Source organism: Siphateles boraxobius, unplaced genomic scaffold, assembly GCF_051911475.1.
Source record: "Siphateles boraxobius isolate OS27281-9 unplaced genomic scaffold, OSU_SipBor_1 29, whole genome shotgun sequence".
Lineage (NCBI taxonomy): Eukaryota > Metazoa > Chordata > Actinopteri > Cypriniformes > Leuciscidae > Siphateles > Siphateles boraxobius.
In genome coordinates, this window is record NW_027508908.1 from 19,365,774 (window position 1) to 19,509,952 (window position 144,179).

At 40.6% G+C, this 144,179-nt stretch overlaps 2 protein-coding genes and 1 long non-coding RNA gene across 6 annotated transcripts in view; 2 read left to right on the forward strand and 1 right to left on the reverse strand.

The window, feature by feature from the left end:
* Positions 1 to 295, forward strand: part of pnpla4 (patatin-like phospholipase domain containing 4) — a 16,731-nt gene extending 16,436 nt beyond the window's left edge. For both annotated transcript variants that reach the window (XR_013207833.1, XM_077246702.1), the window contains one exon: positions 1 to 295. This exon is cut by the window's left edge. The gene's annotated coding sequence lies outside the window, so the exon portion shown is untranslated.
* Positions 296 to 18,602: 18,307 nt separating this feature from the next.
* Positions 18,603 to 114,570, reverse strand: sts (steroid sulfatase (microsomal), isozyme S). 3 transcript variants are annotated; one of them, XM_077246803.1, is made up of 10 exons: positions 114,362 to 114,570; positions 63,061 to 63,214; positions 62,606 to 62,727; positions 59,325 to 59,447; positions 54,233 to 54,647; positions 44,173 to 44,309; positions 30,250 to 30,387; positions 29,933 to 30,092; positions 29,513 to 29,634; positions 18,603 to 19,923 (listed from the first exon to the last, which is right to left on the reverse strand). In XM_077246803.1, the coding sequence occupies exons 2-10, from the start codon at positions 63,204 to 63,206 to the stop codon at positions 19,550 to 19,552; spliced, it is 1,737 nt and encodes a 578-aa protein (XP_077102918.1). In that variant the 5' UTR covers positions 63,207 to 63,214; positions 114,362 to 114,570; the 3' UTR covers positions 18,603 to 19,549. The 3 variants fall into 3 exon arrangements, with proteins under 3 accessions (XP_077102918.1, XP_077102917.1, XP_077102916.1); XM_077246802.1 differs by lacking the exon at positions 114,362 to 114,570 and adding an exon at positions 63,753 to 64,331; XM_077246801.1 differs by lacking the exon at positions 114,362 to 114,570 and adding an exon at positions 64,086 to 64,214.
* Positions 114,571 to 122,438: 7,868 nt separating this feature from the next.
* Positions 122,439 to 123,229, forward strand: LOC143754051 (uncharacterized). Its single transcript, XR_013207876.1, has 3 exons — positions 122,439 to 122,500; positions 122,920 to 123,048; positions 123,171 to 123,229. It is a non-coding gene; the product is annotated as an uncharacterized LOC143754051 (long non-coding RNA).
* The last annotated feature ends 20,950 nt before the right edge of the window (positions 123,230 to 144,179 follow it).

Below are 144,179 nucleotides of genomic sequence, written 5' to 3' on the forward strand. Positions count from 1 at the left end.
TATGTGAGGTTGCGCCTTGCCGTATGGGGGAGTAATGTCACAGTTATGTTTAGTTTGTTTAGTTTTCATGGACTTTTAGTTTGTATTCTCTAGTCACATATGTTCATTTTGCCACCACTCATCTGTTACTATGGACACTAACACTATAATCACAGCTGTTAGTCTTTTATTTAATCACCATGTTTATTTAAGTTCACTCAGTGTTTGTCAGGCAACTGTTGCATTTAGTGTGTGTTGCCCTGCCTGTCTGGCTGCTATTTGTATTATTCTCATTAAACTTCGTATTGGAACTTTATTCTGTTCTGTATACGGAATTATTGAAATCCAAACAAGGATCCAATGCTGTCCACATTTGGCTCAGAGGAGTTGAATTAACGGAACAAGAAATGCTTCACCGACTCCGACTCTGAGGATTTACATCCACCACTCAGGCCAGTGACGTAAATCCTCTCAACTATTGATCTGCTTGGTGGTCGCAGCAAGAGGTCTGTGGTCACCTTGTAGGGCCTTTTATCTTTGATAACTTGCAATTTATCTGGCCTATGATGCGCGCGGAATGGTTTCATCTCTCGGTATAAGAGCTCACTCCACCCTGGGTGTGGCCAGGGGTAAAAGTGGGCCGGAACGGTCCGGAACTGCGTTCCGGCACCTCAGATAAATTATTAAATAAATAGATTCATTAATTTCAACGAATCTCGCTGGTCCCGAGATGGGCCGACTGACCGACCAACCTCCCTTCACCCCCGCTGAACGCGAGTGATTATAAATGCGTGAAATGCACTCACGGTGGTTGAGCACGGTAAAGTTAGTTTAATGTTCGATATTTCGCCGGACATTGTTTTCCCTTGCCACTGTTCTATAGGGTCAGCAGTCTTACAAAGATATCAATAGCAGGATTAGTTTTAACCTTACGTAACCATTATCGACATTAAATATTTGTTCAAAATCACTGTGCATTAATGGTGCATATTTATACCTGAGAATGCTTTGCCGCGTTTCCACAACGCATGCCTAAGGGAACGTCTGCCAATTCCACTAACTGCGTTAAACGTAGCCTAATTTGTATTATTTAAAATTACTTTTCAAATTCCAAAGCTTGTAGAAGGTTCCTATTGGCAATGCTGATCTGGTAGCCTTGAATAAATTAACTTATCTAAGAAAACGATTCATAAAACTCTTCAGTTGAGCCTATATGTTTACTTTCTTCACTGACACAAACGGAAATGAAAAGACTAGTCAAAGTTCAGCTTTAGGAGAAGAAATACGGCAGGATAAGGAGACTGAGAGAAAAAGAAAGATTAAGATGAGAGAGCAGGTATTGACAAATAATCTTATTCACACTGACATGGTTTTAAAGCTATTTATTATACATTTTTTTTGGCCTTCAAAAGTCTTAAATTGCACATATGTAGGTCAGAGAAATCAAAATTTTCTCGGGGGAAAATTTCCATGCCCCCGAACCCCCCTAACTACCTCACATTTAAATGCACATGGCTGTGGGGGTGGGGGGTAATGTGGGCTGATGTGGCTACAATGCCATGGCTCAATTTTTGGCCCAGTGTTCAGCAATCTTAACATAGTATCTTCATCATATCAGTGTTGATGTGTTGATGGACCATATTGGACCAAAATAAAACCATTAAAATATCAAGTAAAGAAGTATTGTGATATGTGGTGCCACAGTGACACTCTTGTCCCAAAAAGTATTGCTATACCACGATACTCAATATGTTGTCCCACGGTGAGTCATTTTTCCCTGTTGCACCTACACAAAATTTGAGGGTTCCCCCACCTACCAAATCCCACTTTAACCACTGGGTGTAGCATCTTCCACTTTCCAAAATCCCTGAGAACGTCTCCTTCTCTGGGATCTCGGCACACCTCAACATTTTTTTTTTGTATGTAGAACTTCAAGTCAGCAAAGAGAGTGAAGGGCCAGAGAGGAGCCATGAGGTTGAATGCAATAGTAGTGAGAGACTGGACGTCATTGAGTCTGGAGGAGACAATGTCAGACCTGGAACATCAACAAAAAGGGAAATAGGAAGCACAGTACCCGAAGCTCAACATGTAGATCCAGCCTTGTGGCCTGACACAATTTTGCAAAGTTACAGAGCATAGGCAGTGTGAAGAGGACTATTTCAAGTCAGAGAAAGTTATATTTTTCCAAAAAATACTGATGGACGAGCCTTTTCACACAGTCTGTGTCACAGTCAGAAGTGAATGATGCAGTCTTTTGCTACAGCTGCAAAATTTTCTCTACCCAAGTAATTAAGCTCATTAAATGAGGATTAAAAGACTTGAATAACATCCACACTATCCTGCGCAGTCATGAGAACAGTTCTAAGCACCATGCAGAAGTGGAGGGAATTAGAATTGTCTACAACAGGTCAAACCATAGACCAGAGACAAATGACCCTTTTGGAGGAGGAAAGACAGAGGTTGCAGAATGTTCTCACAAGACTTTTGTAAGGAACCCAGCTGTATGAAATATTAATAATCAATAATAACTTGTTATGATTAATTATGAATATTTGGGTCAGTTAATTGGATTAACTTGACATGGCTAAATTAATATTACAATCAATGAATCAGTTCGTCCAACAAACTCTTTTGATTATTAATTTATTCTAAGAAAAGGGTATCTTCCCTGGCCACAGAATAATAATTATTTCTTAGCATGTACAGCGTTTTGAGCATGTAGCAAGAACAAAAACTAGGGACTTCGTATTACAAGCAAATCAGAACCAAATACATAAAGTGCATAAGTTTTATTAACTAAATCATAAACTAAACACACATATATACAGAAATAGGTTAGTTATGGGATGAATTTGGAAACCGAAAGAGGGACTATGAGAAGAACAATCAGAATTTCATTTTCACATTTCATTGAATTGAATACTTGCATTTGTAGTGGAAACAATTCTTGAAGTTGTTGAAAATTGAAGTTGATGATGGTTCTGGCAGTGTCAAGTGGAAGTTGGTTGAGAGTTCTCTTTCTCCAGGAAGCATGGCTGGTTTGGTCAAGGCCTGGGGCCCTGTTGAGGCCACGCCGAGCACCCAGGAGAAGTGAGAAAGTCGGAAGAGTGGGTGATTGGAGTCGTTGTTGGTTGGAGTCTTTGTTCCAAAACTCCTGAGATTGTCCTTGGTTCTTTGTGAGAGGTATCTGGTTGGATCGAGGCCTGCTGGGCCCTGGGGCCCCCGTGGAGGGGGAGGGGGTTCCCCAGTATCACCAGAACAGTGTTGCGGCTGGATGAAAGAACTAAGAGAGGGAGGTCACATGTGGACTGTCTCTAATAAAGCCTGGAAAATATCCTCCCCTAAGGGTTGAACTCGACCAATAAGAAAGGTGAAATGTCTGAGAGGGAAAGTGGCTCTTAGTTGATTTACGAGTCTTTGTTCATTAATGCTCAGATAGCTAAAACACATCCACACTGCATTCTAGAAGAAGGTGATGTACATCAAAGTGTGAGTCATTAAATGAGGATTAATTAGGTAGGAGGCATGACACAGGTGAGGTTACATTGATCGTTAGTTGGTTGTATACCAGGATACATACCATAATATATACCTAATAGTACACGAGACAGTAAACCATTTACACTGTTTCTTTCACAGTTTTATGCATGTTCATTTATAGATCAGTTAGTCTACGATTAATGCAGCAAAGTCTGTTTTAAAGAGGGTTTCTGTCTTCCATAGTCTCTTGTGCATGTGGCCACATTCCTCGGAGGTCGTAAAATCTCCTTATCATGCCCTGTAACATGACACTGTTAATGCCCTTGTGTTCGTTCATTTGGGCTGTTAGTTTTGGAGTTTCATAAACCTTTGTATGTAATGAATAATTAGTGTGTGTCTGATTGGTCCATACCCTACACTGTTAACAATTATACAGTCTCTTGCTGAGAGGTATTACAACCTCTCATAAAAATATCAGCTCTAAGAGAAGAGAGACTACATAACATAAACGAGAACGAGTAAACGGTGGAATCAATCAAATCTATTTATTTACTCACTCACAACAGACGTCACAATAATAACAAGCATACCAAACAAGGAACAAATTTAACAGAACAGACAACAACTAACAAAGGAAAAACAAAATACAGATCTAAAGACAGTTTTTTTGCTGGCTAGCCCACAAGATCTGTCGTCACTCTTCTTTCTCCTCCTCGTTGGCGTTTTTATCAGTCAGCTCGGTCAATCAGCCACTCAAATCACGAACAAGTACGTCCACCTAAGAGAGAGGGAGAGAGAGAGAGAGAGAGAGACTTTTTGACTTTTACCATCCCTTTATTCTACATTATAAAATGTAGATATACATTAATCCATCACATTCACATTAAACACATTTTTTAAATAAATAAACATATGTATTACATGCTCTTATCAAATTCGATTATAATACACCCAATAATAAATTTCATTACCAATTAAAAACCAACCCCCCATACTCATTTACTGTAACCAGTGCTTCCTTAACACCCCATCTCCATTTAAAGAAAGGGACATTATTAACATGCTTATAATATGTATATTCTATAACCACTCGTACTTCCACTAAGGATTTAAAAACAGACACCATACAAATATCTTTTCCCGCATTTTTTTCCTGATGAGATTTCAAAATTGCTAATTTAGCCTGACCAATGACAAAATTAGCAAGTACACATTGTTCTTGTAAAGATTTCCTATAACAACAGCCCAATATAAATAAGCTATTAGTATACAGAAACCCCAATTTTGTTATTATTTTTCTCAACATTACAAAAATAGGATCAAGTCTAGGGCAGTCACAAAACATATGAAAAATAGTGTCCAAAGCATCACAAAATGGACAATTTGATGTAACATTTTCATTCATCCTTGCAACAAACTGATTTGTAGCTAGGATACAATGGATTAATCTCCAATTAAGATCACCACACCTCTGAGGAATTGGAGGTTTATACAAAAGTCTCCAAGATGGAAAAATATCATCAGATATAGAGAGATGAGATCTCCATTTAGTATCAACTTTTCCCTTCAATTGACCCATATGTAAAGTTTTAACACATATGTGATACAATATTTTTTTCCCTATACAATCAAAAACCAATGTTCCATAACCCTTTAATAAGGAAACATAACCTGAGTCATCAATACCACATTCTTTAGGAAACACCTTTAACTGAGGAAAGTTCAGCCATACAACACCATCCTCCAAAACATGATTAACAAAGTGATCAAATGATAGAGGAAAGGAGGATTTAAAACCCCTAACAAATCCTTCTATAATTCTAAGAGAGTTCAAGCCAACTTGATCAGCAAGTGACTCTGATTTAAGTAGAGGCCAATGGAGAACTTCAATCAAATCAATAACTTTAGTGACACCAGTATTCAAAAATTTATTGATTAAAGACTGAGATACATTTGATGGGAGCTCAAAAAAGGATTACAAAAAATAGGTTCTTCCACACCATAATGCTCCTCAACAGTTCTTGATATTTCAAAAAAGTCCCATGATTTGAGCACTGAGACATAGAAGCTAAAAGACAAATCAGAAAACTTTTGTTAAAAAGTTTTCTTCATTAGGAATAATTGTTTGTCAATACCTATTCCACCAATATCCTTAAGTATAGATCTCCCAAAAAACACCCAGGGCACATCATTTGAACTATACAATAGTTTCTGCAATGTTTGCATCCTCATTGCCAAGATCTTTGACTCCAGATGTATGAGCCCTTGTCCTCCCTCTGCCACTGGAAGGTAAAGGACCCCTGGAGGAAGCCAATGACATCCATCCCAGAAAAAATTAACCAATACCTTTTGAACACTTTTAAGCAAGTCTTTAGGAGGGTCTAGAACAGTAAACTTATGCCACAACATTGAGGCAAGTAAGTTATTAATGACCAAGCATCTTCCTCTAAAAGAAAGCTGTGAAAGTAGCCATCTCCATCTCTGAAGTCTACCATTAACACGATCAACTAATCCCTCCCAATTCTTCTTTTCATATTGATCATTCCCGAAGTAAACCCCAAGCATTTTGAATCCATCCCTGCCCCATTTACACTGTTTTGGCAATTTTGGAGGTACAAGAATTTGCCAATCACCACGCAAAAGAGATGTACATTTTCCCCAATTAATGCAAGCAGATGATGCTTTTTGAAAATTATTTAAACAAGATGTTAACCTGTTAATATCCTCAGAATTTTTTATAACTATCGTTACATCATCCGCATAAGCAGTAAGTTTAATGGGGGCAATTTCAGGGGAATCAGGAATAGAAACACCACATAACTGTTTCCTCAGCATAATTAAAAGTGGTTCTATAGACATCGCATACAGAAGGCCTGATAGGGGACAACCTTGTCTTATGCCTCGAGTTACTGAAAAAGATCTAGTCAAAGATCCATTAATCTTAAGCATACTATTAATATCACTATGCAGCAGCTTAATACAGGAAACAAAGTATGGACCAAATCCAAAAGCTTCCAGAGTCTTAAACATGTAGTGGTGGTCTACTCGGTCGAAAGCCTTCTCCTGGTCCAAAGAAAGCAAACCAATGTCCAACTTGTGTCTTTTTGCAATAGTAATGATGTCTCTCACCAAGAATAAATTGTCAAAAATTGACCGTTTAGGGATGCAAAAAGTTTGATCTACGTGGATTATGGTTGCCATATGTTGTTTGAGTCTGTTAGTCAATGTTTTTGACAAGATTTTAAAATCAACACACAACAGTGAAACTGGTCTCCAGTTTTTTAGGCATCCAAGGTCTCCTTTTTTGGGGATCAATGTTAACATTGCTCTCCGGCAACTTAAAGGCAGAGTCCCTCCATTAATGCATCCCAAAAGGACATCATACAAATCTTGGCCCATTAGTTTCCAAAAGGATTGGTAAAATTCCACTGAAAGTCCATCCAACCCAGGTGACTTCCCGAGGCTCAATTCCTGAACAGCCCGTGAAACCTCAGAGAAGGTTAAAGGATTGTCAAGCTTTATCCTTTCGTCCTCTGAAATGTTTGGCAAATCCTGTAAAAATTGGTCTGCTGTTGAGTCATCACACTGGTCAGAACAATACAAGTCCTCATAAAAAGAAATTGCACGAGACTGAATCTCTTGTTGATCAGTTGTCACTCGGCCATTTGGAAGTTTCAATTGATGAAATTGTTTTTGCTCCTTCGGCTTTTTTTCCAGTCCGAAAAAAAAAAGTGGTGGGAATGTCCATTTCATTAAGTTGGGAAAATCTAGTTCTTAAAAAAGCAAATTTTCCTCTGTCCTCCAACAGATTTTTCAACAGAAGCTTACTCTCTGTGATGTGATCAACAGAAGTGAAGTCATCACGAACATTTCTGACGCTTTGTTCAAGGATGCTTTGTTCGATAATCTTCATTTCTTCTTTTAAGCTTCCGATACTTTGTGCAGTATATTGTTGGCAAAAGATCTTTATATGGACTTTGCCAATATCCCACCATTGACTTAATGACTGAAATCTATTTCTCTCTTCTCTCCAAGATTCCCAGAAAAGATTGAAAAATTTAAGAAAATTGTGATCTTGTAAAAGCCTATTATTGTAATGCCACTGTGATTTATAGATTTTAGAAGAAACAACAGAGACAGATATTGAACAATAATGGTGATCAGAGAGAAAGGAAGGAGAAATACAACTATTAAAAAACCTATCTCTATGTCTTTTTCTAACATAGAAACGATCCAATCTGGCTCCAGACAATCTATTTGAATTACTCTTTAACCAAGTATATTGTCTAACCCCAGGAAAAGCCTCCCTCCATAAATCCACAAAGTCATGATAATCAATCAGGTTTTTCAAAATTCCAGCAGATAATGGATGGGGTTCATCATGATTCCTATCTAAAAATGGATTTATTGTACAATTAAAATCCCCCCCTATTACAACAACATTATCTTGAGGACAATGCAACAAAGCATCAGTAAGTTTTCCAAAGAAAAGAACACGCTCCTGACCAACACTTGGTGCATAAACATTAAAAAAAATATAATCAATTTCACCAAGAGTAATATCTACTCGCAAAATTCTACCAGGCATAATTTCTAGCATTACTGGTTGGTTACCAATACGAGACGAAAAGAGCATGGCAACACCTGCACTTAGATTTGTTCCATGACTCAATAAAGTATTGCCCTTCCAATCTCTAACCCAGTGTGCCTGATTTTGTAAGTCTGTATGGGTTTCTTGAAGCAAGATTATATCAGCTTTTTTAAAGATTAAATAATCAAATAAAGCAGCTCTCTTTGCTGTGCCCCGGCAACCATTAATATTAAATGTCCCGATGTTTAAGAATGTCATGTGGTAAATAAAAATGGGGCAAAAAAAAAACCAGAAAGATAAATGCATGGAGAATCATGACTATATATTATTATTTCTTATGACAGATTTTCAATTTTTGCTTAACAGCACTCATGTGTTTCTTAAGTCTGTAACGTTTGGGCTGGTCAATTTCCTCAAGTGTAGCTTTTCTCATAGCCATAGAAACAGATTCAACAAAAAGTTGTAAATCAGGAAAAAAAGTCTCTAGTTTAGGTCTTCTCTGGTTGAATGTGGCATCAAGGAAATTAGTAATCTGCTGAACAGAATAATGAGACTTCAGTTTAAAACTGGAGGCTTTCCCTTCAGAATTTCCTTGAGAATTCATCTCAGTCACACCCGTTTCATCCGATGTGGCACTGTCAGCACTATCATAATCAATCGACTGAGATTCACCTTGTTCTAGCTCTAGTTGTGAGTCTATGATATTCTGTGACAAATTTTCAACCAACATTTGAGTCTCCCTCGCAAACTTAATCTGTCCATCAGAATCATCCAATTCATTTTTTTCCGCAGTCACTATTACAGAGTCATTTCCAACTCCATCATTCAAATGTGCATCTGTATCAACAGAATGTTCATTTGTACTCACATTGCTTAGTGACTCAAGTACAATTTGATGTTCTCTATCACCAGCCAGAGTCATCGTTTCAACTTGCTCTTCATTTTTTCCCCTGATGTTCTCACCCACACTATGGTTTTCTGTAACTGGAGTTACTTGCTGTACATTAACGTTAGCAGGTTCATCCTCATTTTCAACTACACTCACAGCCTCAACAGTCAATGGGCATGCCTGCTTTATATGTCCATATCTGCCACACTTGAAACATTTCATCGATTCTGTGCTAATAAATACTGTGTAATCCTTGCTTTGTAAAGTCATCTTTGCAGAGACATTTAAAGATTGACAATCTGCATTCAACAACATGTGTGTTTGGCGCCTAAAAGACATTATGTGTTTCATCTCAGGGTTTTTTAGGCCAAGAGAAATCATCTTTATAGGTCCCACTAATTTACCATAGCGAACAAGTAGGCGCTCTAATGAGTCGTTAGGAATGAACGGGGGTACGTTAGATAACATCACCTTCTTTGCCAGATTAGATAGCGGTAAAACTGATAAGAAAATATCCCTTACAGACAAACCACGCTCAGCCAAACAATCTACCATCGACTCCTCTTTAAGAAAAACAACGATGGCTTTATTCATTCTAGATGCCGATAACATATTACGAGCACCCAACTCATCTCCAATAGCATTTAAAACATCTTCAACTGTGATTGATTCGTCCGGCATGCATTTGCATCCATGCCGTGCAGTTAAAAATGAAAAACCATCTGAATGTGTCCCCATTTCAGCAGCACTTGACACGAAAAATTCAAATTACACCCTCAAAGCGATAACAAAACCGCAAGAAAAAAGGAGATGTAAGGAAAACTTACAGAAAAAACACCGTCATCACTCACTCAGACGCTCACACACCTCTTGCAATCACTCATCCACGCACGCGCAAACGGAAATGAGAGAGAGAGAGAGAGAGGGAGGGAGAGGGAGAGAGAGAGAGAGAGAGAGAGAGAGAGAGAGAGAGAGAGAGAGAGAGAGAGAGAGAGAGAGAGAGAATAACAAGGGAGGGACCAAACAAAGAAACAAAGACACATATCGTAACAAGAGGAATCTTAGATTTAGGGGATCCACAGACAAACTCAATGTTGCTGATAATGGTCCTTTTCTAAAGGAAGTGGAGCTCCTGGCAAATTTTGATCCAGACATGCAGGAGCACTTGGCTAAAATCAAATATGGAAGTACACACACTCACTACTTGGGGAAAGACATACAAAATGAGCTACTGAATCTGATGAGTAGTCAACTGACCAAAGAAATTATTGCAAAAACCCACATTGCAAAGTACTTTTCTATCATCCTTGATTGTACACCAGACATTAGCCACCTGGAACAGATGTCTATCATTCTACGCATTGTGGAACTACAGCTAGAGCCAAAAATAAAATAATATTTTCTGGGATTCTTGGTTGTGGAAGAGACAACTGGCAAGAATCTGTCTTCGGTAATCCTAAACAAGCTGAAGGACCTTTAGATTGACTTCATGGATTGTCGAGGTCAGTCATATGACAACGGTTTGACTATGAAGGGCAAGAAGCAAGGTGTCCAAGCCCGGCTGCTTGAAAAGAACCAAAGAGACCTGTTTGTCCCATGCGGGGCACACATGTTAAACCGGGTTCTGGCAGATCTCTGCAAGAGCTTCAAAGGATGCCATTGGATTCTTTGGACACCTGCAGAAACTATCAGCTTTTTTTCAGGATCCACTCAGAGATTGTCTATTTTGAAAAAAAAATATGTGAACCTCACTCATAAATCATGGAGTGACACAAGGTGGGAGAGCAGATTGCAGAGTGTTCAGGCTGTCAGATTCCAGGTTGCTGAAATCAGGGAAGCACTTGTAGAATTACTCCAGAGTTTGTCTGACCCCATTTCTTAAGTGGAGGCCCAAGCTACGGCTGAAGAATTGGGGTCTTAATATTTTTTTATTTGTTCTGTTGAATCAATCATCTGTGGTGTGACATTCTGACACTTGTCAACCACGTCAATAAGCTTGTCCAGTCATCCCCTATGCAACTGGACATTGCTTCAAACCTGATTCGTCCACCAGAGCAGCATTCTCACAGTTTAAGGCATCTGGCTTTGCTGCAGCACAAGCAACTGCAAAGGACTGCAAAAGAATTGAAATGGCAGAAGAGATCCTCAACCTTCCACCATTACCATCAAAAAAACACAGCACTGGAGCATCTGAAATTTCTTCACCATAAGCTAGTGCAGAAGATATTTCAAAACCTCTTGATTGCTTTTCAGAATTGCAGTTGCCCTGCCAGAAACTGTAGCAGCTGCCGAGAGAAGTTTCTCAAAACTGAAGCTTGTAAAAAAAATGACCTGCACTCCACAAGGACTCAGGAACGGCTTGTGGACTTGCTTTAATCAGCATTAACAGAGAACTTGCACAGCAGATTCTGGTAATTGATGAGTTTGATTTAAAACAACAACAAAAAAACAGAAGAGTGCCTCTGTAGTTGGCCATGGAATGAGAATCATAAGTGCTGGTCCAGGTGATTTTCAGATTAATATTATTTGTGTTTACCTTAATTAAAGTTAAATTAATATGCATATTTTCAAAGGCAGGGTAGGCGATGTGTTTCTAAAACACTTTTTGCCAAATTTGTTTAAACTGTCATTATATAGTCAAGTCAAGTCACTTTTATTTATATAGCGCTTTTTACAATACAGATTGTATCAAAGCAGCTTCACAGTGATAACATGAAAATAACATAACAGAGTTTGTTTCTAAAAGAAAATTGAGTCAACGTCCACCTTAAGCAAGGCAGATCAATAATATTATTGAATATTAAATGTCCCCAACTAAGCAAGCCAAAAGCCAAGGCAACAGTGGCAAGGAACCAAAACTCCATCAGGTGACAGAATGGAGAAAAAAACCTTGGGAGAAACCAGACTCAGTCGGAGGGCCAGTTCTCCTCTGGCCAACGAAGGAACAGTGCATGATTTATGATTCGGGCAGCATTACAAGGCATAATGTAAAATGTAAGTACTCTGAAAAGGAGTTAATAAAAATTATAAAAATTTAATAAAAATAAATAAAAAAAAGAGTGTCTGTAGTCCTCTCAGGGCTGCAATAAACACAGCTCATTATTCCATTCGGACCGAGTTCTCTGATTGACTGGGCGACTGTAACCCTCCCTCGCTGCTATGGCCACCAACAGGAGCTGCCCACATGCGCGCAATCGGTTGACTTGCTCATTTCGGAAGAGGAGAGGCACGTACCGACCACAAGCCATGAAGTCTAACAATTATGGCAGAGAAAGAGCAGTCAAAATTCCCAGTACCACCTGTACCTGCATATACAGTCAGTGCAGGCAAACAAGGCAAAAGAAGGTGATGTCACTCCACGCTAGGCCTGGGTATCGTAACAAAATTTTCGATACCGATACCTTGACTTCGATACCGGTTCCTGAACGATACTTTTTTCGATACCAATTTTATCAATATAACATTACCTAAAAAAAAAACTTTTATTTTTTCAGTTTGTTGACTTTTTTACACTCATATTTTGAGTCTGTAAAAAAGCACCAATGCTAAAGTTTTCTATGTTTCCTAATCATTTAACAACATGTATTCTTTACTTCAATGAGCTCATTGTTTCTGCCTTAACTTAATGCATTGTTTAACAATGAAACTGAATGAAAATTAATTGAGATGCATTACACACAGTCACCCCTTATAACAGATCTCTAAATTGTAATTTATACAGATGCATTTTCTGTAAAGCTCCTTTTAAACTATATGTATTGTGAAAAATGCTATTCAAATAAATGTGAATTGAATAAAATATAGGCTACTGGGGTGCGGGATATATCCCCCGCGCTCAGCACACGTGAAGCTTGCGCAAAGCACTGGCAAAAGTAGCCTAATGATTATGGATGTGTCGGGAAACGATAGCAAGGAGATATTTTAACTGTTTATTAATGAACAAGTGTTTACTAAACGTGTTGGCTGCAAAGATGATTATTGCGAATTTGCGATGCTGACTCGTCATCCCTGCAGTAGTGAACGCGCGCGCGCCTATTTGGATTAGGTAATCAAACTATTTATTTCTAATTGTTTCGTTTAAAAGTAGACATATTTTGAACATATATAGAACTATTTCTCATGTCTGTGAGGCAAGTATCCTATACGCTGAGTTTTGGTTTATATGTGACGCGCTCCAGTTCTTGTAGTCGAAGGCTGATAAACTTTCTACTCTCGAGTGTATTCTGTGCACTTTTAAGTGCCTTATCAGATTTACCGTGTTACCGGTCTTGGCAGCAATTATCTTGTCGAAAATATTGCATCGTGTGCTTATGGCATCGAGTCGGGTACATAGGTACACTTTTGATCATTTCCACATATTTTCTATCTATCTGGGTTGGACGCTTACACACACACACACACACACACACTATATACAGCCTCACGTGCGACGAGCCACGTCTCTGGGCAGCCGCGTAAACTAGTGTTTTTCCGCCACAGCCAATCATGCTGCATGTTTATTGTTTCACTGAAGTTGACGAGATTAACCACTTAGGTACCGAAACTTGGTACAGAAAAACAAGACATGTTTCGATACTCGGTAGTATCGAGGTAATTCGGTCGGTACCTAAAAAGTACAGAACTCTGTACCCAGCCCTACTCCACGCACTGTGCTCCTCTCCGCTCGGCGCTGGTAAACGCGTCCTCCAGTTAAGCGGTCGGCATCACGCGTTTCTTGTGTTTTGGGGGCGTGGCTTTGGAAGGAGCCCAGAAGGGAGGGGATTGGAGTTTCTCTGTTGGATACTTTCAAAATCCAGCAGTTTTCTGCTAGTTTCTCAAACCTACCTACCCTGCCTTTAAGTAAAAATATAAAAATACTGATAACAGGTTTTGTATAAATAAAATGGTTAGGAATCATATTTGTTTCAAGTGCTTTTTATTTAATGATTTTTTTATTAACAAAGTTTGGGAGGAGCACGTTCAGATAATTAAACCTTATTAAACATGAGTGAAGCACATTCAGTTAATCAACCCAATCAACGAGATAAGAGGTACGGTATACATACTGCAGACTTACCTCTGTTCATTGACAGTTTATCAGCATCCCTCCACCACCCCATCTCCTCACACACACTCCAAAATACAATGCAATCTAATTCTAGATTATTCCCATTACAAATGGGGGTAATACTCTGTGTTCAGGCCAAAATTCAGAGCCTGGAGCCCTCCCCCGGACAGTATGCCAAATACGCATAATCTTTACTCTATTTAATTTGATGTAAGTCTGAACTTGTGAATTCTGAAAGGTGGAGGGGAGGAGGGCGTGGCGGGCGTGGCGGGGGGCCTCCAACATACATTTTGCCTAGGGCCTCTACATGTCTAGAACAGTGGTTCTCAACTCCAGTCCTCGGGACCCACTGGTCTGCACATTTTTTATGTCTCCTTATTTAACACACCTGATTCAGATCACCAGCTCGTTAGGAGAGACTCCTTGATCTGAACTAAGTGTGTCAGATAAGAGGGACATACAAAATGTGCAGAGCAGCGGGTCCCGAGGATTGGAGTTGAGAACCACTGGTCTAGAACCAGCCCTGATATATCAATATATGTGAAATATAATGTCATCTCATTTCAGCTTAACATATAACGCTAGATTTGAAGTGTTAGCATAATGGTTAGTAGCGGTACACGGCGGACAACTTCAGCAAAAGTTTTAAAAGGTAACATTTTCATATAATTTAAAGATGGACAGTGGTTACGGTAGCTAATGTATACTAATCTAAAATTAAAAATACCTTTTAGACAGACGAAAGAGAAAACACAAGGCCGAGGAGGACCATTAGGCCTAACTGTCACTAGGCAGCTGAGTGTTGCCATGGATACATGCTGCAGCTGCATACCCTAATGAATTAAGTTACTCGCTTAGATGTATTTGATCGTCACTTGCTTGTGTTTCTCAGTGTAGCTAGCTATTACACTTTTTATTTTCCTAAAATAACTTATTTCGAATAAAACCAGTCACATTCGCCTGACCAACAGTTTGACGGGTAAATGGGTAGGATACTTTTATTTGCCTTACCTGTGTTATTTTCCACTTTCTATCCAGCAATGTGCTTTTCCATTCTTCATGTTTTCCTTGGCTGCACTCATCATTTGAAGTCGATGCATTCTTTTAGAGCTCCTGAGATTCAACCTTTTTTTCTTCATGCATGTGGAATACAGGGCCTAATAAATTGTAGCCTACATTTAATTGAATCAATCATCATGTTTTTGATGTTTAAATTATAACGGCTGAAAACAGAATTTGTGATTTGATTACACCTTTAATTAGGGACAGAAGTTACTATGAAAGTTATTATCTTTACATTAACATTTTTATACATAAATAAAATATCAAAAGGATCAACAATGCAGATTTATTTTTTACAGCCATCTTTGATCATATTTACCAAGGGGGGAAATTCTGACCAGCACTGTTTAGGGGATGCATGCACTGCGCTCATGTACTTATACCATAGACTGTAAAAAAAATATGGACGTAGTATCCATGACGTGACCCGTAGGTTTCTGAAGAGCGTTTTTGACATAGACAACATATAGATAGACGCCCTATCGACCGCTACTGCCTATTGGCGCGGACAAGCCGTGGGGCTGCCATCTTAAACCGGTCACTCACTCCGCTCAGTGTAATCTGTTTGGCAGGTGCAATGAGCTGTCAGCGCATTTAATTAATCATATCTCACTGAATACCGAACATTGGAAGCGCGTCAAAGTGCGTCACTCCCGGATAAACGAAAATGGGCAAAAAGGCGGGACGTGGGTGGAGTTGAGGTACCTGGATGCTGAAACTACGCCCGTCTAGCTCGACGTGATCGAGTTTGCTCAGGCTAAAGGGCTAATGTGCTACTGGCCTCGCGCTAAAGTGACAGCTGACTTGAAGAAGTAGACCTAAAGCCAATAGTTAAAGTTCATGTTTTTGCCCTTTGAAATACTATAATAGTTAAAAGACATAACTAACTGTGAGACTATGTGTATTGTGATGCATTATTATTCTCAAGGGGCTGGGGTTGTACTGTGTCACGTGCCGTTTGAACTGACGCGCTACAGCGATCTGTCACATTTAAAAGCGGCAAAACGTTGACAGAATCTGACAGCTGAGAATTTGTTCCATATCAAAAGTAACCTTCTCTGTCTAGTCTGTCGGTGTCAGTGTCCTCTTTGTCCGCGATTTTTCGCTGCGTGACAAAATGCAGTGGTCCAATCAGTAGTTAAGAGCCTGAACTTGCTTAGTAATTCGGAAATTAGTGCACGAGTGAAAAAAAAAATACAGCACAGAAGAATGTCTAATTTTGCGTGAGATTTCTTTGTTGAGCGTGAGACCGTGAGATTGAGGCTGAATGCGTGAGTGTCACGCCAGATGCGTGAGAGTTGGCAACCCTGCTCATACACATAAAAATGCTCCAACAACAGATACCAGGCATGAGACACCCATTTTTAATGATTTTAAGATATTTAACCGTTCCTTGCAAATATAATAAAGAAAATAACAATTGGGCGACATGTTTGTTTATTTATCAATTTAAATTCATTCATTTTATTTAAATTAGCACTGGTTAATATGTATAAAACAGGAATATATATTTAATATTTTCATTACACAAATATCAAATTTTATTTTCATTTGCGTCCTATGCTGGCTAATTACGACGTTTAACCTGTTATCATAACACTGAACAACTAAACAGCGTGTTTCGTAATATAACTCTATCGCGGGTACAGATACACGTGTCTCACAACTGTACCCCGCTGGTCATCTCGCACATTTCTCTAGATTTTGCAATGACCTTGCATGACACAATACCATGAAATATGCCAGTTTTTAGGGCACAGAATAACGTGTGTTATGATACCAGGTACGTTTAACAGTCACATAAGGATAATAAGCAATAAGCAATTCATTGTGGAGTTGGCAAACTTTTGCCTATATCTTCGGATCAGAGATGTGTCCGTTGTTCAAATTTCCCACGATCAAAGAGGACACCAATACGCATGTGCACAGCAAAAATCACAACTTGTGCTTGCTGCGCATGCAAGTTATGGTATAAGGTGTCTCAAGTCAACTGTACATACACAGTCTATAGACAGACAGTTTATGCAGTGTTATTAGAGTACTCTCTGCATAGAGTAGACAGTAAAAATACTCTCTGTGTGCACTTGCCGCGAGACTCCACCCACACGCTGTTCTGATTGGCTGTGGGTTTTGAAACATCTCGCAGTCGCGTCGCGTCTAGTGTGGACAGACAAATTATTTGTCGCTGGAATCTTATCGCATCGCGTCTGGAAAGGACATGGTATAATCAAACAAAGATCAAAGTAATCACTCACTGCTCTCTTGACTAAATACCTTTTGTAACTCAAAGATCCATCTATATTTAATTTGTAATGAATATGCAGTGTTATTTCACATTTGATTACAGTACGTTATACATATTTCTATAACTGAAAACTGTTAGACCTAGACCTACATGAAAAAATCTAAAAACAATTTATTTCATTTATAGCCTTTGTTCTACTGTATTAATTTGTGCTATTTTTAATTAGAATTTTTGTTATTATATTACTGACTCTTTACTTGTCTTTAATAATGTTTAAATTTACATTAATTACATTAGTAGTTTTGCTGTAGAATCAAAAGTGAAATTGTGATATTTCACTGCTAACAAACATTTGAACAGCTCTAAATGTGTGCTGTGCAAATGAAAGATAAAATATGATCAAAATAATGAACAGTGAAAGTAGCAGAAGGTTATACAATACATTTGAGGAGGATTAAGTAAGCATGAAAATAACTGAAGGATATAAATCATATATATGTCAACTAATAAGATTTATATTCTTTTGGTTTCTCTACCCTATACATTTAACAATTACAAATGCAGTCAGAAAACATGTATTGGTACTCTGTATCAGCAAGTACCAAAAAATGAAAGCATTGGCATTGGACTCATTCTGGAAAAACTGGTCCCAGTACAAATAAAGCTTCTATAGGTTTTAGAAACCTATCCTTAAGCAGAGCATGTGTTCTCTGCTTGTACCTTTGATCATTTAAGCCAAGCAGGCCTTCCATAATGCAATTGATTGATCTCTCCCCTTTGGAAAAGCACCCGGAAAATCAGAATGATTGAACTTGTCTATTTTGACATAGGCCTAGATTATTTTTGGTTTGAGGAGACCCATGCTTCAATCGCTTTTAAGGCTCCCCTGGGTATCGCCATCTGCTCTTTTAGCTATATCTTAAAAAGTCAGTATCTGTTCACATAAAAGTGATGTAGTTTAGTAGATATGCTGTATGAAGTGGTCAAACATGTTTTCAAATTGTATTCAGAAAGATGCTAGTAAGAGTTATTTGATCATGTCAAGTAACACCCACTTGAAATTATTTTAAGAACCTGCACTATTTATTCAGGACTGTGGATATTCATGAGGAAATTATGCATGATTCTGTATCAAATGGTAAACATTAGTTAATGATCAAAAGCTCATAGAGCAGACACTCTCAAATATGAAATTTACCTAATTTAAATTACTATCAATATCTGATTAGCAAATGTGTTCAGTGATAAATACATCAATCCATGAAGTACAGCATAATTTCAATAAATATCACATCTGGCTCTTAAAAAATTAGGCAAAACATCTTTTTATTTCCTGATACAGACCATTTTTTAAAAGATGTGATGAGATTAGTGTAATGAACATGATATTGAGAGCGTGGAGAGCCTCTTAAGGCTGGCAAACCATCCAGTGCAGCCTGATTAGTCACAAAAAATAAGCAAAACATATTGGATACCAAAAATACTACAAAAAACCCTCAGAACACCAAAGCCTGTAAGAGGCATTATGGGTATTGAGTTGTTACCGGTTGCAGGCTAGATCAAAGCTTACGAGCATAAAGGTAGTAATTACAGCTTCAGAAAATCCCTGACCTTACGCTGTTGAACCAGGATGATGCATCTCCAAACGAGGAATGCAGAACTCAGAACAGAGAATCTGGCTGCAGTTACACTCCAGCCACAAATGACCTTAGATCTTAGATCTTGTGATACAAATTTGGCTGCACACACTTATTGTTTTCCCTTCTTTTTTGTTTTTCGCTTATGGGTTGAAAAGATGTCCAAAATACCTTGCTGTGAGCAGAGTTTAGATATGTTAAAATGTGCTGCGCCCTTACCTCTCGATAGCAAAATAAACACACAACAAAATGACATTATTCATTAGTAATACCTATTACGAAATCGCCACAGACCAATGGTAGTTTGAAGGTGTTTACCAGCCAGAGCAAACTCTTCTGTAGTGTTCTCTTTGGCAAAATGTTTCAAACTCCCAAAAACAAATTTAATTTTAATCTGATTTTGTTGCACATTTAACCCATTAAGCTGTAATCACATTATCCAAATTTCAGTGACATTTTAATTTCGTCACTATTGTCAATGGTGAACCAATATCTTTTTTGTGTCAAACCCAAAGTCAAATGATTTTCCTTTTTGAGTAAACTATCGCTTTAAGTATTACATGCCCTCCTTATGCATTAAAGCCACATGATTTTGTGTATCGGACTATTTTTCTTAAAGCTAATGTCGTAGCTTCTCTATCTGATGATCACGTTCACATCTGCAAAGCTGACTGAGAGAAGAGCAGCAGGGCTGGAGCCAGGGCTTCCATACTATTTGCAGAGGGGAAAGCTGTATTGGGACTGGCTTTAGACTCTGTGTATGATTGCTTACTGCTGCCCTTATGACCATTAGAACTGAGTAGAACTGGGGCTCAGTGTCTGGACTCAGGGGGGTGCTTTCTGACGGGTCTCTCGACAGGTCATAAAGCAGTGGAGGGTCATGGAACGTGGTAAATGGCTTGATGCAGAAGCAGATATGAGTGTGGAAGCACGCAGAGCTGTTCTTTGGGTAGAAGTCAGGTGTAAAGAAAAAGGCCTTCCAGATTGCACTACCTGGAAACACAGGAAATCTAGTTTTCAAATGCAAAGAATCATCATCTCCTTTATCAATACATTTCTCAATTTACAGTATGGTTAAAAAAAAATATTTTTACACAGATTATGGTCATAGAATAGTCATGTGAAAAAGAAAGTACACTCTTTAGAATTTGATGGTTTTACATATCAGAATATGCTAAAAATCATCTGGGGCCTCATTTGTACAAAACAGGCCCTGAAAGAGGCGTACGCCACTTCCGACGCATAAGTTGTGATTAATAAAAACAAACTTGATGGAAAAATTTGCGAACCTTCACGCAAACTCTGACCCATGCGTACGAACGTATTGGAGATGGAGCAGTTTGGCGACACCGGAGTTACATGTCTTTTTGATCACTTTTAGACAGAAAATCTAAAGAAAATTATACATGTACAGAAAGATAATACAAATATAATTTCACTCACCAAGCCTAACACTTGAAGCAAAGTATATGGGTAGCAATATTCAATTTGAAATGTAATATGCAAAATGACAATGAAATATGTAAAATGGCAATGCATTTCTGTATTTTAATTTACATTGTCCATTATATTTGTGCAACATTTGGTGCAAAATGAAAATGATAATTCTATTATATAATTTACATTTGCCATTTCATACACTAGTTTTAATATGTAAATTGAATACATAGTATGTATCCATCCCTTCTTAAATGTCCACGCCAGCGAGCGCATTGGGCTGTTTAGTGAAACTGACAAGCAAGTAAAACCGTAAATCTTCATTATGAGTCCGAATCATAAATACAGTGCATGTTTACAATAACAGTTTAAATAAATAAATAAATGATTTAAACTATGTTTTACTTCTGATATAAACATTTAGATTAAATATGCCATTCTCATGAATGGAGTTAAACACTTAAACTACATGAAATCATTACTGACAAGTTACAACATTTTTCATATTCAATAAATAGAAATCTTTGTTGTGGATGCAATGCTTTTGAACACTTTTCCTCTGACATGCTGTGTTTTAATGTTTTAACTACAGAGATAATTCTTATCATGATAATAGCAGATAGTCTGAGAAAATAGTTTCCTGCAAATAATGCACAAAAAGGTCTGTTTCCATTAAAAATATAAATCAATTAAAAATACTATTTGTCCAGTGGAAAAGATTGAGAAAAACCTTCTCTGAAATGTGTTTTACACTATTTGATTTATTTATTCAAAAACAAGGCAAAGATAGGCTACTAAATGATTTTTAGTAATGAATGTGACGGCACATCCGTATTTCACATTTTCTTAATGTCTTGTACCGTTAAACATGTTATCACATGGATGAATATGCATATGTAAATGATGAGCAGATGAGGATATGCATAGTAAAACTAGGTGCTGTAAGCTCCATATATGGTTATTTCGGGGAGGATACGCAGTGGAGACACATGTGCGCACAATCTTCCGCTGACTGGGATTTATAAAGTGAATTCTGTGCAGGTTCTGGCGTACGCATGGTTTTAGAAGTCTGAATATTTTTTTTTTGTGTACGCTATTTTTGGCTTTTGGGCGCACGTACACTTTTAGTAAGACTCCTATGCACAGTTTAATAAATGAGACCCCTGGTCGTTAGCAGGTCTTAAAATTAGGTAAAATACAACCTCAATGAACAACAAAAAATGGTATATTACCCTGTGTCATTATATATTTAACAAAAATAAAGACAAAATGGAAAAGCTTTAGGTGACAAACTAAGGACACCCTATGATTCAATTGCTTGTAGAGCCACTTTTAGCAGCAATAAGTTGAAGGAATCTTTTTCTGTATGACAGTTTAAGTCTCTCACATCGTTCTGGAGGAATTTTGGCCCGCTCTTCTTTAAAAAAAAAGTGACATGTGAAGGCCAAGTATGGCAACCCATATCTAGAATTTGTTCTCTGCATTTAACCCATAAAAGTTAGTGAACACACATGAGGAGTAGTGAGTAGTGAACACTGCACACTGTGGATACAGACCAGGTGGGAAGCCATTTTGCTGTGGTGCCCAGGGAGTGATTGGGATGAGGTGCCATGCTCAAGGGCACCTCAGTCATTCATTGAGAATCGAACCCGCAACTTTTGGAATACCAGCCTGACTCTTTAACCATTAGGCCACCACTGCCCCCACAGTTTGCAATCTTGCCTCAGGTCATTGAGGTTTGTGGGGTTTTTTCTTTCTTTTTTTTCTCACAGCTGTCTAAAGGTCCCGCATCAACATTTCAGTCAGGTTGAGGTCTGGACTTCACTGGGTCATTTCAACAACATGATTCTTTTCTTTTTCAGCCATTCTATTGTATATTTGCTAGTGTGCTTGGGATCATTGTCATGTTGCATTACCCAATATCAGCCAAGCTTTAGCTGTCGGACAGATGGCCTCACATTTGACTCAAGAATACTTTGGTATATAGAGAAGTTCATGGTCCACTCAATGACTGCAAGGTGCCCAGGTCCTGTGGCTGCAAAACCAGCCACAAATCATCAACCATCCATCAGCGTGATGGACAGTTAGTATGAGGTGTTTGTGCTGATGCTGTGTTTCGTTTTCACCTAATTTGGTGCTGTGCATTATGGCCAAACATTGGTCTCATCTGTTCAAAGGACATTGTTCCAGAAGTCTTGTGGTTTGTTCAGATGCAACTTTGCAAACCAAAGCCGTGATGCCATGTTCCAATGGCCCGGCTGAATCAGTAATTCATTTTATTACTTTCTTTATTTTAAAGTTTTAAATAGCGATGTAACGTTAAACGAGTATTTATGTAGTGTAAATACAATACATAAGCTACACACTCTATACATCTCGTTAAATATGATTATGAACGTTAATAATTGATAGACACCTGTAAACACTGCGCGCTGACAGGCAGCAAATCATATAACGTTAGGCTATTTACATAACGTCATAACTATAATGTTAACGTGAGCTAAAAATAACAGATTTTTACAATTCTAACTTTAATTGATAACTGAAATGAAATCAACCATCTGTAATATTTAATTAACTTAATTATGAAAAAAATATAATGGAAGTAAAACATTTAGGCCATGAAATAATATTCATTCATTTAATAACATTAAATATGAATGTAATAATTTCTTTTGAATGTATACATTTCATCAACGTTTATCCATACAGATACTGTAAATATTTCACTGAAATATTAATATTTGTTTATTTTTCTCCCTTTTCCTAGTGTGTAATCTGATAATTGGTACTGTTCTGTGTAAGTATTCTGTTCGAATCACTGTCTGACACATTCTCAGTTTTTGCATTGTAGATTTGTCATAGACATTTACAAAAACTTTCTTTACACCTTATATATAACTGTATTTTCATAAACATTTTGCTTATGTTACCTTTTAATATTTTGGGTATCAAATTTTTTAAATGAGATGTGCTTCACCCACTGAACAAATACTGTATTTTTCAGTACAGTGGTGTCATATGTAGCATACATTCTTAGATGTTATTGTACATATTCATGAATAAAAGTTTAAACTGGGTTTATAACATTAAAATGCTGTTTGTCCTCTCTCTTTTCAGTATTCATTGCCATCTAATCCTGATTGCAGAATTGAGCTCCAACCCTAGATAAGCAGATTTGAACCAGTTGATCTAGGTCTTCAGGATCTGCAGAAAGTGCAGACAGCTAAACTCCTCCATGACCAGGACTGGACAACACTGCTGTAAGTGATCCATTTAGTCATGTTCAGAACATATTGCAGAGGATCTCAGCTCTGGCCCTTGAGGACCACTGTCCTGCAGAATTTAGCACCAAGTCCAACACACCTGAACAAGCTAGCCTAATCAAGCTCTTTTGGTTAAAAGAGCAAGTGAAATTGATCAGGTCTGGACATTAACTGCAAGCCAGTGCACTTCGAGGACCAGAGTTGAGAACTCCTGATATATTAATTAGTCAATAATCACTGATGAAAAAAATAATAATAATTTGTATAGATTTATGTAATATGCAATATTACTAATATTCAGTTGTCTTCTCTCTTTTTTCCTTAATTGTGTTGTGTGTCAAACAGCTAAATAAACCCAACAGAGAGCCACTCGGGCACAGGTCACTCTTTTTCTGTGTAAGTATATTTTTGACTGTCAGACACATTCTCTGTATTTTCTTTTATAAAAATGACATATTCATGCTGCAAGTTAAAGTCTTCAATGATTTCTTGATAAAGACATTAAAGGGATTGTTCTTCATGTTGTTCCAAACATGTATTATTTACTTTTTTCTGTGGAATGCAAAAGAAGAATTTTGAATAATGTTTAATCTGTTTTGTCCATACAATGAAAATCCCATTGACTTTTTATCGAGTCATTTTTCGAAATATCAGAAGAATCTTCCACAGAAGAAATAATGCAGGTTTGGAATGACATGAGTGTGAGTTTAAGTTGACAGAATTATCTATTTGTGTTGATAATTTTTGTAAATTGTTCTCATGCTCTCATTTCATCATGCCCTCAATTGGTTCACTCTCTGTATGTTTCTCTCTCAACAACACCACCTACATTTGTTTTTAATATTAATAAAAAACCTGTAACTATTTTTCCGGAACTAAAATTATCCTCCAGTCAAAGTGCAGAAGATTATTTGTTCTCTGAGGTGGAAATGGCCTAGCCCTTGGGAAAACATAAGTGAATAAATTACACTTGGAACAACCCCCGTTTTTTTAATACATTTTTTTATGTTAACATTTCAATTGTTGTTGTTTTTTTTCTCACTTTAGATGCTGACACAGTTAAAGCAGCATCCAAAGGGGTTGATGCTGATCCTAATGCAAGAGACTGGGATGGTGGAAGGAGCAAGTTACTCCGGTATCTGAGGGGATTGATTGATGTGGTTTTGAAAGAATTTTTTTTTTTTGACTTTTTTTTTTTTTACTCAAAATCTTTTTCAAATAAATTCCGCTCTTTTGACAGTTCTGTTCAAACATTCCTGAATTTATTTTCACGATTTACATGCTGACGGCCGGATTACTTTGTTCAAAAGTAGGGCTATTTAAAAAATCGTACTGACCCCAAAGTTTTGAACGGTAATGTATTGTATATATTTTTTACATGACTGTGAATAAATTAAATTATATAAAACTTATGACCACTGTACCCACAGTATATACACACTTTGCACACCGCATGGGTATACCCACTCTGTCCCATAGTGTGGGGCCCACACGTGCCCCGCATTTCACGCCGGTATCTGGGCCCACAGTGGGCTGCCCACAATGGCCCCACATGGGCCTCTATAAGGGTTTGCTGTGGGCCCACAACTGGCCCCATGGGGGCTCACTCTACTTACTGTGGGCCTGCCCACAGTCAGCCCACACTTTTGGGCTGTCCCACTGGGGCCCCACCTGGGTCCCAAAGATTGGGTCCACACGTGCCCCGCATTTCACGCCGATATCTGGGCCCACAGTGGGCTGCCCACAATGGCCCCACATGGGCCTCTATAAGGGTTTGCTGTGGGCCCACAACTGGCCCCATGGGGGCTCACTCTACTTACTGTGGGCCTGCCCACAGTCAGCCCACACTTTGGGCTGTCCCACTGGGGCCCCACCTGGGTCCCAAAGTGTGGGGCCCACACGTGCCCCGCATTTCACACCGATATCTGGGCCCACAGTGGGCTGCCCAAAATGGCCCCACATGGGCCTCTATAAGGCCCTGCCCACAGTCAGCCCACACTTTTGGGCTGTCCCACTGGGGCCCCACCTGGGTCCCAAAGTGTGGGGCCCACACGTGCCCCGCATTTCACGCCGGTATCTGGGCCCACAGTGGCCTGCCCGCAAGGGCCCCATTCGGGCCCCAAAGAAGCATGTTTGCTGGGTGGTTGATGATTTTATTGCTTGGTGTAAGAATGCTTTTTTAAAACTCAATGTCATGAAAACTAAAGAGATGATTATTGATTTTAGATTGAGGGGGAAATTAATTGATGATAAGCAAATAAGTATTAATGGAGTGGGTATCCAGAGTGTTGAACAGTACAAGTACTTGGGTACTGTATTAGATTGTAAATTGACTTTTTCCGCAAATACTGATGCCTTGTGTAAGAAGGGGCAGCAAAGATTGTATTGTTTGCGGAAATTACGGTCATTTAATGTGGATAAAACATTGATGTGTATGTTTTATAGATTCTATATTGAGTCGTTTATATCCTTTTCACTGTTGTGCTGGTTCAATTCTCTGAATGTGAAAAATAAAAAAATGTATTGAGAGGATGGTTAATCAAGGAAGTAATATAACGGGGAGGAAGCAGATGACCATGGCTCAGTTGTACCAGAGACAGGCTTTGGATAAAGCACAGAAAATTTTGTTAGAAGATTCTCACCCCTTGTATTATGAGTTCTATCTTCTCCCGTCTGGTAGCCGGTATAGAAATCCGCTCAGTAAAACTAATCGGTTTAAAAATTAATTTGTTCCCTCAGCTGTAAAGTTTTTAAATTCTAGGTAAATGTATTTTTTTGGGTACCTTTCTTTTCTAATTTTTTCGTGTATGTGACATTGTTTTATGTGTATGCCTGTTTGCTGCAACCAAATTGCCTTCGGGAAATGAATAAAGATGAACTGAACATTTAACATGTTAACTGAGGCCTGTAGAGTCTGAGGTGTAGTCACTGATCTATATAGAATGACTGGATAGCTCATGACGTCATAAACAGTGAAGCCACCGTGCCGCCATATTGGTATTCCCTAGTGAGCTCACGCGTTCTATTGAATCAATAGGAAATTGTATGATTTGACTGAGAAAACATTGCCTAAGGAGACACCGTTTTAAAATCTAAAGTCTCCCTGTCCATTCTTAACACTCAAACACCCAGAATCATTTAAATGGATATTTGTATAAGTCGAAAAATTTTCCTGCTTATTAAAAATTGCATTACATTAAGATGTAGCTAAATCAACTGTACGACAGTAGGCAAATATAATTATTTCAGTAAATTTCTTCAAGCTAAACCGAACTTTTATTTTGACGGGTTGCCGTGAAGACCTTTGAGTTTCTGTGTGTGTTATGATATGACGATAGTTTTTCTCAAATGAAGCGGTAAAATGCTCATGAAGTGACACTCAGATCGGCTCTGGAGAGGAAGTTCCTCATGTCCTCATATCGTGAGGCAGAGACTGAAACCTGCGCGAGCGTCACGCATGCTTCTGCGTGTGTGTGTGTGGTAAATTAAACCGCGCGTCTGCGCCATTCATTCCCACAGAGACAAGCAGACCATGCAGGGTTAATAGCCACGTTTTTTGCGGTTTGATATTCACAGACACTAGTATAATACATCGTGGTATAACTTAGGCTACATTGGTTAAAGTGCTCCTAGTAACAAAGTTAGTCTGGAGCCTCGATCGCGCTTAGATAAACACTGAAGCGATTGAAAGCAGCTATTAGTGGGTACCGAGAATATAAATTACCCGGTAGGCCTACTGCAGAAATGCTGGTATCGTCCCATTTTCAAAATTTCAGTACCGACTTGGTAACTTAACGAAGTAACATTACCGGTTCTTTTGACAACACTAGTAGAAGAATTAAGTTACTCTTGCCTCGGAAAAAACAACACAGGAATAGCGACAATTGTACATATAAATTACTACTTATAGGGTTTGAATTACAACCTGTGGGCAGTTTTTCTACATCCTTTTGTGAACGTCGTTTTACACTTGTATGCTGCACAGCGGGTCATCTTAAAAGTACCGTCGAAGCTACCAAAATCTGTATAACGGCCGTTGGAGCCCTCTGCTGGTAGGGAATCGTAAGATGGCCGCTTGAACACTTCCGGTGGCTTCACTGCCTGGTGGCAGTTTAGAACGTCAAGAGCTAACCAGGCATTCTATATGGATCAGTGGGTGTAGTTTTTGGGTGTTTCGCAATTTCTCTGAGCATTGCACGGTCTAACATTTGCTGGGATGTCCACTCCTGGGAATATTGGCAACTGTTTTGAATGTTTTCCACTTGTGAATCAGATTGATGGCAGCAACAATTGCTTCACCAAGATCATTGCTGGTGTCCTCCTTGGCATTGTGTTAACACACACCTGAATGCTCCAGACCAGCAAACTGCCAAAACTGCTGGTTTTATAGGGATGATGACACTTGCTGATGATCAATTAATCAAAGACATTTGATTAGCAGCACCTGCTTTCTACTAACCCTCTTAATTCCTATAAAGCAGTAAGTGTGAAGTTAGTAGCTTTTCCATTTTGGCCTAGTTTTTGTTAAATAATGACATGTGTCAGGTGTAATGTGTCAGCTGTAATATGTCATGTGTTGTTGTTCATCTGAGGTTGTAATTATCTAATTTTAAGACCTGCCAAGGACCATGATTTTTTATTATGTCCTGATACATAAAACCATATAGTTCAATAGGGTGTCCTTTCTTTTTTTCACATGACTGTATATATTTCAACCTTTCAACCCCTTTACAATGCGAGTAAATCACTCGAAAATGCAACCGAATTTCACACAAGGCGACTAAACATTGTCTTTAATTAGTCAACAGCTAGTAAATTGTACGATTTCAGTCGCCTGTAATTGAGTTAGAGGCAAAAAAAAATACGTTTAGCGCAGATATAATTTCATTGCCTACTGAGCTTTACGCCCCCCTTCGCTTTCTCTCACACACACGCATTCACTGTGAGAGAAAGGGAAAGTATATGCAAAGCTCGTTGACTGAACTGTCACTGTCCCGATCGGACCAGTGCCGAATCGTCACAAAAGTTTATCAATTGCATGCGTTTTGAAGCCTTGCCAATTTAAACATCAAAGCACAAGATGACGCGAAAAATAAGTTTGTGAAGTCTTATGTGTGCAAACTGCACAACTGAAGCACGTGCCCAGAAAGCAGCGTCTGACAGCTTGTGAATCTTGTGTTTTAACGGACAAATTTCACACAAAATGATGACAAAATGTCTGTCTTGGCGAGTATCCTGGTAAACACAGTCGGTTATGTCTTAAGTGAACGTAAACAGTTGAAAAAGAAAATGCATGTGTACAGTATCAGTTTATTGGATCCATACAATATTTATTAAAGTGACAGCAGCCTAATATTCCTACTGCTGTCTGTTTTTAATGTTAATCAAACAACTAATTCACTGCAAAAATCACTCATTTACTAAATAACTTGTGTAATTTAATAAGGATTCATCTATATTTAATTTATACACTGATGTCTATGCAGAGTTATTTTAAATTTGATTAGGCTGATTTATTCAAAATATGTACCTATTCTAATCCTAGATCTACCTGTAAAACATGAAAAGCACTGTTTATTTAATTTGTATCTTTGTTTTATTGTTTATTTGTGCTATTGCTTGTAGTGTGATTATTTGTTTTTATTTTATTACAAACAGTTTCCTTGACTTTAATAGTGTTTGAAATGTATATTTAATATTACTTATTTTTTTCTATCTATCTACCTATCTATATATCTATCACTCTTCAAGTGATTCAAGATAGAGAGATAAACTCAAAAGGTGTACTTTACAACTAACAGACTAAAAGTAATTATTTAGATGATCAAAATAGTTATTAGTTGTTCATGAGAGGTGGGTGCATTGAAATTAGGACTCACTGTTAGGAGGGTGCCATCTGACAGCATTCAATTCGGCATTGCAGTAATGAAACATAAATTCATGTTCAGAACGCTCCACTTGCCCTTGCAGCAGAGGCAAGAGATCATGGCCATCAATAATTCTGTAATAGAAACCAGTTGTAATGCACTGCAACTACTAGCCTATTTAGTGAATCTATTTAGCAGTTTGGGTGGCCAAAACACAAAACATCATTATTCTATAGTAATTAGCTAATGTGGGCATATGTTCATCTTATTAAGTGACTAAAAACACAACCTAATCTATTGATTTCTGTACATCCAAATATTTCAATGTATCTCCTGATTATTAGCATCTTATTATATCTGCATCTTGTATCTGTTGTCTCCGTAACCAAATTCTTGACTGACAGATCTTGTTGCTAGGCTACAGATTCTCACCTGTCACTAGGTATGGAAGCACCAGCTAAATTCAGCACCGTGGGGAAAATATCCATGTTGCTAGTGGGCTCATCAATGACCTTCCCAGCAGGCAAGACACCTGGCCAACGAAGAATCCCCGGTATCCGAATCCCACCTTCCCAATTGGTAGACTTGCCAGCTGCTCCAGTGAGGGTATGGAGAAACAGAGGGAGTGAAATCTAAGTTACTGTTCAACTTTTAAACTGAAAATAATGATGAAATGTAATGCTTTGTTCACAAGGGTTGATAAACTGGCCGTCAGGACTATTCTATGGGCAAACCCTCGGACAGAATACCTTTGTATATGCTGCTATAACCCCCGTGCATCTCTCCGTGAATGGAAATCTCTTCCAGGTGAGGCCCCTGATCTGAAGTCATGTAAACCAGAGTGTTTTGCTTTAAGTTTAAGCGCTCCAGAGTCTTTATGATTTGACCTAAGAACAGCAACAGCGCAGTGAGAAGTCAGACCGACAATAAGATCAATATTAAAATACTAAAATCAACCTGGTGCAACATTTAGGTTATCTACTTATCTTAACTACTTAAAAAGCTAAACCTTCCAGTGCAATGCAGTACTGAATTGATTTCTCAAACATTGTCACTTGGGGTTTGTTTAAACCCATAACACTAAAAAATAAACTTCAAATCATTTACATGTAGCACACACTTTTATTTAACCAATTTACAATTGAGACCACAGTTTTAATTATTTTGTGTTTTTGGGTTTATAGTAAGTGATCTGATTACACTTTATGTGATTCAAGTTCAATTGATGCCTGAAGAGGAGCATCACTACTTAGTAGATACTTAGTAGATCTAGTGGATGATGAGAGTTTTTTCTACCAGTTCAGTTCAAACCTCTTAACATGCACTACAGACTCTATTCAAACTTTGTTTTGTCTATGTATATTTAAACGTTCTACTATAATATAAATGTAAGAATACATTCCAAATATCCTTCATTGATAACTGGCGTCCTTGTAAAATCTGCATACTGAGTTGCGACTGGTCTTTTTTCCATGCATTTGCATTTTGAATTGTACTTGGCATTTTTTCATGCATCTGAAGTATTTACAGGGATAGTTCACCCCAAAATTAGAATTCTCTAATTTCCCTTTTATGAATTTATTTATTCTGCAAAATTATATTTTGTAGAACATTGGTAAGCAAACACTTTTGGTTACCATTGACTTCCATTATATGGATGAAAAACCAGTGAGACATTTTTCAAAATATCTTTCATTCTTTGAAATTCATTCAGGTTTGGAATAGGGTAAAGGTTGAGTAAATGATGACAGAATTGTCAGGTTTAGGTGATCTATCCCTTTAACCCTCTATAGCCACCATTACACTGCAAAATGGACAAAAGTGCTAATACACAACTTCATTAACACAGAACTAAAGTTTAAACTTTGTTCTTGAAATTTAAACATAAAACATTCAGGAAATGCAAATCTAGTTATTTTTTATTCTACCAGTCAAAGGTTTTTATACAACTGACTGAATGTAGGATATGATCTTAAAAAACAAAGCTCACGCTTTAATACTTCAATAATACTTGACAAAAATAAATTGTGTCTAGACATAAATTCCTTAAAAAATCTTTAACTCAAAGACAAAAAAAAAAAAAAATCTAATTATTTGGTAACCACCTTAATGGTATCAATTTATTAATTCTGCTTATTCTCCCGAATACTCAAGTATGACTAAGTTAACTGTCCTTCGCTTTGTAGGATTGAAAATAATCCAAGATATCTGAAATGAACAAAGACATTTGATTTACTGTTTTCCACCCTGTGGCGAGGAGGGTGTGGTTCAGTGAGGTCTGCAACAGGAGAGAGAGGCAGGAGACGAGGTGTGTAAGTAGGTCAAGTGCAAATGACAAACACCTGTGTATTGTTTCAGTAATTGGCATGGAGAGACAGGATAAAAGCCACCAGGAAATGGATACAGAGAGAGAGAGAGAGAGAGACTGGGACTTCGTGCGTGTCTGAGAACTGAGGACTGGAAACCCAAGTGCTGCAGTGAAATAGTTGATTTACTGTTATTTGCGCAGAGCGCAACCTTTTGTTTGTGATTTCTTGGATTTACTTAAAACGCACGAGTCTCAGTCAGCTAACCCACTCTTCTTCCTTCCTCACACTAAAATCATCACACACACCCTCTTTCCCCAATGACCATTTGGAGTCCCTAAAGGCACAGAGGTGCTGATAGTGATCAAGGCCTGTAGGTCAAGATGTGTGTACTTTGGGGGTCTATGAATTGTCACACTGTGGGTCATCTTTACTCTCCACTTCAATATTACTATCACACTGTACAGCCAGTGAGATCAAAACAACCACACAACGTTAACCCGGAACTACTATAACATAACCTCTCCCTTAAAGGTACAGTCCCTTGGTGAATGTCTCTTTCAGTCTTACTTGTGGGTCACCACAACACCTTAGTACCATGGGGGAAGTTGTATTTATCTGATTGGTCAGTTTGAAAGTCTCACATTTGGGTTTTAGACACATGGTCACGGAAGGGATAAATTAAGATTTTAACTGTTGCTCACTCTCTCTCTCTCTCTCTCTCTCTCTCTCTCTCTCTCTCTCTCTCTCTCTCTCTCATAACATTTGACATATAAACTGAATACAATTAATGGTATAAGTTCATCTCATACATATATTTTGTAACTATTTTAGTAACCATAACCATATTTTGTCATTAAACCTTTGACAAAGTGGGCTGTTTTACAAATAATGTGCTAACTAGTTTTGATTTGGTATTGACTTTGAAGTGCTACCTATTGCAATACAATATTGTCACTCTATATAGCAACGCTCTCCCACATATTAAGCTATTGTAACGGTGCTTATTTCTGTCATTGGTATAAGTAGCAGTAGGTGGTAATAGGCAAGAAATGTACAGTTCCCTTTCGTGGGAACTCCTACGTCTCGTCGGAGGAGTTTCCAGCGAATTGGGATCACGCTAGGGAGACCAACTGCCTACGAGTGAACTAAAATGAGTCAATAAACATTGGCATGCAAGATTTGCATTCCGCGTGCCGCCTACCAGTGCGGGTATAAAGCGGAAGCAAGCGCACACACATTATGCTTTTTGCTTCGGAGCCGACCGGTTGTGTCCTCTGAGTGAATGAGTTTCAAGAAAGTGTTTTCTTCGTGCTCAACGAGTCTGCTCTTTTCCTGGATCTCTCTGTGTTGGTGTGACGGCGCTTCAGTGATCTTCGCGAGCCCCCGGCTGCCGGTTGTGATTACACGTAATCTACATCTTTCAAAAGAGCTGTTTTCACAGCCGGTATTCGGTTGAGTGCACACAGCGGGCTTGCAGTTTCCCCGCTGTGTTGCCGCGTTGATCCCTGTGTGCTTCAGCACAATAAGAGAGCATTCTCTAAAAGAGTAACACGGGTGAAGATCGCGTCCTTTTCAGGATGACGTTTCATTCGTGTGTTTCTGGATTCGGTCAATATCTGCCGCCGGTTGATGGTCAGGATCGCTGTCTCTCGTGCTTGGGCCTCGCGCACGCTGAGGCAGCGTTCGTGAACGAGTCATGTTCTCACTGCGGGAACATGACCATCGCGATGCTTAGATCGAAACTAAGGTCCCTTAGACGAGGGGGAGTCCCTTTGGAGATTCCCCGATCTAGTTCTTCTTCTGGTTCACTTCAGAAGAAGACTACTTCGGCTAATCCCATTGGTGGTCTGAGGGTTACAGTGAGGAATGTCCAGCCGGGTGAAAGACCCCCGCCGGCTCCTCACTGTTCAGCATCGCTGCCATTGGAGCCTCCGCAGGAGCGCGCTGGGCCATCACGTGTGGTCCCAGTCGTTTCCTTCAGGGCTCTGCCGGAGGATCAGATGTCGATCGCTGCATCGGAGGGAGAGCGGTCATCTTCTGGAGATGACGACCCGACTGCGTTGCCGAGCCGGATCCGGAAATGGGTGCTATGCTTTTCCGGGCGGCCGCGAGTGTCGGGCTCGAATGGAACCCTTCACCGTGTCCCGAACCCTCGCGGCTCGACGATTGGTATCTCGGGGAGGCTCGTGCTGGTTCTCAGGCCCCTGCCCGGTTCCTTTCTTTCCGGAGGTGCATGACGAGGTGACGAGATCGTGGATGGCCCCTCTGGCGGCCAGACACAGGTCGACTCCCTCCTCCTCCCTCACCAATCTCGATGGCGGGGCAGTGAAGGGATACGTAGGTATCCCCCCAGTGGAAGGGTCGGTTGCGATGCAATTGTGTCCTAAGGCCGCGTCCACCTGGCGGGGTGACCCTACACTCCCCTCCCGCGCCTGTAGGTTCTCTTCCAGTCTGACTGGAAAGGCCTACAGCGCATGCGGAGAAGCTGCTTCTGCCCGGCATGCCATAGCGCTTCTCCAGGTCCACCAGGCCAAAGCGCTCTCTGACATGCAGGAGGGTGGTACCAACCCAGGGGTGCTCCAAGAGCTGCGTACGACGACGGACCTCACCCTCAAGGCGACGAAAGTCATCGCACGCTCCCTGGGTCGGGCGATGTCCACGCTGGTGGTCCAGGAGCGACACCTCTGGCTCACCCTGGCCGATATGCGCGAGTCGGACAAGTCCAGGTTCCTGAACTCCCCCATAACCCAGGGTGGCCTCTTCGGCGACGCGGTGGAGAGATACGCCCAACAGTTCTCCGCCGCCCAGAAGCAGTCGGAGGTTACCAAGAATATCATGCCTCGGAGACGGCCTGCTGCTGCCCCGTCCCTGTCGCCTGCGCCTCCGGCTGCTCGTCGGCGAGGGCGACCTCCTGCCGCCGCCTCCGTCCCTACCCAGCCTAGGCAGCAGCCCCCTAAGCAGCAGGGTGCCGGCCGCAAGAAAGCTGTCCAGCCCGCTCGGGAGTTGTCTAAACCTCCCGGGAAGAGGAGAGAGAAGCGACCCTGAGACGGGCGACCCAAAGGACGCAGTGGCTGCTCGTCGGGAGGGAACCTCTATTCCTCTCCTTCCCCCGGAGGAGGGCCGGGTGGATAATCTTTTTTTTCCTTTTCTTTCTGTTCTGAAACCCAGAGTTTCAATAAAAGAGCAGTTTCTACTTCCTCTGGGTCACTCACGGTCGAGACGGGCAGCCGAGGTTCGCCCAAGTGCCTCGTCACTCCCAGTCTCCCCCGTCCAAGAGGGTCAGAATGACAGTGTGCACCACCACGTCGCTCTCATTCCCCTCATCCCAGCGCTCAGACGCCAGTGACGCCGCTACGGCCTTGTCGCTCTAGTCTCCCACTGGGCAAGGAGGTGCGGAAATCAGGACTCGACGCCTCCGGGCATCCCTCCTCATTTCCCCTCCTTCCGGCCTTACACAAGCTCCCGTTCAAAATGCTCACGCAGAAACACATCTTCGAATGCATCCGTCCCCAGGATTGGTTTGCAGCGATCAACCTGAAAGACGTGTACTTTCATGTCTCGATTCTTCCTCGTCACAGACCATTTCTTCGGTTTGCGTTCGAGGGTCGAGCATATCAGTACAAGGTCCTACCCTTCGGCTTGGCCCTGTCGCCCCGTGTCTTCACGAAAGTCGTGGAGGCGGCCATTGTTCTCATGAGAGAACATGCCGTTCGCGTTCTCAACTATCTCGACGACTGGCTCATAATAGCTCACTCGCGAGATCTGTTGTGCGAACACAGGGACTTTGTGCTCCAGGTCAACTGGGACAAGAGCAAACTCTGCCCTACGCAGAGGATCTCTTATCTCGGTATGGAGTTGGACTCGGTCGGTCCAACTGCACGCCTCACCGAGGAGCGCGTCCAGTCAGTGCTCAACTACCTCAAGTCTTTTCAAAGCAAGTCTGCGGTCCCACTGAAACAGTTTTAGAGGCTCCTGGGGCATACGGCAGCCGCGGTAACGCTACTCTGCCTGCTTCATATGAGACCGCTTCACCGCTGGCTTCACGATCGAGTCCTGAGATGGGCGTGGCAGAGCAGCACGTTCCGGGTCAACATTACCCCGCACTGTCGCCAAACCTTCATTCCTTGGTCGGACCCTGCGTTTCTACGCGCCGGAGTTCCCTTCGTCCAGGTGTCCAGGCATGCTGTGGTTTTCACAGATGCCTCTGCCAATGGATGGGGGGCCACGTACAACGGGCATGCAGTTTCAGGTCTGTGGACGGGGCCTCAACTGCGTTGGCACATCAACTGCCTAGAGTTGCAGGCAGTACGCTTAGCCTTGTGCCGCCTCAAGGGGCTGCTTCTGCACAAGCATGTGCTGGTCCGTACGGACAGCACTGCGACTGTTGCGTACATCAACCGTCAAGGTGTTCTACGCTCCTGTCGTATGTCTCGACTCGCCCGCCATCTCCTCCTATGGAGTCAGAAGCATCTGAGGTCGCTTTGGGCCATTCACATCCCTGGAGCGCTCAACCGTGTAGCCGACGAGCTCTCAAGGCAGCCGCCTCTTCCGGGAGAATGGCGACTCCATCCCCAGGTGGTCCAGCTGATTTGGGGAATCTTCGGAGCCGCTCAGATAGATCTGTTTGCCTCTCCGGACACGACCCATTGCCGGCTGTTTTATTCCCTGACCGAAGGATCCCTCGGCACGGATGCACTGGCACATAGCTGGCCCCGGGGCCCTCGCAAATATGCGTTTCCCCCAGTGAGCCTGCTCGCACAGACTTTGGTGCAAGGTCAGGGAGGACGAGGAGCAGGTCCTGCTTGGTGCGCCGTATTGGCCCAACCGGACTTAGTTTGTGCAACTCATGCTCCTCGCGACAGCCCCTCCTTGCCCCATTCCTCTGAGAAAGGATCTACTTTCTCAGAGACGGGGCACCCTATGGCACCCACATCCAGACTTCTGGAATCTTCATGTCTGGTCCCTGGACGGGACGCAGAGGTTCTAGATGGCCTACCACAGGCTGTGGTTGACACCATCAGTTTCGCTAGAGCCCCCTCTACGAAGCGACTCTATGCGTTGAAGTGGAACCTGTTCGTCGATTGGTGTTCTTCCCACCGGGAAGACCCACGAACTTGCCCGATCAGAGTCGTGCTTTCCTTCCTGCAGGATGGGTTGGAGAGAAGGGTGTCTCCCTCCAAGCTCAAAGTGTATGTTGCCGCAAAAGCCGCTCATCATGATGCAGAAGAAGGTTAGTCATTGGGAAAGCACAACCTGATCATCAGATTCATTAGGGGCAGAGGTGGGCACAAATACATCAACAACTATTTTGTTACAAAATACAAATACTGGCTTACGAAATGTAACAAAATAAAATACAAAATACTGATGTGGAAAATGTATTTAAATAAAATACAAGTAATTAGTATTTTGAAAATACTAAAATACTCCCACAATAATCTTGTCTTTTTTATTTATTACTGAAAGGTCAATAACAAATAGTAGCAATAACACAAATATGAGAAATATGTAAATTCAAAATGACGAAGTAGCAAAATAAAAAAGTATGGGCATTTCCGCCCATACATTTCCGTATGGGCTAAATCCGCCTCATAATCCGCACCCCGTACCCTCTTGGGACTTAACTCTAGTGCTCAGAGCACTTTAGAGGCCCCCTTTTGGGCCATTGCAAACGGTTGAGATTAATATCCTGTCTATAAAGACAGCTCTCCTGTTGGCTTTGGCCTCCTTTAAGATGGTAGGGGATTGTTCTGAGACCCCGCGTCGGATATGTGCCCAAGGTTCCTACCACTCCTTTTGTAGATCAGGTAGTGAACCTGCAAGCGCTGCACCCGGAGGAGGCAGACCCAGCCCTCGCTTTTCTCTGTTCCGTCCGCAACCTGCGTTGTTTATGTGGACAGAACGCAAAGCTTCAGGACCTCAGATCAGCTCTTCGTCTGTTACGGAGGCCAGCAGAAGGGGAAGGCTGTCTCCAAGCAGAGGTTAGCCCACTGGCTAGTGAATGCTATCATCCGGGCTTATGCTTCCCAAGACGTGCCTTGCCCACCTAGGTTGAGGGCACACTCTACAAGGACTTTGGCGCAAGGCGCCTCGCTGACAGACATCTGTAGAGCTGCGGGCTGGGCGACACCTAACACGTTCGCTAGATTCTATAGCCTCCTTGTTGAACCTGTTTCCACCCGTGTACTCGCTACGGCCAATAACGCGAGGAATTAGGTTATGTCGGCTTCCTACGCCATTCCCGCCTCTTGGCCGGATACGTGCGTCTTCTTACTCTGTTGTTTCCCCAACATACGGCTAACCTCGTGAGTTCCTCCATCACCCCTTCGGCACCAGGCGAGGCGGATCGCCCGGCGCCATGTCTATTACCTCTCGTAGGAGTTGTGTGTAGATTGGGTGGCCTACAGTGGTCCCTTCTGCGACCCATTTTCTCCACGATCCAGCTACCCTCCGGGCTAGCATCGTGTCTTCCCCTCGACAGACCATTCTGTCGTCCTTGCTAAGTACGCTCCCACCCCTCGGGCTGGGACTACCTCAAGGACTGCTATGTGTTTCACTACCCCACGGGTTAGTACACGTCTATTCCAGTGCCTCCCTTCGGGCGGGCAGGGGCTTCCGCAGCGTTCCCTCCCACAGGTTGGGCACGCTTTCCCAGTGTTATCCATATCCAGAACAGCGGTGTGATTTTCCTAGCTAGCTCCCGCCAAAGACGACAACAAACTGCTCCGGCGGGCAGCTAAGCTGGGCGCTGGAAGGGGCCAGCACCATGGCATTTTGTTAGGGATCCCAATTCGTTGGAAACTCTTCAGACGAGACGTAGCAGTTCCCACGAAAGGGAACGTCTCGGTTACGCATGTAACCCTCGTTCCCTGAGTAGGGAACAGAGACATCTCGTCCCGTCGCCATACTGCTGTACCTTCACGAGGACTGGACACCGTCCGGCTCCGAAGCGAAAAGCAAAATGTGTGTGCGCTTGCTTCCGCTTTATACCCGCACTGGTGGGCGGCGCGCGGAATGCAAATCTTGCATGCCAATGTTTATTGGCTCGTTTTAGTTCACTCGAAGGCAGTTGGTCTCCCTAGCGTGATCCCAATTCGTTGGAAACTCCTCCGACAAGATGTCTCCGTTCCCTACTCAGGGAACGAGGGTTACATACGTAACCGAGACGTTTTCTACCATCATGCTAATAAAGTTTCTTTAGTCATTCGGCAGTCTTTCAGACTGAACCCCTGCACGAAATCCACCCTTACAGCTTTAAAGGGTAACTAAACACTAAAACAACTTTTTTTAGTTAATGATCTGTAAGAATGGAGCTTCATAAATGCTGTTCATTGATTCGAGTAAATTTTTTGACATTTGGGTTTAAAATGTTTTAATTCTAAAAGCCAATTCAATATATGGTGTAAAAACGTCGGAGTGCTGCCCTCTTCAGGTTGAACGGTGGCTACTGCAGTTGAATTTTCCTATTGGAAGTTGTGGTACCCTCTGACGTCAGAGGCTACCAGCTAACCACGCCCTTGCCTACAGAGAGATGCGTCTCAGGTGCACGCCCCCCCTCCAGTGGGCTCTGCCCACTTTTCCATTGCCAGTGGGTGGAGTCAGGCTCTGACCAGGGGTTTAGTTACCCTTTAAAATGGTCGCCCTTGCACAACAGTGATGAGAGTATCCATTCTGTGCTATAAACAATGCCCTTACTGCATTTATATGGTAATTATACTCATTTTTCGCACAAAAAAAACTTTTGACTTAGACTTTAGAACCTATTCATTGTGTACTTTTAAGGGACAACCATTGGTTTGTGATACATTTTTTCTGGGCTCAGCTACCTCAGAAGATAAATTTAGCAAATCTGATAAATCAGATTAATTAAAGGCAAAAAAAGCATAAAGATGTAGTTCAGTTTGAGATAATAGCCTAGTTCATTGTGCAGTCAGCTTCACTGATAATAACAGAGATGTTTGAGATTGCGATGAACATGAAATGTTTATGTCAGCTTTTTAGGAGCAACAGAAACCTGTGCTTAAAAAAAAAAAAATCGAGAATCGAATCTAACCGTGACCTTAGAATCGAAAATGTAATCGAATCGAGGATTTGGAGAATCGTGACACCCCTAATTAAAAGTTAATGAAAGTTATCATGAGGATTGTAAAGTTTAAAGCAGATGTCTTAACAAATGTCAGTAGACGGAAAGATACTAAAACGAGCCATTCATTCATAAATACGAAGAATTGCTGTGAAAATACAGACCGGAAGACAAAAGACAATGAGCGCAGCGCTGAAAAGGAGCGGGGCTACATAAGGTCTATATGTGTTTGTTGATCATTTCATTTCAAACTTATTTTCCAAAGCAGGGGTGTCAAACTCCTGGAGGGGCACTGTCTTGCACAGTTTAGCTCCAACCCTAATAAAACACACATGAACCAGCTAATTAAGGTTTTTAGGATTAATAGAAGCTTCCAGTCAGGTGTTCTGGAGCTGGTTGGAGCTACAATAAAAACTAAAATCATTTGCTGTGTTTGAAAATCGCTCCCTATACCTTCATTCACTATTCCCTACATCAATCCACTTGAAAGAGTGAATGAAAACAAGTGAGTGAATTCAGACACTGAGGGCTGCTGATTTTGCATAGTTTGTGCTTGCCGTTTAATAATAATCATTTGAAATGTAGCAAACTCGCAGATCCAGTAGTAATGAAAAGATGTATATTGACTAGCATAAACCTAATTAAACAATTTAATAACAAATAAAAAAAGGAATTGGACCAGCACGGTTTGGAAAATGGATGGATGATTCAGCTGTGGCACCATCTCCTGGCGAGACGGGGGAATTCATTCAGTGCACGATTCTCGCAGTGCATTATGAGTATTCTCTAGCCGTTGAGCGTACACCGATTAAACACCCGTTATTGCCGTGCATTGTGGGTTTGAATGAGTGCACTCAATAACGTCCACTATGATTTGGTATTGGGGTATGGTACAAATGGCTGTCCCCTCAAAAATAGTGCCCTATTTAAGTGTATCGGGGGCTATTTCGGACAGAGCCCTAGACACATGTGCCTTAAAGTTTAAGGCACATGTGACTAGGGCTGTAAAAGATACTCTACCCAGAAAATGAAAATTCTCATTATTTACTCACCCTCATTCCATCCCTTGTGTATATGACTTTCTTTCCTCTGAAGAACACAAACGAAGATTTTGAGAAACATAATCTATCTCTATGAATCCATATTATGCAAGGTGTGCTTCAAACCACTAAAATAAACATGACAGGAATCTACACAACCTAAATTGATGAAGCAATGTCTTCTGAAGCCAAATGATAGATGTGTGTGTAAAATACAAACTTTTAACGATAAACCATAATTTCCGGTCAACTGTCATACACGGCTGTCATGACAGCACCGTGAAGCATAACGTCAGCATGTTGTGAAATATGAGGAAAGCACAGAGGATTGTCACGTCTCACGTAAGTTTAGCTACATACTGATGTTTATGTGAAGTGTGAATCCATATGAACCCATGTATGACACTTGGCCGGAAGCACTACTTTATATTTAAAAATAAAATAAAAAATACACACACCTTAAGTTTTGCTTCAGTAGACATTGATTCATCAACTGGGGTAGTAAATATTCCCCATTCAATTTACATACATTTCAGATCAGATCAGATCAGAAGATCAGATCAGAATCAGATCAGAATCAATTTTATTGCCAAGTAGTGTTGTGCACATACAAGGAATTTGCTTTGGTAATAAGATGTTACCGAGGCTGCTATATCAGCGCCAACTTGAGAAAAAAATACAGCATGACATGAGGAGAGGTGAGGAGAAAAAAAGGCGACCCCCAGACTATGCTCCTGTAAGGAGAACAGTCTGGGAACAGGAAAAAACACCTCAGCAACATTAGCACATAAACAGTACACTCTACAAACAAGACATTGCAACATGGTGGGGAGTGGGGGATGGAGGTAGTCCAGCCCAGGCAAGCAGCATCCGGTCCTGCAGCCATTATGGCGCTGGTCACAGACCCGCCTGTCAGACTGGGGGTACGAAGCGGCGAAGGCGTGGGATGGGGTGTGGGTTAGGTGCATATCTGTGTGTGTGTAAGTTCATGTGTGTGTAGGCCTGGAGAGAGTCGCTAAGCCAGCACCATAATCTAGGAGCCTCAGTCCGCAGGATTGTCATAGCGATACACAGCAAGTTGCCATGGAGACAACCTTGATCATGTCCCAGGCAGAGTCAACAATCAGCAGGTGTCTGAGGGCAGGAGAGAGTCGGGGAAGGAATGCAAGAGCGGCTCACTGCAGTGCTCTTCCGGGAGAGTTGTCGTTCCAGCAGCGGCCTTGGCCAAGGCCAGTGCTGGTAGGGGGGTGCCGAAACAGATAAGATTGGGATTGTTTGGTCTTCGGGCGAGTAGCCGCATCCAATTTATACAGGCTATTCTCCTGGTCCGTTTTGGTCTCTGAAACGATCCATTTGCCTTTGCAAAGCTGTGAGCTTCTCCATGATGTTATCCATATTGTGGTTCATAGACCCAGTCTGAGTGCAGACAGCTCTGCCCACCGCTTCAATCATCACGGGCAGCCTTGCGGGGCTTTTGACAGCTGTCACCGTCTGCTTAGTTCCTCGATAAACCAGGGCAATGCCTAATCCAATCGGCAGAAGACATGTTATCATGGTGCCGAATAGGTAGATATCTTCAACGTCCTCCACGGAAAGAGCCGCCAGACACACGACCCGCCACCTCTCCCACGCGTCCATCGTGTAGCCAGCTGCGAACGTCCCGGCAGGGCAGTCAGGTTCCCCCGAACCCAAGCTTCTCGTCGAGAAGATGGTGTCAATTGCGTTGAGAGACCAGTTGATCAAATCCATAATTTCTTGGTTTTGGAGAGCAGTGTAGCGAGAGTTTCTCAAAGTACAAGACAGTAGACGTGACGATAGAAGCAAAGCAGGAGAGGTGAGGGGAGGGAGAGGGAGAGAAAATGCGACCGCCTTCGTTGAGAGCCAAGAGGGAAAAACATTTGCATTATATAGACCCTATCCACCTCCCGTCCAGACTAAAACGGCAAAAACAAAGACCTAAAACGGAAAAGTTTAGAAACGGTGCCGACCCCATTTTGCTTTTTGAATCTCTGGAGGGCGTTTTAGTGAAGACGGGTCAAAACAGAGGACTTTAGAAACGATGACGCAGAGGCTCACACTCAGCTCTCTGAATGGGTGTCATACAACGGAGGAAAACATACAACAACAGCCTGGACTACTAGTCTACTAGTTACGGTATTGCAAGTAAATTCTGCATTTTACAATGCTATAACTGCCTACATGCGCCGGAGCCAAGCTATTATTTGAGCGATCTGTGACAATTCCTGTGTGCAGCGGCGGTATTGACTGTACATGGAGCGTCGGTTTTGGGTTAAGCTGGGAAGAACCAGCGCATGGTGGGATAATTTTATCAATGAAGTTGTGGTTTCTGAGGAATGGTGCGAAAACTTTCGAGTGTCCAGATCGGCACTTATCAACCTCAGCGAAATCTGATGTCAATCTGATTCCTGTTTACACCGGCACGCGCATGCCCAGTGTAGGTGAATGGTCATGTGATCCACGTTTTCAGTCGTTTTAATGTGGGCGCAGATCAATTCTAATACACAGCTAAAACGCTGGTGTGGACGGAGATCATATTCTTTTTAATTATCCGTTTCTAAACTAAAACGCAGTAGTGTGGATTGGGCCTCACGATGTAGATGTAGACTGCCAGAGATGGATTACCCATATACAGTATATCTGGGTCAGCATGAGGGAAAATGATATGTAAAAGTTGAGAGAAATGATCCCTTTATATGGAGTTGGCCCCATTTAACAGATTCCTTGCAGGAATTAAGTTTCTGTCATTATCTATTTTACTCATCCTCTTGTCATTTATGTATGACTTCCTCCTGTGGAACATAGAAGAAATGTCTTTGTTTTCAAGAAAGTGGTCAGCTAAACTGTTTGTTTACTGTAACAACATTCTTCAAAATATCATACAACATAGTCATTCAGGTTTGAAACAACATTAGGGTGAGTAAATGATGACAGTTAATTTTTGGGTGAACTATCCCTTTAATAGTTCAGCCAGGTTTGGAATGGAATGAGGGTGATGGTGAGTAAATGCTGACAAAATTTTCATTATTAGGTGACCTATCCCTTTTAAGATAACAGTCTGATGGAACTATTGAGAGGGTCTTGTATAGGTTATGGCGTGCACAAATTCAAGCATGGTAGTCAAGGAGGTGTCCACATACTTATGTGGAACTTGCTTTTAAACTTATCAATTTATCTTTACAATATTTATGTGTCCAGGCAAAGTCAAAAGTCATTCAGTACCTACACTCCAGTCTATCTCCATGACAGCGTCACCATAGAGGCCATGCTGGCTCTTACCCCTGAAGAGAGGAGAGGCAAAAAGTCCAGTGTGGACTTGAATGAATGAGAAGAAGAGCAAGAAAGGACTCTGTGAATTCCTGTGGGGAAAACAAACAAACAAACAAACAAACAAACAAACAGAAAACTCTTAATGTTCCATCTTCCATTACCATTGGACAAACACAAAGCACATAATTTCAGGGTTGTATTATCACATCAGATCAGGGATCAGAGCCTGGCTGAAAGGGATTTGCTTCCATGTGAGTTTTCTTAAGGCTTTGTTGATGACATCTTTTAAAGTGCCTAACAAAGCATACAATAGTCCAAGGAGAGAATTTAAACTTCAAAATGTCTAAAACGATTCTATCATTGGTTTTACAGATAAAAAACACAATTTCCCAATAAACCGATTCTCTGATACAAGAATTAAGGCAGAGAGATACTGTATTTTAAGCCCTTATGACTGGCTTTCTTCTATGGAGCGCAAAATGACACATTTTGAACAATTGTACTGATCATACTATTTCACCAAATAAATTGGAACTGATGCGTTTAAACTTCAAGGACACAACATTACCATTATAATATCATAAAAGTGTTCTATATGATTTCAAATCTATTTCAGATCTTCTGAAGCCAAACTGTGGTCATTATTCACTGACAATTATACGTTTATGGTGTTTTCGTGTCTTTTTAGAATCTTGAAAGCCTCAAGGCTGGAATACAGACTTTGCAGATTTGGGGAAGTCAGAATTAACAGATTTCAGGGGACCCCATGCCAGGGGTTCAGACAGGAATGCTTGTTAATAATAACATTGATAAAGATTATCTAGATATTGATATATTAGATAGTGTTTTGATTCTTTATTACTCCTCTTTTTTAGCACTTTAATGTTCAAGGTTAATTTTATATCTCAATATATGTTATAATCAAATTATTAATATAATTGTTATTATTGTTATCAATAGTAATATTTATTTTATTATTTTATTTTATTTTACAGAACAACAGTAAAATTACTATACAAATATTATGGTTTGTTCTAATCTCTTTGCTTTCAAATGTTAAACCATTGAGCTTTTATTTTGGTGGAAAACCACAGGGAGATCTTAACTCTTCTCTTTGTTGACAACAAATTTCTGAACAATTCTCAATACAAATTTGGGAAGATGGTTGGCACATTGCGTCCCCAAATACAAATTATAAGAGAGACAAACTCTCAGCACTTGCATAGTTTGTGTGGAGTAGCATTTACTGTGATTAGAAAATGAATGCTGTGCTCCACTCTGAAACATGCAGCACATCAAACTATATATTTATGAAACAATTATATATCTGAAAAAAAATGTAAATAACTTGAGAGGACAACACTGAAGTTTATCTTTTCAACTTGTATTTTTGTAATGAAATGCAATACCGTGATAAAAGTATCAGCAGAAATTTGTATACGTCACATGCATAACTGTGCCTGGCTGTATCTCTATATACTAATTCTATATACCAGTGGAGAGCAGTGACTTTTTAACTGGGTATGCTGGGTGTCATGCTATGTCAAAAATGCACATGGTGCACGTTGGATGGACACTCTAGAGTCTAGACAGTGTTCGCTGCTCAATTGCTTACTCTCATAGCACATGGCAACACAGCTAAAAGTTTCCTATATTTGAGCATTTATTGAAAGTAGCCTATATTTACAAGTAGATGCCTTGGTGGACAGTAACAAAGTACATTTACTTGAGTACTGTAATTAAGTACACTTTTTGAGTATCTGTACTTTACTTGAGTATTATTTTTTCTGGAAACTTTTTATTTGAACTTCAGTACATTTGAAAGACAAATATCGTACTTTTACCTCCACTACAATACTGTCAAGGTCCTTGAGTAGAAAGTAGTAACGCCAGTCAGGGGATAATTTTGGTTGCAGGGGTTGCATTTTGGTTGCAACGTCAGAACATCGTCAGATTGACGTCAACATCCAACGTCGGATAGATGTTGGATTTTGGTTGGAAATGAAAGTCAGGTTGACGTCAGAACCTGACTGATGTTAGTTTCTGGCATCAACCTAATTTTAATTTTCAAAGTTAGGTTTGGTCTTCTAAAGGTTGTGAATTGTGTCATTGTTTTGGAGTACACTAGCTTATAGATAACAGTAAGGCTATCATATTCATACTAAAAGCCAAAGAACTTTAAATAGAACTCAAATAAATTTGAGAGAACAGCTATTTGGGTGTCCAAAACCATTGTGGATGTTACTGAGTGCACTTATTCAAACTCACATTCAATCCCACAACTGGAACTTTGTTCTAGAAATAAATCTGATATTGATATGATGGTAGGTAGGCAGGCATAGATTCAGAGGGATAGTTAGTACAGAGGTACTATAAGTATTACATACAACAAAGCAACAATAATAAAACGATGCATTGACATTTACTTTTTATACTTAAGTACTTATAAAAACAAGTACTTCTGTACTTTTACTTAAGTAAATATCGGTTTTTCACAACTTTTACTTGTAACAGAGTAATATTTGACAAGGGGCCTGTTTCAATAAGAAGGTTCAACCAACTCTAAGTTTTCGGTTTCAGAACAGCTGAATTGAGCTAGTTCAATCAACTCTGAGTAGGTTGACTGAGTTAAGCGCGTACACCACGACTATGAAAAGCCATGATCAATGGAGCTCTGAAATCACGATTCACCATGGCAACAGCACCCGATAAAAAGACGTCCACATACTTCCGAGTCAATACAAAAGTATAATTCTTATTCACTGTTATATTAGCAGGTGAAAACTGACAGAAAGGCAAGTTATTGAACTAATACATGGTATCCCACAGGCAAAAAACAAACAAAAAAAACCTGGCAGCAACTAAAAATGCACAATAAATTCATAATTCAATCAATTAAATTTTTAAGCATAAAAGGTTCATGGCTGTAGGCTACATGACTTTACAAACATTTTACATATTAAATAAATATAATCCAGTGTCTATTTTAATGTGCAGCAGCTGTTTCCACATAGTTTAATGCTCTTTTCACATAATTAAATGTTTCTAATCCAACCTGTTACATTTTTGTAATTAGTCTAATGAAATTAACATTTGACTTCTACTGGGCCATCAGCAAGAAGGCATAGGCTTGACCTGCACCATCACTGATAGATGAAGAGGAGATACACATTATTGGAAAAATATTAAAATCCAAAAGGAAAAAGAAACTGTTGCTTTTGTATTTGTAGGAAATAAAGATGACCAAATAAATTGTGAATAATTTGTGTGTATTTAACAGCTGTGGTGGTAGTTACGGGATACAGGTGCTGGTCATGTAATTAGAACATCGTTAAAAATTTGATTTATTTCATTAATTCCATTCAAAAAGTGAAATTTGGATATTAAATTCATTCATTACACACAGAGTGATATATTTCAAGTGTTCATTCCTTTTAATTTTGATGATTATAACTGACAACTAATGAAAACCCCAAAATCAGTATCTCAGAAAATTTTAATATTGTAAAAAGGTTCAATATTGAAGACACCTGGTGCCACACTCTAATCAGCTAATTAACTCAAAACACCTGCAAGACCCTTTAAATGGTCTCAGTCTAGTTCTGTAGGCTAAACAATCATGGGGAAGACTGCTGACTTGACAGCTCTCCAAAAGATGACCATTGACATCTTGCACAAGGAGGGCAAGACACAAAAGGTCATTGCTAAAGAGGCTGGCTGTTCACTGTGTCCAAGCACATTAATAGAGAGGAGAAGGGAAGGAAAAGATGTGGTAGAAAAAAAGTGTACAAGCAATAGGGATAACCGCACTCTGGAGAGGATTGTGAAACAAACCCCATTCAAAAAAGTTGGGGAGATTCACAAAGAGTGGACTGCAGCTGGAGTCAGTGCTTCAAGAACCACCACGCACAGACGTATACAAGACATGGGTTTTAGCTGTCGCATTCCTTGTGTCAAGCTACTCTTGAACAAGATACAGCGTCAGAAGTCTATCGCCTGGGCTACAGACAAAAAGGACTGGAATGCTGCTGAGTGGGCCAAAGTTTTGTTCTCTGGTGAAAGTAAATTTTGCATTTCCTTTGGAAATCAAGGTCCCAGAGTCTGGAGGAAGAGAGGCGAGGAACATAATCCACGTTGCTTGAAGTCCAGTGTAAAGTTTCCACAGTCAGTGAAGGTTTGGGGTGCCATGTCATCTGCTGGTGTTAGACCACTGTGTTTTCTGAGGTCCAAGGTCAACGCAGCCGTCTACCAGGAAGTTTTAGAGCACTTCATGCTTCCTGCTGCAGACCAACTTTATGGAGATGCAGATTTCATTTTCCAACAGGACTTGGCACCTGCACACAGTGCCAAAGCTACCAGTACCTGGTTTAAGGACCATGGTATCCCTGTTCTTAATTGGCCAGCAAACTCGCCTGACCTTAACCCTATAGAAAATCTATGGGGTATTGTGAAGAGGAAGATGCGATACGCCAGACCCAACAATGCAGAAGAGCTGAAGGCCACTATCAGAGCAACCTGGGCTCTCATAACACCTGAGCAGTGCCACAGACTGATCGACTCCATGCCACGCCGCATTGCTGCAGTAATTCAGGCAAAAGGAGCCCCAACTAAGTATTGAGTGCTGTACATGCTCATACTTTTCATGTTCATACTTTTCAGTTGGCCAACATTTCAAAAAATTATTTTTTTGTATTGGTTTTAAGTAATATTCTAATTTTCGGAGATACTGAATTTGGGATTTTCATTAGTTGTCAGTTTTAATCATCACAATTAAATGAAATAAACATTTGAAATATATCAGTCTGTGTGTAATGAATGAATATAATATCCAAATTTCACTTTTTGAATGGAATTACTGAAATAAATCAACTTTTTGATGATATTCTAATTATATGACCAGCACCTGTATATCTCAGACTATCATTCCATCTGGCATCCTTCCATTCCATACAGTAATCTGTTTAATTTTCGGAAGGTGCAATGATGGGAATATGCATGTCATCAATGCATCCAACCACATTGGAAATCCTAAAGGAAAATCTAATTATTAGGTTACTTTCAAAGGTCACAGCAAGACGTTATCAAATGAACGTCATTTATCAGATTAGCCTCATTTAAACTGATTTCTCCACCACTGTCCTGCAATCCTGGGAAACTCCTCTTTGATTGATCTTGTGAGTTTGTGTGCAGGAAACAACACAAAAACTCTGAGAAAGAGCGTGAGAGCGAGACACATTTTCCTTCCCGCTCTGATACAGCAGCTAATGTGCTCTCTTTCCGATTGTTTATTTATAAAAATGTGCAATGAATGAATGTACTGCCCTGCAAAAAATGCTTTTCTTACCTAGCATTTTTTTCCTGTTGTTTCCATTCAAAATGTCTAAAGATTATTAAATCAAAATGTATTTACTAAAAGAAAAACTCTGGGTTTACATATACCTGCTCCACGCCAGGTTAGGTTCACCGAGTAAGTTACCATGGTAAAAAACTGACTCTGAGTATAAGTTACCTCTCTTTCAGAAACGGGCTTGACTAACTCTGCTTTCTCGGGTTTGACAAACCTCCCATTCTGAAACGGAAAACGTCTCGGTTACGTATGTAACCCTCGTTCCCTGAGTAGGGAACGGAGACGTTACGTCGGATGATGACGAATGGGGTTTCGCTTAGAACACCTATCGACTTCGAGTATTACAAAACGAGCCAATTGCAAAGAAATTCCATGGGTCTGCGGAATTTGCATAGCGTATCTCCGCCTTACCTCGTGGGTATAAAAGGAGGACGCCAGCAACATGCAGATATGTTTCTTCGCTGAGGAGCCGAGACTGAAATCAGGCGATCCCCTGATCCCCCGCTAACAGCGGAAAGTGGCAGGAAGACGTAACGTCTCCGTTCCCTACTCAGGGAACGAGGGTTACATACGTAACCGAGACGTTCCCTTTCGTTGTCACTCCGAGTTACGTCGCATTACGACAAATGGGGTTACCAGTCACCTTCACCACTGTCTTCCAGTGCCCTGCGTAAATCTGAGATCCCTGTCGTAAGACTAGCAAGGACTCCTATTTAACACAGGAATACCAAGGTACACTGGGGAGCATATCCCATAGTTTAGAAGAAATATGCAAATATTGCCAGCCCAAACGGGGGGGACTTAGAGAATACACATATGACCCGAAGGATGCATATGGAGAACACTGGGGTGTCCAGCCGCAGATGGAATATTTCAACCCCAGGGGTGGCAAGGTGGCTTGGCAAGGGAAAGACACATGCTCAGAGAGGCTTACAGTGGAAATACACATGTGGGGGTCGCTCAGAGGAGGGACCATGCACACAGTAGGCACCTAGCTGACGCGCAGGCAATAGACACTGGCGCCGACGTCAGGAGTGCTGGAGGAATTCAGGGCTTTCGGAGAAGCTCACCTGAGGAGAATATCGCACGTATCCAGTCCGTGGAGTGGAATGGCGAGCAAGCGAAGACACCTGAGCGGGTCCAGAACTAGCTGGTTGAAGCGAGTAGATGAGAGGACACTGGCTCCACTCGGAGATTGTAGAATCTGGCGAATGTGTTAGGTGTCGCCCAGCCTGCAGATGTCTGTTAGCGAGGCACCATGCGCTAGAGCCCAAGAGGACGCCACACTCCGGGTGGAGTGGGCAGTCACACCAAGGGGGCACGGTCGACCTTGCTGCTGGTATGCCAAAGCAATGGTGTCCACTATCCAGTGAGACAACCTCTGCTTGGAGAGAGCCTTTCCCTTCAGCTTCCCACCATAACAGACAAGAGCTGGTCTGAGGTCCTGAAACACTGCGTTCTGTCTATGTAGGTGCGGAGAGCACATACTGGACAGAGCAGTGCCAAGGCTGGGTCTGCCTCCTCAAAGGGCAAAGCTTGCAGGTTCACCACCTGGTCCCGGAAGGGAGGGGTAGGAACCTTGGGCACATATCCAGACCGGGGTCTCAGGATCACGTGAGAGTAAGCCGGCCCGAACTCCAGGCACGCTTCGTCAACAGAGAATGCGTGCAGGTCCCCTACCCTCTTGATAGAGGCCAGTGCAACCAGGAGCGCTGTCTTCATCGACAGGAGCTTAAGCTCCACTGATTGCAAAGGCTCAAAGTAAACTGGTTGTTCAGTCTCTTGTTTTGTGCCATTTAGAAAACTGTCCAATTATGTGGTCATCTGCATCACAAAAAGACCTTCGTAAGCTTCAAGTGGCACAAAATAGGGCAGCGAGGACTGTCCTCCAGTGCTCTCTGGACACTTACGTGGTCCTGATGCATAAAAGCCTTTCTTGGCTCACAGTTGAAGACAAAATTAAACTACGATTAATTTTAATATTGTGGAATGCAGTTTTTATGAAACAGCCACAGTTTCTCTCTGAGCAGATTGTTTTTGTAGGAAGTAGACACCTATATGCCACCAGGCAGGCATGAGGCGGTGACATAAAACTTTTGCTTTCCAGGACAAATTTTTTGAAACGCACATCACTTTATAGAGCAATATCTATTTGGAATCGACTCTCTGTCTCATCATGCAGAATTCAGAACAAATATAAATTTAAGAGGACAGTAACCCAGGAATTGCTGCAAATGACCTTGTGAAAGCTGGAAATTGTTATGTTATTTTACATGGTAATATTTTGTATGTAATTGCAATGTTTGAATTCTTTTTGATTGTAATTTGTGTTGTTATTGCTTTGTAGCTGCCATTAAATGGGCCGCTAATGGGGATCCTAATAAAAATGAAAAATGAAAATACTCAGAGTTTTCACTTAACCTCCTTTCTGAAACAGGCCCCAGTAGTTAGCATCTGTACTTTCACTCAAGTAAGGAAGTTGTGTACTTTGTCCACCTCTGCTTCACCAAGCACCCGTAAAAGCTGTCGAGTTAAGTCACACATTCCGCTAGGTGGCACTAATGTCAAAGAAACGACATGCTTCACATTTTAATGGTACGGCACATCGGCGTGCATTTAAATCAGAGACGACAAATAAGAAACACCATGACAGGCGTCAATTCAAATGTAAGCTAGAAGTGTTTTTTTATTTTTTTATTAACAATTAAAAATATAATAAATATTAGAAGCCTATTATAAATAAAATATAAGTAAAATATCATTCGAATAAATGTAAGTATAATAAAAATAGAATTACTATTTTAAAAGAAGTTAAAATAATACAAAATGATGACTGTAATAAACGCCTAGACTACGATTAACAGCCTCGGACAGTTACAGGTCTGCTTACAGAAGATCTGTCAATGTCAATAACAGTTTTTGTTAAAAATGTCCCTATAAAGAAAAAAAAAAAAATACAATGAAAATAGTTTCTGTTGTGACATTTTTTTCCACTTGATTTAGTATAGTTAGTCTTGTATCAAACACAAAATAATTTTCGTTGATTGAGATCTGGCAGCAGCAGAAGGTTTTACTCTTGGGCGAGCGATCCGCGGACAGCTTTCCCTGTGCATTAAATCCTATGATTAAATCCCACATATTACAGCAAACCAATGAAAACACGGGACAGTGATGAGATGACGATGCATACCAACAAAGCGTAACCACCAAAGCTGATGTGAATCAGCTTACCCGGAACTATCAATTAGTGGCAGATTTGAAGAAAATTACCATCGTTTGGCAAATAAATAAATGACTGAGTGTTACATACCTATTACTAACATTATATCATGTAAGTTTTATGATACACCTCAAACAAGGGAATTTATAGTAATTTACAGTGTTAATACTAATCAGCGAGTCCATGAATGGCTTGGGTATGCAGAACATTCGCAGCTTATATGGACCGCACGCAACTGCTATATACTATATCAGAAAGCTGCAGTCCCAAGCTACAAAAATCATATTGTTATTATGTTTTCTTATTACCAATATTTCAGAATAATATACATTTTTATGAGAAGCAAACTGACAAACGATGTCTCAGAGAAATGTATCAATTTAAGGAGCTTGCAAACTACCCAAAACTATCTGCCAATAGAGTCAGAAAAAATAAACTTAAAGGGTTAGTTCGCCCAGAAAGAAAATAGTGCCGATTAAAACCGATGTATGAATTTTGACCGGCGTGTTTTTTGTGTGTTAAATTAATCAAGCTTTGAAACGCAAACAATTTTTTCACGTTAAAACGCACAGTTTTGAGGCCCCGGAAACTAACTGGGAGTACTTTCTTGAAAAACTTCCAGCGGCCAGAACTCTGACCAGGGAGGTGACTACAGAGTGGGTCAGTGTGTATGTACTATAGTGCTGGTAAGGATTCCATACTACTTCATGTCTTAAATGGGCGAACTAACCCTTTAAAGTTTGAGTCAAATTAGGTAGGTGGGCCTCATTTTGAAAATCTGCTATGGGCCCCCGAAAAACTAAGGCCAACCCTGAGTGTATGATAGGCAGAGACATTTTCTTTTTTAGGTTCAGACTGATTCCATTCAGACAGAGAATTGTGTTTGATATTTTCAGACAATTTTAGAACACATACTCTTTTGTCATGCGTCTCCTAGCAACAAGGCGCATGTTTCTGTGTGAGTTTGTGTTCGAAACTACTTAAAATTCTGGACATGTGTTATCCTCAATCGTTTAGTGCAGTTTTTAGCCCAGTTTTTCTCTATAACAATTTTTGAAGTCAGCAAGTGTATGAATCTTAGCGTTTTAAAATCTGTTCTGAATTTAGTTGTGCAGTGTACTTCTACTGTACATTTTATCCCCATTCATTGTAGTTGCAAGAGCGACCTGGCACAGAGAAAATCGAGTAATACAGTTTTGGAATAAAAATGAGCACATCATGACAGAATTAAAAAAATTTTGGGTGACGTCTACCTTTAAATTCAGAGGGTTAATCAAATGAATAATGCAAATGCTTAAGCAAGACCTTAAATTTCAATACAGACCTTTCAAACTGGATTGGCAATTGCCCTTGATATTAGTTCAGTCACTGCATTTGTAAGCTCAAACTGGGTCCCTAAAAAAGCTTTTTGCACATTAACATGGACATAAAAAGTAGACACATACCTTTCCAGATACTCTATGGCTTCACTGGTCATCCTTTGAGTGAGGTTCTCTGATGTATATGGTTGCTCAACAATCTCCGCCCCTCGCATGACAAAGCAATTTAGATTGGGAAATGTGTAAAACAACACACCAAAGAGACTCACAAACACCCCTACCAGGACCAGAAAAACAAAAACTACTTTCCTGGTCACAGTTATTGTCCCTCTAATATGGAGTAACACCAGGGAAACCAGACCAACACCAAGGGCCTTGTATGGGATGTGAGCATGTATGTGATGTAAGACAGAGCCATGTCCAGGCTGGCAGTCCCGAAGGTGCGTCATAATGGTGCCGTAGAAGTAGTCAAAGCCATGAGAGTTAGGATGGTGGCAGTGGTCGGCACTGTCTTCACAGTTTAGACCCAGGTGCCATTTCCCTAAAAAAACGATACATTAAAGCAAAAAAAAAAAAAAAGCATTAGATTTGAATGTTTCTGATTCTAACATTCATCCAATGGCCACGTTCACACAGCAGCAGAATATGGTTGTCAGTTATGTATTTGAGTCCTTAATACGGTTATGTCCACACACACTCCAGTTATTTATGGGAGTGACAACAACATTCTTTAATCAAACTCACACCTGTAAATTTTCAGGACTCACCAACCAGACTAGCCTAGAAATCTAGCAAACCCTAGCGGCAGCACAATTTATTTTGCAGCCAGTGTGGTCTAGCAACTCTCCGTTGGCTTTCGAGCTGGAAAAACCAAACTCTGGTCAGGCCAATCAGATCGTGTATAGAGTCGGCGGGAGGGCTTAACATAATGACAGTTCACTGCTACTTGAAAACAAAGAATGGCTACTGCTGCTGGCGAACAGCAGTCTTTCGATTCGGCTTTGGCCGCGACTCTGGAGGATTTGAAGTTAAACTTTTCTTTGAAACAAAAACAAAGAACGGCTTTGCTCTGACTCCGTCGCTCTGACTACGTCACCTTCTTCGTTGCTCTGGTTGGTTGTAGCGCTATCCTATTGTGTGCCGAGGGAATTTGAAAGACAACCGTTTATCCCGCTCCTCGTATTGAGCCCATCAATGGTGAGTTCCCAGACCTAACATCTTGATGTGGGTCTGGCATGCCAGGCTACAACCAGACTGGACAACTAGTTGTCTTTCACTTCATACAGTCCGAGAGAGATGCTCTGCAATGCACAAACATATGTCTACTGTGTGTTGCGGGTTTTAGTGTGCGGTTTTGTGTTTGGTAACTTAGAGCGACAGAGATATGAGGGTCATATGAAGGCCACTGCTCTCCACCGAAGCTGCTCATGCCAGTTTTTTGTTCTACCTAGACGCAACTAAAATGCTCCGCTCTTCACCCAGATATAAAAGCTGCTGTCGTATAATGAAAATTTGACTGATGAAATCACAACTCGCCTTGACTCTTGTCGTGTCAAAAGTGATAAGCCGTTTCAGTTTTATGGACATCTTTGATATTACGTCACGGTTACTGGTAAGAGAACACAGACTTGACTACCGTTGACAGGTAAGCGCAGCTTCAGCCCCCCAAGTGAGGGAGTTGATAACTTAACTGATAGCAAAATGACTTTGAGACATATGCTTCCTTTAAGCTTCATTAAGAAAGACAGGTTTAATAACAGAAAATGCAAAGTGCTGTTAGAAACTTCGTTATCTGTCACTGTGTCCCTGCAACGTCTGTCAGCGGCAGCGCGTTTTCTACTCGAGCATGTGGATATTATTGTTTTTCTCAACATGAAACTGAAACAATATAAACAAGATAAAAAAATATGCTGACTCGAGTGTATACCTGCGTTCTGTACGATAAGTGGCGCGGTCTGTTTTATTAGCGTTTTTTCCATTCGCACGGCTTGAGCTTATATGCGTTTGTTCTTTATATTTTTTTATTACAAATATTGTTTAATGTTTTCAACTAAAAGAAAACCTTAAGACCTTAAGATGTAACGTAAGCTTGTTGTTAAACACCCGTGCATAAAGGGACATGCATGGCGCAGTGCAGTCAGTGAACACGGTAACAGATGACATCATATCTAGCGGGATTCCATAAATAAACTACACAGCCCACTATTCGCCGCCACCATGATTCAGGCAAACTTTTGCATACAACCTCTTTGGACAAAATACATAACGAAAAGATGATACAAAATGTAATTTTCTCTAAATTGATTTAACAACTTTTAATACTTTTTAAGACCCCGCGGACACCCTGAGTGAGGGCCAGTTTCACTGAGGAAAGTCAATAAATGAGCATTCATTTGCTGAGAGCCTGAGTTTGAGGGCAGAAAAGTGAACAGCTTACGACCCCCATAATTTAAAAGGAGAAATATTAATTATTTTGAATGTTACTAGGGGACTGCTGAATGCTTGAATATGATTGGTTGACAAATGTCCATAGCCGGACTATATCGGGTCTATAGTTAACCTAGACGGTGAAATGCCGGCTATTGCTTGCTGGGTTTAATCAATGTTTCGTCAACCAATTGCCTGGATTTAATAAATAAGAAGCAAATATAGCAGACAATATAATCAGGACACTTGCATTGCACGTGAACTGGAGCTCATCTCATAAACTAACCGAAACTCAGCGTATAAGCTATATATATATATATATAAAAATCTTGAAATGTCTACTTTTAAACAAAGCAATTCAAAACGAAAATAAATAGACTAGCCTACTCTCTTCTTATGTAATCCGAAATGTGCATTTCTCTCTATAGGTCCGTTCACTGCGGTCACTATTGCAGCTGACAGTGACACAGAAAACATTAGTTTATTATTAAACTATTAAAATGTCTCTTTGCTATATTTGAAACAATGTTATGGGTAGACGCGACTGAATTGTCGTGAGCAGATGAAAGCACTCAGGAGAGGTTGGATGAATTTGTTCAGATGGGATCTTTTTATTTGTCCCAGTTAAGGCCAATGACAGGCAATAACAAATTAACAAAAAAAAAAAAAAACTGTTTAGTAAATAAAGTAAATTGACATGAGAGTCAAAAAACAAAAAAAACAACAACAATTAAATGTTTACAGTTGTTTGAAATTTGACCTTAACACAAGTCACTATAATTAGAGCAAAGACAGACGTATGTCTTCTCAGTCACGGTCCTCCCGACAGAATGACATTACTAGACTTTATAGGCCTGAGGTCGCCCCTGGAATTGGAACATACCGACACGTGAAAATAGTGCAGGGGTGGTTCAGATGACAAATACATAAATACTTAAAAACAGCTGAAATACTACTTCTATTAAACTAGAAAATTACAGAATGCTATTTCTACATTTTCAGCTAACAATTGACAAGCAACAAGTCATATTTAACAACTTCAAATAAATAACTCAAACTGCAGGTCATTTGCTATTGACCCGGAAGTCATAGCGTCATTTAAACCCCACAATCGCGGCAAATTTTCCTTTACCCAAACAAACCGGAGACGCCAGTACGACAAAATGGTATGTCCAAGCTATGTTTCTCTTAAACTAAATAAACGGATACATACTGAAAACATGTATTGCATGATTATTATAACTGATTATTACTGTAACATAATTGACATGATTTTCTTTAAAACAGCCAGATATGTATTGATAGAAGTAGCTATAGCATATAAATCACCGCAGTATTAGCTGTTAAAAGTGTGCACACAAAAGCTACGGGATTTATGAGATTTTGTAGTGAAAGGCTAGATTAACCGCTGATTTGTAACAGTATAAAGATTAACAGAAGACATTAATGTGCTAGACAAACACATACAGGTCACATTTGCACTCAAGTCTTTGTGTACTAGAATAGACAGCATATCGCTACCGTGACGATAGCTATGCGCCCCGTCACAAACATTCATAATCATTACTTTTGCCGGTTCTTTGTGACAGCTTTTAGGTGCGTTATTGGCAGCGGCACCCTATGGTTACATTAACGCATCACCACCGAAAACATGGGGATTTTTTTTAGGCAATAATCGCACAACCTATTCAATATTTGATAATTAAATCGACTAATCGAATATTTGAAAATTGTGACTCATCCCTAGTCACTAGTGCTTTATTAATTAATTTAATTTAATTAATTTTATTAAGTGTAAAACCCGGACACCGCTACACAAATGTGACTTTTTGTTAAAGGGGAACTTGGCAACTTTAGCCATTTCTTCGCTGATTTTCACTTTTGTTGTCGTATATTGTCTCAACGAGCTCCCCCTACAGCTGTGGGGCGTATATTTCACAACACTGTTGTAAAAAAAACTCACTTGCGGCACAATCCCCCCCATTCAACCCGCTGCTCATGTGCATTTGTTATTATCGGAGCCGGCCAACTTTATCATGTGGAGCTATGTCTACCGAGGTGGGTAATACATCATATTCAGTATCATATGGCGTGTGTGTTAATGCCGAATTGCGGTAAAGCAGTTTGTGTTTCTCGCTCATTCTCGCTTCTCACGAGACTTCCTTTTTCCAACTTACTGGGATGTTAGTCCCCATGTTGCAAGGTTGATTTTCCGCATGGGAACGCTGGGTGGAGCGGGGAAAGTCACCATTCTCACCAGAACAGGTTATTTAACCATCTAAATGATTTCTAAACGGTTTTATTAAGCCGAAATAGTTGCCAAGTTCCCCTTTAATGTCTGTCCTACTACAGGATATAACACAGAGTTACAGCTCTACCAGTTACAAAAGATACTGTAACAGTCTGTCACAGGCAATTCAAGTTGCATTTTTCCTCAATTAATTTCTTAAATTATCTGTTGACTATGTTCTGGCCCGCCATCTAGTGGCGCCATCATTTTTTTTGGCCCGATGCCAAGGTTATTTGACGGACCCCTGCTTTAAGGTTAACAGTGTAACTCCAATTATCTGATAATACTGGTCTCACCACACATCCCTAGCTGCAGTCAAAACAAAGAAAAGATATGCTGATAGCGCAATGGTAGGTGACGGCAGAGACAGCAGGTGTCATTGTTGTGAGTCCTAACCTGTCGGTCAGCCAACCTTGTCATTGATCACGTCTTAGGCATTTTCCACAGTAATATACTGTACAGGACTCTTACCAGATAACCAGGGTTATGAAAGTAACATACCAATTACAGCAGTGGAATAGCCTTGCCCTTTGGCAGCCTTGGCAAAGGTGATTTCCTCTTGTGGAAGACCTCCTGATGATGCAGTAAAGAGAAAAACTCCCATTCGGCCTTTTGCTGCCATACCTATGCCATCAAAAAAAGAGACAAAAAATCATGTGCACATGAAATGAAAAACTTAATATTAAGTGTCTTTAACTATTATGTATTAAGTTTAAATTAATGATTTGATACAGTGCTCTTATTGTGTACATATTTCACATATTTTTACACTGTACTTATATTTAGAAATAATAATAATTACATCTATAATCAAACTGTTGACTATTCCTTACACCTACCTATATCACTAAACATGTCTTAACTTAACCCGTATTCAACCTCAATAGCAGCAAAAGTGTTTTGCAATGCAACATGAACATAATAAGTACACTAACAGTAGCTGCATTTAGATGGACCCTAATAATCCAACTGTAATCAGACTAGTAGCTCAGTCAGAATTAAAAAAAAAACCACGTGTAACTACCAGGGGCGCAACTACCCAGTGTTAGAGGGGTATGCAGCAACAATTTTGGCACCCCCCCAATACACACACACACACACACGTATATATATATATATATATATATATATATACAGGTCCTTCTCAAAAAATTAGCATATTGTGATAGTTCATTATTTTCCATAATGTAATGATAAAATTAAACTTTCATATATTTTAGATTCATTGCACACCAACTGAAATATTTCAGGTATTTTATTGTTTTAATACTGATGATTTTGGCATACAGCTCATGAAAACCCAAATTTCCTATCTCAAAAAATTAGCATATTTCATCCGACCAATAAAAGAAGTGTTTTTAATAAATAAAAAAAAGTCAACCTTCAAATAATTATGTTCAGTTACGCACTCAATACTTGGTCGGGAATCCTTTTGCAGAAATGACTGCTTCAATGCGGCGTGGCATGGAGGCAATCAGCCTGTGGCACTGCTGAGGTGTTATGGAGGCCCAGGATGCTTTGATAGCGGCCTTAAGCTCATCCAGAGTGTTGGGTCTTGCGTCTCTCAACTGTCTCTTCACAATATCCAACAGATTCTCTATGGGGTTCAGGAAGGAGAGTTGGCAGGCCAATTGAGCACAGTAATACCATGGTCAGTAAACCATTTACCAGTGGTTTTGGCACTGTGAGCAGGTGCCAGGTCGTGCTGAAAAATGAAATCTACATCTCCATAAAGCTTTTCAGCAGATGGAAGCTTGAAGTGCTCCAAAATCTCCTGATAGCTAGCTGCATTGACCCTGCCCTTGATAAAACACAGTGGACCGACACCAGCAGCTGACATGGCACCCCAGACCATCACTGACTGTGGGTACTTGACACTGGACTTCAAGCATTTTGGCATTTCCTTCTCCCCAGTCTTCCTCCAGACTCTGGCACCTTGATTTCCGAATGACATGCAAAATTTGCTTTCATCAGAAAAAAATTACTTTTCAGGCGCTTCTGTCGCTGTGTCTGGTTCAAAAGTGGCTTGACCTGGGGAATGCGGCACCTGTAGCCCATTTCCTGCACACGCCTGTGCACGGTGGCATTGGATGTTTCTACTCCAGATTCAGTCCACTGCTTCCGCAGGTCCCCCAAGGTCTGGAATCGGTCCTTCTCCACAATCTTCCTCAGGGTCCGGTCACCTTCTCGTTGTGCAGCGTTTTTTGCCACACTTTTTCCTTCCCTCAGACTTCCCACTGAGGTGCCTTGGTACAGCACTCTGGGAACAGCCTATTTGTTCAGAAATTTCTTTCTGTGTCTTACCCTCTTTCTTGAGGGTGTCAATGATGGCCTTCTGGACAGCAGTCAGGTCGGCAGTCTTACCCATGATTGCGGTTTTGAGTAATGAAACAGGCTGGGAGTTTTTAAAAGCCTCAGGAATCTTTTGCAGGTGTTTAGAGTTAATTAGTTGATTCAGATGATTACGTTAATAGCTCGTTTAGAGAACCTTTTCATGATATGCTAATTTTTTGAGACAGGAATTTTGGGTTTTCATGAGCTGTATGCCAAAATCATCAGTATTAAAACAATAAAAGACCTGAAATATTTCAGTTGGTGTGCAATGAATCTAAAATATATGAAAGTTGAATTTTTATCATTACATTATGGAAAATAATGAACTTTATCACAATATGCTAATTTTTTGAGAAGGACCTGTATATATATATATATATATATATATATATTAACAATGTTAACAAATAGTAAAAAGTTACAGAATAAACAGTTACAAACATACACATAAACACACACATATACGAATATTTGCAAGCCTCCTCCAAGCACAAACATAACATACCTGTTGCATTTCACCATCCACTTATTTAGCTGCTGTCGCATCCCTTTACATGCCATCTCCTTTAACCTCATTCTTTTTCTATTTTCAGCCCCCGACCGCTTTTTTGCTTCATTCATCTTTTTCGAGTTTCAACGATAACGCAGTCCTGTGCTGCTCACTCACGCGATATTACCCTTCTATGTCAAAATAAATTCTATGATGGAATATTATGAGGGCGCCGGCGCCTACTCTAGCCTGTTAGTCCTCTAAAATTTATATAACTTTTTTTATATTTAACTTGTATAACTTTTATATAAATGTATATTACTTATAAAAAAAAATTATTCTTTTTAACCATCGCTTTGGCGCCCCCATGATGCGGCGCCCCTATGCGCCGCATATACCGCATACCCACTTTTTGCGCCATTGGTAACTACGTCAATCAATTCGGATTGTAAAGGGTATTTTAAACCTTTTCTAAGTTCGATAGGACAGATGTAAACACTTGATTGAATTGGAAACCGAAACTGGAATGTTTTGCGCATGTGCAATGAAGTAAAAATGGTACATAATGACATATAACGCACAGAACGAGCTGTAGTTGTTGTTTAATATAGTGTCATTAGGGCTGGGTATTTTTGTCAGATTTTTTTGATTAATTTGAATATAATGTTTTGCCACGATTTTATTATTTTAAAATCTAGAAATCGCGGTTTTGAATAAAAATGTTAGCAAACATTACAATTAGACATGTTGACAATGTAGCAGTGATTAAGATTGTATTATTGTAACAGTGTACTTTTAAAAACACTTAAGGGCAAATTAAACATGACAAATAATAATAATGATAGTCCTGCTCTTTAGCAGAAATCTCTCACATACAGAAGTGTCTTTAAACACAAATCTCAACGATGCTTTAAAAACAGCACATATTGCTTATTTCAGCAGTAACTCCAGGACTGACCTGATCGGATAGGGTATCTGCCTGTGAGGAAGGCTGCCCTGCTGGGAGTGCAGAGAGGCGCAGCCGCTATGTGTTGGGTCAGTTTCACCCCTTCCATGGCCAGTCTGTCAATGTTAGGCGTCCTGCAGGCCAGGACAACCATAATACAACAGTCTCATTAAGCTTATGAGAGAGATGAATTTTCATCTAGGATCAAAACTTTCTTCATCTTTGAAACATATAGGAACCCATCAAAAGGAAAATCCCATGCATGTCAAATCTAGTTTGCTTACACGAGCAACTTTTAATTCTGTGGGAACTGACTTGACTTGATGGCATTAATGTATACTACTTCATATGCAGAGTACTTCATCTAAAATGTAAGAGATATTCACATAAAATGTCTTTATAGCAGCCAGCTAGTGTGGATTTCCTGTAGAACAAAAAAAGTAACAAGCTGAATTGTATGAATAAACCTGAGAGTTGTGTTTCCATAGCATCCAAGGTCTCCAATTCCCAAATCGTCCACCATCATAAAGACAAAGTTAGGTTTTGTACCACTGTGTGCATCAGTACAGAGAAGCAGGCGAAGAGTGCACAGGATCCATAGAAGATATTTCATTATAAACCCTGAAAGAGAAAGAAGTCAACAAAAACAGAAAATAGATGAACAAAGAACATTTTATTTCCTTCAACATGTTTAAACTGAATAAAACTACAAATAAGATATGGGGTCTAGTTTAAGGCCAGATAGGTAGGCTATTGTTTATTATACTTTTTTGTTTCAGTTAGTTGACAAGGTTTTGTTATTTGTTTTTTCAAACAAATCCAAATTGAGTTCTAATGTTCTTTTTGTATGACTTGAACAGTTTTTAATGTTCAAGTCTAATATGTATTTAGCTTTATACTTTTAGTTTGTGTTAACATGGCAACACTGGGTCTGAAAAACTGATGAATGGTAGTTATGATGAGTTTATGTAACAATCACTACTGAGTGCACGAGTGCAATGGCCGCTCGTGTATCTAACGTGAAAGGCTAATATACACACATACACACGCACACATATATATATATATATATATATATATATATATATATATATATATATATATATATATATATATATATATATAATTCTCATCCTAAAAACGGACTGTCGTGGCCTACCTGTTGCACCTGGGACGAGAAAGAAATCATCTGACGTCTGACAGAAACATTAACTTACTCTACAGATTGCAGTTAATGCATAACTCTTGTCCAGTGTAAACAAATAGGTTCACGTTATAAGGAAGCTGAGCACAAGATCACGTGTTTGCATGTTCAAGCATTGATTGGTCAACTAACAACTAATGTGTTTTTCGCCTATAATTAACACACACTTGACCTTTATTCTCCTCTATGTCCAAAACAAGCACTTTTAGCTTGATTTGAATTTAAACTAAAATAAAATCTCCACGAAGAACACGGAAATGTCACGCAGTTGCGGTGTTGTCATAGTACCTCTTCCATGCATTCTCTGATTAGCAGCAGTAGCCTATTTTTCCCCCAACGAAATGTTCTTTGGTTCAAGTAAGCATCTGCTAACATAGATACTTCTAAGACTTTCGTTTTAGTTTGCCTGCCGCATGTTTAGAAATTATTATAGATTTTCAGTGAAATAGCGCCACCTCTTGCTCATTTTAACACAAAAGATTTGCGTGGGTGGTGGTCTACCGTTTTCATGGCATGAAAGAGATCATGAAGCCTGTCAAAACACCGTTTCACTTTCACCGATAATCCCGCTGCATATTAGCATAATATTTAAATTTTAACTTTTAAAGCTCGCACATAAGAGACTGATAGAAATTGCTCTGAAATGAGCTCTTTTGAGGTTTATCATGTGCGTTGCAGCAAGGAGAAGCAGATGGGAGTTTTACTGACTCAAACTCAAACATGTTCTGAGGGCAGAAAGGCAAATGATTGGTTTACAGATTCAACCAATGAAATTGAAGCAAAGGCGGGGTCAATACGTTTGAACGTGCGGAGGGATTAGTCCGGAATACAAGACAAACAGATGTTCGTGGGAGAACGCTTTTATTGAAAGGTAAGTGATCCATTCCACCGAATGGGTGACATTTGCTTGTTGTAACTCTCCAAATTAAAATTGATTTTTTATCTTTTTTCAACACTGAATCTAATACTACACATATTTAACTATTCAAAATGTGTATTGGTCAATCTCAGCCAACCTTTTTTTTTTATTTTTTTTTACAAGGTTTAAGCAGAAGATGGACACATATTTTTTCAGTCCTGTTACCGAAACTCATGTGCCATTTAAAAAGCATGTTTAAAAGCATGTCAATTAATTCCTTTGTTTTCCCCACAAGAAAGTGTTTATTTTAAAGAAATTGTTGGTTATATGTTCAAATAATTGATATTTGTGAAAAAAAAATCACTATATATTAAGGCAAGGTGTATTTTAATAAAAAACACAAAGCCATTTTTTCATTTTAAAGAAGACCGAACCCTCAAGTTTATCATTGTTTTAATAATTTGATTTATTAAACTATTGTATAAATGATGGACCAAACAAAACTGATAAAAAGACTGGTTTAACTTTATTTTTTTAGAAAAAAAAGTAACAGGAATGAACACTTTGTAAACATGAATGAGCGTCCATATGTGTGTATTGCTAGAAGTACTTCACAGAGAAGGAGGTGGAAAGAGAAAGAAGGAGAGAGTGAAGAAGAGAGCTGGAGGGATAAAGAGGGAAAGTAAGACAAAAAAGGGGGAAAAGAGAGGGTTGCGGGTGTGTTTCGCTCCTTCCATTGCAATATGCCATAGGTGGGTGTTTCTGGCACCTGCATAGTATGGGTTTTCTCCATTTTCTACAAAATATAAGAAAGACAAAGTCACAACATTTAAGTCACCTCGTGGTGGACTGGCTTCCTGGAAGTATGGTGTTCACATTATAAAACTAATGCTAATGTCTACAATATAAGTAATTGCAACCTTAAAACTCATAATTCAGGTGAATAGTATTATATAAACTAATATTTACAGTATTAAATCAACAAAACAGAGGACTCTACTCACTCCTGTTACTTTAACTCACTCCTGTTATTTATTCATATAAGCAACAGGACTGAAAGTAACAGGATTGAGTTTTTAAGCAAAAAGTTATCAAATACATATGGTCACATAGAATACATGCTAACAGCATGAGGACACTGAGCAATTTAGTGACTTACCAAAAGTTCATATTTTTAAAATAAACAAATAAAATCTAAGAAATAATTTAGGTAACAGGACAGTATGTTGAGATTTACCTTCTCAGTCATAGTTACAATTTCATCAAATATACATAAATTAAAATGAGAGGACTCACTTATGGTCTTCCCATTGCCTTCAGAGGATCCAGATGATGCAACTTCCTGTTGAAAATGTGTCTTGTGGAATATTCCAAAATTTTCAGAGGGGGGGATGTGTTAGGATAACAGGACTGAGTGTAAACCCGGGGACACAACTAAAATTTGTATTTTATCTAAAATATTAGATAAAATATTTTTTTCTCATGAAAAAACAAAATTTTAAAGCATAGATTGGATATAAAGTCACACAAAAATGCAAACAAAATAAGATTTTTGAAGGATTTTAATCATCATATTTCATGGTAAATTTTAGAGATAGAGAGTGGGGACATGCAGAAAATGCTATTTTTTAGTGTTCTATGTAGTTTTTATTAATGTTTTTAATTATACATTTTAAATTTGTAGTTAGCTTAATGTTAAGGACATTTTGCTTAATAATAAAATGTCTTTTAGAGTTAAATTTCATGCAATTTTATACATTTAATGTCCTGAGGACAGAAATGTCACCCTTTCGGTGGATGGCTCATATTTTGTTAAAATTCATCATCTTTTAACGTTTATTAAGATAATCTGCGAACATTAAAATGTACAGAACTAACAATCATCGTCTAAATATCGTGTTGTATGCATTTTGATTCGACTGTTAATCAGTTGACCATAACAAAGCTGCTTAGGGGGTACCTGGTGTAAAACATGCTTTTCCAATGCTACCTCGCTGTGTGTGAAAATTATATGTGACAAAAGAACTCGTTCAAATATCCGCGACATTTCAACGATCAAACTGATACATCTCCCGCCCTAGTACTGCTCTTAGGGCAGGAGAACTCAATGGATTCAAATCGCTGTTATTTTAGTGTATTAGCCTATGCGCTGCTCTCAGGGCAGGAGTACTCAATAGATTCAAATCACTGTTATTGTAGTGTATTACGCGCTGCTCTCAGGGCAGGAGTACTCAATAGAATCAAATCGCAGTTATTTTAGTGTATTACGTGCTGCTCTCAGGGCAGGAATACTCAATGGATTAAAATCGCTGTTATTTTAGTGTATTACGTGCTGCTCTCAGGGCAGGAGTACTCAATAGATTCAAATCACTGTTATTTTAGTGTATTACGTGCTGCTATCAGGGCAGGAATACTCAATGGATTCAAATCACTGTTATTGTAGTGTATTACGTGCTGCTCTCAGGGCAGGAGTACTCAATAGATTAAAATCGCTCTTATTTTAGTGTATTACGCGCTGCTCTCAGGGCAGGAGTACTAAATGGATTCAAATCACTGTTACTGTAGTGTATTACGTGCTGCTTTCAGGGCAGGAGTACTCAATAGATTAAAATCGCTCTTATTTTAGTGTATTACGCGCTGCTCTCAGGGCAGGAGTACTAAATGGATTCAAATCGCTGTTATTTTAGTGTATTACGTGCTGCTCTCAGGGCAGGAGTATTCAATAGATACAAATCGCTGTTATTTTAGTGTATTACGTGCTGCTTTCAGGGCAGGAGTACTCAATGGATTAAAATCGCTGTTATTTTTAGTGTATTACGTGCTGCTCTCAGGGCAGGAGTACTCAATAGATTAAAATCACACTTATTGTAGTGTATTACGTGCTGCTCTCAGGGCAGGAGTACTCAGATTAGAATCGCTGTTAATTTAGTGTATTACGCGTTGCTCTCAGGGCAGGAGAACTCAATATAAGCGCTGTTATTTTTAGTGTATTACGCGCTGCTCTCAAGGCAGGAGTACTCAATAGATTAAAATCGCTGTTAATTTAGTGTATTACGTGCTGCTCTCAGGGCAGGAGTACTCAGATTAAAATTGCTGTTAATTTAGTGTATTACGTGCTGCTCTCAGCGCAGGAGTACTCAGATTAAAATCGCTGTTAATTTAGTGTATTACGCGCTGCTCTCAGGGCAGGAGTACTCAATGGATTCAAATCGCTGTTATTTTAGTGTATTACGTGCTGCTCTCAGGGCAGGAGTACTCAGATTAAAATCGCTGTTAGTTTAGTGTATTACGCGCTGCTCTCAGGGCAGGAGTACTCAATAGATTCAAATTGCTGTTATTTTAGTTTATTACGCGCTGCTCTCAGGGCAGGAGTACTCAATAGATTCAAATTGCTGTTATTTTAGTGTACTACACGCTGCTCTCGGGGCTGGAGTACTCAATGGATTCAAATCACTGTTATTGTAGTGTATTACGTGCTGCTCGCAGGGCAGGATTGCTCAATAGAATCAAATCGCAGTTATTTTAGTGTATTACGTGCTGCTCTCAGGGCAGGAGTACTCAATGGATTCAAATTGCTGTTATTTTAGTGTATTACGCGCTGCTCTCAGGGCAGGAGTGCTCAATGGATTCAAATCACTGTTATTGTAGTGTATTACGTGCTGCTCTCAGGGCAGGAGTAATCAATAGATTAAAATCACTCTTATTTTAGTGTATCACGTGCTGCTCTCAGGGCAGGAGTACTCAACAGATTCAAATCACAGTTATTTTAGTGTATTACATGCTGCTCTCAGGGCAGGAGTACTCAATAGATTCAAATCACTGTTATTGTAGTGTATTATGCGCTGCTCTCAGGGCAGGATTGCTCAATAGAATCAAATCGCAGTTATTTTAGTGTATTACGTGCTGCTCTCATGGCAGGAGTACTCAATGGATTAAAATCGCTGTTATTTCAGTGTATTACGCGCTGCTCTCAGGGCAGGAGTACTCAATGGATTCAAATCGCTGTTATTTTAGTGTATTACGCGCTGCTCTCAGGGCAGGAGTACTCAATGGATTCAAATCACTGTTATTGTAGTGTATTACGTGCTGCTCTCAGGGCAGGAGTACTCAATAGATTAAAATCGCTCTTATTTTAGTGTATTACGTGCTGCTCTCAGGGCAGGAGTACTCAATAGATTAAAATCGCTCTTAATTTAGTGTATTACGCGCTGTTCTCAGGGCAGGAGTACTCAATGGATTAAAATCGCTGTTATTTCAGTGTATTACGTGCTGCTCTCAGGGCAGGAGTACTCAATAGATTCAAATCGCTGTTATTTTAGTGTATTACGTGCTGCTCTCAGGGCAGGAGTACTCTATAGATTCAAATCGCTGTTATTTTAGTTTATTACGCGCTGCTCTCATGGCAGGAGTACTCAATAGATTCAAATCGCTGTTATTTTAGTTTATTACGCGCTGCTCTCATGGTAGGAGTACTCAATAGATACAAATCGCTGTTATTTTAGTGTATTACGTGCTGCTCTCAGGGCAGGAGTACTCAATAGATTCAAATCGCTGTTATTTTAGTGTATTACGTGCTGCTCTCAGGGCAGGAGTACTCAATAGATTAAAATCGCTGTTATTTTAGTGTATTACGCGCTGCTCTCAGGGCAGGAGTACTCAATAGATTCAAATCGCTGTTATTTTAGTGTATTACGTGCTGCTCTCATGGCAGGAGTACTCGGATTAAAATCGCTGTTAATTTAGTGTATTACGCGCTGTTCTCAGGGCAGGAGTACTCAATGGATTCAAATCGCTGTTATTTTAGTGTATTACGTGCTGTTCTCAGGGCAAGAGTCCTCAATAGAATCAAATCGCAGCTATTTTTGTGTATTACGCGCTGCTTTAAGGGCAGGAGTACTCAATGGATTAAAATCGCCGTTATTTCAGTGTATTACGCGCTGCTCTCAGGGCAGGATTGCTCAATGGATTCAAATCGCTGTTATTTTAGTTTATTACGCGCTGCTCTCATGGTAGGAGTACTCAATAGATACAAATCGCTGTTATTTTAGTGTATTACGTGCTGCTTTCAGGGCAGGAGTACTCAATGGATTAAAATCGCTGTTATTTTAGTGTATTACGCGCTGCTCTCAGGGCAGGAGTACTCAATAGATTAAAATCGCTGTTATTTTTAGTGTATTACGTGCTGCTCTCAGGGCAGGAGTACTCAATAGATTAAAATCACACTTATTGTAGTGTATTACGTGCTGCTCTCAGGGCAGGAGTACTCAGATTAGAATCGCTGTTAATTTAGTGTATTACGCGCTGCTCTCAGGGCAGGAGAACTCAATATAAGCGCTGTTATTTTTAGTGTATTATGCGCTGCTCTCAAGGCAGGAGTACTCAATAGATTAAAATCGCTGTTAATTTAGTGTATTACTTGCTGCTCTCAGGGCAGGAGTACTCAGATTAAAATCGCTGTTAATTTAGTGTATTACGCGCTGCTCTCAGGGCAGGAGTACTCAATGGATTCAAATCGCTGTTATTTTAGTGTATTACGTGCTGCTCTCAGGGCAGGAGTACTCAGATTAAAATCGCTGTTAGTTTAGTGTATTACGCGCTGCTCTCAGGGCAGGAGTACTCAATAGATTCAAATTGCTGTTATTTTAGTTTATTACGCGCTGCTCTGCAGGGCAGGAGTACTCAATAGATTCAAATTGCTGTTATTTTAGTGTACTACACGCTGCTCTCGGGGCAGGAGTACTCATGAGATTCAAATCACTGTTATTGTAGTGTATTACGCGCTGCTCTCAGGGCAGGATTGCTCAATAGAATCAAATCGCAGTTATTTTAGTGTATTACGTGCTGCTCTCAGGGCAGGAGTACTCAATGGATTCAAATTGCTGTTATTTTAGTGTATTACGCGCTGCTCTCAGGGCAGGAGTGCTCAATGGATTCAAATCACTGTTATTGTAGTGTATTACGTGCTGCTCTCAGGGCAGGAGTAATCAATAGATTAAAATCACTCTTATTTTAGTGTATCACGTGCTGCTCTCAGGGCAGGAGTACTCAATAGAATCAAATCGCAGCTATTTTAGTGTATTACGCGCTGCTTTCAGGGCAGGAGTACTCAATGGATTAAAATCGCTGTTATTTCAGTGTATTACGCGCTGCTCTCAGGGCAGGATTGCTCTATGGATTCAAATCGCTGTTATTTTAGTGTATTACGCGCTGCTCTCAGGGCAGGAGTACTCCACAGATTCAAATCACAGTTATTTTAGTGTATTACATGCTGCTCTCAGGGCAGGAGTACTCAATGGATTAAAATCGCTGTTATTTCAGTGTATTACGCGCTGCTCTCAGGGCAGGAGTACTCAATGGATTCAAATCGCTGTTATTTTAGTGTATTACGCGCTGCTCTCAGGGCAGGAGTACTCAATGGATTCAAATCACTGTTATTGTAGTGTATTACGTGCTGCTCTCAGGGCAGGACTACTCAATAGATTAAAATCGCTCTTATTTTAGTGTATTACGTGCTGCTCTCAGGGCAGGAGTACTCAATAGATTAAAATCGCTCTTAATTTAGTGTATTACGCGCTGTTCTCAGGGCAGGAGTACTCAATGGATTAAAATCGCTGTTATTTCAGTGTATTACGTGCTGCTCTCAAGGCAGGAGTACTCAATAGATTCAAATCGCTGTTATTTTAGTGTATTACGTGCTGCTCTCATGGCAGGAGTACTCAATGGATTAAAATCGCTGTTATTTCAGTGTATTACGCGCTGCTCTCAGGGCAGGAGTACTCAATGGATTCAAATCGCTGTTATTTTAGTGTATTACGCGCTGCTCTCAGGGCAGGAGTACTCAATGGATTCAAATCACTGTTATTGTAGTGTATTACGTGCTGCTCTCAGGGCAGGACTACTCAATAGATTAAAATCGCTCTTATTTTAGTGTATTACGTGCTGCTCTCAGGGCAGGAGTACTCAATAGATTAAAATCGCTCTTAATTTAGTGTATTACGCGCTGTTCTCAGGGCAGGAGTACTCAATGGATTAAAATCGCTGTTATTTCAGTGTATTACGTGCTGCTCTCAGGGCAGGAGTACTCAATAGATTCAAATCGCTGTTATTTTAGTGTATTACGTGCTGCTCTCAGGGCAGGAGTACTCTATAGATTCAAATCGCTGTTATTTAGTGTATTACCTGCTGCTCTCAGCGCAGGAGTACTCAATAGATTCAAATCACTGTTATTTTAGTGTATTACGCGCTGCTCTCAGGGCAGGAGTACTCAATAGATTAAAATCGCTGTTATTTTAGTGTATTACGCGCTGCTCTCAGGGCAGGAGTACTCAATAGATTCAAATCGCTGTTATTTTAGTGTATTACGTGCTGCTCTCATGGCAGGAGTACTCGGATTAAAATCGCTGTTAATTTAGTGTATTACGCGCTGTTCTCAGGGCAGGAGTACTCAATGGATTCAAATCGCTGTTATTTTAGTGTATTACGTGCTGTTCTCAGGGCAAGAGTCCTCAATAGAATCAAATCGCAGCTATTTTTGTGTATTACGCGCTGCTTTCAGGGCAGGAGTACTCAATGGATTAAAATCGCCGTTATTTCAGTGTATTACGCGCTGCTCTCAGGGCAGGATTGCTCAATGGATTCAAATCGCTGTTATTTTAGTTTATTACGCGCTGCTCTCATGGTAGGAGTACTCAATAGATACAAATCGCTGTTATTTTAGTGTATTACGTGCTGCTCTCAGGGCAGGAGTACTCAATAGATTCAAATCACTGTTATTTTAGTGTATTACGTGCTGCTTTCAGGGCAGGAGTACTCAATAGATTAAAATCGCTCTTTTTTTAGTGTATTATGTGCTGCTCTCGGGGCAGGAGTACTCAATGGATTCAAATCGCTGTTATTTTAGTGTATTACGCGCTGCTCTCAGGGCAGGAGTACTCAATAGATTAAAATCACTCTTATTGTAGTGTATTACGTGCTGCTCTCAGGGCATGAGTACTCAGATTAAAATCGCTGTTAATTTAGTGTATTACGCGCTGCTCTCAGGGCAGGAGAACTCAATATAAGCGCTGTTATTTTTAGTGTATTACGCGCTGCTCTCAGGGCAGGAGAACTCAATATAAGCGCTGCTATTTTTAGTGTATTACGCGCTGCTTTTAGGGCATGAGTACTCAATAGACTAAAATCGCTGTTATTTTAGTGTATTACGCGCTGCTCTCAGGGCAGGAGTACTCAATAGATTCAAATCGCTGTTATTTTAGTGTATTACGTGCTGCTCTCAGGGCAGGAGTACTCAGATTCAAATCGCAGTTATTTTAGTGTATTACGTGCTGCTCTCAGGGCAGGAGTACTCAATAGAATCAAATCGCCGTTATTTTAGTGTATTACGTGCTGCTCTCAGGGCAGGAGTACTCAATAGATTCAAATCGCTGTTATTTTAGTGTATTACGTGCTGCTCTCAGGGCAGGAGTACTCAATAGATTCAAATCGCTGTTATTTTAGTGTATTACGCGCTGCTCTCAGGGCAGGAGTGCTCAATGGATTCAAATCACTGTTATTGTAGTGTATTACGTGCTGCTCTCAGGGCAGGAGTAATCAATAGATTAAAATCACTCTTATTTTAGTGTATCACGTGCTGCTCTCAGGGCAGGAGTACTCAATAGAATCAAATCGCAGCTATTTTAGTGTATTACGCGCTGCTTTCAGGGCAGGAGTACTCAATGGATTAAAATCGCTGTTATTTCAGTGTATTACGCGTTGCTCTCAGGGCAGGATTGCTCTATGGATTCAAATCGCTGTTATTTTAGTGTATTACGCGCTGCTCTCAGGGCAGGAGTACTCCACAGATTCAAATCACAGTTATTTTAGTGTATTACATGCTGCTCTCAGGGCAGGAGTACTCAATAGATTCAAATCACTGTTATTGTAGTGTATTACGCGCTGCTCTCAGGGCAGGATTGCTCAATAGAATCAAATCGCAGTTATTTTAGTGTATTACGTGCTGCTCTCATGGCAGGAGTACTCAATGGATTAAAATCGCTGTTATTTCAGTGTATTACGCGCTGCTCTCAGGGCAGGAGTACTCAATGGATTCAAATCGCTGTTATTTTAGTGTATTACGCGCTGCTCTCAGGGCAGGAGTACTCAATGGATTCAAATCACTGTTATTGTAGTGTATTACGTGCTGCTCTCAGGGCAGGAGTACTCAATAGATTAAAATCGCTCTTATTTTAGTGTATTACGTGCTGCTCTCAGGGCAGGAGTACTCAATAGATTAAAATCGCTCTTAATTTAGTGTATTACGCGCTGTTCTCAGGGCAGGAGTACTCAATGGATTAAAATCGCTGTTATTTCAGTGTATTACGTGCTGCTCTCAGGGCAGGAGTACTCAATAGATTCAAATCGCTGTTATTTTAGTGTATTACGTGCTGCTCTCAGGGCAGGAGTACTCTATAGATTCAAATCGCTGTTATTTTAGTTTATTACGCGCTGCTCTCATGGCAGGAGTACTCAATAGATTCAAATCGCTGTTATTTAGTGTATTACCTGCTGCTCTCAGCGCAGGAGTACTCAATAGATTCAAATCACTGTTATTTTAGTGTATTACGCGCTGCTCTCAGGGCAGGAGTACTCAATAGATTAAAATCGCTGTTATTTTAGTGTATTACGCGCTGCTCTCAGGGCAGGAGTACTCAATAGATTCAAATCGCTGTTATTTTAGTGTATTACGTGCTGCTCTCATGGCAGGAGTACTCGGATTAAAATCGCTGTTAATTTAGTGTATTACGCGCTGTTCTCAGGGCAGGAGTACTCCACAGATTCAAATCACAGTTATTTTAGTGTATTACATGCTGCTCTCAGGGCAGGAGTACTCAATAGATTCAAATCACTGTTATTGTAGTGTATTACGCGCTGCTCTCAGGGCAGGATTGCTCAATAGAATCAAATCGCAGTTATTTTAGTGTATTACGTGCTGCTCTCATGGCAGGAGTACTCAATGGATTAAAATCGCTGTTATTTCAGTGTATTACGCGCTGCTCTCAGGGCAGGAGTACTCAATGGATTCAAATCGCTGTTATTTTAGTGTATTACGCGCTGCTCTCAGGGCAGGAGTACTCAATGGATTCAAATCACTGTTATTGTAGTGTATTACGTGCTGCTCTCAGGGCAGGAGTACTCAATAGATTAAAATCGCTCTTATTTTAGTGTATTACGTGCTGCTCTCAGGGCAGGAGTACTCAATAGATTAAAATCGCTGTTATTTTAGTGTATTACGCGCTGCTCTCAGGGCAGGAGTACTCAATAGATTCAAATCGCTGTTATTTTAGTGTATTACGTGCTGCTCTCATGGCAGGAGTACTCGGATTAAAATCGCTGTTAATTTAGTGTATTACGCGCTGTTCTCAGGGCAGGAGTACTCAATGGATTCAAATCGCTGTTATTTTAGTGTATTACGTGCTGTTCTCAGGGCAAGAGTCCTCAATAGAATCAAATCGCAGCTATTTTTGTGTATTACGCGCTGCTTTAAGGGCAGGAGTACTCAATGGATTAAAATCGCCGTTATTTCAGTGTATTACGCGCTGCTCTCAGGGCAGGATTGCTCAATGGATTCAAATCGCTGTTATTTTAGTTTATTACGCGCTGCTCTCATGGTAGGAGTACTCAATAGATACAAATCGCTGTTATTTTAGTGTATTACGTGCTGCTTTCAGGGCAGGAGTACTCAATGGATTAAAATCGCTGTTATTTTAGTGTATTACGCGCTGCTCTCAGGGCAGGAGTACTCAATAGATTAAAATCGCTGTTATTTTTAGTGTATTACGTGCTGCTCTCAGGGCAGGAGTACTCAATAGATTAAAATCACACTTATTGTAGTGTATTACGTGCTGCTCTCAGGGCAGGAGTACTCAGATTAGAATCGCTGTTAATTTAGTGTATTACGCGCTGCTCTCAGGGCAGGAGAACTCAATATAAGCGCTGTTATTTTTAGTGTATTATGCGCTGCTCTCAAGGCAGGAGTACTCAATAGATTAAAATCGCTGTTAATTTAGTGTATTACTTGCTGCTCTCAGGGCAGGAGTACTCAGATTAAAATCGCTGTTAATTTAGTGTATTACGCGCTGCTCTCAGGGCAGGAGTACTCAATGGATTCAAATCGCTGTTATTTTAGTGTATTACGTGCTGCTCTCAGGGCAGGAGTACTCAGATTAAAATCGCTGTTAGTTTAGTGTATTACGCGCTGCTCTCAGGGCAGGAGTACTCAATAGATTCAAATTGCTGTTATTTTAGTTTATTACGCGCTGCTCTGCAGGGCAGGAGTACTCAATAGATTCAAATTGCTGTTATTTTAGTGTACTACACGCTGCTCTCGGGGCAGGAGTACTCATGAGATTCAAATCACTGTTATTGTAGTGTATTACGCGCTGCTCTCAGGGCAGGATTGCTCAATAGAATCAAATCGCAGTTATTTTAGTGTATTACGTGCTGCTCTCAGGGCAGGAGTACTCAATGGATTCAAATTGCTGTTATTTTAGTGTATTACGCGCTGCTCTCAGGGCAGGAGTGCTCAATGGATTCAAATCACTGTTATTGTAGTGTATTACGTGCTGCTCTCAGGGCAGGAGTAATCAATAGATTAAAATCACTCTTATTTTAGTGTATCACGTGCTGCTCTCAGGGCAGGAGTACTCAATAGAATCAAATCGCAGCTATTTTAGTGTATTACGCGCTGCTTTCAGGGCAGGAGTACTCAATGGATTAAAATCGCTGTTATTTCAGTGTATTACGCGCTGCTCTCAGGGCAGGATTGCTCTATGGATTCAAATCGCTGTTATTTTAGTGTATTACGCGCTGCTCTCAGGGCAGGAGTACTCCACAGATTCAAATCACAGTTATTTTAGTGTATTACATGCTGCTCTCAGGGCAGGAGTACTCAATGGATTAAAATCGCTGTTATTTCAGTGTATTACGCGCTGCTCTCAGGGCAGGAGTACTCAATGGATTCAAATCGCTGTTATTTTAGTGTATTACGCGCTGCTCTCAGGGCAGGAGTACTCAATGGATTCAAATCACTGTTATTGTAGTGTATTACGTGCTGCTCTCAGGGCAGGACTACTCAATAGATTAAAATCGCTCTTATTTTAGTGTATTACGTGCTGCTCTCAGGGCAGGAGTACTCAATAGATTAAAATCGCTCTTAATTTAGTGTATTACGCGCTGTTCTCAGGGCAGGAGTACTCAATGGATTAAAATCGCTGTTATTTCAGTGTATTACGTGCTGCTCTCAAGGCAGGAGTACTCAATAGATTCAAATCGCTGTTATTTTAGTGTATTACGTGCTGCTCTCATGGCAGGAGTACTCAATGGATTAAAATCGCTGTTATTTCAGTGTATTACGCGCTGCTCTCAGGGCAGGAGTACTCAATGGATTCAAATCGCTGTTATTTTAGTGTATTACGCGCTGCTCTCAGGGCAGGAGTACTCAATGGATTCAAATCACTGTTATTGTAGTGTATTACGTGCTGCTCTCAGGGCAGGACTACTCAATAGATTAAAATCGCTCTTATTTTAGTGTATTACGTGCTGCTCTCAGGGCAGGAGTACTCAATAGATTAAAATCGCTCTTAATTTAGTGTATTACGCGCTGTTCTCAGGGCAGGAGTACTCAATGGATTAAAATCGCTGTTATTTCAGTGTATTACGTGCTGCTCTCAGGGCAGGAGTACTCAATAGATTCAAATCGCTGTTATTTTAGTGTATTACGTGCTGCTCTCAGGGCAGGAGTACTCTATAGATTCAAATCGCTGTTATTTTAGTTCATTACGCGCTGCTCTCATGGCAGGAGTACTCAATAGATTCAAATCGCTGTTATTTAGTGTATTACCTGCTGCTCTCAGCGCAGGAGTACTCAATAGATTCAAATCACTGTTATTTTAGTGTATTACGCGCTGCTCTCAGGGCAGGAGTACTCAATAGATTAAAATCGCTGTTATTTTAGTGTATTACGCGCTGCTCTCAGGGCAGGAGTACTCAATAGATTCAAATCGCTGTTATTTTAGTGTATTACGTGCTGCTCTCATGGCAGGAGTACTCGGATTAAAATCGCTGTTAATTTAGTGTATTACGCGCTGTTCTCAGGGCAGGAGTACTCAATGGATTCAAATCGCTGTTATTTTAGTGTATTACGTGCTGTTCTCAGGGCAAGAGTCCTCAATAGAATCAAATCGCAGCTATTTTTGTGTATTACGCGCTGCTTTCAGGGCAGGAGTACTCAATGGATTAAAATCGCCGTTATTTCAGTGTATTACGCGCTGCTCTCAGGGCAGGATTGCTCAATGGATTCAAATCGCTGTTATTTTAGTTTATTACGCGCTGCTCTCATGGTAGGAGTACTCAATAGATACAAATCGCTGTTATTTTAGTGTATTACGTGCTGCTCTCAGGGCAGGAGTACTCAATAGATTCAAATCACTGTTATTTTAGTGTATTACGTGCTGCTTTCAGGGCAGGAGTACTCAATAGATTAAAATCGCTCTTTTTTTAGTGTATTATGTGCTGCTCTCGGGGCAGGAGTACTCAATGGATTCAAATCGCTGTTATTTTAGTGTATTACGCGCTGCTCTCAGGGCAGGAGTACTCAATAGATTAAAATCACTCTTATTGTAGTGTATTACGTGCTGCTCTCAGGGCATGAGTACTCAGATTAAAATCGCTGTTAATTTAGTGTATTACGCGCTGCTCTCAGGGCAGGAGAACTCAATATAAGCGCTGTTATTTTTAGTGTATTACGCGCTGCTCTCAGGGCAGGAGAACTCAATATAAGCGCTGCTATTTTTAGTGTATTACGCGCTGCTTTTAGGGCATGAGTACTCAATAGACTAAAATCGCTGTTATTTTAGTGTATTACGCGCTGCTCTCAGGGCAGGAGTACTCAATAGATTCAAATCGCTGTTATTTTAGTGTATTACGTGCTGCTCTCAGGGCAGGAGTACTCAGATTCAAATCGCAGTTATTTTAGTGTATTACGTGCTGCTCTCAGGGCAGGAGTACTCAATAGAATCAAATCGCCGTTATTTTAGTGTATTACGTGCTGCTCTCAGGGCAGGAGTACTCAATAGATTCAAATCGCTGTTATTTTAGTGTATTACGTGCTGCTCTCAGGGCAGGAGTACTCAATAGATTCAAATCGCTGTTATTTTAGTGTATTACGCGCTGCTCTCAGGGCAGGAGTGCTCAATGGATTCAAATCACTGTTATTGTAGTGTATTACGTGCTGCTCTCAGGGCAGGAGTAATCAATAGATTAAAATCACTCTTATTTTAGTGTATCACGTGCTGCTCTCAGGGCAGGAGTACTCAATAGAATCAAATCGCAGCTATTTTAGTGTATTACGCGCTGCTTTCAGGGCAGGAGTACTCAATGGATTAAAATCGCTGTTATTTCAGTGTATTACGCGCTGCTCTCAGGGCAGGATTGCTCTATGGATTCAAATCGCTGTTATTTTAGTGTATTACGCGCTGCTCTCAGGGCAGGAGTACTCCACAGATTCAAATCACAGTTATTTTAGTGTATTACATGCTGCTCTCAGGGCAGGAGTACTCAATAGATTCAAATCACTGTTATTGTAGTGTATTACGCGCTGCTCTCAGGGCAGGATTGCTCAATAGAATCAAATCGCAGTTATTTTAGTGTATTACGTGCTGCTCTCATGGCAGGAGTACTCAATGGATTAAAATCGCTGTTATTTCAGTGTATTACGCGCTGCTCTCAGGGCAGGAGTACTCAATGGATTCAAATCGCTGTTATTTTAGTGTATTACGCGCTGCTCTCAGGGCAGGAGTACTCAATGGATTCAAATCACTGTTATTGTAGTGTATTACGTGCTGCTCTCAGGGCAGGAGTACTCAATAGATTAAAATCGCTCTTATTTTAGTGTATTACGTGCTGCTCTCAGGGCAGGAGTACTCAATAGATTAAAATCGCTCTTAATTTAGTGTATTACGCGCTGTTCTCAGGGCAGGAGTACTCAATGGATTAAAATCGCTGTTATTTCAGTGTATTACGTGCTGCTCTCAGGGCAGGAGTACTCAATAGATTCAAATCGCTGTTATTTTAGTGTATTACGTGCTGCTCTCAGGGCAGGAGTACTCTATAGATTCAAATCGCTGTTATTTTAGTTTATTACGCGCTGCTCTCATGGCAGGAGTACTCAATAGATTCAAATCGCTGTTATTTAGTGTATTACCTGCTGCTCTCAGCGCAGGAGTACTCAATAGATTCAAATCACTGTTATTTTAGTGTATTACGCGCTGCTCTCAGGGCAGGAGTACTCAATAGATTAAAATCGCTGTTATTTTAGTGTATTACGCGCTGCTCTCAGGGCAGGAGTACTCAATAGATTCAAATCGCTGTTATTTTAGTGTATTACGTGCTGCTCTCATGGCAGGAGTACTCGGATTAAAATCGCTGTTAATTTAGTGTATTACGCGCTGTTCTCAGGGCAGGAGTACTCCACAGATTCAAATCACAGTTATTTTAGTGTATTACATGCTGCTCTCAGGGCAGGAGTACTCAATAGATTCAAATCACTGTTATTGTAGTGTATTACGCGCTGCTCTCAGGGCAGGATTGCTCAATAGAATCAAATCGCAGTTATTTTAGTGTATTACGTGCTGCTCTCATGGCAGGAGTACTCAATGGATTAAAATCGCTGTTATTTCAGTGTATTACGCGCTGCTCTCAGGGCAGGAGTACTCAATGGATTCAAATCGCTGTTATTTTAGTGTATTACGCGCTGCTCTCAGGGCAGGAGTACTCAATGGATTCAAATCACTGTTATTGTAGTGTATTACGTGCTGCTCTCAGGGCAGGAGTACTCAATAGATTAAAATCGCTCTTATTTTAGTGTATTACGTGCTGCTCTCAGGGCAGGAGTACTCAATAGATTAAAATCGCTCTTAATTTAGTGTATTACGCGCTGTTCTCAGGGCAGGAGTACTCAATGGATTAAAATCGCTGTTATTTCAGTGTATTACGTGCTGCTCTCAGGGCAGGAGTACTCAATAGATTCAAATCGCTGTTATTTTAGTGTATTACGTGCTGCTCTCAGGGCAGGAGTACTCTATAGATTCAAATCGCTGTTATTTTAGTTTATTACGCGCTGCTCTCATGGCAGGAGTACTCAATAGATTCAAATCGCTGTTATTTAGTGTATTACCTGCTGCTCTCAGCGCAGGAGTACTCAATAGATTCAAATCACTGTTATTTTAGTGTATTACGCGCTGCTCTCAGGGCAGGAGTACTCAATAGATTAAAATCGCTGTTATTTTAGTGTATTACGCGCTGCTCTCAGGGCAGGAGTACTCAATAGATTCAAATCGCTGTTATTTTAGTGTATTACGTGCTGCTCTCATGGCAGGAGTACTCGGATTAAAATCGCTGTTAATTTAGTGTATTACGCGCTGTTCTCAGGGCAGGAGTACTCAATGGATTCAAATCGCTGTTATTTTAGTGTATTACGTGCTGCTCTCAGGGCAGGAGTACTCAATAGATTAAAATCGCTCTTTTTTTAGTGTATTATGTGCTGCTCTCGGGGCAGGAGTACTCAATGGATTCAAATCGCTGTTATTTTAGTGTATTACGCGCTGCTCTCAGGGCAGGAGTACTCAATAGATTAAAATCACTCTTATTGTAGTGTATTACGTGCTGCTCTCAGGGCATGAGTACTCAGATTAAAATCGCTGTTAATTTAGTGTATTACGCGCTGCTCTCAGGGCAGGAGAACTCAATATAAGCGCTGTTATTTTTAGTGTATTACGCGCTGCTCTCAGGGCAGGAGAACTCAATATAAGCGCTGCTATTTTTAGTGTATTACGCGCTGCTCTCAGGGCACGAGTACTCAATAGACTAAAATCGCTGTTATTTTAGTGTATTACGAGCTGCTCTCAGGGCAGGAGTACTCAATAGATTCAAATCGCTGTTATTTTAGTGTATTACGTGCTGCTCTCAGGGCAGGAGTACTCAGATTAAAATCTCTGTTAATTTAGTGTATTACGCGCTGTTGTCAGGGCAGGAGTACTCAATAGATTCAAATTGCTGTTATTTTAGTTTATTACACGCTTCTCTCAGGGCAGGAGTACTCAACAGTTTCAAATCGCAGTTATTTTAGTGTATTACGTGCTGCTCTCAGGGCAGGAGTACTCAATAGAATCAAATCGCCGTTATTTTAGTGTATTACGTGCTGCTCTCAGGGCAGGAGTACTCAATAGATTCAAATCACTGTTATTTTAGTGTATTACGTGCTGCTCTCAGGGCAGGAGTACTCAATAGATTCAAATCGCTGTTATTTTAGTTTATTACGCGCTGCTCTCATGGCAGGAGTACTCAATAGAATCAAATCGCAGCTATTTTAGTGTATTACGCGCTGCTTTCAGGGCAGGAGTACTCAATAAATTAAAATCGCTGTTATTTTTAGTGTATTACGCGCTGCTCTCAGGGCAGGAGTACTCAATAGATTAAAATCACTCTTATTGTAGTGTATTACGTGCTGCTCTCAGGGCAGGATTACTCAGATTAAAATCGCTGTTAATTTAGTGTATTACGCGCTGCTCTCAGGGCAGGAGAACTCAATATAAGCGCTGTTATTTTTAGTGTATTACGCGCTGCTCTCAGGGCAGGAGTACTCAATGGATTAAAATCGCTGTTATTTTAGTGTATTACGTGCTGCTCTCAGGGCAGGAGCACTCAAATGATTCAAATCGCTGTTATTTTAGTGTATTACGTGCTGCTCTCAGGGCAGGAGTACTCAGATTAAAATCGCTGTTAATTTAGTGTATTACGCGCTGTTCTCAGGGCAGGAGTACTCAATAGATTCAAATTGCTGTTATTTTAGTTTATTACACGCTTCTCTCAGGGCAGGAGTACTCAACAGATTCAAATCGCAGTTATTTTAGTGTATTACGTGCTGCTCTCAGGGCAGGAGTACTAAATGGATTAAAATCACTGTTATTGTAGTGTATTACGCGCTGCTCTCAGGGCAGGAGTACTCAATAGATTCAAATCGCTGTTATTTTAGTGTATTACGTGCTACTCTCAGGGCAGGAGTACTCAATAGATTCAAATCGCTGTTATTTTAGTTTATTACGCGCTGCTCTCATGGCAGGAGTACTCAATAGAATCAAATCGCAGCTATTTTAGTGTATTACGCGCTGCTTTCAGGGCAGGAGTACTCAATAGATTCAAATCACTGTTATTTTAGTGTATCACGTGCTGCTCTCAGGGCAGGAGTACTCAATAAATTAAAATCGCTGTTATTTTTAGTGTATTACGTGCTGCTCTCAGGGCAGGAGTACTCAATAGATTAAAATCACTCTTATTGTAGTGTATTACGTGCTGCTCTCAGGGCAGGAATACTCAGATTAAAATCGCTGTTAATTTAGTGTATTACGCGCTGCTCTCAGGGCAGGAGAACTCAATATAAGCTCTGTTATTTTTAGTGTATTACGCGCTGCTCTCAGGGCAGGAGTACTCAATAGATTAAAATCGCTGTTATTTTAGTGCATTACGCGCTGCTCTCAGGGCAGGAGTACTCAAATGATTCAAATCGCTGTTATTTTAGTGTATTACGTGCTGCTCTCAGGGCAGGAGTACTCAGATTAAAATCGCTGTTAATTTAGTGTATTACGAGCTGTTCTCAGGGCAGGAGTACTCAATAGATTCAAATTGCTGTTATTTTAGTTTATTACACGCTTCTCTCAGGGCAGGAGTACTCAATAGATTCAAATCACTGTTATTTTAGTGTATTACGTGCTGCTCTCAGGGCAGGAGTACTCAATAGATTCAAATCACTGTTATTTTAGTGTATTACGTGCTGCTCTCAGGGCAGGAGTACTCAATAGATTCAAATCGCTGTTATTTTACTTTATTACGCGCTGCTCTCATGGCAGGAGTACTCAATAGAATCAAATCGCAGCTATTTTAGTGTATTACGCGCTGCTTTCAGGGCAGGAGTACTCAATAAATTAAAATCGCTGTTATTTTTAGTGTATTACGCGCTGCTCTCAGGGCAGGAGTACTCAATAGATTAAAATCGCTGTTATTTTAGTGTATTACGCGCTGCTCTCAGGGCAGGAGTACTCAATAGATTCAAATCGCTGTTATTTTAGTGTATTACGTGCTGCTCTCATGGCAGGAGTACTCGGATTAAAATCGCTGTTAATTTAGTGTATTACGCGCTGTTCTCAGGGCAGGAGTACTCAATGGATTCAAATCGCTGTTATTTTAGTGTATTACGTGCTGTTCTCAGGGCAAGAGTCCTCATTAGAATCAAATCGCAGCTATTTTTGTGTATTACGCGCTGCTTTCAGGGCAGGAGTACTCAATGGATTAAAATCGCCGTTATTTCAGTGTATTACGCGCTGCTCTCAGGGCAGGATTGCTCAATGGATTCAAATCGCTGTTATTTTAGTTTATTACGCGCTGCTCTCATGGTAGGAGTACTCAATAGATACAAATCGCTGTTATTTTAGTGTATTACGTGCTGCTCTCAGGGCAGGAGTACTCAATAGATTCAAATCACTGTTATTTTAGTGTATTACGTGCTGCTCTCAGGGCAGGAGTACTCAATAGATTAAAATCGCTCTTTTTTTAGTGTATTATGTGCTGCTCTCGGGGCAGGAGTACTCAATGGATTCAAATCGCTGTTATTTTAGTGTATTACGCGCTGCTCTCAGGGCAGGAGTACTCAATAGATTAAAATCACTCTTATTGTAGTGTATTACGTGCTGCTCTCAGGGCATGAGTACTCAGATTAAAATCGCTGTTAATTTAGTGTATTACGCGCTGCTCTCAGGGCAGGAGAACTCAATATAAGCGCTGTTATTTTTAGTGTATTACGCGCTGCTCTCAGGGCAGGAGAACTCAATATAAGCGCTGCTATTTTTAGTGTATTACGCGCTGCTCTCAGGGCACGAGTACTCAATAGACTAAAATCGCTGTTATTTTAGTGTATTACGAGCTGCTCTCAGGGCAGGAGTACTCAATAGATTCAAATCGCTGTTATTTTAGTGTATTACGTGCTGCTCTCAGGGCAGGAGTACTCAGATTAAAATCTCTGTTAATTTAGTGTATTACGCGCTGTTGTCAGGGCAGGAGTACTCAATAGATTCAAATTGCTGTTATTTTAGTTTATTACACGCTTCTCTCAGGGCAGGAGTACTCAACAGTTTCAAATCGCAGTTATTTTAGTGTATTACGTGCTGCTCTCAGGGCAGGAGTACTCAATAGAATCAAATCGCCGTTATTTTAGTGTATTACGTGCTGCTCTCAGGGCAGGAGTACTCAATAGATTCAAATCACTGTTATTTTAGTGTATTACGTGCTGCTCTCAGGGCAGGAGTACTCAATAGATTCAAATCACTCTTATTGTAGTGTATTACGTGCTGCTCTCAGGGCAGGATTACTCAGATTAAAATCGCTGTTAATTTAGTGTATTACGCGCTGCTCTCAGGGCAGGAGAACTCAATATAAGCGCTGTTATTTTTAGTGTATTACGCGCTGCTCTCAGGGCAGGAGTACTCAATGGATTAAAATCGCTGTTATTTTAGTGTATTACGTGCTGCTCTCAGGGCAGGAGTACTCAAATGATTCAAATCGCTGTTATTTTAGTGTATTACGTGCTGCTCTCAGGGCAGGAGTACTCAGATTAAAATCGCTGTTAATTTAGTGTATTACGCGCTGTTCTCAGGGCAGGAGTACTCAATAGATTCAAATTGCTGTTATTTTAGTTTATTACACGCTTCTCTCAGGGCAGGAGTACTCAACAGATTCAAATCGCAGTTATTTTAGTGTATTACGTGCTGCTCTCAGGGCAGGAGTACTAAATGGATTAAAATCACTGTTATTGTAGTGTATTACGCGCTGCTCTCAGGGCAGGAGTACTCAATAGATTCAAATCGCTGTTATTTTAGTGTATTACGTGCTACTCTCAGGGCAGGAGTACTCAATAGATTCAAATCGCTGTTATTTTAGTTTATTACGCGCTGCTCTCATGGCAGGAGTACTCAATAGAATCAAATCGCAGCTATTTTAGTGTATTACGCGCTGCTTTCAGGGCAGGAGTACTCAATAGATTCAAATCACTGTTATTTTAGTGTATCACGTGCTGCTCTCAGGGCAGGAGTACTCAATAAATTAAAATCGCTGTTATTTTTAGTGTATTACGTGCTGCTCTCAGGGCAGGAGTACTCAATAGATTAAAATCACTCTTATTGTAGTGTATTACGTGCTGCTCTCAGGGCAGGAATACTCAGATTAAAATCGCTGTTAATTTAGTGTATTACGCGCTGCTCTCAGGGCAGGAGAACTCAATATAAGCTCTGTTATTTTTAGTGTATTACGCGCTGCTCTCAGGGCAGGAGTACTCAATAGATTAAAATCGCTGTTATTTTAGTGCATTACGCGCTGCTCTCAGGGCAGGAGTACTCAAATGATTCAAATCGCTGTTATTTTAGTGTATTACGTGCTGCTCTCAGGGCAGGAGTACTCAGATTAAAATCGCTGTTAATTTAGTGTATTACGAGCTGTTCTCAGGGCAGGAGTACTCAATAGATTCAAATTGCTGTTATTTTAGTTTATTACACGCTTCTCTCAGGGCAGGAGTACTCAATAGATTCAAATCACTGTTATTTTAGTGTATTACGTGCTGCTCTCAGGGCAGGAGTACTCAATAGATTCAAATCACTGTTATTTTAGTGTATTACGTGCTGCTCTCAGGGCAGGAGTACTCAATAGATTCAAATCGCTGTTATTTTACTTTATTACGCGCTGCTCTCATGGCAGGAGTACTCAATAGAATCAAATCGCAGCTATTTTAGTGTATTACGCGCTGCTTTCAGGGCAGGAGTACTCAATAAATTAAAATCGCTGTTATTTTTAGTGTATTACGCGCTGCTCTCAGGGCAGGAGTACTCAATAGATTAAAATCACTCTTATTGTAGTGTATTACGTGCTGCTCTCAGGGCAGGATTACTCAGATTAAAATCGCTGTTAATTTAGTGTATTACGCGCTGCTCTCAGGGCAGGAGAACTCAATATAAGCGCTGTTATTTTTAGTGTATTACGCGCTGCTCTCAGGGCAGGAGTACTCAATGGATTAAAATCGCTGTTATTTTAGTGTATTACGTGCTGCTCTCAGGGCAGGAGTACTCAAATGATTCAAATCGCTGTTATTTTAGTGTATTATGTGCTGCTCTCAGGGCAGGAGTACTCAGATTAAAATCGCTGTTAATTTAGTGTATTACGCGCTGTTCTCAGGGCAGGAGTACTCAATAGATTCAAATTGCTGTTATTTTAGTTTATTACACGCTTCTCTCAGGGCAGGAGTACTCAACAGATTCAAATCGCAGTTATTTTAGTGTATTACGTGCTGCTCTCAGGGCAGGAGTACTAAATGGATTAAAATCACTGTTATTGTAGTGTATTACGCGCTGCTCTCAGGGCAGGAGTACTCAATAGATTCAAATCGCTGTTATTTTAGTGTATTACGTGCTACTCTCAGGGCAGGAGTACTCAATAGATTCAAATCGCTGTTATTTTAGTTTATTACGCGCTGCTCTCATGGCAGGAGTACTCAATAGAATCAAATCGCAGCTATTTTAGTGTATTACGCGCTGCTTTCAGGGCAGGAGTACTCAATAGATTCAAATCACTGTTATTTTAGTGTATCACGTGCTGCTCTCAGGGCAGGAGTACTCAATAAATTAAAATCGCTGTTATTTTTAGTGTATTACGTGCTGCTCTCAGGGCAGGAGTACTCAATAGATTAAAATCACTCTTATTGTAGTGTATTACGTGCTGCTCTCAGGGCAGGAGAACTCAATATAAGCTCTGTTATTTTTAGTGTATTACGCGCTGCTCTCAGGGCAGGAGTACTCAATAGATTAAAATCGCTGTTATTTTAGTGTATTACGCGCTGCTCTCAGGGCAGGAGTACTCAAATGATTCAAATCGCTGTTATTTTAGTGTATTACGTGCTGCTCTCAGGGCAGGAGTACTCAGATTAAAATCGCTGTTAATTTAGTGTATTACGAGCTGTTCTCAGGGCAGGAGTACTCAATAGATTCAAATTGCTGTTATTTTAGTTTATTACACGCTTCTCTCAGGGCAGGAGTACTCAACAGATTCAAATCGCAGTTATTTTAGTGTATTACGTGCTGCTCTCAGGGGAGGAGTACTCAATGGATTAAAATCACTGTTATTGTAGTGTATTACGTGCTGCTCTCAGGGCAGGAGTACTCAATAGATTAAAATCGCTCTTATTTTAGTGTATTATGTGCTGCTCTCAGGGCAGGAGTACTCAATGGATTCAAATCGCTGTTATTTTAGTGTATTACGTGCTGCTCTCAGGGCAGGAGTACTCAATAGATTAAAATCGCTGTTATTTTTAGTGTATTACGCGCTGCTCTCAGGGCAGGAGTACTCAATTGATTAAAATCACTCTTATTTTAGTGTATTACGCGCTGCTCTCAGGGCAGGAGTACTCAATAGATTCAAATCACTGTTATTTTAGTGTATTACGTGCTGCTCTCAGGGCAGGAGTACTCAATAGATTCAAATTGCTGTTATTTTAGTGTATTACGTGCTGCTCTCAGGGCAGGAGTACTCAATAGATTCAAATCACTGTTATTTTAGTGTATTACTCGCTGCTATCAAGGCAGGAGTACTCAATAGATTAAAATCGCTGTTATTTTAGTGTATTACGTGCTGCTCTCAGGGCAGGAGTACTCAATGGATTCAAATCACTGTTATTTTAGTGTATTACTTGCTGCTCTCAGGGCAGGAATACTCAATAGATTCAAATCACTGTTATTTTAGTGTATTACGCACTGCTCTCAGGTTAGGAGTACTCAATAGATTCAAATCACTGTTATTTTAGTGTATTATGTGCTGCTTTCAGGGCAGGAGTACTCAATGGATTCAAATCGCTGTTATTTTAGTGTATTACGCGCTGCTCTCAGGGCAGGAATACTCAATAGATTAAAATCGCTGTTATTTTTAGTGTAGTATGCGCTGCTCTCAGGGCAGGAGTACTCAATAGATTAAAATCACTCTTATTTTAGTGTATTACGCACTGCTCTCAGGGCAGGAGTACTCAATAGATTCAAATCACTGTTATTTTAGTGTATTACGCACTGCTCTCAGGGCAGGAGTACTCAATATAGGTTCAAATCGATGTTATTTTAGTGTATTACTCGCTGCTCTCAGGGCAGGAGTACTCAATAGATTCAAATCACTGTTATTTTAGTGTAACTTACGTGTGTAGCATGTAACAATATAACTGTGACCTTAGTGCTATTTTGTTGTATGACTTGTCAAAGAAATTGTCTGTTTTAGGGGCGTTATAAATGTCTTTTAGCTTAAAGATCTTAAGGTTTCTACTAGTAATTCTATTTGTTTATATTGCTGCATTGGTAACACTTTACAATAATGTTTCATTAACATTCCTGGCATCAAGTTTACTCCACAAAAGAAAGTATTCCTGGAAATATTTGATAATGAGGATTTTCATTGTTTAATATCCAACCAAAACTGAAATCTGCAGTTGAAATAAATTTTACGTTGTTGTTGTTTTTTAATGACTGTCAGTGTTCATTGAAATCAAAATCTTTATGCATTTCAATTGCAGGAAGACGTACACTTCGGGTATTTAAGGAGGAACTGGCAGACATTTGGCAAGGCGACCCATGGCCTTGGGCCTGGTTTAATGGGAAGCACATTCAAGTTAAACGACATTTTACACAGGATAGTTTTGTAAACTCTCGTCAGAACCAAGTTGGATTCACTGATAATCCACTGTTACTGGTGAATGGGGCCGAACCGACTATCTCCTGCCTCGGCCTTCATCCTCCCTTCGCGCCGACAACTGGTGCCATCATCGGTAGTTCGTGCCCACCAATGAGTGTAAGTTGCCTTGTCAAGCCAAGTCAAGTCAAGTCACCTTTATTTATATAGCGCTTTTTACAATACAGATTATATCAAAGCAGCTTCACAGTGATAACATGAAAATAATATAACAGAGTTTGTTTCTAAAAGAAAATTGAGTCAACGTCCACCTTAAGTAAGGCAGATCAATAATATTATTGAATATTAAATGTCCCCAACTAAGCAAGCCAAAAGCCAAGGCAACAGTGGCAAGGAACCAAAACTCCATCAGGTGACAGAATGGAGAAAAAAACCTTGGGAGAAACCAGACTCAGTTGGAGGGCCAGTTCTCCTCTGGCCAACAAAGGAACAGTGCATGATTTATGATTCGGGCAGCATTACAAGGCAGATTGGATCGGAACATTTAGAATATTTATCCATTTATCCTTGTGTGCTTAAGTTATAATTATAGTAGGTAGTCCACAGTAACTCTACTAAATTCATCCATTCCGGCTGTAGCGGTGACAGTTGAGTGTGGCGACGGCAGCTTTCCCGTGAGTGGGCGTAGTTTCAGCGCAGCCAGCGGACACGCCCCCAGTGTTTGAGAGCAGAGACTACTGCTCATTTTTTCAGGATTTTGAAAGCTTATTTTATGTACTTGTGGCTTTTTTTATCATTAAAATTTGGCTGGGTGGCTAATAACACATTTTCCTGTGGTGTGACAAACTCAGAACACATACTTAATTTTGATTTTACAGGGACTTTAATGATACATCTTTGCTCTGCATTTTTTGTGATATGTTGCTGTTTTGTAAATTTAATTCACTGGAAATATTTTGTAATAGTTTAAAAAAAGGAAAGTCAATTATATGTGAATTGATTATTTTATTGTAACATTGGACTAATATTAAAAGACCATTCAATAAAAAATATAATTAGTGAAATGATTATTTACAATCAACGTTTGTTCTTTCATTTTGTTCTTAAACAAAGAATCTCCACAACAGTCATTGAATGAAAAGACAGTAAAAGCAAGGTAAAACAGGGTTCCTACGCATTTTCCATTTCAAAATTCCATTCTTTTCTAAGGGTGGATTAGGGTTCAGGATGCAGGATTGCCAAAAGACTAAAGGAACGTTTCTTTCAGGACCACTGACGCTACGCTTGATTATTAGTAAGGTAATAGAAAATGGTATTCTTGTCTATTACCACCCACTTCTACTTGGGGTGTTGATGGCGCAATGGATAAGGCACATGCCTTTGGTGTGAGAGACCCGGGTTCGAATCCACTGTGAGACATCAATGTGTCCCTGAGCAAGACACTTAACCCCTAGTTGCTCCAGAGGCGTGTGACCTGTGACATATATAGCAATTGTAAGTCGCTTATGTAATGTAATGTACTTAAACCAAAGACGGAAATATGTGCAGTTACAATAGCTAAATATGTGGGAATGCGTCGATATAGTGTGATGATATTGTATTGCAATAGGTAGCCCTTCAAAATCAATACCAAAACTAGTTAGCACATTTTTTGTAATGGAAAGTGTTTAATGACAATATGTGGTTATGGTTACACTTAAAATAGTTACAAAATAGATGAGATGATAACTTCAACCATTAATTGTACCCAGCATAGGCGCCGATACCGTGGGTGCTCCGGGGCTCGAGCACCCACGGAAAATACCGAGCACCCACGTGTGTGCCAGGCTGCCAGTAGGCTACATTCATTTAAAATTAAACATTGCAGTTGGTGCTATGTGAAGCGTCTGTCACACTGTGATTGGTTATGTCGCTGTCAGTCGCCTGCTCCATATCCTATCCACCAATCACAGCGTTTCTCAGATGAAAACGCCTCTGATCGCGGTTACGTGTCAGTTAAACTTTTAATCTCCAATCCTGTCTGTATTTGTGAGAAGTGGCGCTGTCCTGAGCTATGGTCCTGAGTTGAAAGATAGTCTACTTTACGGCTTTATTATCAAGTAAATGGGTGTGTGCGTTCGTGTCGGCGGCTGTCCATTTCCTAAAAGGGGTCGCACACCGGGAACGAGAAGCTCAGTGCCGCGTAGTGCCATGTCTTTTAAAAGTCTAACACATTATTCTCTATGAGTGTAACTTACACACACCGGTGGCGCCCAGCTACGGCTATATATGACCTTGTTCAAAATCCTGCCGTGCCACAGAGCGCGATTTACATAGTTTTATATTACATTTACATTTATTTGTCTCAAATCGTCGTTAATGTACTGACTTCAACCTGTGCTGCAATATACATTTATTTTACATTCATTTACAGAAATCAACTGCTTGAATGAAAATTGCTGATGTCGGATTTTCAGGTGATATTCTCAATTCATTCAGTTAACGGACCCCCCGGTTGTATTTAATTGTACAGTACAATCGTAACATAGTAGCCTACAGACATTATCTTAGTTCCATAATGTCCTTAAACATAACATTACAATATTGCTGGCCATAAACTGACAAAGTGCGCGTCCGGTGTGCGATAGTCTACCTCGAGTTGTCATAGACGAAGCGCTGCGCTTCTCGTTCGGTTCTGAAATTCAAACATTTTTTGACTAGGCCTAACGTTACTTTTTTTTCTTTTCTTTTTTTTTTTAAAGGGCGTGCGCCCATGAGCACCCACAGAGGAAAACATAAATCGGCGCCTATGGTACCCAGCATATATGTAAAATGTTACCTGAAAGATAGAGAGTGTAGAGTAAGAGACAAAGAGAGAGAGCCAGAGAATGAAAGGGCCAGAGCAACCCAAATGTGAGACGTTCAAACTGACCAATCAGTTAATTACAATTTCCCTCATTGTACTAAAGGTGTGACGATTCAAAACCCCCCTAAGTACACACATTTCGGCCTACAGGCTTTGTGCAATTTTTAAATTACAAGTCCTTGTTTCTCTGCAATACCTAGTGAGAAAATTAAGTGTTTGCACATAGATCCGCATTAGGATTTATGCATCACAAACTCAACTCTGTGAGATTGTGCGCTTGTATCAGGTGGAACCAAACGTTCTCCATCTTTGCATCCAGGCCTTTTGCAATCATAGACTGGGCAGCATCAGAGGCCTCTTCAGTGTTAGCTCCTTTGATTCATCCAGTTTCTGCCAGCTCAGTTAGGTAACTAAAGAATGAGATAAAAGAACAAGTAAATTATAAACCGAAAATAAATGGTCTACTGATGTAACAATGAAACGATTAAAAATAATCAAATACCCGTAAAATTGTGTATAGATTTACTAGACTATAAAACCAGCAAAAAATAAACTGGAAAAAAAATATACCAAAATATCAATACTATATAGAATGGTTACAATTTTTTTTTACAGTGCTGCAATATGTAAGAATTTTGCATTACAATATCCCATAATCTCAAGGCCAGTGTTATATATTTTGTTAAGTTGATTACTTACAATATCCCAAATGTTTCCAACTATTTTTAAATCATGAGAAAATTGCGATTTTAACCAAGGAAACGGGGCGTTACGGTTACAGCAGGGGGGAGCTGGGAGTCGCCAGTCAGTTGCGTCATATCCAAGTCATATCCATTCCGCTCGTACTGCGTGGAGTCCTTGACAAATGCGGAAGTTGTAGTTGTAGCGTCTATCAAGCTAAAAACGTTAGCTTGTTTCGTGCAGTTGTTACGGAACACAGTTATTCTTTACCGATTGCAGCTGGTTCTGTCGACAAAGCATGCTTAATTTTATATTTTCCAAATGTAGCATTCGTTAATAGTTATGTTTATGTAAGGGAAGTATTATTGCTTTAGATTTGTGTTTAGTTTATTGACATTGTTTATCACGTCTGATGTTTATGGCCATGTAAATAAATATAGCATGTGTTATACATAAAGATTAATCAGTATTTTGGCAAATGATGTGGGTATGTGCGAATGTACTTTTACAACAATTGTTTAGAACACGTAACTGCACAATGTTATCACAATAATGAATTAGACATACAGTAACATCTATGATAACCAATTTAGTATTAAACCTTACTTTTCTTGCGGTTAATTCATTTTAATGAAATAAAAGTTCAAGAGTCATGAAGGAAGAAGACAGGGGTCTGCGTGACTGGGACTCGTAGTTTATTAAAATAAAACAAAACAAACAAAAGTCGCACACAACGCGCATTCACCGTGGCAACCGCGACGGCACAAAACAAGTTCAAAAATGAGAGCTCGGATCCACCGGTTTTCTTTCTCTGCCTCAAATTTTCTCTCCAGTCTCTCTCTCTCGTTCCAGCGCGCGGCTTATAAGCGGTCTCTCCACGCCGATCACTGCAATAAGACACAGGTGTTCGTCATTTGCACTTGACCTACTTCCCGCTCGTCTCTTCTCTCTCCCATTACAGACCGTGCTGAACCACGCCACCCTCGCCACAAAAAGCATTTCATTATAAAAAATGTTTTTTTTTACCTCATCCGTGAATATGATTTTTCGATTCCCGTCTGACTGATTTACATCCACGGTGGAGTTTAAAACGACAGTTCCCATCATTCCACGCTCCTTCACATCGTCATCAAGCTACGCCGTTGTTGTTGTTTGGAATGTAGCGCCCTCTAGCGGCAAACAACTCTTGCATATTGTACTTTTACATGTACTTTACAGTGCACTTACCTAAGAAAGTAGTAGATAATATAAGGTGAGACATAGTAACAGGGTAATAACAAGGTAGTCACCCTGAACCTAACCCCAAACCTAACCTAACCCATGTTAACCCAGTTAGGTTTGGGGGTAGATTCAGGGTGACTACCTTGTTATTACCCAGTTACTATAATATGTACATAACATAGGGAACAGGAAAATAAAGTGATACCTATAGAACAAATGAGGGAGTAAATATTTTGTACACTGTAAATTATGGGACTTCCTGTGTTACAACTTTGCTTTAGTTTTACAACAGTGATGCCCTGAAGGATACCCTGGGAGCTGACAGCTAGGTTTCTGAATGCTTTTATGAGTGTGTTTTTTAAAAATAATTTACAATGATTAGTATAGAGAAGATGTAATTATTCTAGAGCTTAGCTTAGTTTATCCAATGCAATTATAGCAGCACATAGGCCTAGTACCAATACAAAATTCCTGCAATACCTGCATATTGCAGGACCTAATTTCTAGGAACCTAGTTTTTTGTGACACTGGCAAATTTACTCCAACGGAGAAGACCTGATTCAAACTTAAAACAAACAGATGTTAGAAGTAGACTAGACCCATGGAAATTATGATTTTTTTTTTATTATATTTTAAAATAATTTGTTACATATATAATGCTTTTCTGGGTACTCAAAGTGCTTTACATGGAAGGGGGGAATCTACTCAACCACCTCCAATGTGCAGCACCACCTGGATGATGCGAGTGCACCAGAACGCCCACCACACACCAGCTTACTGGCGGAGAGGAGACAGCGATGAAGCCACTCAGTATATGGGGATGATTAGGAGGCCATGATGGACAGAGGCCAAGGGGCAAATTAGGCCAGGATGCCGGTGTTACACCCCTACTCTTTTTCGAAGGACATCCTGGGATTTTTAATGACCACAGAGACTCAGGACCTCGGTTTAACATCTCATCCGAAAGCCGGTACTTTTTGACAGTAAAGTGTCCCCATCACTATACTGGAGCGATTTTAATCTATTGAGTACTCCTACCCTGAGAGCATGGTGTAGTACACTAAAATAACAGCGATTTGAATCCATTGAGTACTCCTGCCCTGAGAGCAGCGCATTATACACTAAAATAAGAGTGATTTTAATCTATTGAGTACTCCTGCCCTGAGAGCAGTACGTAATACACTTCAATAACAGTGATTTGAATCCATTGAGTACTCCTGCCCTGAGAGCAGCACGTAATGCACTAAAATACCTGGGATTTGATTCTATTGAGTACTCCTGCCCTGAGAACAGCATGCAATACACTAAAATAAAGCGATTTTAATCTATTGAGTACTCCTGCCCTGAGAGCAGCACGTAACACACTAAAATAACTGTGATTTGATTCTATTGAGTACTCCTGCCCTGAGAGCAGCATGTAACACACTAAAAATAACAGCAATTTTAATCTATTGAGTACTCCTGCCCTGAGAGCAGCACGTAATGCACTAAAATATCTGCGATTTGATTCTATTGAGTACTCCTGCCCTGAGAGCAGCGCGTAATACACTAAAATAACTGTGATTTGATTCTATTGAGTACTCCTGCCCTGAGAACAGCATGTAATACACTAAAATAACAGCGATTTTAATCTATTGAGTACTCCTGCAATGAGAGCAGCACGTAAAACACTAAAATAACAGCGATTTGAATCTATTGAGTACTCCTGCCCTGAGAGAAGCACGTAATACACTAAAATAACAGCAATTTGAATCCATTGAGTACTCCTGCCCTGAGAGCAGCGCGTCATACACTAAAATAACAGTGATTTTAATCTATTGAGTACTCCTGCCCTGAGAGCAGCGCGTAATTACATTAAAATAACAGCGATTTTAATCTATTGAGTACTCCTGCCCTGAGAGCAGCGTGTAATACACTAAAATAAGAGCGATTTGAATCTATTGAGTACTCCTGCCCTGAGAGCAGCGCGTAATACACTACAATAACAGCAATTTGAATTCATTGAGCAATCCTGCCCTGAGAGCAGTGCGTAATACACTAAAATAACAGTGTTGTTAATCTATTGAGTACTCCTGCCCTGAGAGCAGCACGTAATACAATAAAATAACAGCGATTTGAATCTATTGAGTACTCCTGCCCTGAGAGAAGCGCGTAATACACTAAAATAACAGCGATTTGAATCTATTGAGTACTCCTGCCCTAAGAGAAGCGCGTAATACACTAAAATAACAGCAATTTGAATCCATTGAGCAATCCTGCCCTGAGAGCAGCACGTAACACACTAAAAATAACAGTGATTTTAATCTATTGAGTACTCCTGCCCTGAGAGCAGCGTAGTAGACTAAAATAACAGCGATTTTAATCTTTTAAGTACTCCTGCCCTGAGAGCACCGTGTAGTACACTAAAAATAACAGCAATTTGAATCTATTGAGAACTCCTGCCCTGAGAGCATCGCGTAGTAAAAATAACAGCGCTTTGAATCTATCGAGTTCTCCTCCCCTGAGAGCTGCGAGTAATGCACTGAAACAGCAGCGACTTGAATCTATTAAGTACTCCTGTCCTGAGAGCAGCCCGTAATACACTAAGATAACATAGATTTGAACCTATATTGAGTACTCCTGCCCTGAGAGCAGCGCGTAATACACTAAGATAAGAGCGATTTTAATCTATTGAGTACTCCTGCCCTGAGAGCAGCACGTAATACAATAAAATAACAGCTATTTTAATCTATTGAGTACTCCTGCCCTGAGAGCAGCGTGTAGTACACTAAAATAACAGCGATTTGAATCCATTGAGTACTCCTGCCCTGAGAGCAGCGCATTATACACTAAAATAAGAGCGATTTTAATCTATTGAGTACTCCTGCCCTGAGAGCAGTACGTAATACACTACAATAACAGTGATTTGAATCCATTGAGTACTCCTGCCCTGAGAGCAGCACGTAATGCAATAAAATACCTGGGATTTGATTCTATTGAGTACTCCTGCCCTGAGAACAGCATGTAATACACTAAAATAAAAGCGATTTTAATCTATTGAGTACTCCTACCCTGAGAGCAGCACGTGACACACTAAAATAACTGTGATTTGATTCTATTGAGTACTCCTGCACTGAGAGCAGCATGTAACACACTAAAAATAACAGCAATTTTAATATATTGAGTACTCCTGCCCTGAGAGCAGCACGTAATGCACTAAAATATCTGCGATTTGATTCTATTGAGTACTCCTGCCCTGAGAGCAGCGCGTAATACACTAAAATAACTGTGATTTGATTCTATTGAGTACTCCTGCCCTGAGAACAGCATGTAATACACTAAAATAACAGCGATTTTAATCTATTGAGTACTCCTGCAATGAGAGCAGCACGTAAAACACTAAAATAACAGCGATTTGAATCTATTGAGTACTCCTGCCCTGAGAGAAGCACGTAATACACTAAAATAACAGCAATTTGAATCCATTGAGTACTCCTGCCCTGAGAGCAGCGCGTCATACACTAAAATAACAGTGATTTTAATCTATTGAGTACTCCTGCCCTGAGAGCAGCGCGTAATTACATTAAAATAACAGCGATTTTAATCTATTGAGTACTCCTGCCCTGAGAGCAGCGCGTAATACACTACAATAACAGCAATTTGAATCCATTGAGCAGTCCTGCCCTGTGAGAAACACATAACACACTAAAAATAACAGCAATTTTAATCTATTGAGTACTCCTGCCCTGAGAGCAGCGTAGTAGACTAAACTAACAGCGATTTTAATCTTTTGAGTACTCCTGCCCTGAGAGCAGCGTGTAGTACACTAAAAAACAGCAATTTGAATCTATTGAGTACTCCTGCCCTGAGAGCATTGCGTAATAAAAATAATAGTGCTTTGAATCTATTGAGTTCTCCTGCCCTGAGAGCAGCGAGTAATACACTAAAATAACATAGATTTGAACCTATATTGAGTACTCCTGCCCTGAGAGCAGCGCATAATACACTAAAAATAACAGCGATTTTAATCCATTGAGTACTCCTGCCCTGAGAGCAGCGCGTCATACACTAAAATAAGAGCGATTTTAATCTATTGAGTACTGCTGCCCTGAGAACAGTAAGGTAATACACTAAAAAAAAGCAATGATTTTAATCTATTGAGTACTCCAGCCCTGAGAACAACGCGTAATACACTAAAATTACAGCGGTTTGAATCCATTGAGTTCTCCTGCCCTGAGAGCAGTAACTTACTAGGGCGGGAGATGTATCAGTTTGACCGTTGAAATGTCATGGAGATTTGAACGAGTTCTTTTGTCACATATAATTTTCACACACAGCGAGGTAGCATTGGAAAAGCATGTTTTACACCAGGTACCCCCTAAGCAGCTTTGTTACGGTCAACTGATTAACAGTCGAATCAAAATGCATACAACACGATATTTAGACGTTGAGTACTAGTTCTGTATACATTTTAATGTTCGCAGATTATCTTAATAAACGTTAAAAGATTATGAATTTTAACAAAATATAGCAACATCACTTACCTTTCAATAAAAGCTTTCTCCCACGAATCTAGTTGTCTTGTATTCCGGACTAATCCCTCCGCACGTTCATACATCTTGACCCCGCCTTTGCTTCAGTTTCATTGGTTGAATCTGTAAACCAATCATTTTCCTTTCTGCCCTCAGAACATGTTTGAGTCAGTAAAACTCCCATCTACGAAGGGCAATGAGCTCCCTCAGTGGAATTAGACAGTGGGCAGAGGGTCCGTATCTGCTTTACTTTTCGAAATGGATGATCCCCATGGAGGGAGAACCTGGATTTGTAAAGCTGGGACGGTTGTTTTATTCTTAACGATATGAAATGTGTTGCCACTCCCATTTATTGCACATTTTCCCCCGAAATCATAATACACCACCAGTAAATATGCAGGCAAACGCGGTTGCCTACTATATTAGTCGAGCCAATAGCGCGGCAAGATACTGACAAAGGATTATTATTAACCAATCAGATGTAGCTTCTTAAAGGCTGATTTATACTTCTGCGTCGGACCTACGCCGGAGCCTCTACGCCGTAGACTACGCATTGGTTTTAATTTATACTTCTGCGTCGTTGTCCGCGTTGACGCACGCAGAGGGAGCATGTGAAACCCGAGGAAGCGGTTTGAGCAGACCAATCACAGCGCTTGCGTCCGCGTAGAATAGACGCGTTGTTACATTTTTGGAGAGGTGCACGTCAGGGTACGCCGAAGGGTACGCGCGCTACGCACAGCCTACGGCGTAGCTACGGCGTAAGTTCGACGCAGAAGTATAAATTGGGCTTCCTCGGGTTTCACATGCTCCCTCTGCGTGCGTCAACGCGGACAACGACGCAGAAGTATAAATTAAAACCAAAGCGTAGGCTACGGCGTAGAGGCTCCGGCGTGGGTCCGACGTAGAAGTATAAATCAGCCTTTAGAACAGCTGTTACGCGGATGATTCAACTCAGACACGACGAGCAGCATCTGCGGTAGCACATTGACCAACTCTAAACACCTGCAAAAGATTCCTGAGGCTTTTAAAAACTCCCAGCCTGTTTCATTACTCAAAACCGCAATCATGGGTAAGACTGCCGACCTGACTGCTGTCCATAAGGCCATCATTGACACCCTCAAGCAAGTCATTAAATAATGTTATACGATAATGATTAAAGTGTGTAAACTAAAATTATCTTTAAAATATATTTAAAATTCTATAACCTAAATATGCGTTTCTTATTCTTTTTGTGACAAGAAAATATCCCTACAACTTCTGAAAGTGAACAGCAGTGTTTTACTGTAGCATAAGAAGCGTAATTTTAACATGTAAACCACTGGGTTTAGGGTTTCAGGTAGGAACCACATTAGGTGTATTTAACAGCAGAATCTGAATAATCAAATGTAAAAAATAAAACTGCTTAGTTTTCACTGAAATAAAGAAATTATATATATATATATATATATATATAACATATACTGATTCTTATTAAAGCTACAAAAGTTATTCAGCCAACAGCAGTGAGTGATTTTCTCTTTTGTTCATGACTCCACTTATTGCAAGCTGTTTCTATATGCAAATTGCGATATATACATTTGTGATAATTTCGATAAATTGTGCAGCCCTACTAAAATCCCCCTTTATCCCTTATAAAAGACGTGCACAAACAGTAGTTTTAAATCAGCGCGGAGCGCGCCAGTGTGTTGACAAACGCGTCACCGACACCTTCCCACGCACGCTATTGGATGAAGGCAACAAATACGTCACGCATGTCTTACCCCACACGTAGCTGCCTGCTCTATTCGCCGGGAAAATAACCCGGAGAAAGTTACCGATATAAAGTTAATGTGCAAATCATGTGAGTGGCAACAATTTTTATTTACTTTGTTGAAAAGCGTAGCGGTTACATATAAAAAACTGGGTTATCCATCACCACAGATCGTCTGAAAACACGAAATCTCCACTCGGCCCACCGTCTAAATGTGTTGAGTTTTTTCTTAAGCATAGCAGGATGCGATGTCAACCTACAGAGCTATTTCATACAAACTGCGCCAATCTCACGCTGTTCAGGAATATTCAGCAATCAACACCATTTGTGTAATGATAACCAAAAATATTACTTTCTTTCCTTAAAAAATAGAAGAAACAGGAGGCATTTACAATGGAATTCATGACTAGAGCCAATTCATTAATGTTAAAATTCTCAATTTTACAACTTAATGCCTAACAATGACTTAAAGCACAAAACATAAGCATGTTCATTTTAATTAAATTGAATGATTGACTAAACAAACGATATAATTTGATTGCATAAATATATTAACAATATTGCTAGTTATCAAAAGCATGCATGTGCTAATTAGCAAAAATATTATCACTTCACACACTTACATATGCAATTAAATGGCATTCTGCATTTTTAGTCAAACGGTGCTGCAGTTCCTCCTCGACCTTATATCACAATGGTAACCCCTGTAAAACTACTGAACAGAAACCCTATTAATAAGGAAAGACAACTACTCGGTTATTATCGTAACCTCAGTTCCCTGAGAGAGGGAACGAGTATTGCGTAGCTATACGCAGTGGGGAAACTCCTTTTCCTCGATTTACGCGACCAATGAGCTAGCCCAACGTGAGGTTACGATAGTAACCGAGTAGTTCCCTTTCGAACGGTCACTTCGTATTGCGTAGCTATACGCAGTGGGGACGCCATGCAAAATGCCGCACCCTAAGTAACTGGTTGCCCTGCAACTCAGGACCCCTGAGCTAACAGAACAAGCCAGAACCCAACAAATATACAGTATTTATATACATAACAGACCAGATACTGTCAGGCCTGAAAAATATATATATGAGTCAGTACAACTGACAGAATATACTAACAAAACCAGACACTGTCGGGATTATTAGCACAATTTTATAACCGGCCTAAGCGGGTTTTATATATATATGTATATGATTATGCACAGTAATCTTTGTAGACAAGACCAGACACCGTCGGGTCTTAATCATACCGAAAGTACCTTCGCCTGCAGTGAAGGCACCTCCATATTATAGAACTTCATAAATGTGGAAGGCGAGGACCAGCCGGCCGCCTCACAAATATCTTGAATGGGAAAACCCGATGACCAAGCCCATGACGAGGCCATACCTCTAGTCGAGTGGGCCTTGACACCTATAGGGCAAACCTGACCCACTGATGTATAGGCCATAGAAATGGCATCCACTATCCATCTAGACAGTCTTTGCTTTGTGACTGGATCACCCTTAGATCGGCCACCAAAGCAGACAAACAGCTGTTCTGACTGTCTAAAAGACGCAGAACGCTCCAGATAGATTCTCAGCGCCCTGAGAGGGCAGAGAAGATTAACCTCCCCATCCTCAGCCGAAGGGGGAAGGGCTGATAGCGTAATAACTTGTGCTCTAAACGGCGTTGAGAGCACCTTGGGTACGTACCCATGCCTGGGTTTGAGAATGACTTTTGGAGTCATCCTTCCCAAACTCCAAACATGCAGGACTCACAGAGAGAGCCTGCAGATCTCCCACTCGCTTGATAGATGCCAATGCCAACAGGAGAGCAGTCTTAGCGAGAGTGGCTTTAGATCAACCGACTGGAGCGGCTCGAAAGGCGGTCCCTTCAGGGCCCTAAGGACCGTGGAGTGGTCCCAAGGCGGCACCGAAGGGGGCCTGGAGGGGTTAATCCTCCTTGCGCCTTTCAGAAACCTCACCACCAGGTCATTTCTTCCTAGTGAGTGGCCAGCCACCAAAGCATGATGCGCTGCGATGGCTGCCACATAAACTTTGAGCGTGGACGGGGTGCGGCCCACGTCCAGTAGCTCCTGCAGAAAGGAGAGTACCACAGATACCTCACATGACTCTGGGTCAACTTGATTTTTCGAGCACCAGCTGGAAAAACCCGACCACTTCAAAGCATACAGGCGCCGAGTAGACGGGGCCCTTGCTTCAGATACCCCTTTTCCACCAAAAAAGAACTGGTTCGGAACTGGTGCTGGTTCAAAGTTAGTTTGGAGTTGGTTCAACTTGCGAACCTTCTCAGAACCGGTTTGTTTTCCCACTGACTAGAGCGCCCAGCGAACGACGTCGTTACGCCACTGTGTACGTCGCCATACAGAAACGCTAGCAAGTACATTATTTTGGGATTATCTCTAACTTGTGTACCATGAAGGCTTTAAAAACAATTGAAATAAGTCAGTATTTTAATCTTTTCCTTTGATATGTAATCATTTCTGATTAGTTATGTACCTCTGTCTTGTGTCTTTTTTTCTTTCCGTTTATTTGTTCTATATTTTGACTGTTTTCTTCTTTGCTTACATAATGTTTTCAATAAAAAAATAAAATTTAAAAAAAGCTAGAAACGCTTGCGCCATCTTCAAGCATAATAATTACAATGGTGGACTACATCGTGTTTCTGCAAATGTTTCTCCTGGCTTTGCGGTCATAAAATATGTTTAGGACACATCTAAACCCGCCTCCAGCCCCGCCGTAAGCATGACACGGTGGTAAAAGAACGGTTCTCTGGTTCTAGTCCAGCAAAGAGTTGGTGCCGCTTTGGAACCAGTTTTCCTGGCCGAGAACCGGTTCTTTGGCTGTCGAAACACAAAGAACCGGTTCGCGAGTAGGCACCGGCTCCGAACCGGCTCTCAAAATGCTTTGGTGGAAAAGGGGTAAGAGATAGTGCTCAAGATTCTGTCAGGAAGGTCCCCGGGTACCCGTTTAGGGGCCACACATGGAGGGCCCATAAATCGGGTCGGGGATGCCATATCGTTCTGTTGGCCTGTGTGAGGAGATCCTTCCTCATTGGAACAGGCCAGGGGATCGTGTCTGACAACTGAACCAGCTCCGGAAACCACGGTCTGGATTTCCAGAGAGGAGCCACCAGAAGGACTGGGCATCCGCTCTCCCTGACCCGTTCGATTACCTGTGGGATCATCGAAACGGGGGGAAAAGCATAAAGGGGGCGGCTGGGCCAGGGATGAGCCAGCGCGTCCCTGTTCTTCGAGAAGAACACCCTGCAGTGGGTGTTTGCTCTCAAGGCGAAAAGGTCGACTTCGGCCTCGCCAAACATCTCCCATATTAGACTGACCGTCTGAGGGTTCAGGGACCACTCGCTTAGGGGAGCGTTGCCCCCTGAGAGCATATCCGCACCCAGATTTTGGACGCCCGGGATGTGCGCTGCTCTCAGAGAGCTCAGACTGGCTTGTGCCCACAGGAGGAGTTCCCTCGCCATAGCATGCAGGTTGCCTGACCTGATGCCACCCTGGCGATTTATGTAGGCCACCACTGACATGTTGTCCGTACGGACTAGGACGTGGTGACCCCTGAGGTTTGACAGAAAAAGCTTTCAGGACAAACCAACTGCTTTCATTTCCAGACAATTGATATGTAAGCTCTGCTCCTTGCTCGACCAGAGGCCGGAGGCAGGGTTGCCCTTGTGCAGCGCTCCCCAACCTAGGTTGGACTCGTCTGTAAAAACCACCTTCCTCCTGGAAACTACCCCCATGGTCACCCCCATGTGGTACCAGTCCTGAGCCCGCCAGGGAATCAGTGTTCTTAAACACCCGTGATTCACCATAATGCACAGGCTGTTTGACTGCCATGCATGGGTTGGCACTCGGCGTTTCATCCAGTGCTGCAGCGGGCGCATGCGCAGTAAACCCAAGTGGAGTACTGACGATGCAGCTGCCAATAGACCAAGCAGTTTCTGAAATTTCTTCAGAAGAGTGCGCTCGCGCGCCCTGAACGCAGCCGCCAGTGTCTGTATAGAGAGCGCGCGCTCTTGAGTGAGCCGCGCCTTCATTGTCACCGAGTCTAAAACCGTGCCCAGAAAGACAACAGTCTGGCTGGGGGTCAGTTTGCTCTTGGTCACATTGATTGTGAGCCCCAGGTATTTTAGATGGCTGAGAATCAAATCTCTGTGAACTATCAGTTCGTCTCTCGACTGCGCCAGCACCAGCCAGTTGTCGAGATAATTCAGCACGCGCACTCCCTGACTTTTCAGTGGGGAGAGCGCTGCATCCATACATTTTGTGAATGTGCGGGGTGCCAGGGACAGACCAAACGGCAAAACGGTGTATTGATATGCCCTCCCCTCGAAGGCGAATCTCAAGAATGGCCTGTGACGAGGGTCGATCTGAATATGAAAGTATGCATCTTACAGATCGATTGTAACAAACCAATCGCCCGGGCGAACTTGCGCGAGAATTTGTTTGAGTGTTAACATTTTGAAAGGCCGTCTCGTGAGAGCCTTGTTCAAATGTCTCAGATCTAGTATGGGTCTGAGTCCGCCGTCTTTCTTTGGAATTAGAAAATAGCGGCTGTAAACCTTGAATACATTAGCGCGGGAGGGACTGACTCTATCGCTCCTTTTGCTAATAAATTCTGAACTTCGGTGCGTAGCACGTGACCCACGCTGCTTCTCACCGACGTCTCGATAACCGCCTGGAATTTCGGGGGTCTGCAAGCGAATTGGAGCGAGTAGCCTCGCTTTATAGTGTTTATAACCTAACTCGACACACCGGGGATGGCTTGCCAGGCCATGGCCCGTGTGGCTAAGGCATGACACACTGAATGGGACGGGCCGCCTAACATAGGGGGACCTGATACCCTTATAATGTGAAAACGGCGTTTGTTTGCAAAGACGCGCTCAATGCTGCGGGCCTGTTTACAATAATAAAATCCCCAGCCGCCTGAACTGAACAGGGAGCTGTGGGACGTTTTGCTGTTTTTTTTTAGGGTGGTCCGGCTAGCGCGAGACACGAGCCCTCTCTCTTCCCTCCTATTGCTAGGACGACTTTGGAGGTACCTGGTCAATCACGGCGCTGGGCCGCAGGCCTTGACGCCGGGGGAGCGGATAGCGCTTCGCGGGCCTTGACTGGCGGTGGCTATCAGTGGCCAAGGGGCGGGGCTGAGAGGCCTGCTTCACCGGTTTGGCTGGATGAGGCGAAGGCGGTGGCTTGGGCTTGCTGGTCGTGGAGCTCGAGCGTTTCGGCAAGAAGTGTCGCATAGCCTGGGACGCTTTCTGTGCCTCTGTGTACCTCTCCGAGAATCCCTTCATCGCCTGCCCGAAGAGACCGGAGCTGGAAACCGGGGCATCGAGAAATCTAGTCCTGTCGGCTACTTTGATCTCGGTGAGGTTGAGCCAAAGATGGCGCTCGAGCACAACCAAGCTCGCCATGTTCCTTCCGAGGGCCTGTGCTGTAGCCTTAGTAGCACGCAGCGCTAGGTCTGTAGCACTTTTCAGGTCTCGAAAGGCCTCCGGGTCTGGGCCAGCCTCGTCCATGGATTGAAGGAGTTTGGCCTGGTAGACCTGCAACACGGCCATCGTGTGCAGGGCCGATGCAGCCTGACCAGAGGCGGAATACACACGTCCAGCGAGGGCTGAGGTGTTTCGGCAGGGTTTGTTGGGATGAGAGGCTCTAGCTCGCCAGTTAGCTGCAGTGCTTGGGCAAAGATGAGCAGCCACGGCCTCTTCGAGGGGTAGCAAAGACTCATAACCCTTTTCCGCTGTGCAATCCACGGAGGAGAGCGTCGCGGAAACTGCAGATCCCACACGTGCCGAGTACGGAGCGCGCCAGGCCTTGGTGAGCTCCTCTTAGACCTCGGGGAAAAAATGGCGCTGGTTTGTGACGAGGGGCCTGCTGGCGCCCCGACAGGAACCATCCATCCAGCCGACTACGCGGTGGCTCCTCGGGCGTGGTCCACTCTGGCTCGAGGTCCGTGACGGCCTTCGTCAGGATCCGAAGCATTTCGGTGTCGGAGTTTGTCCTGGTCGCTGAACCACTAGCCACAGACTGAGAAGCGGTGACAGGGTCGAGAGAGCCTGGCCACTCATCCTCCGAAGCGGCGATGGACAGGCTGTCGTCGCGCTCGAGAGATCCGCCGAAGGAGACGAGGCCCTCCACGTGGGAGGGGGGGCGCTGGTCTCCTACAAACAGGACCGGTGATGTCGTCCGAGTAGGAGAAAGTGAAGCACGCGGGGACGCGGCCGGCGTGCGTTCACCAACTTCCATACCCTCCGGTTGCCGTTGGCTGCGACGCTTCTTCTTCCTTGGAATAGACAGCGTGGCTGAAGCGGCATCGCCGTCTCGAGAGAGAGCTAGCCGATTGCGCAGCACGGAGATATGCGGAGAATGCATTCTCCGCGTGGTCGATCCCCAGGCAGGAAATGCAGCTCGAGTGTTGGTCTGCCTCGTGCAGACAGTCTCCGCACGTGGTGCAGGCTGAACCAGGCATCTGGAATCAAACACAAAGCTTTCGAACAAAGGATAGGCTGTCGCCGGATAGCCACAGGTGAGACTGCGTCAGGAGACAACGATGTGCAGGCGAAGTCTGCTGAAGAGAAGCTCGCTCAGGCTGTAAACGCTTGTTCGACGGCGAATAACAGTAGAAAGCTCAGGGACATATGTACTGTCGCTGAAGTAGTAAAAATCTGCTATAATGGCTAATTCAGGGGTCTATATAGGCTAGGCCACGCCCCCTCGGTGGGCTCTGACGTTGGGCTTGCTCATTGGTCGCACGTCAGAGTCGCCCGCGCCATTGGATGTGCAGTTGCTGCAGCACAGCCTATGAGCGTGCCAGACGCTCAGTGTGCTAGCTGTGCAGCTGCAAATGCGTTTTACATATAGGCTTCAGTAAATCGAGGAAAAGGAGTTTCCCCCACTGCGTATAGCTACGCAATATGAAGTGACTGTTCGAAGGGAAACACAATTTTTCATTTTTGGTTGAACTATCTATCCCTTAGGGTAAACTAACCCAGAATATTCCAATAATGTCTGTTTTCTGATTCTCCCAATCTGGCATAATTTTCCATTGCTTGTTTATTTCTCTGTTCTTTTGCTTTTAACCATTCTTTTTCAAGAGCATCTCTTTATTATTTATCCATCGAGTCAACTAGATCCACCCACACTGTTTAGCAGACTACACAGCCTAACATTTATTCCACAAGATGTATCCAGTCTTATTAACTGCATTACACTTCTGATTAAACTTTGAGACACCAGGGGCATATTGGGGTCATTTGATAATATTCACACTCAAACCCTCAGACTGCGCTGCGAGTTGCTTGCTAGCAGTTGGTGATGAACACACTTCACACTACAGACCATAAAAATGGAAAAACTACTTCAGCCCGTTTTGAAGGTTTGCTTGAATGCAAATCTGGCCTATGGCCATAAACGTGCCAGCTGCCTTTACCATCTGACATGATTCTCTGATTAATTGTGTAGGTAAGCTATAAAACACAATTCCCCCGGCTTGTTGCCGCTGCACACCAGTGCACAAGCAGTTATGCTGACATTACATTACACTGTTTTACAACATTACCATGTCTCATAGTTAACCGCTCCCCTTCATAGGCCTCATACAACTCTGGGATACTGACTCCCAGGTACATTTTGAAAAAAAGAAGATAAAATAAAACTCTCATTTACTCTCCCATATCCAGATCTGAATAAACAACACATTAACTGCTTTAAAAGCTGAATACTGATAATGGATTCCCTTATTAAAGTAAAAATGCGTTGGGGAGTTATTGATAGATGCAACGCAGCAATGATCAAACATGGAAATCATGATTTTTCATTGCTGATTCTGATTTTGTTGCCAATTTTTTCTTTGTTGAAGCATGTTTATTTGCTCTATAAAAGGCCAAACTGGCCTGTTATACAAAAACCTTGGCAAACGGTCCTGAACACATTCAGGACAGTCTGGACAGGACATCGAAGACATTGGTGTTCGATGTCCTGTCACATAACATCGAACACCAATTTGGTCAGAATCTAGTGTTTTTTCGCTGACCCGTTTGCCGTTCAATAGTTTTAAACAAACACAGCGTCGGCTCATGTGTGAGCTGTGCTCCTGCACATACATCATAATGCGTCAGGAAGCTCGTGCTCCAGACTGTCGTGATGCAGAGGCTATGGATTCAAGTTAAAATTGTTGTAAATAAATAATGTTCAGTTTCTTGCACATTTGCTTCATAAGACCTTAATTTGTCACCAGTAGCCATGGGTATTAATTTTGTTTTGCCTGTATGTTTGTTTGACTCAACATTGACTGTAGCTATTGAGTTGCATCATATGATTAACCAAGAACCACGGTTTTTACTAAAAATCTTCTTTACTGTTCTATACGAAGGAAAAAAGACACCTACATCTTGGATGGCCTGAGAGTGAGTACATTAACTGCAAGTTTTCATTTTTGGGTGAACTATCCCTTTAAAGAATCTTCCCTATGGTGACGTATATCCGAGGAAATTTGCAATTGTCTTTTCTTCTCTATTGAACGGTGGTATATGCTGACAAACAATTAATTTAATTTGTTTGTAAATTTAGTACACATAATGCATTCATAATCGCATAATCTTAGGAACCATTTAAATTTCACTGTTTCAAAATAATAAAAGGCATCAAACATTCAATGTAACATATTGACCAGTTGATGGCAGTATCAGCTTTCTGACATGGACTGAAAGGTTAGATATCACTGCATAGTCTTGTCCCGGAACTGCTGGCCATTTCCTAATCTCTGAGCTTTACTATGTTAATAAATTTTATGGTAGAATCTAAAGTGCCAACTATACGCATGCACATTTCAGTAACATATAAAACCTGTAACCCATGTCCCTGACTCATTAAGCTGAAACACTTTAGTACTCAGCACATGCTGGCTAAGGATCACTGAACAAACTGATTTGGGCATCAGAATCTCTTTTCTTCACCATGTGTAGAAAAGAATTGTAATCAGCGCAGTATCACATAGAATGTGCACTGATGTAAAGTAATAAGAACAGCACAGCACAAGAACCTGCAGGGTATCACAGTGTATTAAGCTTCAGGAAATTTTACACAAATAAGCTGAATAAAAAAACTCTTCATCCGTAGGGGCATTATGATGAATTTGTCTTTAGTGCAGAATGCATGCAATGGCACTCAAGTAATATGATCAGACCAGATATGCAGATAATTGTTGGCAGTTCCTCCACCTTCTCCAAGCAGGGTCATGCCACCGTCACTCAACACATGTGGGTCTCCTATCAGCAAGAGCCTTAAGGCTCCTGTCCCAGCAAGCAGACCCCTCTGGCTCATGTTGGCGCGTTCCAGCACAGCCGGCCCACCCAGGTGGAACAGACCATTGAATATCATGTTAGGGTCCTGAACCCACCTTTCATGCTTGGTGGTCGATCTTATCATAAAGGGGCTATGAAAGACAGCACACCTGCATTGGCCTCTGAACAACAGCAGGATATTTGAAAACGTTTAAAACAGGGTTTATCAATACTTATATTTTAGGAAATTAAATTGCAGTTTAATTATCTGTGTTTCAGTAATCAGTTGGGCTGTTCATAACAGCAACATGTTTTTTTTCTTACTTTTTCTCTCTTGTATGAACAGAGCCTGCCTGGTGCATTGCTAGAGGCCCACATCCCCACACTCCTGCAATGACTGAATAAAGACAATTTGTCAAACATGAGTGAACGCCTTAAGGGAGATAAAAGAGAAAGGAGCATCTAACAAAGTTCCTTCACAGAAGCCTTCACAATGTGTTATAGAAAAGGCCTCTTAGAAATGGCCGAATGGTTTACTCCCCAATCTTGTAGTAACATGTTCTTATTGTGAAAGTAATATGGTCCTAAGAACCTCAGGGTACAGTGATATCTATATTAATGATCTAGGCCTAATTATAAAATCAACCCCCTTAATCCTGTAATTAGATGTATTATTAGATTTTATTGGATTATTAATAATATGCCTATTAGATTTATCAACCTTTATATCTGCTGAGCATGTAATGTATGACTGAATATGCGAGTCAATGTATGACTCTTTCAGTTGAAAATGCACAAAAATGCAATTTTTTCAGTAGGCCTACATGGTTCATGGATTTTTGTGTGAGACGCAGCAAATAGCGAAATGGAGAACAAATGTTGACAAACATTTTAAAACATATTATTTAAAACTGCGCATATTCTATGTTTTTGAATGCAACAAAACATTCTATGTGATTGTGAATAGCTCCATATTTTCCCTTTGATTCAGTTCTGTCTTATTTACATGATGGCTTGGGTATCTTCTCAAAGATGAATATGTAAGAAGGTCTCAGGAAATCCCATTTCGAATGTAAACATTGTTTTTATTAGATGGGGTGGTTCTCTTTAAAGGAATCTGAAATGCTTTATGGGGAAGAATGCATTTTAAGAGTAGATAACTTCCAGATTTCCTCTTTTTTTCCCTGATGTCACTTTTGGGAAATATAATTTGAGACCGCAAACTGTTAACTGGAAAAACAGCAGTAAAACAATTTGTACCAACAAAATGCTGCTTGACAACTTTGAAACACATAAAAAGGTTTGCTATTTAATTTATATATATATATATATATATATATATATATATATATATATATATATATATATATATATATATATATATATTGGCAAGCCCATGTTGACCCATGTTTTCTATTTAATGACTGGACATATTTCTGTGGCATGATCATTTTGTTCTATTAAAATAAATTGCACAAGCAATGGCTTTCTGGCTTGAAAGGGCTCTCATGGGAAACACAGCTGTTTGTTGTGTTTGGGGCTTTGTCATTGGTAGATACAATACTGGCGCGAGTCCCGTGAACCGGGAACAAACTGCTTTAAGTGGTTTTACACTTTTTTTTAATTTAAACAACAAATACAATATCAAAATGGCCAATTTACTTGATGAGCTTAGTAAATTGGATGATTTGTTTTTTGATTGAGAAACTGTCTGCCCCTCTCCTGCGGTGCAAAAACCACAAAAAAATGCCTATGTAGTTACTAAAAACATCTCACGAAGGGTGACATGTAATCATCTTTTCTGCTCAGCTTTAAAGAAAATGCATGCATGGACCATTAAAGGCAACTGGCCATTGGTTTTATTATAACAGATGACCTGGTGAACAAGTCATAACCACTCAAAATTGTGTAGACAGAAATTGTGGATGAATATCAGACAATCAAAGAGTTACGTAAAGACGAATCATCATAATGTCTTTATGGCCCACAGAACACTTCGCAGGCAAGCATGTTTCTAGTTATGTGTAACAAACTACACTTGTATAAGACTGAATTCTGTGAGGAACTGTCACTGAATGTCAGATTTTGTTTGAGGTAAATTATAACAGAAAAATATTTCAACAAGCATAGTCAGTTTCTCCTCTATTTGCAGTTCTACGAAAAATAAGGTTGTGACAAGTACAGCCTTTCTCTCTCTATTAGACGTCATGTCATCACTTGTCGCTTCTTGTTTATTCTGCTTGTACTGAACTCTTCCTCCTGCTTTCTTCTAATCTCTTGTTGTTTTTCATTTCTTATTCTGTGGATAGTATTACCATATCCCTTTGAGACCCAAATATGTATAAATATTTTGCAAAATGTAAACTTTCATGTAGTCCAGTTGTCATGTAAAATGGTTTACATGTAAAGTTGTGTCACTTTAAGACTATACATCCTATAAAATTAGTTTCAGCTGTCACTTTCTTTTCAACCCATAGCTGTGATCCAAACAACTTGATCCAAACAAATCAGCAAGGCCAGTTTGTGCATCCCAATGTAACAACAGATTCTGAGCAAGTCTCTACATGAGCAAGTAATATATCTAAGCAATATCACACAAGCAAGATTATTTTTCTCTAAATATTTGATATGCTGATATTCCAACCAACAGCACGATTTGGAGTGTGATGCTTTTATACAATTGTTTAATAAATAAGATATTAATTTTGGTGATTTAAATTTTAGACATAATGTTGCCAGTTTTTTGTCTTAAATCTCTGCCAAATTGTTCCAAAAATAGTAAAAAAGATGTGAAGAGTTGAGCTGCAGAGTCCCGCACATGACAAGCAGAAGAAAAATATAGATATTGTGGCCACAAATTAAAAATGTGTTCCCAAAATTGATTATTTCCTTGTCACATTTCATTAGTTATTTACCTCGTTTTAGTTAAGTAATGGCCATAGCAATTCATTAAACTTGTGAGAGTGAATTTTGTCACCTTGAAAAATAGTTGGTAATACTTTAGAATACTGTTCCGTCATTGATGAATAACTACAAATGAGTAACGCACTTTTAACATTCTAGTAATGTTAACTAATGTTAACTAACAAGAATAATTAATTAGTAAGTAATAGCACTCAGTTGAATGTAAGTTCACAATTAGCTAATCAGTAAGTATTTTTTTCATAACTCACAGAGGACGGCTAAGAACTACTGTATACAGGTTCATAATTATTGTAAATAAAGCATGATGTAAAATACAAGGTAATGGTAACCCACTAGTAATCAATGACAGTTGCTACATCCTTCTAAAGGAACTAATAATAATTTGGATCAGTATTCTAAAGTGAAAAGCTTGATAACTTTCTAGTAATTACTGAAATCATTAAGCTTCTGATTCTTTTGTGAGATTTTGGAAATTAATGACTCAAGTGTTACTACATCCTTCTAAAGGAGTTACTTATTATTTGGTTAATGAAATTTATGAATTATTCCAACCCGATCTTATGGCAATTCGTACAAATTTTACGAGGTGGCTAATGCCAGACCTCACTCGTACGAATTCGTACGATTTTTGCATACGTCTGACCACCGCCCCGAATTTGTACGAGTGAGGTCGTACGAATTAGCCACCTTTTACTCGCTTGTACGAATTGGTCGTGAGATAGCATTGAATTATTCATACGTTTTTTAGAACGATGTTTGCATGCCTCTGTAAGGGTTAGGTTTAGGGGTTGACCTTTATGGTGATATTTTATCTACATATAATTTTAGTATGTGTACAAATACACTATAAAAATGATATAATCAATAAGTTATGACAACATATATTTTTACATTGCCTTAACTTAAACTTAACTTAACTTTTTTATAAAAAATTATATTTTTAAAGATTTTTTAAGATTGTAAAAATTAAGATTGAAACTCATTTTTTAAAAGTCAGTTTAATGTTATTTAAGTGGAAATGACTTACAGGGTAACTAAACACTAAAACAACTTTTTTTAGTTAATGATCTGTAAGAATGGAGCTTCATAAATGCTGTTCATTGATTCGAGTAAATTTTTTGACATTTTGGTTTAAAGTGTTTTAATTCTACAATATATGGTGTAAAAACGTCGGAGTGCTGCCCTCTTCAGGTTGAACGGTGGCTACTTCAGTTGAATTTTCCTATTGGAAGTTGTGGTACCCTCTGATGTCAGAGGGTACCAGCTAACCACGCCCTCGCCTACAGAGAGATGCGTCTCAGGTGCACGCCCGCCCTCCGCTGGGCTTTTCCCACTTTTCCAGCATTTTTCAAATATTGCCAGTGGATGGAGTCAGGCTCTGACCAGGGGTTTAGTTACCCTTTAAACATCCGAGTTGATTGTACTTAAAAATGTAACGCAACAACTTTTTTTACAGTTCTGAAATTGCCAACTTGCAATACTTTATGAATACAACATTCGGTCTGCAATACAAACATGAACAAACAGAGTGATTCAAACTGTCTCAGTCCCAATCACTAGGCCAATCTAATTTGAAGACCTGAAAAACTCTGAAATGGAACTGACTGGATATTTCACATTAACAAGTCCAATTATTCCAGGATCAGTTTAAGTCCAGGTCTAAGAAACAAAACATCACTGTACCTTCTTGTGTGGTCTTGAGGAATTAGATCATTGTGGTGTACAGCAGAATTCACATTCCCACCTTCAAATCCACAATATTGTTTAGACACAACAAAAAAGATGTGGCCATGAGCTATGTCTGCATGTGTGTGTTATGCGAGTGTCCCCCACAGTCTAGTAATGCTCTAGAAACATAGCACGTGCCTGAAGGTCGATGCGCCCCGTGTCCTGCACGCATCCAGCATCAACCAAAAAGAACCACTTATCTTGAAGAGTCATTTCCTGCACATCCCTTTGAAAACAAGCGGTTTGATCCCTCTCCACAGAGCCGTGCCACAATCTCCGCACTATAGTCTGGAGAAAATGGAAACCATTAACACAGCGGGCAGCGGCAATCTCTATTATTTTTTATACTATTTGAAAAATGTTGCCTAGGGAAGCAATCACACTTCCTTCAAATTCCTTCTGTTTTTTTTGTCATCAGTCGTCTTCATGCAGTAATGAAACACCCCATAAAAAAAAAAAATAAGACCAGAAATATTTGTATTATATTATTATATATTATTATTTTTCATAATATATAATAATAATAATTCAAAATATATTTCTTTTAAACCTTAAAATCCTCCATCTCTCAGAGGTGTTACTGTATCAGTGACAGAGCCAAATGTGATCAGAGAATCTCTGCACTGTGCAGTTTACTGACAACTTAATCGTGTCTCAAAGACAAATGTGAATTGATCCAAAGAAAACTGCCATCGAGACCTGCTAAACTCAAAGGGCTCTTTGTTAGTTTTACATAAATACTCTTTAATTGTCAGTGTGCTTTGCTTGAGGTGTGAAACTTGTCAAGTGTTTTATTTATTTTTTAGGAGCAGAGAAAACTTAATTTCAGAAAACTAGTGACATGGTGTCTAGGGGGATTAACTGCCTGAAAAAAATATTTCTCTCAAAATTACATAACCACATCATCACATTGAAGTCTGTAATTTATGGTTAGAGCAAAATTAAACAGTGTCTCCATGATGCCTTAATGTTGACTACATTGTGCTATTTAGTTTCTCCCCCTTCGCTGCTCTACTTTAAGGAATCATTGCTGCGATTCCCTTAAGGTGGCTTGTCTAATCTCCTGAGAAGTAGTTGCTGAATTCTTGGTTTTCATTTTGACCACATTTTTGCCTTCAGCAATTCTAACTGGGACAGTATACAGAAAATGCCAGTTTTGAGGGATGATTGGCACACGTTGACGTGCTAGCATTATGTTTTCATCACCTCAAACCTCTGTCTCGCAGGTTTAGCAATTCTATAAACAATTGTACAGGTGTGAAGAGGACCAGGTGCCCTTCACCATCTAAACATCTCGCAGATGTCATCAATTCTATCAGGTGTACTGTATATGCTTTGATGTCTTTGGAAAGCTCTTCCTCTCTTGAACCTGATCTGTTATTTGTTGTGAGGCTATCTTTGGCAGCAGCTTTGACTTGTTTTCATTTTAATGCTGATTCTGAGTAATCCCAGTACTATCATCACCGTCAGGCTGTTGTTTTCTGAAGATTTTGAAAAGAAGCCACACCTTTGAGAAGCATCTTAAAAGCTTACTGTCATCCAAGTTTGACTGTTTTAGGGCAAGCATTGTTTTCTTTTTCACTCACACACACACACACACACACACACATATATTGATAAAGTGGCCTTGATAAAGTTGCATAAATCTCATTATCCCAGCTAACAGGGAACGTTCTCAGAACATTGGCTAACGTTCTCTGAAGGTTCTCTGAAAGTTATCAAAAAACGTTCTTGGTGTAACGTTATTATAACGTTGTGCCAACGTTATATGACATTGATAAACGTTCTAAAGACGTTAGCATAAAACGTTATTCTTAGGTTGTTATTGGAACGTTTTAAAAACGTTATTATGTTAAAAATATATTAGTCATCATTACAAATTAGTTATACAGCTTTTTATTCTGCAAATCAACTTCAGAAACTTAATTTGTAAATCCAGTGACACAACTAATGACACAATGCTCTAAAAAACAGTTTTTCGTAAATATTTGTTTTTTTATTGTCAGAAAAAATATCCCAGATTATAAAAGAATTATGCCTATTCAACATGAAATAATTCAACAAGTACAGAATCAATTATAAATGAGGTTTTACATTAAAACATAAAATAATAAGATAATAATAAGAAAAAAAATCACAATTATGCATTATATTTTTCAATTAATTGTACACTATTTAAAAAGTAGATATGGCAATAGGAAAAATAAAATATAAATTTAGGGATTAAAAACATACCAAAAAGTGTTTTAATAACGTTTGCAATAACAGTAAATGAAAAAACACGCAATTGTGTTATAATCTGAGCATTACAGTCCCGCCCACAGCCGGTGCCGGAAGTAAGAATTCAAAATTTCATGGGGCACTAACCTTGTTTTGAGATAAATGCATTTTATTCGCAATGTCTTGGATAAGTACTTCATTACACACAATCCTGAACAATCCCACAGTGATGCATCTGATTGGTGGAAGTCGAGTCTGGTTAAACCCCGCGAAGGTCCGTGAAGACTGAAGATCGTGTAATGACGTAGAGTTGGCTCATTGGTCGCAGGTCAGAGGTGCCCGCGCCATTGGATGTGCAGTTGCCACAGCACAGCCTATGAGCGAGCCAGATGCTGAATGTGCTAGCTGGCCAGCTGCAAATGCGTTTTACATATAAGCTTCAGTAAATTGAGGAAAAGGAGTTTCCCTGCACATTCACTATATAAAATTCAGTGGAGGAAAAGTTCGCGTGGCCGTCGTCAGATTTGGAAGTCGCTCAAAAGACTCTTTCGCGGTTGTGGCTTCAGTCGACTTCAGTGAGGCGCGGTGGTTTATGGGATGAGTAGTTCCTTCGCTCGGAAATGAAAATATGTACACAGTCTTGTACCTTTGACTTTTTTTGGATTTTCTCTTCGTTTTTTCACTCGAAATGATATGTTGTATGCTTATGAGTTCAGCCGTAGCTGGTTATCCTCAGACATGCTCTAAAACTCTTTAGATACGGATTTTTCCAAAACGTCAATGGGAGAAATGAATGGGAAATTTACTTCCGGCGGGGTTAAGGGTAGATCAGACCCCAAGTGACGGGTAGGTTTAGGGGCGCGGTTAGGGGTAGGTCATCAGACCAATCAGGGATGAGTTCCTCAATGAATATTAATGAGTCTTCCCCTACCGCCCTGCAAAAAAAAAAAAAATCGCGGGCGGGACTGTGATGCTCGTTTAGCGCGATAGGATGGGCGTGGTTTTGGAGCGCCCATCAGCAGGACGTACGAGGAGGACGACGACAGACGGACGGACAACTCGGAGACAGAGAGACGAAAGATTTTAGGTAAGTTGAGTGAATTTTGCTGGTTATATGAATAAAATACCTTTATCACAATGCCAATTTACTTAGTTTTGCAGCATTTGCTAATGTTTTAATGAAGTTAACTAGATCAACAGTGCTATCGTAACGTAAGTAACTGCTCCCGCCATTTAACTTATAAAGCAGTTACAACAACACTACAGAAATGAAGATAAAACTGACGAATGAAAAATAAAGTTACTCACTTTTTCTCCATATGCTGTAGTTCGCTTTTTCAATATAACAAAACTGATTTTGATTAGAACACGTTCTTGAGATTCAAAAGTAACGTTAAATCGGCTAAAGTTAGCTCAGCTTAGCTAAAAGTGCCCAGTTTTCTGTTCCATGTGTTGCAAGTTCTTAATATTGAAATCTGTTTGTAATTTCTATTGTCAATTGGCCACAGTCTTTGCATTTTTTACATGTTAAAACAAACTTCTTTGTGACATTTAAAAAAAGAAAGATACCCTTATGCAGGCTCCTCTTAAATTTTATTTGGATTGAGCATTTGACAACTGTTTATTGACCCTTTTCACAGACTGTAATGACGCGTTTTAACAATCATCAGTATCGTAAATTCTGCTATATTAAATATACAGTGTATGTAAAGGCCATATTTTCAATTTCTACAGGCAGCTATTTTGGGCTATTTGGCTAACTATTTGAATTGGGAAATACTGAAATCTCAAAAATGGCTTAACAAGCTAAGTTAAATAATATTAAATCAGCAATGATCTGTCACACTGGTTCTCTCTCTTGCTTAAATTGCATATCAATTTGTATTTTTGGCTTGGTGCAGTTTTAGGCGCGAGTTTCTATGGTAACCGGCGCCTCTGGCTGCAGAGCCGTTGAAAGAGACAACCTTTGATCACGTGGGAGTAGTTCGAATAGTTAGAAACAACTCTGCACTCAATCTTTTAAATAGGTTTAAGTGGGACAGACAGCAGTTTCATTATATTTATTTATAGAATAATTTATAGAATTTGACAATAATTATAGATTATAGTTTCAAATTCATTTTGGAAAGTGGAATTTGATGTTCTGTGCTTATGTTGTTCCAAACCAGTACGACTTTCATTCATCTTCAGAACATACACATGAAGATCTTTTGATAAAATCTGAGATTTCTGAAATATCTTAATTTGTGTTCCGAAGATGAACAAAAGTCTTGCGGGTTTGGGATGACATGAGGCTGAGTATTTAATGACAGAACTTTCATTTTGGGTGAAGTATCCCTTTAACTTTTGGGTATTTGCAAATCATAATTGTGTTTTAGTTTGAGTTTTCCTATATTCAATTCTAAACGCCTCAACTGTAAATTTCTAATTGGTTTTCCCCTTTTCATTTTCTCTGACAGTGACCACTATTTAAAAAATAAATAAAAACAAGATCCTTCATGGAGTCTGCCAAGGACTGTTGGGTATGACCTTTTTTCTTTTCATTTTTCATTTTATTTTACTTTAACTGCATAAATGGAAGAAAAAAACAGGTCATATAACACACTCTGGAAAAGAGCTAAACGACTGCAACAAAAAAATGAAGCTGTCCAGACAGACAAAGAGAGATTGCCAGAAGATAATATGCAACCTTCACAAAAAATATTATGTACCAGACAGTCCCCAGTGCATCATGCATGTGAGAGTGAGCAAAATGAAGAGGCATCAGGTAGTGAGAGTGAGCAAAATGAACAGACATCAGGTAGTGAGAGTGAGCAAAATGAACAGGCATCAGGTAGTGAGAGTGAGCAAAATGAACAGACATCAGGTAGTGAGAGTGAGCAAAATGAACAGGCATCAGGTAGTGAGAGTGAGCAAAATGAACAGGCATCAGGTAGTGAGAGGCACTCTTTTAGTCCTCCTCTAAGTGACAGACTTGCTCAGTGGACCAGCGAGTTCCAAATTAAACACAATGCTGTTGATTCACTCTTAAAAATTCTGAGAGAAAATGGAAATCCAGAGCTTCCCAAAACAGCCAGAACATTGCTTGGTACCTGTGACAGAGTACACTTGCAGGTTAAATCTGGCATGGAATATGTATACCTTGGATGCAAAGAACAAATGGTAAAGCATTTGAAGATGTATCCCCACTCAGTTGTAAGTAATGTTTGTGAACTAGACATTTCTTTGAATATCGATGGTTTGCCGCTGTTCAGAAGTAGCAGTCAGTCATTGTGGCCTGTTCTGTGCAAAATAAATCTGTCTCCGCCCTCAGTTTTTCCTTTTGCATTGTGCTATGGAGCCTCAAAGCCAAAAAACCTTGACTTTCTTGAAGATGTTGTCAGAGATCTTCATTATTTGATGGAGAATGGATTGGAAGTTGGAAACAAAAAAATCAGAGTTACTTTACGATGTGTGACCTGTGATGCTCCAGCTAAAGCTCTGGTTAAAGTTATGAAATTATATTCAGGGTATTATGGCTGTGACAAATGTAATCAGAAAGGTATGTGGGATGGCCACAGAGTAATATATCCTGAAAGCAGCAATCTTACTCTCAGAACAGATCTGTCATTCAGAGAGAAGACTCAGGAGGAGCACCACCTTCTTTCAGGGAAATCACAATTTTGCCAGCTGTCAATTGACATGGTCAATCAGTTTCCTGCTGATTACATGCACCAGTGTTGTCTTGGTGTAATGAGGAAATTGATTCTGTTGTGGTTGCGTGGACCAAAGGGAACTAGATTGTCATCCAGCCAAGTCAAGGAAGTCAGTGATAGACTTGTGGCACTTAGACCATGCATCCCAAAGGTGTTTGCTAGGAAGCCACGTTGCTTGGGAGACATTGATAGGTGGAAGGCCACAGAACTGCGCCAATTCGCCCTCTACACAGGGAAAATGGTGCTGAAGGGTGTCTTACCTGACGAAATGTATCATCACTTCTTGAGATTTAGTGTGGCATTGTGTATTCTCGTCAGTCCAGGGCTTGCTAAGGAGTACAATTCATATGCTGGTGAATTGCTGACATTCTTTGTGGAGCAAGGGAGAGCTCTATACGGCAGTGAGTTCTTGGTGTACAACGTACACTCTATGGTGCACCTTGCATCTGATGCCAAAAACCTTGGCAGCCATGATGAATGTAGTGCTTTCTGTTTTGAGAACTATTTGCACCACCTGAAAAGGTTGGTTCGTTCTGGCCGGAGTCCTCTTTCACAGATTGTAAAACGCCTTGGTGAGATGGACAGGCAGAAAAAAGAAACAGCAAAACCTCCAACCAATTTGCGAACTCAAAGACCAGACAACATCTTTGCTCTCAGTGATCTGGAATGCTGTGAGGTTGTTTCCATGTTGCCAGAGGAGGAAAGTGGGCCAAAGATGTTGCTCTGTCGTGTCTATGGCCATCTGGAGCCTTACTTTATGGAGCCTTGTGATTCAAGACTTGTTGGGATTTATAAAGCCCAGATCAGCCAGACAAGAATGAAGAAACTGCCTGAAGAGCTAATGGTCAGAAAGGCATTTATGGTAGAGGACAGTGGCAACTTAATTATTCTTACAGTTTTACACACATTTTAAATTGACATTCAAAGGAATGTTCACCCCAATTTACTTATTTCTTAAAGGTTGTATCAGCGATTTCAGGCCTAAAAAAGGCCGAAACATAAATGATCACATTCATCTAATCTTTCCTAGCAGTCCGCTAGCTGCCCGCCCCATAAGCAGGCCGTCAATAAACCGCGTCTCTGTAGGAAACCTAGAGGAAACCCTGTCGGTGATTGGTTGGATTATTGGTTGGTTATTGACGGCCTGCTTATGGGGCGGGCAGCTAGCGGACTGCTAGGAAAGATTAGATGAATGTGATCATTTATGTTTCGCCTTTTTTAGGCCTGAAATCGCTGATACAACCTTTAAGAAATAAGTAAATTGGGGTGAACATTCCTTTAAATAATATCAGCATTATAATATTGACCTAATGCCTCTTGAATTTTGTAGTTCCAAATTATTATTATTATTATTATTATTATTATTATTATTATTATTATTTTCAAATATCCTTCATGTCTGGTTTGGACAGTCTTCAGTAAAAAAAAAAAAATCAAAGCATCTAAAATTTAAAATGAATAATTTAGAGAAAACATTGCCACTTTTTCCTCCATTTCTGCTTGCACATTGTTTTGTGCTTTTCTTTATCTAGAGAAGACAGCACTCAAAAGTAAGTGTTCACTGTTTTACATTTTAGCATGTTTATTTTGATTTTGAAATAAAATGTAACTTTTCTGCCTTTTAGCCTACAGACAACCGTTTTGCCATCATAAAATTTGAACAAGACAGCACTGTAGATGCCGTTCCCTCTATATGGCTGGACAAAACCACAGAGGTAATGTAACTGTGTGTGTGGGGGGGGGGGGGGGGTCATATTCTGTTTATTAGGGGTATATAAACTCATGTCACGATTCGATACGTTTCACAATACTAAACTGACCCACTACATTTAGCTACAAATATAGAATTATTATTGCCACATGTCTAGGGTCAACAGAAATACCTGTTTTTAATTAATAGTAGTAAACAAACATTTTACAAATGTATCGTCAAATTTGTACGCATCTGAGACCAATCCATTTTCTGTATTGTTGTCAGTTGTGCTTGGGTGTAGCTGTTCTTTTGGGTGAATATTAGGATAGGCAATATTGATCATATCTGTTTACCCCTCTGTTTATGTTCTGTAGGCTGTTTTCTGCTACTGGCCACGCAAAAATGTGTCTTTGAGGGTTAAAAAAGAAGAAATACCTGACAAGGGATCCTGGCAGAGATACCAAGTGTCTATTCTCGGATATGCAGGTATTAGGAATGTCAATGATTAATTGTATATCACTTCATACCGTGACGTCACTAAGTTCAAAGGATCTAGAACGAGCTGTATTTAGAGCTTGATTAAATAAATGCTTCGTTTATAATGGGGAGGACATCTTAAGCTATGAAACTTGCAGGAAGTTTTAATAGTACATAGATCTCTTATATACCAAAAGATCAAGGCAAATTTGGTTTCTCATGTCATGACCCCTTTAATGTTTGGAAATTTAAATTGATATTTCCTATTGAAACACTACAGCAAAAGATATAAGTAACTGACTCAACCATTTTTTGGGGGTGTCAATATTACCGTGCCTAAGACTTGCACAGTACTGTAGACTATATGCAGGTATACCATTGATGTTCAAATATGTGTAACCCACTTTGCTGATATTTTTTCGCAACAGAGAACTATGGTGAAGCCCGCAAAAAAGTAAAGCTGGCTACAGTATCGTCTAATTTGGAGAGTGATGATGAGGAACCCATTCGGCGAACCATCTTGAAACCATCCCGCTATAGGCTAGATTGGGATAATGGTAAAAAGATCATTTTTATTAGTCATCATTGAGAAAATAAGTGTTTATATATATATATATATATATATATATATATATATATATATATACATAAATGTATTAATAATGTTTTTCTTTATTAGATGAGGATGAAGAGCCAGTAAAAAAAAAAACCAGAACACACTCTGAATTTGTTTTTCCACTCACAGAACAGTTACACCCAAGCACAACTGAAAAAAACAATACAGAAAATCCATTGGTCTCTACTGTACAAACCGGTACTGGTAATTTAATATTTATGTTTCGAAAATTAGAGGGTACAATTGGAATTATTTAATTTAGTTTTCTGCTATTCTTTTTTTTTTAAGGCATTCCTGTTGACACTCCAGCTACAGAGGGCAGGGACACCGTGCAAGAGATGCCTATTGCGACTCAAGGCCAAGGCAGGTGTTATATAAAAAAAAAAATTACTATGTTCTTAAATTATGACATTCATACAGAGTAATATTATGTGTTTGTCTATTAAAGAAGGAAATTCAAGGTTTGAGAGAGCTGTATTCTTTCGACTTGATAAAATTGAAGGAAGACTTCTTAATATCGAACACCTCCTGAGAATCAACATGGCACCTGAACTACCAGAAGTCCAGGATATTTTAGAGAAACCATGCAACACACAACATGACCTGGACCAGTTGTGTAGAAAATTTAATGATTGCAAATTCAAGCAGAGAGTGGTAAGAATTTTAAGTTGGTTGTGAAAAATGTGTACATTGTTCCAGAAAATATTGTAAATTTAACAAAAATCTAAGTTAATGTTGGGGGGGGTATTTATTGGTTATTTTTATTTTTTTTAGTTATGCCTGATATTTTGCCCTTCTGCCCCATTCAGTATTTCAAAGTTGCTCATAGGGCTGTATATTGAATTTGTACAATCAAAAACTTTTATTATCAGATTACCGCCCTGAGCCTCCTGGGAGGCAAAACGCCTGGAGATTCTGTTCGCAGAGCAATGCGGAGAATTGAAAAAATGCACTTTGGGGGAATTACAGCTTTAAAGGTCGCAAAGGAAAAAAAAAATTCCAGGAAATGCAAATATGCAGTGTGATTATTCGTATGTTCATTAATCTTTTATTTCAACCATATTTCTAGCAGGTCTTTCAAAACAATTTGCCTAGTGCTTTTAAAGCGTTGTAAAAACACTAAACTACATTGCACTATTTGTATCTTCTTGGTTTTGTCAACGTCACAGGATGTTACGCTGAAACACTATATTACTGTGAGGATGCATTTAACATAAATCTTAATTTTAACAATGAATCAAACTATTCTTAGATTTCATGTGACGTCACACAGTGGCGCGGCCGCCATTTGTAGGACCGAATCGCAAATGCCAACATGCCGTCTATCTGCTGTGCTGTAAGCTGTGACAACAGCAAATCACAAAGAAATGATAAGAAACTAAAATTTTACAATATTCCCAAAAACCCTGAACGTCGTCAGAAATGGATTTCTGCTATCAAGAGGGATCACTGGACACCTACAGAACACTCCAGACTCTGCAGTGAGCACTTTATTTCAGGTAAGGAATGTATGGCTAAGCTAAGCGTTTGCAACATGGTTTGCAAACGTTAACTGTTGTAACATTAGCACCAGTTCCTTACCAATCAGCCTTTGCAGAAAAATTCAATTAGGTAATGTGTAGCTGGCTTACATTTCCAGACAAAATAGCTTAGGTCATCTGTGTCTCTGCTAACGTTATGTTAACGTTAACTTTATCCACTTTTAGACTAACTAATTCGGTAAAAAATTAACTAAGGCATGAGTAAATAGTTATTTCATCACATATAAAGCATTAATAGTCATTAATAGTTATAAAAAAACTATTTATAAATACAGCTATAAATGCTTTATTCTTCTAAGCATATCTATAATGTCTTTAATAATTGTATTTATATACTTTATTAATGATCAATTTATCATTTCTAAATGAAGTATTGCATTATTTATAAACCAGTTATTTAAGAGTTGTCAATGGAGTTGTCTAAGATTACTTAAAAAAGTATTTAAATCCACATTCATACATCGTATTATTGAGACATACAGTAATACTTAGTGTGTTCATAAAATCTACCTGAATTTACTCCATTTACTTAAACTTTCTAAGTGATCTTATGAATCACTGACAACTCTTAAATAACTGGTTTGTAAATAATCCTATACTTCATTTAGAAATGATAAATTGATCATTAACAAAGAATGAAAATACTATTATTAAACATTATAGATATGCTTATAAATCAAGGAAAAAGCATTTATAGCCGTATTTATAAACTATTTTTTGTCTATTAATGCTTAATGAATTAACTGTTTACTCATGCTTAACTAATGAATAATAGCGTGCAGTTATTATAAAGTGTTACCACTAATTTTGAGTAGGTAATGTTAATTGGTCTCTCATTATACCACTGCAGGCACGAAAAGTGATAATCCTCTGAACCCCAATTATGTGCCAAGTCTGTTTGCCTACCTGTCACCTGAGGAACGACAAAGAAAAATCAATTGCTACAAGAAATTTGAGCAAACACAAGCTGTCAAAAGGAAGAGAAGTTGTACCAGTGATGTGTCAATGTTACCCCATGGTAAATATACTGGCAATGAGATGGACCACAGTGACAGCTTTCCTGAGTGCGGGCAGAGTAGGGAACACAGCTACTGTAAAGACCCTATCCATACTGAGAGCAGTGTAGCATGCTCTGATGAAGCCTGTCGAGAAACTGTGAAGAAACTGACGGAAGAGTGTACCAGACTGAGGGCAGAGGTCTATCAGCTTAGGGACAGGGTAAGCAAGTTATCTTTCCAGCAGGAGGTGTTCAAAGACAATGATGAGATGGTCCAGGACTTAACTGGACTTCCATCCTATTCCAAGATGATGGTCGTCTTCACCTTCTTGTCAGGATTCCTAAAGGGGGGACCTGGGCTGACCCCTTTTCACTGCTTTTTAATGACTCTAATGAGAATGAGATTGGATTTACCACTCCACTTCTTTACATATATATTTCATGTGTCAAAGCCTACTGTAAGCCGAATTTTTAACAGTACATTAAATGTCATGAACAGTAGGTTGTCTTCTTCTTTCATAGTGTGGCCCAGTAAGGAGCAAATTCAAATCAGTTTACCCATGTGTTTCAAAAACAGCATATACAGAAATTGTACTTCCATAATAGATTGTTTTGAAATTTTCATTGAGAAGCCTAAGAACATGAAAGCCCGAGCCCAAACATATTCACAGTACAAGCATCATAATACTGTTAAATATTTGATCTCAATAACACCACAGGGAGTCATATCATTTGTGTCTACTGGTTGGGGGGGGCGAACAAGTGATAAGCACCTCACTGAAAACTGCGGCTACCTGGAAAACCTGTCACCTGGTGATGTCGTCTTGGCAGATCGAGGGTTTACCATAGGAGATGCTGTGAGCTTGTACAGTGCTCATCTCAAATTACCAGCCTTCACTAAAGGGAAACAGCAACTGCACCCAAGTGAACTTGAAAGTACAAGGGGACTAGCAGCTGTTCGGATCCATGTGGAACGCGTCATTGGTCTTGTGAGGAACAAGTACACAATCTTGCAAAGCACAATACCCATCTCTCTTTGCCAGACTACAACTCCAGGAGAACTTACATCTTTGGACAAGATGGTCAGAGTCTGCTGTGCTTTGTGTAACATTTGCCCATCTGTTGTGCCCTCAGAATAGAGACTAAGAAACATTGTGTTCCCAGTGTAACACATAACTATATGAACTGATGTTTGTTTTTATACAAGTCTGTTTTATTTTTGCAATAAAAAGGTGACAGTAAAATTCTGTGTTCTCATTCTGTTTATTGTTAATCATTCATAATAATCAAATAATTCATACAAAATCCCATATACATTATAAACCACATGAGTAATCTACTGTGCAAATATTTATTCTTACCAGAAACCCTGTGCCTGGCTCACAAATAGTAACTTAACTGAATGTTATAAGTTATTGAAAAAGGCATTTTAAACTACTGATTGTAAACTAACACTTAATGAAGTTAAGTTTCATGGAGGTTATTTTGAAAGGACACTCATGTAACTAAGGGGAGAAGAATAATCAAAAAACTAAGCCAATACTACACGTTTTCTTCTGCACTCCACACATTTCCATGTCTTTGGTACCCTGCTCAATTTAAGGCAAGACTTGTGAAAGTGCTTCCGCTTACACTGTCCAGATGTGCAGGTGATGTCATCTGTGTCACGAGGTTTACCACAGTAGCACCCCATTTCAGATGGCTGTTCAGTGGTTGTAGTGTTTGGGTGAGTATGGCGTGGAGCTGTATACCATTTTCCCAGCAGCTCTGGTAGTACTCCAGTCTTGATGAATTCAACCACTTTGAGGTAGGCATTGTGGAAGAAAACAGGATCATACATGATCCGCTGAATGAAAAACTCCTGTGGTGTCCATACAATAAAATCACAGTAGCTCACCGTGGAAACATGCATCTGAGCTTGCACTTGATACATGAACTTGTGGTCAGTCTTAAGTGCCATTGTCCCATCCTCCCCTATGCCCAGACAGAATGATGAATCTCTGCAGCTTTCGTTGAGTGAACGGTCCCTGCTGTTGAATGGACATTTTATCTCCAGTACGCCTTCACCATGACAAGTGCATGTTACCTGGCCGTCGGGTGTTGCTCCTATCCAGGGTAGGTCTGGATTGATGACGAATCCTGATGCTTTAAACTGGAATGTATACAAAGTATATAGATAAACTGTAAATAAATATTGATGGGCTGTACATATATTAATTACTTGTTGATAGACCTGAAAGTCTCCGTGCTGATCTTGCATCATAGATATATAGTTTGCCCTTGCTCTTTCCTCATTCACTTGACCCCATCTGACAAAAATTTAAATACAAACTGTTTATTAAAATGTATTTGTTAGAATGACATTTACTGCCTATCTACCTAACATTTACCCTAAGGTGTTGCACTCTGACCGCAAAAATGTCATAAATACCCTTATGCTTATAATTTGCTTGTAAACTGCTTCTCCTCATTTACTTGTATTGAATGGCTAAACAGGTTACATCATGGTAAGTAACTACATGTACCAAACCTTCACCATGTTTAATTGTGCTTTGTTCTATTTACCTTGTTGCCTCAGTGGAAAACTGAGAAGAGCGTGGATAGCAAATTCTTTTGATCAAGGATACCGCTCTGTTTGCCTTGGCTGCCTCATAGAATACTGACCCTGTGACTCTTCCTGCCCTCTGATCAAACCATACCTTACTTTTACTTTGCTCCCTGGTCTCCTCCTCAACTACCAAACACTGGAGAAAGGTTTGTTAGTTAATTAGTTAATTATCTAGATTGTTGTGAATTATAACTGCACAGGTAGAAATATTAGTAGTAATTAGTTGATAATATTTTCATACTTACCTGTTGCTGTGTCACTTCTAGGTTATCAAATACCTTGGCACTCTCAACCAGTAGCATGGGCAAGTCCATCTCTAGCCAGGTGCTTGAATATATGGCTGACAAAGGAGTGGGCAAGTCCAGCTGCATCACTTTTGGCGTGTACCTGCATTGGTGGAAGATGTATTCAGATATTTGACCTAAAGTGATAGTTCACCCAAAAATTCTGTCATCATTTACTCACCCTCAAGCTATATCAAATACAGGTTTGGAACAACTTGAGGGTGAGTACATGATGACAGAATTTTCATATTTGAGTGAACTACCCTTTAAAAAAACAATTCCATAGAGTAATATATGTATACACAGATCATATGCCTGATGTCATTGGATGCAATTAGTTACATTTCACCACTGTGTACCTGTGGGAGTGGCCTTCAATGACAGAAAGGATGGCACTTTTCTTTGGCTTAGACTCTTGCATTTCACTGTGATGAAGCATCTCAAAAAACATCCTGCACTCTTCATCTGATGGTGTAATGTAAGGAAAAACAGGGCCTTGAACATGACGGGGCTCTTGTTTATGACAGAAACTGATGTTACGGATCTCTGCATATTGGACACCTCGGACAGACTCCATACTTGGCTGGGCCCATGCACAGGGCTTCTGAGTGCAAGCCTGCCCATTCTTGACATCAACAGCAGCCAAAACACAATACATTAGAGCTGCTGCATGACAGCATACCTCTCCTAAACCGGCCTTACAGGTGCAATGAGCCATGAGAACTGTCCCATCTTCCTGTACTGTTATCCAGGGGTGTGTTGGTGTTACATTGAGGCTTTGTGAATGCTTCACCTGGAAATTTAAATAAAAGTAAAATTAGCAAATTACAGGTTAGCTTGCAAAATTAAAACATGTAGTTTACAATTGGAACACGTATAACGTCATTCTAGACAGCTATCTATATTTACATTAGTAACCTTAGTTATACATATGGCTGAATACATATTCAGCACATGCTGTGCTCACTGTTTCTGCCTTACATTAGTAGACAATTAGTGATTTGTCTACATTTCTGAAATGCATAACTTGGACAGTCTAAATTGTAATGTACATATGCATTTTCTGTAAAGATGCTTTGAAACAATATTGTGAGTGCTTTAAAAATAAATGAGCTTGTCGGACATGGCGGGTCTTTGCGAGCGGTCAATTTATTTCAACTATGCTTTTATGTTCAGCGAGTAATTAAAAGAGTGCCACTTACCCTTCCTGTTATCAAGAACATTTTCTTCATCTCCAGATGATAGATTCTGGGATCATTAACCCATCCTGAGGTGAAGTAGCGGTAGGCTTCAGTGCTTTTAAATGCCTTGAGAGCTTCTCCGGTGAATGGAGAGGGATTGTGGACGAGGTAGATGTAAATATCAGCAAACGTCAAATTTGGCAAGTTTTTACTAGACTTAACTGGAGTCAGCAGTTCGTTTGACAGTAAATAAGGATCTAATCCTAAAGTATCAATTTTATTTAAATACCGTTGTTTTTCATCTGTATTGAGGTGTGCTATTTTAGTGTGCGACATCTTTCCGATCACTACGCAAAGGTCCTAAAGATGGCGCCCACAACAAAAAAGTCACGTGACTGAAACCCATGAATATACTGTGTATAGTGTGATTTCTGTCCCTCATAATCACAATAGTCTTTGTGTATTGTTACTTTCGATAAGAAACTGTACCATCTTTCAAATGTGTTGTGCATATGTTGTCAGCTCAGGAAGAGATTGATTAAATTGAAACAATGTATAATCAGTTAATCAGTGTTGCTTAAATTTACCTTGTATGTATGTGTGACTTTTTTTAGAGGCTTGTCGTCGCACACATGCCAAAGTTTTGGAGAAGATATTTGAAGAGCTGATATCTGACACACTTAAATTTGCACCACATCGACGTGATCAAGTCAGTGACCAGGTCAGTGATCAGTCTTATCAGAGGTTGGTGTCTTTCTGTTTTCAATCATGTATAGTTGATGAAATGCAATTGTGCAAAATTGTTGACACATATGTCTACAGAAATCTTGAAATGTCTGTCAAATGTCTACCAATTTGAATTGAAAACAAATACTCAGAGGGTACAAAGGGAACATTTCTCTCTAAAGGAGAATCCACTTTACTGTGGAGATGGCGAGTCAGCTTTATCTTTGCAGCCAAAACGCTAGTTTATTGATAAATAATTAAAATGTCTCATTGTGTTTTATCCGACACATTCATAATAATTTCTTAAACTGGTGCTTTGCAGCAGGTTTTATGGGTGTGTTTGAGTGCAGAATAGGCATACTAATAGAAACTGAGAATTTTGCAGTGTTCTCTTAATTTTCCCCGGAGCTGTATATTATGCCTATACATATTAATCGTTCATTATGTTTTTTTTATAAAACAGTTAGTTCAAGTCCTTGATTCTGATTGGTCAATAGCTGTGTTTTATTCACGTTAAAACACGGTTATGACCACTTAACATTTTTCGGCTTTAATATTTGTATTGTGTGGTAAGTATTTTATAAAAGCAATAAGGTACTCGAGACTGTGCTGTTTGGTAAATAAGCCACGGCTGACTCGTCTTCGCGTTGAGCCGAACATCGCCCTTCAGCCTTGACTTGTTCACACTACAGCACAGCCTCGAGGACCTTATTGCTTACATATACCCACCCCCCACCACCAATATATATTTGAGTGACTAAATTAAAATAAAATGTGATTAGTCGACTAATGGCTTAAATTAATGATTACTAGTCTTTAAAAGAACAATCTTCAGTCAGGGGCCTTAAATTTAAGGTTAGCAAGGTTATCAGTAGAGTGCAGTTTTAATCATTCAAACTGGGCATTAAAATAGAAACAATACAAAGTCCAAACAATAGAGAAAATTAGTAGCCTCTGACTCTGAGCTCTCTCATATTATCGTCATGTTTTCTCCCAATAATCCAAAGCAAATTATGTTTGTAAATGCAAGAACAGCATCACAGTGCTTTTAAACTAATCTCACCACACTTTAATACAACACTGTCTTTTCTCCCTGCAGTATCTCCAGAGACCCTCTCAGGGTTCAGTCCAGTCCGATGAGCCGGAAGTGGAAGCTGAAGTTGTTTAACTGTTACTATTACTATTTTCCATTTGAGTCTGATACTGGTTTTGCCTCGCCTGTACCTTATATTTGAGTCTGATATTCTTTCTTCTATATTTGAGTCTGATACTGTTTTATATTTGAGTCTGATACTGTTTTATATTTGAGTCTGATACTCTTTCTTCTATATTTGAGTCTGATACTGTTTTATATTTGAGTCTGATACTGTTTCTTCTATATTTGAGTCTGATACTCTTTCTTCTATATTTGAGTCTGATACTCTTTCTTCTATATTTGAGTCTGATACTGTTTCTTCTATATTTGAGTCTGAAACTGTTTTTGCCACTCCTGTTTCTTTTCATTTTATATTTGAGTCTGATACTGTTTTTGCTATTTGCTATTAACTTCATATTGTCACTTCAACCCAAATCAGTTTATTGGAATAAACTATACTTGGGTTCAATTCAACTCGCCTTCAGTGGACTACATTACACATATTATAGACATGATTCATGGGTCTTTTTTAAAATTATCTTTCTTGATCTTTTTGTCTTAATTTTAAATTCTGAAAGTTCTTGTTTTAGGTTCATCATATATTATATACATTGTTATATGAAAAAAACATTAAGAAAGGTTTTAATAAGTGAATGAAACGTTTTTCATTATCTTAGAAAAACATTAAGAGAACGTTAATAATGTGAGAATTGAACGTTTGAATAACGTTCTTATAACCAAGCAAGAACGTTAATACAACGTTTATTAAAAGGGAGAATATAACGTTCTTATAACCAGGAAATAACGTTTATATAACGTGAGAATTGAACGTTCTAATGACGTTTGGATGATGTTCTTATGACCAAGCAAGAACGTTAATACAACGTTTATATAACGGGAGAATTTAACGTTCCAATAACGTTTTGAATAACGTTCTTATAACCAAAAAATAACGTTAATACAACGTTTATATAACGGGAGAATTGAACGTTCTAATAACGTTTTGAATAACGTTCTTATAACCAAGAAATAACGTTAATACAACGTGTAAAAAACTGGACGTTTTGAACGTTCCTAGAACATTCAGAAATAACGTTTTTATAACTTAATGGGGACGTTATGAAAACGTTCTTATAACCTAAAATTGTTAGCTGGGATGCTACTTAGATGACGATAAAGATTAGGATGATGAATATTAAGTTCATACAAAAACAAAACAGAAACAGAATTCCAACAAGAAAGGCAACGTAGCAGTGTGGACGAAACACAAACACCACCAAACAATGAACAGAAATAATTGAAGGCATTAAATACACAAGATAACTAAAAGACAAACAGGAGTGCACTAATTAATCAAATAATGAATTGCCATAACAACTAAGGAGCAAACAGGAACCATGATAAACGGACTAAAATTCCTTGAAAACAAAACAAACTTAAAGGGTTAGTTCGCCCATTTAAGACATGAAGTTGTATGGAATCCTTACCAGCACTATAGTGCATACACACTGACCCACACTCTGTAGTCACCTCACTGGTCAGAGTTCTGGCCGCTGGAAGTTTTTCAAGAAAGTACTCGCGGTTAGTTTCCGGGGGCTTCAAAACGTGCGCACTGTTGACCTTGACAGCAGCGCGGATTGATAGAAATGGAAAGAAAATAGTGCCGATTAAAACCGATGTATGAATTTTGACCGGCGTGTTTTTTGTGTGTTAAATTAATCAAGCTTTGAAACGCAAATAATTTTTTCATGTAAAAACGCACAGTTTTGAGGCCCCGGAAACTAACTGGGAGTACTTTCTTGAAAAACTTCCAGCGGCCAGTACTCTGACCAGTGAGGTGACTACAGAGTGGGTCAGTGTGTATGCACTATAGTGCTGGTAAGGATTCCATACAACTTCATGTCTTAAATGGGCGAACTAACCCTTTAACTTAACATAACTGTGACAGGTATTAATGATTAATTAAAAAAAATGTTTCAAAAAAGTGTTACAAATGTCACGCAAATATCAGTTATTAATTCATATATTATTACATTTTAGGGGAATTGCACAGCATGGCATTTAATAACCTTGCTTTGTCATAAAAAGCTCCAATTATTTGATATCTTAAGAGACTTATTGACCTTGACATGCAGTTATGCAGTTAGGCTACAGGGTCCTCTTTATGATATTTCATTTTATTTCATATTTATTTTTCTTTTCATGTCGGCTGCACCACATGACTTTGATTTGGTGGACAAAGGTTTTTCAGACATTAATAAGCAGTGAGGCAGTTTTGTTGAAAAACAAACAACAGACAACAGAAATAAAAGATCATGCCAAACTAATAAGGTATTTTTAAAATAGTTTTCATTCTATAATTCAGAAATTAAAAACATACTTATAATGTATGTAACACATTGTTTGTATAAATGTACTCTATGTATTTTTTTTTAACAAGTTTCAGATTCAGACAAAAATGAGCATGTCATTCACCCTTCAATCAATATCCACCTCTGTAACCAATATTGACTTGTACAAAATAAATGATTTGGTCTTGATTGATGTCAGTCAACCTTGAAAAAGTAAAAACCTTCAACCCGACTGGATTGGCAACATTAAATCTTTTAACCGGCATTTTGAGTTCAGAATGAAAGAAATCAGGTCAACTTGGATGGATGTCAAGAAGAAAGTCTTTGAATAGAAGTGGAACATTAAACCACATCATTAACATACAGGAAAAAGAAATAAAGAGCAAAATCATAGAATCATTAATCATAAAAAGTCTGACAGCGGCAGCAGTTCAGAATGATTGATGATGAGCCAAGATAAATTTGATTCCTTTTCTCATCACCGTCTGGACATGCCACACTTGTGAACTATGTTTTGTTTGGTACACAACGTCAATATTTTGACAGACATGCAGGCTCAGAGGAGATAAATGATGCTATAGTCACCAGAGCAAAAATTAGGCTGGACTGACTAATGTTTAAATGTAATTTATGTACTTGTCATATGTGTTTTGTATGCTTGTTTCCACCACGGAATAAAATAAATAAAGCTATAATGGATAATTTTTATCTCACAATTCTGATTTTTTTTCTCATAATTGCGTAGTTTATATCTTACAGTAATACAAAACTGTATGCTGAATTGCGAGTTATAAAGTTGGAATTGTGACATGTCGCAATTCAGTTTTTTTTTGTTTTGTTTGTTTCCACCTCAAAATAAATAATAAATAAAAAACGGTAATTGCACATTTTTATCTCAGCTCTGACTTAGTTCTCACAATTGTGTTTATATCTGCCAATTCTGACTTTTTTCTCTGAATTCCAATTTAGCTTTTTTATTTCAATAGCAGAAATAAACTTTCCACCGTTTTGTCTACATTTTCATGTAGTTTTAGTACTAAAAACCCTTTTAAGATGTTTGGGATGAGATTTATTCACACATGATGAGTTTGCACATTATACGTTGTATCTCTCATTTTGTTGTCAACCTTGTAAGAGGCAACTTTTTTGAATATATTTCAACATTTTCCACACTTTCTAAAATTAAATGTAAAACATAATGATGTCAGCCTTCCAACACTGTGTCAGATGTCAATTGTGGTTGTGCAATTGAGACTCTCACATGCTGTCTCATAAGCTAGTTTTAGCACTGTTCATTTTCCCGGCTTTGGGGGCAGATGTGCAGTGGGAGTATCTCAGTGCAAAGTTTCTCCCTCGCTCACTTCTTCAGAGTCTGGAGCTGAAGCTCCCTAGAGGAGTGCTTTCGGTAGGTTTGCCATGAAGTCTGGATGACTATCTAGACGATTGCCAAAGTTGGAGACTTATTTAAAAGAAGCCAGGGGTCTCCGATGAGTCAAAGCACGCAATATTCATGAAATGTGTGTGTATCCGCGTCAGTGTGCGCTTTAACACATATCACTCTGTTCTTGTTCACAGCCCATCTGCTGCAGTGTTCCTGATAAAATCCAGAGCATCATGAGGGAGATGGATTGAGTGTCAGATGGTCTCTCTCTCTCTCTCTCTCTCTCTCTCTCCCTCTCCCTCTCCCTCTCCCTCTCCCTCTCTCTCTCTCTCTCTCTCTCTCTCTCGGAGTGGATGTTGGGAGTGAGTGCGAGACACGTGTGTGAGAGCGTTTTGCTTCGTTTTTTCTTTATCATTTTTTTTTCCGTTTTCATTCCCCCCTGTCGCGTGGTGTGTGTGTGTGTGGCAGTATGACGTCTACCCCCGCGGGGGGAGCGTCGCCTCTCACCCTCCAGAATGGTTTCAGGTGTGCACCGGAGGCGAATACATCTATTGAGGATGTTCTCCTTGCTGTAGGAGCCAAGGTTGTAAACGAAAATATTAGTTCTGCTTCAATAATGAATAAGGCAGTAGTCGTTTTTTTTGAAAAATGAAAATCAAGTAAAAAAACTAATTGAAAGCGGAATATGGATCAATGAAACGTATGTGCCTATTACACCGTTGTCGGCACCGGCATCGAAAATTGTAACCTCAAATGTGCCCCCATGCGTTGGCAATGAGAGTATTATTAAAGAACTGACTAGATTTGGCAAAATTGCCGCCGCTATAAAAGAGATTCCCTTAGGTTGTAAAAACGATGCACTGAAAAACATGTTCTCTTACGAGAGTATCTCTCGTACTGCGTAATATCTTACGCTATGGGGAAAACCTCTTTTCCACGAGATATTGAACCTAAAAATTATCCTTAATTTTGAATTAATGTAAAACGCTGTGCAGCAGTATGCAGATATAGGCAGGACGGCTCGCGTGCCTATTGGCTGCCCTGCGGCAACAGCAGCAGCCTATTGAGAGAGGTGCTGCGTGACACCATCCTATGGGGGCATTTCGCGCCCATTTCGTCACGTCCCGCCAGAAAAGGCGCAATCTCGCCCTATAAATATAGCTCGATAAGGCTGGTACACTGATTTTCATCTCTTCAGCGAAGCATCACGCATCGCTGGATCCGGAGTGAGAAGCAACGCGGTCTGTGGACAAGCACACAGCGGGACGAGCCTTTGTGTCTGAAGTCGCTGGCACTGCCGCCTTTAGCCGCCGTACCTGCTACGCTTTCCGGCGTTATATCCTTTCATTACTGTGTGTGTGTGTTCGCTGCTGCGACACACATTTTTTCACTGTCTCTCTCTTTGCTAAAAGAGCTGCGTCTTTTTCAAGATGCAAAGATCCTGCGGCTCGTGCCGAGCCACACTCAGCGACGGGGACCGTCATGTCATCTGCGTTTCCTGCCTGGGTGAGGATCATGCGGCTCTCGCTCTCGTCGACGGCGGATGCCCTCACTGTGAGCTACTGCCTATGGTGACTCTGAGGACTCGCCTGGCATCCTTCTCAGAGCCTGCACTTCAGCCCGCCGTAGCGCCGCGCCGTAAAAAGTGCCGTGCCCAGCGCGGCCCCGAGCCTTCTCCTGCCCGCCAAAGCTCGTCGGTTCGCCCGCCAGCTTCGCCGGCATTGCTCGAGTCCCTCCCCGACGGAAAGCTTGAGGTCGACGAAACAACCGAGGTCTGTTCTCTCCTGGCATCAGATAGTGAGGAATGGGCGAGCTCTGTGGACCTCCCCCCTGCTAGCCGCGAGCCTTCTGGAAAACGAGCCGGCATTGAATCAGAGCTGATGCGTCTGCTCTCTCAAGCCGTCGACAACCTCGGCATCGACTGGGAGGCGCCTGCGCGCAACCGACTGGATGGATGCTTCCTCAAAAAGGACCACTCGCCGTCACAATCCAGGCCCGCGCCTTTTCTTCCTGAGCTTCATGAAGAAGTCGCGAGGTCCTGGGGCGCCCCCCTCTCGGCCAGGGTGCGTACCTCGGCCAGGGTGCGATACCTTTCTCTTGCCCCAGTGGAAGCAGCGGTAGCTTCCCATCTCTGCCCGCCCTCTGCTGGACGGCGAGCGCAGACGCTACCATCTAAAGCCTGCCGAGTGACCACAACCATGCACGGTCGCGCTTACACCGCCGCCGGGCAAGCCGCGTCAGCTTTACACACAATGGCCATCTTGCAGATCTTCCAGGCCGACCTTCTCCGAAAAATGGACGAGGAAGACGCTGAATCGATCAGCGTTGCAGACTTGCGGAGCGCTACAGACCTGGCTCTACGCGCCACAAAATCAGCTGCACAGGCCATTGGGCGGAATATGGCCTCTCTCACCGTGGCTGAGAGACATCTGTGGTTGACGCTGTCTGAAATGACTGAAGCGGAGCGCTCCGTATTCCTCGACGCGCCCATTTCATCAGCTGGCCTCTTCGGATCTGCCGTCACAGATTTCGCGGACAGATTCCAGGAGGTTCAAAAGACATCACAGGCGATGAAGCACTTCCTCCCGAAGCGCTCTAGTTCCGCAGCAGGTCGCTCTAAACAGCCGCCTGCCCGGAGCTCCCAGCCTCATCCCACACAACCCGCCGCCGCTGCTTCTTAACGCCGCCAGGCCCGAGAACAGAGACCGCGCTCTCGCTCTTCTGGACGCCGACCCCTCAGCGCGGGCCCCGGCCGAGGATTGAAATCAAGCCCGAGGTCTCAAAGCCTTCCTAGCCTCTCTGGGAAAGCGACGGTGTTCAAATCCCGCTGCGGCCGGATTTTCACCGAAACGTTTCGCTTGTCCAGTTCCATGCAATGTGACTGTTCCAGCGTATTTAGCAGTCAACAAGCCGGTCCATTTACCCGCTTGCCTGCACACAAAAGCCGTTTTTACGGCTACCCAGATAAATCCAATAAAGAGTGTATTTTCTGGTGTTCCGGCCACGGCCGACGGTGTTATGCCCACGTCTCAGTGCCCATTCCCACACACAGACACAGCCCATCACAATACAGGGCTAGCACAAATAAAATCGACTCATGTCGATTGTGCAATAAATGTAGTGTACGTGCCCACAATACAGTGCCCACAAACACTACACGAAACATGTCCCAAGGTTTCTGTAAAAACGAAACCAACACATATTCAATCGGCGCGAGCCAACAGTGTTCTCACTGCAGTGAGTGTGCCCGCTATCCCGCGCCCACATTCCCGCACAGACATGCCGAACACCACGGGGCTCGTCCCGCTCACCTTCTCTCCACAACCTGTCAGAGAGAAGCCGAGCGGTCGGGCTGCCCGCTGTGATCAGTGCACCCCCCGCCTCGCACACTGCAGACACAGTGTCTATTTCTCAGCACACCGGAGCTCTCCGGCCGCCGCTATGCCGCGGCCAGAGCCCAGATTTCATTCTACCTCTAGCTATTCGCGCAGATGATTGGGCAAAGCTTCCCGGGGTATCAAAATGGGTGCTGAACACTATAAAAAGAGGCTATTCGCTGCAGTTCACTCGACGCCCCCGCCTTTGCGCGGCGCGAGTCGAAACGACGGTAAAAAACGAAGTATCTCATCTACTTCGAGCCGAGATAGTGAAACTACTGAGCAAAGGGGTTTTAGAACCTTTATCTCAGGCTCAGAGCGACGGGGGTCTATACAGCAGGTATTTTCTGGTACTGAAAAAAGACGGGGGTCTCAGACCCATTCTAGATCTGCGACAGCTGAACAAAACGCTCATGAAGCGCCAGTTCAGAATGATTACAACCAGGAAAATCCTCGCACAAGTTCGCCAGGAGGACTGGTTCATGTCAATAGATCTGAAAGACGCCTATTTTCAAATACAAATAGCATCACGTCACAGGCAATTCTTGAGATTCGCCTTTGAGGGCCAGGCATACCAATACAAAGTCCTGCCATTCGGCCTGTCCCTGGCACCCCGTACATTTACGAAGTTCATGGACGCAGCTCTCGCACCCCTGGGACTTCAGGGCATGCGAATTTTGAACTACTTGGACGATTGGCTGATTCTAGCTCGATCACGATCAGAGCTCATAGAACACAGGGCCACATTACTCGAACATCTCGAGAATCTGGGTCTCTCAGTCAATTGGGCGAAGAGCTCGCTGTCTCCCAGCCCGAACATTTCTTTCCTGGGAACAGTGATGGACTCGCTATCCATGGCAGCCATGAAATCCTTTCGCCGCGGCTCGATTGTCCAGCTCAAAAGGTTCCAGAAAATACTGGGCCTTATGGCCTCAGCAGCTTCAGTGCTCCAGCTGGGTCTGCTTCGCATGCGCCCACTGCAGCTGTGGCTGAAAGCGCGAGTTCCGCCCGGGGCATGAACCGCTGGTCGGTTTCGCCTCCGGGTCGATCTGTCCCAGCAGGGGAATGGTCGCTGCACCCGCAGACGATCCAACTGCTGTGGGGGACATTCGGCAGAGCGCAGGTGGACCTGTTCGCGTCTCACGAGAACGCTCACTGTCCGAAATATTTCTCCAAGAGCAAGGATGCGCTGGCCCACGCTTGGCCCCGCTGTCCCCTCTATGCTTTTCCCCCCGTCTCACTCCTGCCTCAAGTGCTGGAGCGAATCAGGGAAACACGGATGCCCAGTGCTGCTTGTGGCTCCGCTCTGGAGAAACCAGACGTGGTTTCCGGTCCTGATGCGGCTGACCAGCACTGCCCAGTGGCCAATAGCGCTGAGGAAAGACCTCCTCTCTCAGGCCAAGGGCTCGATTTGGCATCCTCGCCCGCAACTATGGTCCCTGCACGCATGGGCCATCAACGGGTACCCGCTAACCTCCCGGAGGGAGTGTTAAACACGATCACGCAGGCGAGGGCCCCGTCTACTTGACGGCTCTACTCCTCGAAATGGTCTGTGTTCTCTGCGTGGTGTCAAGCTCAGGGCTTTTCACCAGTAGACTGCGGGGTCACGGAAGTACTCTCCTTCCTGCAAGAGCTACTGGATAAGGGCAGGACCCCATCCACGCTCAAAGTGTACGTGGCGGCCATAGCAGCGTTCACAAAACCTGTGTCTGGCCAGTCACTGGGGAAGAACGACCTAGTCATGCGATTCCTCAAGGGAGCTCGGAGGCTGAAGCCTCCTAGACCTCCTTCAGTCCCGGTGTGGGACCTTTCTACGGTTTTGGAAGCCATGAAAGGTGCGCCGTTCGAGCCAATCCATTTGTCAGACATGAAGCATCTGTCTTTCAAAACGGTGTTTCTTTTGGCTCTCGCTTCAGTGAAGCGCATAGGGGACTTACAAGCGCTTTCTGTAAGCGCGTCATGTATGGAGTTTGGGCCTAATGACTCAAAAGTCATACTCAAACCAAGGCACGGGTACGTGCCCAAATCCCTCAACACACCGTTCAGGGCCCCGGTTGTTTCCCTGTGCGCTCTCTCGGCTCATGATGAGGAGGAGGATGCGAGTCTCCTTTGCCCTGTCAGGGCACTGAGAGCTTATGTGTCCCGCTCGTCTGCCTTCAGACAGACCGAGCAGCTCTTCGTTTTGTTCGGGGGACGCTCCAAGGGACTGGCCGCATCGAAACAGAGCCTATCCAGATGGATAGTCGACGCCATAGCACTGGCTTACACTTCTAAGGGCCTGCAGTGTCCTTTGGGTGTCAGAGCGCACTCCACGAGAGGCGTTGCCTCGTCGTGGGCGTGGTATAGTGGGGTTACCTTGCAGGATATCTGTACGGCTGCAGGCTGGGCCTCGCCGTCTACATTTATAAGGTTTTATAACCTAGAGGTTCCCGCCTTACAAGCCAAGCTTCTGTCGGTATAGAATTCAGTGCTATCTGCCCCGCTGTGCCGGCCCAGATGATGAGTTTTGCTTATGTATCGCTCACTGAGCGATAAAACGGCTCTATGGGTGTTGAATAACCCGTACTATTACCCAGTTCAGGCTGAACACGTTCACCCTGCCTGTGTCAAACACTATTAACATAACTAGCTCCTATAGGATGCTATTTCATGGGGAATGATGCTTGCAGCCTCTCTTCTCCGACTCTCTGTGAGTCTATGGTGATTATGCACTACATGAGCCCCGGGCTACTGCCCTTGGGACCTTGGTGTCGGATCCCAGTACGCATGGCGTTTTGCATTGTGTTCCCCATAGCGTAAGATATTACGCAGTACGAGAGATACTCTCGTAAGAGAACGTACTCGGTTACTAACGTAACCTCGGTTCTCTCTAGAGAGGGAACGAGTACTGCGTATCTTGCCGTGCATACACAGCTCTGGTTCGCTTCGGCGATGAAAACCAGTGTACCAGCCTTATCGAGCTATATTTATAGGGCGAGATTGCGCCTTTTCTGGCGGGACGTGACGAAATGGGCGCAAAATGCCCCCATAGGATGGTATCACGCAGCGCCTCTCTCGATAGGCTGCTGCTGTTGCCGCAGGGCAGCCAATAGGCACGCGAGCCGTCCTGCCTATATCTGAATACTGCTGCACAGCGTTTTACATTAATTCAAAATTAAGGATAATTTTTAGCTTCAATATCTCGTGGAAAAGAGGTTTTCCCCATAGCGTAAGATATTGCGCAGTACTCGTTCCCTCTCTAGAGAGAACCGAGGTTACGTTAGTAACCGAGTACGTTATCTTTCAGGAGACACGTTTACATGTTTTTGAGCTCTCCCACTAAAACGCTTGATGTATCTTTTCGTATATCTCACAGAGAGAGTTCATATATGGTGTAGGCTACGCTAGTACAGAGACATTGCGTTGTTTTGAATGTGGGGATATTGGACATAAACGCTTCACTTGCCCCCACAAAGCGTGTAATGTTGAAGAGGGAGGCCCAGCTGAAACATCTGATAGGCCGCAGATTGTGATGGAAAGTAGGCCTACACCGCAACAACCTGAAATGGCAGATACGAATACCGAGGTAAGGCCAAATATTTCTGAAAATGTTGTTATTGATGCTGAGGTTCCAAGTTGTAGTGGTGATGGTAAGAGTGATGTTTGTGGTGGTCTAGTAAAGGAAAATGAGACAAATGAGGGGGAAAGTGAAGAAATGGATGATTTGTCAGATGCAACTGTAGAGAGTTGTAGAGATGATGAGTCGTGCTGACTTTGGTGTGGCAAATTGTGGAAGTGATCTGTATACAGTTACGCAGATTGATGCATTTTTGGATGAGACAAAGGGTGAAAGTGTTGGAAGTTTTTTTTTTCCAGATTAAGATAAATTTGTGTTATCTGTTATGAATGTAAGACAGGATTGCAGCCTAGAGGTATTATCCCAGCAGAAAAGGTTTCGACTAAAAAAAAAAACCATAACAACAATTAGGCAAGGAGTAAAACAAGGCAGGGCTAAACGCAGGGCTGTAAAAGGTAAACTAAAATAAGTGCAGGATGGGTATCTATCCTTATCCTGGTATTCTTCTCACATTTCTGTTTTCTTCTGCTTTCCTACACTATTTTTTTATTATGGATGTCCTAAGAGTGGGGTCCCTAAATGTAAATGGTCTTAGGGCAAGTAATAAATGGTCATTGTTTAAAGAAAGCATAAAGCTTAAAGAAATGAATGTGATGTTTCTACAAGAAACACACAGTGATATAAATAATGAAGTAGATTGGGGTTTGTGGTCTGAAGGTCAGTGTTTTCTTAGTCATGGGACAAATTTAAGTGCAGGGGTGGCAATATTGTTTTCTCCTGAATTAGATGTAAATATTTTATCAATTAATGAATTGGAAAAGGGGTGACTTCTTCTAATTAAAGCTAAAATAAAAGATGTGTGTTTTGTCTTTGTGAATATCTATGCACCAAATATTGGTAAGGACAGAATTAAGCTTTTTGAGATGCTAAAAAATACTCTTGTTTCTCTTTCACAAGAAGATTTTTTAGTTATAGGTGGAGATTTTAATTGCACCCTTGATTTTGGTATTGATAGGATTGGAGAAGAACCACATCCTTCTTCTGCTAAAGTTTTGAAAGCAATGATTACTCAGTTAAGGCTAGTAGGGGAAAAAAATAAAGACATGAGACAATATAGTTGGATGAAAGTGGCAGTAGGTAGAGTTAGTGCGGCACGTCTGGATAGAATTTATTTACATAATAATCAGTGTAATAGAGTGATAGGTGCATATATCACACCCTGTATTATCTCTGATCATCAGCTCATTTTAGTGAATGTTGTTTTATCAGAAACAAAACCACAATTCTTTTATTGGCGTTTTGATATTAAATTAATTCAAGATGTTCATTTTTATGAGAATTATTAAAATGTTTTGTAATTGTTGAGTTGAAGAAAAAAATGTATATGAAAATCTGCTTCAGTTGTGGGAAATAGGGAGAACGCAGATTAAGCTTTTCTGTCAACAATTTACGGCACATACTTAGTCAAATTAAATATAAAATGGCAAAATTGGAGGAAGATATTTTAAAAATTCAAAATATGTTAATTGATCAAAACGATGTAAATTTACAAGATGATCTTAGACAGAAGAGACAAGAGCTAAGTAATATGTTAAATGAAAAGGTAAAAAGAGCTCTTGTAAAAACACATTTTGTTTCTTTACAAGACATGGATGCTCCCACAAAATTCTTTTTTAAATTGTATAAAAGTGTATTCATACTAATTATATGCATGCATTACGCACACCTGATGGGAATGTTGCTTCAGATCCTTTGGAAATGAGGAGACTTGCTGTTAATTTCTATGTGGATTTTGTCGCAGATTAAATTTTTAACAACTTGCCTGTGCTGGGTGAAGAAAATGTAAAGAACTTAGACTCTGATCTGACATTTGAGTAAGTTACAAAAGCAGTGAATCATCTTTCATCTGGTCGTGCACCAGGAATCAATGGATTA

What these genes read in the sequence shown, in the direction of transcription:
- sts (XM_077246801.1), bottom strand. An exon ending in TATGGAAACACAACTCTCAG is followed by an intron (nt 62,728 to 63,060) that starts GTTTATTCATAC and finishes CCTGGCCTGCAG; the next exon opens with GACGCCTAACATTGACAGAC. An exon ending in TTATAGCAGCATATACAAAG is followed by an intron (nt 30,093 to 30,249) that starts GTATTCTGTCCG and finishes TCACTGGAGCAG; the next exon opens with CTGGCAAGTCTACCAATTGG.